The 144,179-nt window shown below is 39.6% G+C and overlaps 1 protein-coding gene and 2 long non-coding RNA genes across 3 annotated transcripts; 2 read left to right on the forward strand and 1 right to left on the reverse strand.

The window, feature by feature from the left end:
- Nucleotides 1-12,177: 12,177 nt before the first annotated feature.
- On the reverse strand, nucleotides 12,178-76,949 carry TAPT1 (transmembrane anterior posterior transformation 1). Its single transcript, NM_001266589.1, is given in 14 exon segments — nucleotides 12,178-13,475; nucleotides 16,227-16,387; nucleotides 20,238-20,314; nucleotides 23,672-23,740; nucleotides 24,136-24,195; nucleotides 25,582-25,691; nucleotides 29,004-29,084; nucleotides 36,388-36,457; nucleotides 36,631-36,728; nucleotides 38,081-38,216; nucleotides 41,858-42,020; nucleotides 52,936-53,054; nucleotides 64,142-64,272; nucleotides 76,683-76,949. Coding segments are annotated over 14 exon segments (1,704 nt in total). The 5' UTR covers nucleotides 76,882-76,949; the 3' UTR covers nucleotides 12,178-13,245.
- Nucleotides 76,950-85,698: 8,749 nt separating this feature from the next.
- On the forward strand, nucleotides 85,699-88,996 carry LOC144341128 (uncharacterized). Its single transcript, XR_013417781.1, has 2 exons — nucleotides 85,699-85,825; nucleotides 88,256-88,996. It is a non-coding gene; the product is annotated as an uncharacterized LOC144341128 (long non-coding RNA).
- Nucleotides 88,997-89,062: 66 nt separating this feature from the next.
- Nucleotides 89,063-112,237, forward strand: LOC114678255 (uncharacterized). The gene is made up of 4 exons (XR_003729567.2): nucleotides 89,063-89,199; nucleotides 89,309-89,405; nucleotides 110,683-110,782; nucleotides 112,108-112,237. It is a non-coding gene; the product is annotated as an uncharacterized LOC114678255 (long non-coding RNA).
- Nucleotides 112,238-144,179: the final 31,942 nt, after the last annotated feature.

Below are 144,179 nucleotides of genomic sequence, written 5' to 3' on the forward strand. Positions count from 1 at the left end.
TTAGGCGGTTCACTTGGCCTGCCTAGATCTCAGGCTCCTCAGCTATAGGCCTGAGATGTTACCCTCCTTGCTGTGAAGATTCAGACAGGATGTGGCAAGCACCCACCCTTCTTTTCTGTGTACCCTTTGGTCCCTGTGTGGAATTAGCTGATGTGCACGTCATTTGGAGGGGCCCATAGAAGAGGACAGTTCTAGGACCCTTCGCTGCTCTGCTGGTCTTGCCCCTTCTATGGCCTGGACCTAGTCCAGCTGTCAAACACAGCCCTCAGCACCGCAGAAAGGCTGCAGAGGGAGCGGACCAGACAATGGTTCAAGCAGGGTTTGAAGCCAGCCTGCTTGGATTTAAATTCTGCCTCTGCCACTTACCGTATTACTTTGAACTTGCAGCTTCTCTCTAAATCGCAGAGTTGATGAGTTGTAAATGGCTATTTAAACATAAAAGCTTGTTGTCATTTGATCATAACAGTAGCGCGGGAAAACGAACCGCTCTAGGACGAAACCCAGGGGTGAGGAGGCTGCCTTTGTGTTTGTAGACAGAGTTCATGGGCACATAGAAGACTCTAATTCCCAGTTAGGATGCTGCTTCTGCAATGAGATAAGACCTCAGCTTTTCAAATGGGGTCAGCAGGTTGCTAGGGGGATTATCTTGTGGCCTAATTAAATAGTGGGAAGCAAAAGGACTTTTGCAAGTGAAGGAAAAGACTACATTGATATCAGTGATCTACGTTAAAATAACAGAGCTAATTACTGCCATTTTAATTAGGAAATCATAGGAATGCAATTTACCGTGGCAGTAGGGTGCTCTCCTCAGGCAGTGGGGTGGGACAAACCCACAGCTGTGGGTCAGAGACTTGCATTTGGGGGGTCTTGACTTCAGAGCTAGTGTGTGATCTGTGACCTAGGCCAGGCTGTCTAGCCTCTGCAGGCCTTTCCTGCTCTGAAAAAATGAAGATAATTAAACCAATTTCATCTAGTAGAGAAGACAGTTGATGAGAACACAGTTCAGGGCTCTACAAAATGCAAAAATTTATTAACATTACATCTTGATAATTTCTCTCATCTCTCAGAGCAGGGGAGCCCTACCTTATTGGAAAATGGAGATTTTGTTTCCTTCCTCATTAGTTATTTGTCCACGGCCTTTACCCACAAAAACTCAAGGCAACATATAGAAGTATATGTATCTATGTTTAAAATTACACATAAGAAACAGCCATCTGAAACTCTCTGTGGTATTTGTGGCAATCAGTATTTTAATAAATACGATAAGGAGTTTCAGATGGCTATTTCTTTTTTTCTTTTTTTTTGGAGACAGAGTCTTGCTCTGTCACCAGGTTGGAGTGCCAAGGCGCGATCTTGGCTTACTGCAACCTCCACCTCCCAGGTTCAAGCGATTCTTGTGCCTCAGCCTCCAGAGTAGCTGGGATTACAGGAGTGCGCCACCATGCCCGGCTAATTTTTTTGTATTTTTAGTAGAGACGGGGTTTCGCCATGTTGCCCAGGCTGGTCTTGAACTCCTCAGCTGAGGGAATCTGCCTGCCTCAGCCTCCCAAAGTGCTAGGATTACAGGCGTGACCCATAGTGTCCAACCTACTATGTCCATTTCTTATACGGAATGCAGAGCAGTAAAAGTGATCCTCTGAGACTCTTCTTGCCACTTAGTTCGTTGATTGAATGAATGAGTAAATGGAAGATGATGAGTTAAGGTTCCTTTTAAATAAGATCCCTCTTCATTCCCTGAAGACTACTTTATACTTTTGCAGTACCCATGATAAGCTGTTAGACATTCCCTCCCTTGCAAGCATAATCCAGTCATAAAGGCATCGTGGGCACAGGACCTCTTCCCTATCCACCACCCTCTGACCATCACCCACTGTCACCTTTATGACAAAGGATGCTGATGCTGCAAATGGTCAGGAGCCAGTGCCAGGGCTTTCACTAAAGTATCAGGATGTGACACATGAAAGGTTTGGTGGCACACTCATCCAAAGGAATGGAAAAGAACCACTAGTAAAGACAAAATGCTTTTTTTTTCTGAACACAAAGGAGACTGAGCAAAGCCCTCTTTTGTGGGAGAAAAGGGGTCATTTCACACCCAGTTGCTGTGTCCTCAGCCTATGGGGCAACAATGGTGGAGAGAAACAAGAGGATGCAGAGTGCTGAGTCCCACAGATTGGGTTCAATCCATCAGATACCCTATGCACCCTGGCCCCAATGATGTGAGCCCCATTGAAAAATGACTCATATTCTGCATGACAAGTTGTCCAAAGTCATTTGGGGAAATATCCAGATGGTGAGTTTAAACAGAACCTTAGGAAGCATTTGTGACAACTGTGTGCTTAAAAAGACATGGGGACAGTTTATCTCACATGAGAAAAAGAATGCCGAGAAATAGCTGTAAGTGGAGCACACCTGGAGAATATCCCCGGGGTGGGGTAGCCTGTGTTAGAGAAGTGAACCCTGGGAAGACAGGCACTGAGGAGCTGAGAACCCTGCCCAGGGCTAACTCTTCCAGGAGGGCTCATCTGCAGCCTGGCAGCCGAGGTCTTCTGTGGCAGGCAGAGCTCAAACAACTCTTCCAGCCATACCTCTTCCCACACATCCCAGAGCTCAGCTGACCTGGTGCTCTTAAAGCTGCTGGAGTTGGGTTTACTGTTACCTGCAGTTGAGTCTTGCCCAACAGAAATCCAGTTCAAATGCCTTCTTTCCCACAGAGCTTAGCATAGCCTCCCCTCCCTCTGGCCCACCCTGACAATGATCTCCATATGCCTATGGTTCTTACTGCATCTGTTCTGCAGTTCAGTGATGGTGACATGTTTGATTCACCGTGGGTTTAGCCATGAGTACCTAGCTTTGAATACTATGTACCATGTTTTGAATACTGCAGGTAAACGTTTGTTGGATGAATTGGACAAAATGGTCAAAATGTGAAACCATTCACCTCTTAGATTAGAAAGCGAGGGAGAAAGGAAGCATGACTTGCTGAGATACTTACATACATTATATCACTGAAACATGCAGCCATCCTGGGAGGTTTGTATTATTATTTCTATTTTACCCAGAGGGGAGAGACTCTGAGAGGTAAGATTGTTTCACCAAAGTTACTTGTTAAGATAGAGGCAATGCCTTGATTCAGACTCAGGTCTTTCTGATTCCAAAGCAGAAAGCTTTTTCTACTTTTCCCAGCAGTCTTCCAGAAAAAGAGGCTGTTTTTGTGAAAAAGAGACTGAGTTTCCCAATGTCTGGGTTGCTCCTTAGCAAATCGCTTTAAAGATTTCTGAAATTTCCCAATAGAATGTGGGCTAGAGGACAACTCCCTCAGGCCCACACACTCAGCAACCCCCAGGAAAGGGGACTAGACTATGGTTTACAGAGAACTAGGGATGAGAAGGCGTCCAAGAGTCACCTAAATCTTCTGTCCAAGGAGGGTATGATTCAGTTCCTTCGGTTTGTGCCATCTTTCCACCTTATTCCATCTTCTCTAAAACATCTACCCATGGAAAGTCTTGGTCCTTTGAGCTCACTGGAGTGACTCCTAAAAACAGAGAAGTCTCCAGTAGCTATCTGAAGTCCGAAGTCCAGCACTGGCTCAACTGACCAGAAAGGTTATCAAATGGAAGAGAGAGAAAAAGCGAACAAAATGTACATGACCATAGAATGACAGGATGGAAAATCTTTCAGTAAATTCATTGGTGAGTGCATCCAAACATCAATTCTCACTTTACAAGCAGACAAAACGAAGGCCTGAAATAGTTAGGGATCCTTCCAATACTTCATAGTGGAGCTTCACTGGAATCCATTTTTTCTGAGTCTTAATCCAGTGACTTTGAATATACGTTATTTTTCTATCTATGGCACGTTTTTTTTTTTTTTTTTGAGATAGAGTTTCGCTTTTGTTGCCCAGGCTGGAGTGTAGTGGTGCAATCTCAGCTCACTGCAACCTCCACCTCCCGGGTTCAAGCAATTCTCCTGCCTCAGCCTTGGGAATAGCTGGGATTACAGGCACCTGCCACCACACCCCGCTATTTTTTTTTTTTGTACTTTTAGTAGAGATGGGGTTTTACCATGTTGGCCAGACTGGTCTTGAACTTCTGACCTCAGGTGATCCACCCGCCTCAGCCTCCCAAAGCACTGGTATTACAGGCATGAGCCACGGTGCGTGGCCCCATGGCAGTTTTTTCTTATAGACACATCATATGAGATGCTTCATGCATCCCCCTTTTGGCTTCTTACCAAAGGCCTTGTAAGCATTAAGATATTAACGTGTCCTTTCTTTCTTCTTTATTTGTAGGTGGCATATTTCAAGAGTAAGAATTGATTTCCAAGTCTCACTGAGGACCTGGCCTAATCCCTTGGGTGGGGCAAGGAATTTCCACCTTTTAATGGATGCATTTGGATCCCCTAAAAAAGTGAATGACCTTTAATTCATTAACTTATTTAAATCATTAAGAAAAACATTGACATCAAAAAGAAAAAGATACAAACATGTCACTAAAAATGCACTGAAAATATCTAACAAATATGTTTAAATATTTAATTACATTCTTAAAACTGGGTACCTTTTTTAAAACATCGGTAAGCTTGGCAAGACCTAGGAGGCCACTCATTCAACCCAGGGCTGGTGAAAGTGTGGAGACTTCAGGCATGCTTCTACACTCGGTGCCTCTGGAAAGCAATTTGGCAACAGACATCAAGACTTTGTCCAACTAATTCCACTCTCAGAATGTATCCTAAAGAAACAATCAGAGAATTGTCCAGCACAGAGGAAGGGATTAAACAAATGAGGATATGGCCATACATGGGAATTCTACATAGCCAAATTGAAAACATTTTAAATTACTGACAAGGGGAAAATGCCCACTACACGTAAAGCGAATGAAGCATGTTACAAGCCAACATGTATGGTAGAGTCTCACTGAGGTCTATTTACATGTGGAAACCTATATCGATTATATATTATCAGAAAGAGTTGAAGAAATATGCACCAAATTAGATGGTGAAATTATAGGTATTCTGGGGGTACATGTGCGGGTTTGTTATACAGGTAAACTCGTGTCATGGGGTTTCTTTGTACAGATTATTTCATTACCCAGGTATTAAGCCTAGTGCCCAGTAGTTATTTGTTCTGCTCCTCTCCCTCCTCCCACCCTCCACTCTTAAGTAGGCCTCAGTGTCTGTTGTTCCCCTCTTTGTGTTCGTGAGTTCTCATCATTTAGCTCCCATTTAGAAGTGAGAACATGGGGTATTTGGTTTTTCGTTCCTGCATTAGTTTGCTAAGGATAGTGGCCACTTATTATTTACGGAATGAAACACTGAAAGCTCTAAAAATGTGTGATAATTGCCACTGCTTGAGCCAGGAAGCGGGCTACTCTCCCCAGTGTCCCCTCCTCAGCGCTGAACAGCAGTGCTGGAAGCCCTATGCTGGCCTACGGTGGGAAGTCCCATTTCCCAGCCCAGGCACTGCATCTGGACTCTCGGAAAACCAGGGCCTTGGTTTCCTGGTTGGCACAAGGATACCCCCATTCATACTGCGCCCACCTTGCAGGGTGGAATCAGAAGTCAAGGACAGAAAAGAATTATCTGTACGTGGTGGCACATGCCTGTAGTCCCTGATACTTGGGAGGCTGAGGTGGGAGGATCCTTTGAGACCAGGAGTTCAAGGCTGCAGTGGAGCTATGGTTGAGCCACTGCACTCCAGCCTGGGTGACAGTGAGACCACATCTGAAAAAAAAAAAAAAGAAAGAAAAAGTGCCAGGCATCACATAAATACACCTCACACTGTCATGATTCCTTAGTGAGAAAAAAGATGATTCAACAATATAAAATATAAACAGGATAACCAGAACAATCTATTCATAATCCAAATGCTAAAAATAACACTCAGCAAAGCCAATCTATGGAGAATTAGAATCACATGAGAGTATGGAAAATGTGAACTGAAAGGAGGGCAGAAGGAATGGAAATTCTGTTAAGTATGCATGCTTTTGTTAGAAAATGATTTAAGAAAAAGTATTTTGTAAGAGCTCTTGTGGAAGGCTGTCCTGAGGCCTACAGGCTGCATGTTGGTTACGAGCCAGCACTCTGGGATCAGAAGGAGCAGGGTTGAAATCCTGGCCCTGTTACTCCCTAGCTGGGTGACTTTGTTGAGAAAAGAGCCTCTCGAGCCTCAGTTTCCACATGTGTAAAATGAGGACTTTTTGGGGACATTGTGCAAATTAAATAAGGTAATGAATTAAAAGGGCCTTATATGATGATTTGTAGTAGATGTTTAATAAGTATTGGTTTTAGGCTGGGCACAGTGGCTTATGCCTGTAATCCCAGCACTTTGGCTGAGGCAGGTGGATCACTTGAGGTCAGGTGTTCGAGACCAGCCTGGCCAACCCGGTGAAACCCTGTCTCTACTAAAAATACAAAAATTAGCCAGGCGTGGTGACACGTGCCTGTAGTCCCAGCTACTTGATAGGCTGAGAAAGAAGAATTGCTTGAACCCAGGAAGCGGAGGTGGCAGCAAGCCGAGATTGCGCCACGGTGCTCCAGGTGACAGACAGACTTCTTCTCAAGAAAAAAAAAAGTATTGGTTTTAAAATTATTATTAATACTATAGCACTTATTTCAAGACAAAATTATTTGATAACTTCTTGGGAGTACAGGACAACAGAAGCCCCGGAACAGGGTTCAGATGCTTTGTTAGAGCTGCTTTAATGCTGAGAGATCCCATCATCCTAGGACCTAAGTCATTTTTGAACTAATCTTTGAAAGAGAAATGAACAGTGCATTTATATCCACAATAATTGCAAGGGAAAGTCATCTTATTTTCTACTGTGTTTTCAAGTAAAGATGGATAGAATCTGAACTTCAAAAAAATGTCATCTTGTCAACTGGAAACAATGTTTCCAGTTCTTAGTGCAGCCCCCTCACTGGGATAGTGGAACAGTTTCCTGCCGCTTGACAGGGGCTCACAGATGCTTCCACCTGTTTCCCCCGGGCATCATTTCAGAGAGTAGCAGAACTGGAGGCCATTCATCACCATGATCATCCAATGAGAGACACAATTAGATAAAAGTTGACTTTGCCTACTAGGTGGTGTCAGCATTGAAGAAACAAATGGGTAAAGCTAGGTTCAGAATCCCCTGTCCTGTGTCTGTGTCGCCAAAGGAGGTGTTAAGGTTCCTCCAAGACGCTGCTGCTGCTTCGCCCTTCTGAGGTGGAGAAGAGCCAGACCAGGCTGGGGGCTCCTGGCCCTGCCCTGGCATGACCCCAGGCCTGCCTGAGCCTGGTTTATATCACAGAAACAGCCCTTTGCTAGCCTCTGATTTTATGCTAGTTGCCCTGCAACCCATTCTTCAGACAGCAGAAGACAGTAATATCCTAACTCCTTACCTCATCCTTGGACCAGTAGTATCCTAACTCCTCCAGTCCTGGGGCTTGGATGACCTGGACTTCCACTCCCAATCTGTTTTGTTTGTTTGTTTGTTTAGACAGAGCCTTTGTTTTCTGAGACAGAGTCTCGCTCTTGTCACCCACGCTAGAGTGCAGTGGCATGATCCAAGCTCACTGCAACCTCCGCCTCCCGGGTTCAAGCAATTTTCCTGCCTCAGCCTCCCGAGTAGCTGGGGTTACAGGTGTGCACCACCACACTGGGCTAATTTTCGTATTTTTAGTAGAGACGGGGTTTCACCATGTTAGCCCGGCTGGTCTTGAACTCCTGATCTCAAGTGATCCACCCACCTCGGCCTCTCAAAATGGTGGGCTTACAAGTGTGAGCCACGGCACCCAGCCAGGACAATCTGTTTCAACAGGCCCCAGGGCAAGTCTCCCCACTACAGTGTGAGAACCCTGGAAAGTCATCATCCTCTGGATTTCAGGGTGATGGGTCCAAAAACTCACCTCTACTTTTTCCAAAGATTGGAGAGACTAAAACAGGATCTGGGGGCCAGAAGTTCTCTAGCATATGACCATATTCTGTTTAAAATCCACGATTGCTGTCACTCACTCAAGGCCAGGCAGCTAGACAGAGGCAGAGCAGGCTAAGACCAGGGGCTTCTAGATCTTCCTGAAACCCCCGCAGCTCCTTCTACTGCACCTTCAGGGCTCCACCCCATCCCCTGGCAATAGTACCTTTCAGACGAGTCCTGCAGAGTTGGGGGAGGGAGAAAGGATATACAATCCACTAAGTGGTGTGATTCAGCACCAAAGCACTTTGCAGGGGTTTCAGTCTGTTTTCACTGAGCATCTCCGCTGATCTAGGAGTTGCTGGTGCAGCCAGCAAGGCAGGCACGGCCCTTCTCTTTAGAAGCTTATATTCCGGTAGAGAAAACAGATCATACAAATGTGAACAGGGCATTTCAGAAGGTGACCGGTGCTGTAGAGGTAACAAAGTAAGGTGATAGGGACATGATGCTTTCTTGAAACCACGTGGTCAGGGAAAGCCTCTAAAGGTGATATGCAAGCGGAGACCTGAACTAAGGGAAGGAACGTCATGTGGCAGAGGCCCTCGAGTTCAAAGCTACTGAAGTGAGAGGGAACAGAGTATCCTAGGAGCACAAAGAAGTTCATCAGGGTTGGGGGAATGAGGACATGGGGACTGCAATTAATATCTGTGAAATAAGTCTAACAAGCTTTTTATGCCTTTTCCTTGTTATACATTTCACTTATCTGGTTAAACCTGACATTATGGCAATTTCTAACCTTCCCAGTATTTACATTCTTATGTTGACATATTAAAAATGGAATGAGAACGGGCTTATTGAAAATAATTGCAGTTTCAAAATAAACCATCCACTTCGAAGGTTATTCACGCTGCAAGAGCTTATTCATTCTGTAGTTCCTGAGCTAATACCTTTAAAAAAGAGGCCAAATGGGCCCTCAAGACCTCCTTTGGTTTCCTTATAAGCCAAAAACAAGAAACAAACAAAAAACAAGACACATAAAAGCAAAATATATTGTACTGATACCTACACCTTGTCATTAAATATCAAAAAAACCTCAAATACAACTTTACTACACTATGTATAACTGTGCCTTTTGCCAACTTGCTGATACATTTACTCTCTTTTCTTAATAAAATTTAGAACAGCAATGCCTTGTTTGCTCAGCACTGCTAAGCATTAGTTCTTCCCTATAAGCAAACTTTTCAGATAACTCAAGCTCCCTGAGAATGCCATTTTTTTCTGAACAACTTCCCCTCTCAATTGTACACACCTTAATTTGTATCAAACAAACACAATCCTTAATTGTATGTAATGAACACAATCTAAATCAGCCTAGATCTCAGGCTCTTACTGCACACCACACATCACACTGACCTGTAACACAGTTTATCAGCAATCACAGGCATGGCATAATTGACCTCAGGTATATTTTTACTGCTCTCTTAACTCCTTTTGCTTCTACTTCTCCTTGCTGTTAAGCTGTACTTACAATTTACTCTTTTACTATACACACTTTCCTGAGATAAAGGGCAAGAAATGTCTATTTGATAGAGTATATGGACAAACAGAACTTTGCCATTTATGAGCAAGTTTAATGTTTAGTTCAAGCAGCCAAGGGTGCTGGGAGTCTGACCTCTGAAAAAGTGGGGTGGAGTAATCTTTATCTTTTTCCATATAAATAATAAATAATGGGTATCCAGAGAGAGAATTTTCAGAAGAATGTGTTTTAGCAAGATAGGTCTAACTCCTTCCTCCTTTTATGTAAAGATCTCTAAACAGTCCCTCTCAGATTTCCTAATGTACTAACGTGGGGCTAAACTTCATGAACAGAACCTCCAGGTTCAGTGGCTTAGAAACAATGGCATCTCAAAAGTTTCTCTCTTATGTATAGTCAAGCGGAATTTTCCAAGCTGACCAGCAACTCTGCTCCACAGCGGCATTCAGGGATCCAGGTTCCTTCTCTCTCAAGGCTCTGCCATGATGGGCACCTACTGGGACAAGGTCACTACCTTCTCTGGGTTCCACCTGTGGGAAGGGGACAGAGGAGGTGAGGGGGACTCACCCACGGTCTTAAGGGTCCTGGCCCAATAACGGCATACACCCTTCAATTTACATCCCCTGGGGAGAATGAGTCAGCTGGCCAACAGGTAAGGGCAAGAGGGGCTGAAAAATGCAGTCCCCAGCAAGTAGCATGTGCCCAGCTACAACTCTACATAATGGAACAGGAGAGCGGATTTTGCTGGGTAACTAGCAGTCTTCAGGAGGAAAGTATTTTCTTATTTCTATTTTATAGAAGCACTGTAAAATTGCTTATACAATTATCTTATTTCAAGTCAATCCAATAAGAAAAAAATCAGACTTACATAAACATTTTAAAGAACTATATTTTAGAGCTGAAAAAAGCCTAAGAAATCATTTGGTCAGTGAACACCCTGTGACCAGCAGACATTATTTCATTGACTTGTTCCTATCAGTCTTCCACAGAAGAACAGGGACTTACCTTGTTCATTGCTGATCCCACCACTTAGAACAGTTTCCGACACATAGGAAGTGATTAACAAATCTTTGTTGATAAAAAATAGTTGAAATGAGAATATATAACAATGTAGAGATATTATTTTGTAAATTTATCTCCTCCTCTGCTGAGTTACCAGGAGTGGCAGGATATATTTTGATGGCCCAAAATTATAGCAAGTTTCTTTCACTTTATTTAAAATGAATATAAAGTCTAAATACAGGCCAAAGTCCACAAGAAAATCTGGACAAGTGTATCAATGACACTTGGTCTTTACACTTATTCTAAAGGAAAACCTAGTAAGGGTCTGGCCTAGGCTGTGCCTTCATTAGATTTTTTTAAAACCAAAGTACTGTCTTGAACTTGACTCCCAGATGTGAAAAATATTTTGTGTGACATTCAAACCACTTGTAAAATGTAAATACCTTCATTTGCTGAGAAATATTAAACGGTCTATAATCAAGGCCCAGCCTATTTTTTCCAAAGACAAAATTAAACATTTTGCCACCATTAAGACCAAAACAATAATTCAAATTAAGATAGCTCTACCACTTGTGAATTACAAATAAATTCTTATTATACAGTGGGAAATTCACTCTTCCAAATATAATAGTAAATATTAAAAGAAATTCAGTGACCTTTTTAAAAAAGATTACAAAATTGAATTTATTGAGTTTCACACAAGATGCACTTATAAAATTAGTATTGAATGCCATTATGACAGAAGAAATGAACATAATCCCGAACTCCCAACAGCATCTGCAAAGGAATGGAAATCTTCTGAAAATGACAGCACAGTAACAGAAAAATTCAAGCGGAACTGAAGATCTATCTAAACCATGTTCCTGCTCTGAAATCAGGGTTGTGTTTGGCAAAGCTTTCCCCAAACTATTCCATTCACCATGGCATTGTTCCTTTTGTTGGTAAAGGGAGATGGAAAAAAAAAATAATTCTAAAATGGGGCTCCACTAAAACACACACAAAGCAATTAAAAGCTTTTTCATTTTTAACTTAAATACTTCCTGGTTTCACAAAGGCATGTCCATACACTTTCCTCAACATTAATCTTCAGATTTCTTTAGTTAATACAAAACATTAAAATTCACTTACTTTTTTTGTATTTCAAATGAACAGGTCGGAATATTAAAGCTTGCTTTATATTTCATCCAAGAAATGGAAAAATCACCTAAAAATTGCCTTCTGCATATATACATGCCTGAAACATTTGCATGAGAGCTAAACTTCAAAATCAAAACATCAAAGGAAATAACAGTTAACAGGACCACCTTCTGGACAGTTCTGAAACCAGAAGTTGTAGAAGTTTTACAGAAATGCAAACGGGTTTATCAAGATAAAATGGGGTGGGAAATAACTTGACCTATGATGTAGGCCACAAACTAGTAATTAAGTGGAAACAGAATCTTATCTCAAACAAAACCAAAAGCACTTTTTGGATGCTGTTCCCAACAGCCATACACAGATGCCTCCCCACACTGACAGCCACCCATACGCCTCAAACACCCATTTACTTTCACACAAAATCCTCTCCAGACCGGGGCCTGCCCCACCCCTAGCACAGGCCCACCCTGACAGTCACATCCCCACAGACACACACCCACAGAACACACACCCTGCCCCAGCACAGGCCCACCCTGACCGTCACATCCCCACAGACACACACCCACAGAACACACACCCTGCCCCAGCACAGGCCCACCCTGACCGTCACATCCCCACAGACACACACCCACAGAACACACACCCTGCCCCAGCACAGGCACACCCGCTGTCCACCTAAACAGAAGGACTGATGCATTTGATAAGCCCAAGCAAGATGCTGCTGCCTAACACACTTGGAGCATTTACTTACAGTTAAAATTGACAGTTTTGAATTTTGTACACTGACAATTTTTCAGCCTGTTCAACACCAAATCCTTTTAGCTGTAATAATTTATGAAGCAATTAGTTTTAAAGCAAAACCAGTGAAGTATACCTTAAAGTTAACACTGCTCTGCTTCCTTGGTGTAAAAAGTGCCCTTTTGTAAGGGCATTTATATTTTATCCACCACAATTAAATGACATACAGCTCACATTTTGCTTTAAAGAGTAAACTGAAAAATTATGAAGGGTTTTTCCCAGTAATGCATAACCTTCATTAATTTTTAAAATAAATAAACTGGTTTAGCGTTTTTTGTTTTTGTTTTTGTTTACCCTACAAAATGCTACTATTCATTATGTCTTATTTAAGGTAGCCTTTTATTCTGATTAATCAAGATACATCTTTAAGGGTTATTCTGGTGGTAAGAACATTTATGTTGACTTATGTTTAATTTTTTTTAATGCTTTGGCAGATGTAGTAACATTTGAAAACTGTTTGTGAAAATAGTATGAGACTGGTAAGGTAATGTCATGGTAAAAGCTTCACAGTTTTCCAGGTATTTCCTTACACTGAAGAGGCCTTGAGGCAAATTCAACATTCTGGAAGCCCAGATTGACAAAGCAAAACAGATTTTGATGTTGCCTTGGTTGGGTCCTGGAAGTGACGCTGCTGCTTGGCCAGGCAGGAGGAAGTTTTATAATCCATCAAGCTTCCCAGAGAGTCAAGGCCGAGGTCGCTCCTGTCTTGTGATCTGACCCTCAGCCAGGCCACATTACTGGAAGAAAGATACTAAGATCTGCTTGCCAATAATAATTTAAGTTTTTAAATAAATATTTAAGTGCCATGTTTAGCATCTGTCTGTCCTGGCAACACAGCATTTGCTGCCCCAGGACCCAGCTTCGTCAGCACATGGAGCCACAGATTCAGTCAATTCGGTTTCCGCAAATTGTGAACCTGTCTATCTCTAACAAATCTTTCTTTGAGGATCTGTGTTTTAATTCAGAATTGTCCTGCGTTATGTCCTTCTCGTCACCATCTGGAGTTGTCAAAAACTGATCGGAGTTGCTTGTCACAAGTAATGGTATGATATTTTCCTTTTGATGAACAGGCTGATTGGTGACAGAGGCAGACAGGTTTTCTTCTGTGGAAAGGCCTGTGATAAAATAGGTCCGTTAAATTAGAGAAAGATTTTCCCCAATGTGCAATAAATAAAAACTTACCAATATAGTGGTGCTGAAAAAAGCGCCCATCATCCATGCTTTTAGATAAAGCAAATGATAACCAAATAGCATGTTGTATAAGCAGCCATCATTATAATAAAACTTAGAGGCCAATCATCTGTTTGTTCAATTTTATGGAAGGGTATATTACATTGCTCGTATCACACAAACAATGCCATCACCCAACTGTAGAAAGATCACAACTCCTACAATACGGCTCCTCTCTATATAATCAAGACCTAACATGACTGTTGCCAGTCCTGAAAAATTAACATTTGCTCCAATACGGAACATCAGGGAGTGGGCCAAGAAGACTTTACTACATTCTACCTGTCATCTGCAGTCACTTCAGCTACAGTTGGTTTAGCATCATCATCTCTGGGAAGTACAAACCAGAGGTAAAAACAAACAAACAAACAAAACCCCCAGTGTTTATTTTAGGCCACAGAGATTTTGAAGCCTGGCTTTGGGGACAGCTGGGCTGGAGCCCGGAGCGACTCATCTGAATCATACATTCAATCCACGTAAGAACAGCTTCTTTGAGGCAAAAAAGACATACCATCAGCTGTACACATTTAAAATGTATAATCTGATGAGTTCTGACATGTGCATACACCTGGTCACACCACTGCCATGATGGAGGTAATGACACATCCAGCTCTCTTGCACTAATTTCCTCTCTCCTGCCCTCACCCCCAGGACTGCTGTCTTTTGTCTCCTTACAACGTGATGAATCTGATGCAGCCTCGAGAGACGGCCCCCTCCCGCTCTTCAGCTTGACTTCAACACCCTCCTGAATGGTCTCTAGTCTGTGTTCTCCTGACCTCCAAGACATTCTGTGCAAACACTCAGACCCTCGTCCTGAATGTACTTCTCATAACATGACCCCTGAGTCAATGGCCCTGCCCTGTAGTACATGCTTAAAGCTTTTATCCCCATTAGACTGGATCTTCCTTGAAAGCAAGACTGATGCTTACTAACTTCTTTTTATATTTTTTGTGGAGATGTGACTCACTAGGTTGCCCAGGCTGGTCTCGAACTCCTGGGCTCAAGGGCTACTTCTGCCTTAGCTTCCCAAAGTGCTGGGATTATTAAAGGCGTGTGCCACCATGCCTGGCCTAACTTCTTAACTAATATGCATAACAAGAGAACACATACAGGCCTCACTATGAATTACCTAGTTGGCTGAAAAAAATACAATCCTTATTACTAACAGTGTTCTTATAATGAAAACAATTATTTCTCAGTGATTATACACATTGTTATTTTACTTTATTTTTGCTTCCTGTTAAGTACACACGATGAGCACAGCCCCACTTTCAGGTAGGACTCCAGTCCAGCCCAAATCTCCTCTCCTCCCTCTTTCTGAAGCACACTCCACACTTGCCATATTGAGCTGCTAGTTCTCCAGATGCTTTTCCAGGCCTCCATGATCTAACTCATGCTGGCCCTTCTGGAATGCCCTTTCCACCAGCCTGCCCTAGGCCAGTTTCATCCTTCAAGCTTTTAGTTTAGAAGAACCCTCTCCTGTCCCTCCAAACCCTCTGCTCACCTATTTGGACCCCTGTAATTACATGAGGTCTTGAAGGACATCCTTTATTTATTTTTCTATCTTCAGCATCTCCTCTGATACCTGGCACACAATTGTTCCACACATTTAAAAATACATCATTTAAACTAAAAGTCATATGAACAAACACCTTTGTGAACAGGGAACTGCCACCTAACAACAAAAATTAAGTCAGTGTCCCAGTTCTTCCTCCAAATCTTCCAGCCCAGAAACCTTGGAATCATCCTGAACTCTCTTATTCTTCTCACACTGCGTAACTTCCTCATCAGCAAATACTTCACACAAACCTCCCAGGTCTATCCGGAACCTGGCCAGGTCTCCCTGCTCACACTGCCTACCCGGCTCCTGGCCAGGTAGCTGCCTCTCTGGTCCCACCCCTCTGGAGTTTATTTTCCACAAAGCTTGAGAATGATCCTTTTAAAATGTCAGCTGCTCCATGCCACTGCTCCGCTCAAAGCCCCACAACAGCCCCCTTCCACCTGGAGTCAAAGCCAAGGTCCTTGTAACAGCCTGCAGCCCTCCATGGCCCCCAAAACCCCCTCTCCAGTCCTTTTCCCTGGGAATGGGCCACTGCAGCCACCTTGCTTTTAATGTCCTTTGATGCACCAAGCCTCTTCCTGCTGGGCCTCTGACTGGGAGCTGCTCCTGGAAGGCTGGATGTGCCGTCCTCAGGCTCCAGGACTCTGTGCAGTGCCATCTCCTCACACTTGGGGGAGCATCCAACTCCCTGTTGTACTTCCCTTTCCCCGTCCTGCTTTGTTTTCTCCGCAGTTCCCCGTCACTTGACATAGTGCATATTTATTTCTCTCTACCCCTCTTCCCGACAATCTAGAACAAGCTCCACAGGAGCAGAGAATTGCCTTTCCACCCCACTGCTGTATCCACTGGAGCTGACGTGTCACAGGTGCTCAATACTGAACAGCGAATGAGTAAATGGAAAACTCAGAACACTGGGCCAGGTATATATGCGATGGGATCTAAAACACAACCATTAAAAGACCAAAAAACCTAGGCAAAGTGAAACCAATCTTTAAAGCGTTGCTTAACATTGATCGAACTGTGATTTAACTATTTGAAAATGATCCAGGGAAGTGAAGAAAGGGACCAAACCTACCTTGAGAGGGTTTACATTTGTTCTGTGATTTACTGGACGGCTTGCCTGGAGTGCAGGCTGGGGGAGGATTCGACAGCTTCTCTTCCATTTTGGCTTCTTTCACATACTGGCACGATTTCCCCAACAGCACAATGCTATTAAGTACTTTCAGGGATATCAACCTAAAAACAGAAACAAAACAAACCATATCCGTTGGAATTCATCTAAATCCCTGTGAATGCTCATGGCTAAGGAGAAGGCAGGGGGCATGGGATGGGGACAGGTCAGGGATTTCGAGGAATTTACACAAATCTTGAGTTTTCTGAGGCTTCTTTGCCACAAAGAAAAGCTTCGGAATTCCTTAGTGTTCTTCTTTTTTTTTTTTTTGAGACAAGAGTCTCACTCTGTCACCCAGGCTGGAGTGCAGTGGCGCAATCTCGGCTCACTGCAACCTCCGCCTCCCGGGTTCAAGCAATTCTTGGCCTCACCCTCCTGAGTAGCTGGGATTACAGGCATCCACCACCACACCCGGCTATTTTTGTATTTTTAGTAGAGACGGGGGTTTCACCATGTTGGCCAGGGTGGTCTCGAACTCCTGACCTTGTGATCCACCTGCCTCAGCCTCCCAAAGTGCTGGGATTACAGATGTGAGCACCACGCCTGGCCTCCTTAGTTCTCTTATAAGAAATTATACGACTTAGAAATTTTTCCTGGTATTAAACATTTTAACATTTATTCTTTTATTATACAACAAATACATTTAGCACATGCAGATGAACAAAAAAAAATAATAAAATTACACGATTCCACACCCTTATGATAATCACTGTGACATTTAGTATGTTATCTTTCAGTTGCTTTCTCTGAGTACGCCTCCATTTGTACTTTCTTGCTGTATAGAAACAGGGTCTATTTTACAAGGCAGTAGGCGAGGGGAGTCAGGAGACAGAGCATGGACTCTGGGGTGAAGTGTGTTGGTGTGGAGTCCTGAGTCCACTGCTTAGAACCTGTGTGCACCTGGGCAAGCTACTCAAGCAGCTAATCTGGAAAGGAGAGCACTCAGGTAAGGTGCTCAGAGCAGTGCCTGGCACACAGAAATGGCAAGCAATTTTGTTACTCTTGTTGTTATTTATATAACAATGTATCATGAATATTTTTCCATATCAGTTAATGTTCCTCAGTGACATTATTTTAAATGGCCTTATAACATCACTGTATGGGTTATCAAATAACCAAGCCCCAAACAACTCTTATTTCTGGATATTTAGATTATTTTCAATATTTTGCTTCTACTAAAAAGTTTCTGATTAAGAAAACATGTTAAATCTGTATTTCCTTAGGATACCTAGATACTTATGACTACAGAAATAAAATTTCTGGGTCAAAGAATATGAATATTTTAAGGCATTCAATATAAATCTGGAAAAAATTATGGGAAGAAAAAAGTCTCGCATTAACTTCAATGCCAGTTTTACAGCCAGTGAAGAAGCTGGTTTTCTTTTTTTTTTCAAGAGACAGTCTTGCATTGTCACCCAGGCTGTGGTGCAGTGGCATGATCATGGCTCACTGCAGCCTTGAACTCCTGGGCTTAAGCAATCTCCCACCTCAGCCTCCTGTACAGCTGGGACCACAGGCATATGCCACCACGCCCAGCTAATTTTCTTTTTTGTAGATCTGGGGTCTTGCTATGTTGCCCAGGTTGGTCTCAAACTCTTGGGCTCAAGCAATCCTCCCACCCCAGCCTCCCAAAGTGCTGGGGCTACAGGCATGAGCCACCATGCCATTTTCTGCTCAGCTCCTTTTGTGGTCTCCCCTTCCCGGGCCCTCTGCCCCCATGACTGCCCATGGACCACTGTAGCTGCCTGGCGCCTGCTGTTCCTCCACCAGGCCTGTGTCCCTGTGCCCTTCTGCTAAGCCTATGCTTTTCCCAGGTGGCTGCACAGCTCCCTTCCTTACTGAAACACCAGCTGACCAGAGAGGCCTGCCCTGGCCACCCTCTCTAGGCAGGCTGCGTCTGCCTCTCCCATTCATCTCCTCATACTATTGTGCTTTTCTTCCTAACGATTCCTACCAACTGTCAATAGAGTGACTTGCTTTTCTAGTTGTTGTCTATTTGTTGTCTGGAATTTCTGTGACACCAAGGCAGGGCACTTGTCTGGCTTCTTTTTGGCCAAGCCCTAGACCAGCCCAGGCCCAGGCCCTGCTGCTGAGCAGCTGCTCCCTGAGGAGCGCTGAGCAGAGCAGTAATGGCGGAGGCTGGCAAGTCCTCCCACTTTAGCTGGCAAGAGTGAGTCTGGAGGGAAAGACGATAAACTGGGTGTAGTGGGGAAAAACCTCAGCATTTTATGTCAGGAGGCCCAACTGAATTCTGATTTTATTTTTTTAACTGAAGACAGATTCTTGGGTTTGGTGCAGTTAATTGATAAAGAAGGCATGGACAAGGTAGTTTTGAGAAAGTTTCTGAAGGAGAAGAGGATAATTTAGGAATTATCCTGAGATGAGGATTAGAGTAGATGAATAAAGTAGAAAAGTGAGCAGATCTGTCTGGCTGTGCTATCCAGGTGCAGAAGTGAAGCAACATGGGGAGGGAGGTGACACTGGAGGCTGGGGGCACCGGTACCCTGAATTCTAAGTAACTCAAGATTAAAGTACATCCCCCTTGGTGAACTATGCACAGGCAACTGTAACTAAACAAAGGTTTTCAGATGTAGCATATACATGCTTCATTTCGTGATTATTATGTAAAAAATACTAGAATATTAGATTGTCAAACAATTATTCCCACTGAGATTACAGCAATACCACTTGGTAAGCACAGCACAATGTTAAAAACGTTGAGGTGCGGTGTGCGACTCTACATTAGAAAAGGAAGGTCTTAATGTTATTTAATGTCAAAAAACGAAAAGAGTTACCTTAATATAGTAAACTATTCATATACTCATTCAAACAAAAAATAGGCAATGCTGTACAGTGTGATCAGAACCTCCCCTCATGTGTGAAACACTGAAATGACCTACATGCAGCTCTGCAGGACACCGGCCTGAGCCAGGCACCGCAGGAGCTGGGAAGCAGGCCCATGACTCAGGATACTTGGTGGAGAGGTGGAAAGTGCAGACAGTAAGTGACTATTCCTATGCTACTTCAACAGAAGCTTCCTGAGCACGTGCCAGGTAGTGTGCTAAGCCCTGGGCAGGAAACAATGTGAAAAACACACTAAAAAAACCATGAAACTGGAACACTAAGCAAATCCACTGCTCAAACTGTGACTGCTATGCTTACCCTCCAACCTTTCTCCTCTGGAGGGTTAAAGTTCGACCTCTCTCAGACCACCCACCCCTCCGAGTGAAGCTCCTGACACACACCACCTAAGTGAGGGTGGAACAGGTTTCCCATTTCATTTTTCAGTAAGTTAACTGAATGCCAGGTCTGGTTACTTTATCATTGTTCACTTCTTGAGAAAAGTAACAATGGCAAAATCATCATTTTATATTGTTATTTTCTTCATACCATTTATTTCTATCTTAGTTAGTTGTTAATTTACTGTATGTCTCCCCCAACTAAAATGTAAGATCATGAGACCAACAAACCTGCAAGATGGATTCCACTGGTCACAGAAAACCTACGCTTGTGTATTACATTTGGTTTTATGTGATGCCCGCCTACAGTGTGCTGAACAATTCAATGTGGCAAACATACTGGAGGGTCAAAGATGTTTTTAAATATGAAAACATGTCTCAATGGCAGGCTTTTATTCATCAAAAAAATGCGAGTGAAACCTAAATCTTAAGCAAAAAGCGCTTTAAGATTTTGCTAAAAATTAAAATAAAATCTAAAGTACTATTAATACTACTACCAAATAGCAGTGTAGTTAATCTAACCAAGTTACAAATAAATACACTGGGAGGTATAGCTATTGAAAGGAAACCCCCAGCATAGATTGGGAGTAGTATGATTGAGATGCTATTAACTTCCATTACATCTTGCATTTATGCTTTACTATATAGCCAAAAACATATTCAAGAATAATCTTACCCAAAATAGAAGAGTATGACACAGGCATAAGACAGGATTCCTTGCACTTTAATTGAGCTTGTTACAACTCTGATGAGCTAGCCAGAAACAAACCAACAAAAACACACAAACAGAACACACAACCACAGAATTATTAGTTAATACTTAAAAAGATTTCACCATGCTGACTTTAACATTTTAGGCATAAATCTATGGCCTTTGTCTAAAAATCCAAGAAGGCAAATTTGTCGATTTGTATCAAAATCTGCCTGCTTGTGAAACCCGTGGTACATTTGGATTGGTTCAAGCAAATCTGGGATGTCTGTGGCTCGTGCAACAGTTTCACTCTTGTGGACTCTCTGAGGTCTGCCCTATACCTAGGTCATGAATGACACATGTACTTATACCTCATAGAGACGCAAAGCAGCTGATTTTTATAAAATATTATTCTGCAAAGTACAAATGATTTCATCTTGCTACATGTGTCCACACCAGAACTAGAATCATTGGGCGGGCGTTTCCTTATTCCTGTTCCCCCCCACCCCGGCCACGCCCCATCCTTTCTTCTTTGACTCTTTTAAGAACCACCAGTAACTCACAGGGAACACAGGAAAAATGGAACCTTAAAAGTTTTGTATTTAGAAAAACTAAACACTATTAAAAAATTAATTAAACATTGAAACATTTCTCTCTTTTGGATAGTTATAGTTAAATACCCATTTTCTTACTTCTTTCACAGAAATAAAGGAATAACAGCGTTATCCTTGGAAGTCTGCTGAATAAATCTGGTGAAATCAGTTAAAGGAAAATGTCCACACATTATAAGTGCAGCTGTGCCCACATGTTAAAAGAGAAAGAGAGACTTAGGGAGAAGTGGTCTTATCTAGTAATGTCAAGTTATCAAATGTCTATTAGAGTATCTTAAATAAACATCACAGTACACATTTAAAAAGACATTTACAAATGCTTTTAATAAAAGAACAATTGGGAAGAGGTGTGGCAATGGATTGTCATATGTTCAATAAACTCTAACTATGAGAAAAGTGACAATGGAAGCCCTCAACTGTGTCACTGTCTCTAACAGGGTAATGTCTACTGTATAGGCATTTGTGACTGAAGTTAACACAACTCTAGGATTTTATTCATTAATATGAAAGGCAAACCAATGATCACATTTAAGGCTTAAATACACCCTTATCTAGCATATTATCAGTTAACTTTTACTCAGTCTAATTTCCATGAGACTTTAATACACAATTTTTCTTTTTTCAGATATAAAATCATTTTAGGACCTAACGTAACGCTTAGAAGAAAAAATTGCCATCCTTGTACCTTAATTAAAGAATTAACTTGTCACAGAGGCCTTGGTATATTTCTCAAGGCTCCTGGATGCTTGCCAAAGCTGTGGCACACAACGAAGCTCTGTGAGCAAAGTGCTGTGGAAGGAAGCCCACTAGATCTCTGCCTAACTATACAACCCCCTTTCAGCACACTGGAGGTGTTCCAAAAGTGTTTTGTCAATTATTAATTATTCATAAATATTTTGCTATAACAGCCATAAACACTCATTTAAAGAATAAAACAAAGACTGAAGAAAAATTTTTAAATACTGAATCAAAAAAGTTCATACTAATTATGAATTTTCTGACAAGTAAGTTACTAGACAAATAAGTCAATTATTAGTTGGCAAAGCAGGATCATATTTAAATCCAATCATTTGACCAATCCTTACCAAAAAAAAAAAAATCAGGCCATGTAGGTTTATCCCTATACTTGTACGTTTCATATTTCTAGTTGTAGTAAACAAATGCAGAAATATTTAATATTCTATTTTATCAATCTCTTAAGCCCTTAACAAACAATTTTATTATTTGGAAGCCTCCATTTTTCTGAAATTCTAGTTCCTTTTCCCAAGCAAAAGAAAGCTATATTATTATGTAATAAGCAAGCTATTAATATAATTAAAAATGTTTTAAAAATTAAACATTTTTAATTATATTAAAAATTAATGTGGTTATCTGTAAAATCACACTGAAATTTAAATAGCATTAAGCCTATTAATCATCTGTCATCTAAAAAAAGTCAAGGAAGCTGGTCTAAAATATAGCTGGTATGATCTTCCCTTTCTTTACACACTTCTTAGTTGATCTGCATGAGACTGCAGCTATAGAAATCTAGATATCCTCTGGCAAAAAAGACAGTTGCGTTTTTTTTGTTTTTTTTGAGACAGAGTGTTGCTCTTGTCGCCTGGGCTGGAGAGCAGTGATGCGATCTTGGCTTACTGCAACCTTCCCTCCCAGGTTCAAGTGATTCTCCTGCCTCAGCCTCCGAAGTAGCTGAGATTACAGGCGCCCACTACAGGCACCCACCACCACGCCCAGTTAATTTTTGTATTTTTAGCAGAGATAGGGTTTCACCAAGTTAGCCAGGCTGGTCTCAAACTCCTGACCTCAGGTGATCTCCCCGCCTCACCTTCCCAAAGTGCTGGGATTACAGGCATGAGCCACTGTGCCTGGCTGGTTGCATCTGTTTTGATGTTAGAATAGATAGTCAAGAAAGAACATAATCAAATACAAGTGCAGCCAGCAAATATTTTTCTTTTTTTCTTTTTTTTTGCCTCAGCCTCCTGAGTAGCTAGCACTACAAGTGCACGCCACTAAGCCAGGCTAAACAAATCCTCTTAATTAACATTATTATAGCCTAATGTTGCTAGAAACTATTTGCAAGCCTGTTCTGGGCAATTCATTAAAATATTCCAAGTTGATGACTTGTTGAGGGTTGATTTAGTAAGTTTCAGTAGTATTTTTGAAAAAAATACTATTTCTTGAGTATAAGAGCAGGAATTTTCATTGCAAAAAGTCTGGACAATTTTTTAAAAGTATTAATTACCACTGATAGAGAATATGTCTTCATTTGGGCACACCATAATTTATTTAACCTATTTTGCTTGCTTCTAAAGTTTATTACAAATGTCATTGAAATGCAAAGCTGTGCCCACAAATCACTGTGTGTCTTTTATAACTATTTCCTTAGGATAATTTCTAGAAATGAAATAACTGAATTAAAGCATGATACTGTCACATTGCCTTGTAGAAAAATACTGGATTAATTTATACTCCCACCAACACGTGTTACAGTGGCCACGTTAATGCCCATGCTCAGGTATTTCCATTAAAAAATATTTTTACTAAATGAATAAGCAAAACAGAGTGTTCTCATTGTTAGGAAAGCCATTTACATAAAACAGCTTAGCGTCACTTATCTATTGGATGGCTCAACCAATAGATACTTGGATATATAAGCTATTGCTATAATTTAAAACAAAATTTTCTTCCAAGTTATTTACCCTTAATTTTTATTTCAAGTCCTTTTGAAACAATCATATTAATAATCCATTTATTAATATTCTATAATGATGGCTTTGTTACAAAAAACATTAAAAAGTATGCACTTACTAAAACAGCTAGTGGGAGAGGAATAAAGCCCATCCTCCGTGCTACAGAGTCGCTGTAATCAGTGTATGCCTGAACAGAGAGGAGCAAAAGATTCAGATTTATGGGATTTAAACAGCATTTTAAAAGTACTATTCACTTATTAGCAGCAAATGTTCTAACCAGGTGAGGCTATGGAGCAAGAACAGAATGTGGCACTTATAAAATGACGTGCAAATCCAAATGTTCACAAGTCTTAAATACAAAGCTGAATAACTTAAAATGCTGCAAAGAGCATACACTACTTAATGTTAAATATTACTATTATTCTTAATCTGTAAATGTTTATTTAGTGTTGAGAACAGAGATAAGTAGGCAGTTTATGTAGCTTTCCTTTAGTTAATATTTCATGCTAAATTAAGCATTATTCAGTTAATTTCAGACTATGCCTTTGTTAATTTTGGATTATGCCCTTGATAAATGCTCACATTTTTCTGTCGGCTGCTAACAAGGTCAAAAGCAAGACTGGCTCTATATTCACTGTAGACCTAAAGACAAATAAGAATGAAATATTAAGTAATATAGTAAAAATATATCATGCAGAAAGACTTAGATTTTATTAATGAAAACGTTTAATAATTAACCAGGAACAAGTGCTAATAACCAAGCAGACATCTGGGCATAATTTCCCTATTTGTTTTCCTACAGTAAAGGTAAAAAGTAACCTTAATTCCCGTGAACTCTTAACATTCATAGATCTTTTAAAAGTTTTTCTTTAAAGGGGAATAAATATCCAATGACTATGATCCTAAGAGTTTGGAATTTGGGGAAGAGTGACTATTTTAAGTAGTGTAATGTATATAAAATAATTTTGAAATTTTAAATTAAATGAATAGTTTTAAAAAATTACTGTTTATCTAACCATAATAATGCCTTCTGAGAAAAATGAATGCTGAAAAAGACATAAAACTAAGTTAGGGAACACAGTAAATATGAAGGCACTTGTGAATGACTATTTCCACTAAAAATTGCACAAGTGTCTCAATCAAGCCTATTAATTTTGACTTCAGATGTTAAATAAATGATCCTATGAAAAGGGAATCATTCTGCATTGAGAAAGTTGAGAAAGTAAATGGTGAAATTACTTTATCAGTGCTTTACAAAAAAGTACAAAACTATTTACTTTAAGTATATTAAAACATTCAGAAACTCATAATCAAATCACAGCTGTTGCAACTGCATTTTATTTTAAATAACTGCCTTTTGAAATAAAACAAATATTACTGTGAGACTGTTATTAAAAGTACCACCCAGTAAAATCTAGAAAACTGTGGAGCTATTATTTATTTTGGGACTGAGGCAGGAATGAGAAATACATTAGGAAACCTTCTTATGTTTTATGTGCAATAAATCTATAGCCACATATCTATTTCTAGAAATTATCCAGAACATCTGATTAAAACATAAAACAAATTTCCCAAAGTTTAACTACTTTCACCAGAAAAACGTAAGGCTCTCGTCTTCTAAAACTTACCAAGAACCTATTCATAATTGTGGAAAAAAATCAATTTTTAAATACAAAATATTTTAAAAACCTAGCCAGAGAGAAAAGTTTTGATGGTCTAAGTTTTAAAATAGAAACAATGTGATTTTAAAGTCTTTAAACAGATTATGACAGTGTTAACTGATCAGAATGATTTTGAGTTAGTGACACTGTCTTCGACTACAGGCTGGTCTATACTTCTACCCCAAGATATGGAATTAGCATTGCCTAATATTAAAACAGAATACTTTTGATAGTGTAATAATTTTTAGAAATTTAAAATTACAATTCTGACTTTAAAGTATTAATAAACTCCTATTATTCTACAACTTTTAAAAATTAAGCAACAGAAGTAAACTTTAAATATTAAAGTGTATGTCAAAATACATACATCTGCAGTAATGTCATTGAATTTGGTGATAAAGGCATGTTTTACAATATCCACGGCAATTTCTGATGCAATTACCATACAGACATCTGGAAACAACACCCAGAGATGATCTATAAATAGAAAAGAGAAAAACAATGAAATATCTTAATATGAACAGAATCCATATCACAGGCTACCAGAGAAATATGAAATATCTAGAACAAAACTGTATTTTCAGTAAATGATGAACTAGTATTCAATTATAACCTTTACCAAAAGAGCTATACTGTATCAAGTTAAAGGATACTTCATTCAACAAATATTTGTTCAGGCCTGGCACAGTGGCTCACACCTGTAATCCCAGCATGTTGGATCACCTGAGGTCAGGAGTTTGAGACCAGCCTGGCCAAAATGGCAAAACCCCGTCTCTACTAAAAATACAAAAATTAGCCAGGAGTAGTGGCGTGCACCTGTAGTCCTGCCTACTTGGGAGGCTGAGGTAGGAGAATTGCTTGGAACCGGGAGGTGGAGGTTGCAGAGAGCTGAGGTGGCGCTACTGCGCTCCAGCCTGGGCGACAGAGCAAGAACAACAAAAACCCAAATATTTGTTCATTACTTTCTAAGTGCCAAGAAGTGCTTTACATGCAGGCTCCGGGGGTTTAGCAGAGAGCCTCTGCCTTTACGAAGCCTACGTGCTGACATGCTGATGGGATGACTAGATTAAGCAGGTTCCTTAGAAAATCCTTTAATTCCAGAGCTGCCTCAACGTGACAGTAAATAGCTAGAAGAGATGTGCTATAGTCTTTGCAGATGAGCAATCTTCTCCTTCTTTGATCACTACAACTTAAAGATATTGATCAATCCTTTGTTTCACTGTCATGCAGATGTTAACCTGATAAATTTGCTCACCATTATCACATTTAAATGTCTATTCAAGTAAGACCTAGTGTTAGATAGATAAATAGGGTAACTGTAGTTTGCAATAACCTACTGTGCATTTCAAAATAGGTAGAAGAAAAGGATTTCACCAGTTCTAACAAAAAGACAAATATTTAAGATAATGGATATCCCAAGTACACTGATTTGATCTTCACAAAGTATACGAATACATTAAATTATCACTTGCACACCCAAACTATGAAAATTATGCATCAATTAAAAAATTTTTAATGCCAATTCAGTATCAGGTACCTGATAAAACACACCCACAGACAACCTGCTAAGAACTTGGAAAAGAATGTAAGAGTGGGATACAGCAAGAAAAAGATAGGGAGAAACACTGACAAGGACCCATAGCAACTCAAGACCCAGGTAGCCGGAGGATGGGATGGAGACCACACAGCTGGGCTATCCTGGCTGACAGTGTAGGCAGCTTCTGTGAGTCTGGTATTACGTCAAGTTTTGGAAATCAAGGGACCTCTTTCTCTGATAAGCTCTGCTACTAACTGCTATATGACCTTGGGCAAGTTTTTTTTTGAATCAACATCACTGGCAAAGGGCAAGTTTCTTAATTAGCTAAATTCCAGCTTCCTCAACCACAAGGTAAGGATAGTAAGTGTCTACACTTAATTATTATGAGAACTAAACGAGATAATGGTGCACAGCAATATTCCTAGCATACAAAATGGCTAGTGCTGTTTTTATATTCCTCATGACCCTGAGAACTTAGAGCAACGTTCCATAAATGGCACTTCGTTGGTTTTTTTTTTTTTAAAAGAAATTTTAATAAACCTAAAAAAAAGAGTGAAAATGGTGAATTCATCAATAAAAGCAAGTGTTCCTTTTATCGTATTATCTGCCATAGCAGTAATAAAGGAGGCAAGATAATTTATTAAAAGTCACAGTATAAATGAGAATGACTTCAAATATCCAGCTGTCTAGGAGGCATAAAGACTGTTTGTCTTTTGTTTTAACCACTCAGCTTTGGGAATTGCTGATCCTACATGTACTCTACTGGAACCAGTGACACATACCCACTCTGCCCTTCATGGACACCCTGTTAGGTGACTTAGTTATAAAGAAATATACCACCATTCACTGAAAAAAATCTGGGTACTCAATGAATCTAGCTGTGTGTGTGGAGGAAGAGGCTTTTCTACCACAAGCCAGGTAGCCTACCTACTCCAGCTGCTGTCAGATATCATTTAATCTTATGGTTTCTCTACGAAAAAAACTTCTGAAAATGTATCTCCAAGAGCATATCTCTCATTTTATATGTTTTTGATTTTTCAGTTACTTGAAAATTACCAATGAATTAAAATAAATTAGTAAGTTAATAAATGCCTATAACATATATAATATTGGGAGTAATAAATGAAATCTAAAACATGGTCTCATCCTTTAAGAATGAGATTCCAACAAAAACATCAGATATTCAAACAAAAACTCTTAAATTACTTGAGATACCTGAGAAATTGATCATTTCCCACTTAGCTCACTTCAGCATTATAATTACCCATTTCCCCTTAATTAGCCTGTAAGTCCTACAAATGTCTTAGTATTTTCTACATTTGCCACAGTGCCTGCCCTTGTGCCTAGAAACTAGCATATGCTCAGTGAATGTCTGCTAACTGAATGGATAATGAAAATTCATGGAATGTTGACAATTTCCTGTCAGCCTGAATTTAGAGATGCACCTAAGTTGCAAAACTTCCACCTTACTTTATATTTAATTTATCCCTACTTAAAATGCTAATCAATGGGTAAAAGATAAATGTTAGGGAAGACCAAAGGTTCTTCTGGTCAACCCCTAAGATGAAAATGATCTTTCTGGATTTAGGTAACTAAAGCACACTACAGTTAAAAATAGAGAGGCTCAGAACTGCCGGGTATAACAGGGTGCACTCACCTACTGAGTATACAGCTCCAGAGACACGGAGGGGTTTATAGAAAATGACAGCATCCCACCACACCACAGAAAACATACCCAATCCATTCTACTGAAACAGGTACTGTCATGTGTCGCTCAGCAACAGGGACGCATTCTAAGAAATGTGTTTTTAGTCAATTTTGTCATTGTGTGAACATCATAGAGGGTACTTACACAAACTTAGATGGTATAATCACACACCCAGACTATATGGTATAACCTACTGCTCCTAGGCTACAAACCTGTACAGCACATTATCATTCTGAATATTGCAGGCAACCGTGACACAATGGTAAGTGTATCCAAACATGTCTAAACACAGAAAAGCACACTAGGAGACTAGGTGACAGGAATTTTTCACGTCCATTAGAAACTATGGGATCACCATTGTATATGTGGTCTATTGTTGACTGAAATGTCATTATGTGACAGATGATTGTTTCTCCAACACCTAAACAGTAAAACAGCCAAAGTCTTTTGAAGCTTTCTGCAATATTCATTTTATTCCGTGTAAAAGAATGATTTTGGCTTAGAAGGAAAATTATAAGACATTGTTTTGTTAAGAGTGAGTTACCTGGATTCCAAGAAAACTGTTCCATGTTTCTTAGACACACTATTAGTAAAAGCACATAATTTGTGAATCGTTCCTTAATATCTAAAAGAAAAAAAAATCAACATATAAGTACTGTAGTGTATATAAACAACACAATAAAGTACATATAGGAAACAATTCTTTTAGCCAGAACATGATGAAATTATTAGACAATGTATAAATGTCCATAAATATACAACTTTATATATATATGTGTGTATATATATGTGTGCATATATATATAGGTTGGTGTTATCTTGGTAAGTCACTGACTTCTTTTGCCAACATAATTCTAGTATGGAGATTCCAGTTTTCTATAAACTTCAAGAAGTATTCAAACCATCAAACTGCTCAGACTGGGTCATTAGATTCCTCCAATGATCTTTGGGGACATATGACAACTGTTTCCATTTTACAGAAGAAAAAATAGAAGCAAAGAGTAAAATGAAAGACTTTGGGTAATAAAATTCCTGTATAAAATCCCAGACTACTTCCAATCTGGTAACTAGTACACAATTACTGAACTTATGAGTCCTTTAGCTGAGAGAATCCTGCTATTACAATAGCATTTCTTGGGGTGTAGGTAAAACTTGAGGGAAAATAACCCCAAATTGGGCTTCATAATATTTACTATAAACTAATAACTATGTGCTGAGATTAGGTGGAATGAATTTAATAAAATCAAATCACTGAATTATTGCTAAAGGCCAGTGTACACATTTCACTTTTTAAGCTGTTAACTTTCTCATAGTCTAAGATACTATGTAATCAAGAAATGGGATGAAATAAATTTGTCTGCAGTTAAGAGTGGCACACCCATGTATGTGTGTCTGTGTAACAGTGGGGGCTGTGACTAGAAACAATCACTCATATAACAACCCAACTCAAAAGTTTTTTTACAGTCTGTTGTCATTTCCCTACTTTCCCAATGCCTCAGTAATCGCAAGCCTCACCCATATCATTCAGCCATGGCACGCCTCCTATAAGTGCTCTGAATTTCAATTTCATCCTGATGTAATTCACGGGACTGTCTTTGCTTCTCTTTTTTTACTTCCACCTTTCCTCACTATTCTCTAGCAATGTGATTAAAAACGTTTATTCCACAGCAAAACCTCCTTCTCTATAAGCGAGTTGGCCTTTACTCTCTGTACCTTCCCTACATCCTTAAGCTCTTCCAGTCAGTTGCTGGTACCTTCTTTTTCAGGGTAGCTCAGCTCCTTATTAGTGATGGGTCTGAGCTGTGCCTTCGCTCCCTCAAAGCCCAGTGGGCACTACTTGCTTCCTACTTCCAAAGCTGAAGCACCATTCATTATGCAGTACCGCATTTTGGAGTGTGAGCTCAGGGCACAGTAAGTCTCAAGGTACCAAGCACTGAGATGCCTCCTTAGGAGGCAGGGCACCTCCGGAGCAAGTCCACGCGGAGTTTTCAGGCACACCTGTTTTGATTCGTTCTAGATCACATGTTTAATTTATTCTGTGACGTCAAAAGAGGATACAGGTTAAAGGAAACTAAGAAAAGTCTGCCCTAGAATAAGTTCCATCAAAGTCTGACACAAAATATATTCTTTGTTACTATAGCTAACTGTGGATCTTAATTCGTGGGGTTAAATTTGCCAATGTATCTTTAATTGGAATTCTGTAGAATTATTCACCAAGCTGTACCTATATGTGTGCTAAGTCCTTTCTAATTTCCATAAATGAATTTAACAATGAAACGTATTTATTTTTGATACTTCCCAAACATGAATATGTAATATAGACTTGTTTCATTACAGAATTATATGAAAATAAATGACCTTGAGAAATTTAAAACACTATTTGAAATGAGCCAAAGTAACTTTTCTAAACTCTAATACAACAAAGCGAAACTACCGTAGAATTAATCTAGCTGTATTTGATTTTTGGGCACATGGCAGCTGCAAGTATAGAGAAAATCTGCAATAATTTCATTTCTAAGGATACTGATGAAAGGGGAAAAACCTATCTCATTAAACGTATATTTAAGGCAAAACAGATTTTATTTTTTCTTTTTTATGATTTCTTATTTTTTTGAGACAAGAGTCTTGCTGTGTCTCCCAGGCTGGAGTGCAGTGGCATGATCTCGGCTCACTGCAGCCTCTACCTCCCGGGTTCAAGCGATTCTTCTACCTCAGCCTCCGGAGTAGCTGGGATTACAGGCATGCGCCACCATGCCTGGCTAATTTTTGTATTTTTAGTAGACAGGGTTCCACCGTGTTGGCCAGGCTGGTCTCCAGTTCCTGATCTCAGGTGATCCGCCCGCCTTGGCCTCCCAAAGTACTGGGATTACAGGTGTGAGCCACTGTGCCCAGCCCAAAACAAATTTTAGAAAAGCAGACTATTCCAAAAAAAAAGCAGACTATTCCAAAAAAAGAGATTAATAAAAATGGATAAATTTGGTAAATAAATGCAATTTTATAAGATGAAGTATGTGAAGGATGGCAAGCTTAAATATTAAAAAGTGACACCATAAAAATTAACTGTATCTTTATTTGATAAGATAAAGATATAAAACTATATCTAACTATAAAGATGAGGCTGTTATGTGAAGATTTTTTTGAAAGTTTTATTCTTACACTTTCACAACTTTTACATTTAAATGTTTTACATAGACATTATAAAATCAAGATTTGACTTTTAAAATTTGAGTTAAAAAATACCCAAATTTTAAGTGTCTCCAAAGAAGATATAAAAAATAAAATTTCTATGAGAATAACAGTCTGATACTGATAATCTAACATATATTAGATAAATAATGCAATCAGCAACATATTTATACCATATCTCACCTTCAGAATAGTCAGGGTTCGGATTAGAACTGAACTCTTACATTGATTAAAAATTAAAATTTCTAAGAATGTTTTCTCCTAACCTTTATCAAGAAGCTTAAAAACACTGGTATTAATGCTTTTAAATATGTCTGATATTCAGATTTTTCCTTGCTATATTACCACTAACAGGGATATACTTTAACATATTTGCAGTCACATTTTAAATATAAAATGAGTGACTATTTCCAATAAACATCCATATTTACTGCAGCTTTGCAGGCTTCTAAGAGTGTTAAGTGAGCTATAAGCTTACTCCAGACAACCTAACTTCTGAAGGACCTTTCCAAATGCACAGTTCACATTACCAATGGGTAAAAATCTACCTAAAATTCTTCATCTCAAGAATGCAAACCAGAAAGACTGGGGTTCCACATTCAGCTGATGCTTATGATAAAATGAAGTGAAGAAAAGGAGAAGTTGTTAAAAACCTGGTTTTATTAACTAAACTACTTTTCACATGTCCTCAGGCAATTCCTCCAAAGAAAATATACGGTGAGCTACCACTGAAAGGGGTAAAGTTACTCTCAGATTTCTCCATGAAGTCTTCTCTATTAAACCAGCATGAAGGACTAAAACTTACACTATGTATCTGGCAAGTCAACTTCAGATGGAGAAAAAATTCATAGGAAAATTCATAAGAAAAAAAGAGTCAACATGAGTATCCCTGCTGACTGGCTCTCATTAAGTAACTACTACTGAAGCATATGAAAGAGGCAACATATTCATATCAAGAGCAAAAAGCACCTCTTGGTGACTCCTGATCTTTCCATTTTAATAGCTGAATGTTACATGTAATGTTAGCAAGATTGCCTAGAATTTTTTTTTCTTAAGTTCTTTTTTTTTTTTTTTTGAGACGGAGTCTCGCTCTGTCACCCAGGTTGGAGTGCATTGGCGCAATCTCGGCTTACTGCAAGCTCTGCCTCCTGGGTTCAGGCCATTCTCCTGCCTTAGCCTCCCGAGCAGCTGGGACTACAGCACCCGCCACCACGCCCAGCTAATTTTTTTTTTGGTATTTTTAGTAGAGATGGGATTTCACCGTTAGGCAGATGGTCTCGATCTCCTGATCTCATGATCTGCCTGCCTTGGCCTTCCAAAGTGCTGGGATTACAGGTGTGAGCCACTGTGCCCCGCCCAGGTAAAGTTAATTTCTTACAAAACTCTTAAAGGGTACAATGCAGACCACCTTGCATTGTAACACGAGCTACTTTGCTTACAGCAAAAGGTAATTTTTTTTGGTGCTAAGTAGTAATCATTTTAAGCCAAAATAAAGTCCAAATTTCTTGTAAACTGATATGCATACCTGATCATTATATCATTTTTTTCCAGCGTTTTCTTAAAACTCAAATATTGAATCCCTAATCTTTCTAATAAGCTAAGAGGTTGGAATTCTGGGGAACCCATTTATAAAAATGAAAAGGGGTATTAATTACATCAACACGCTGGCCATAAGGTTAAAAACATTTCACAATTTCCTCCTCATAATTTTGAGGCTTTTATACATAAGGATTGAAAACCCTTAAAACTTAAGATTTGCGTGTCTAGTTTAAGTCTCTATAAAGAGTGCTTACCCAAAGGAGGTTACTAATATGACTTAATTTTAAAAAACCATGGTTTCTACAACAAATGAAATGCTTACAGCTGAATCAATTTACTCATGGTTAACTACTGAAGCAAAGTATTCTATAATTTAGTACCTTCCCTCCTTCCTCTTTCATTTCTAATTCACGACGCTTGGCAGTCTGCACTTGAGAGGTGAGGAACATTAATAAGAAGTAAGAACACGAACTGCCCCTCAGAGCTTTGAGAGTCAGGTCCAGCATGGCCTCATAGAATCATCTAGGCTTTATGTTCGAGTTTTCCATTTGTTCTTTTCATTCCTTGCTTAGTTTTCAAATCTCCTGTAACTTGTTTAACATATTCATATGCCATTATTTTCCTTGTCTAATATACAGGTAAAATTTACATACAGTGAAATGCACAGATCTTAAGTATATATATATAAGTATATATAATATATATAATGTGATGAGTTCTGATCAATGCATGACTTGTGACACCAAGCCCTTAATATAGAAAGAAGTTCCATCATCCAGAAAGCTCCTTTGAGTCCCCTTAGTCAATCCAAATGCCCAATAAGCAACCTCTCTTATTCCTATCATCATAAATGAATTATTTCTGATCATAAACTTCATATAAACGAAATACATTATGTACACTTTTGTGTCTGGCTTTTCTGCTCAACATAATGCTTCTGAGACATACATAGTTGACACTATTAGGAGTTCACTCTTTTATCTTTAATTGCTGAGTAGTATTCTATGGTACGGATATACAATGTGTTTATTTTCCTATTGATAGGTATTTGGCTTGTTTCCAGTTTTTGGCTAGCATGAACAAAGCTGCCATAATAATTCTTGCAACAAGTCCTATTAAGAAAATATATTTTCGGCACTGAATTACAGGGCAAGTGAACATTTAACTGTGTAAGAAATGGCCAAAAACAGCAGTTGTAATACTTTACACTCACGCCATCGATGCATGAGTGCCAGTTAATCCATATCCTCACTAACTTGTGGTACTGTCAGGCTACAAGAGCAGCCACTCTGGAGGGTGTGCAGTGCTATCTCATTATGGCTTTACTTTGCCTTTCTCCAATGACATTTTCCCTAATAATGCTGAGAGCTTTTCATGACCTTATTGGACATTTATAGATTTTCTTTTGTGAAATGTCTGTTCAAGCATTTTCCCCATTTCAAAACTGGATTGTCCTTTCATTATTGATTGGTAGTTTGTTACATATTCAGAAAACAAAAAAAAAAATCTATCGTCAGATAAATGCATCTCAAAATCTTTTCTCTTAGTACTGTGGGTGGTCTTTTCACTTTTTAAATTTTATGATCCTACATTTTAATTTTGAAGAAGTCCAGTTTCTCTCTTTTGTTTTATAGTTAGTACTTTTTGTGTGGTTTTTAAAAATGTTTGCCTAGACCAAGGTTGTGAATGTATTCTCCTATATTTTGTTCTAAAAGTTTTATAATTTTAGCATTTATGTTTAGGGTTATGAACCACAATGAATTAATTTTCTTGGGCAGGGGAGGGGCCAAAGTTCTTTTTTTTAACCTTTATCCAACTATTCCAGCATTACTTGTTGAGAAACTCTTCTCACTAAATTTTAATTTGTTTTAGAAAATATCTCTTTTATTGAAATGTTATTTTTGTAAGCATGTAATATTTTTATTAAAACTTCCCAGTTTTAATTTCAAATACGGTAAATAGCGAGAGACATAATCCATATAAATAAAAGTCCTTTGGGATCATCATACTTTTTTTTTTTGAGATGGAGTTTCGCTCTAGTCACCTAGGCTGGAGTGCTCTGGTGCGATCTCGGCTCACTGCAACCTCTGCCTCCCAGGTTCAAGCAGTTCTCCTGCCTCAGTCTCCCCTCTGTAGCTAGATTACAGCTACAGAGTAGAGTCCGTAGCTAGGATTACAGCTACAGAGTGACAGGCACCTGCCACCATGCCCAGCTAATTCTGGTATTTTTAGTAGAGACGGGGTTTTACCATGTTGGCCAGGCTGGTCTTGAACTCCTGACCTCAGGTGATCCGCCAGCCTCAGTCTCCCAACGTGCTGGGATTACAGGCGTGAGCCACTGCGCCCAGCTGTTCATCATAGTTTTTGAAGCATGTAAAAGGGTCCCAGAAGCAAAAACTCTGACAAGCACTGCTTTGGATGAGCCATGTGTGCTCTTATCTACAACCAGCCCACGCGCCTCCCCCGTGACACGCCTCACCTTCCTCAAGGACATCAAGCCAGGTTCCTTTAGGGATCCTCTCTATTGTACATCTGTCTGGATTCATGCTAAAACACCACCATTTTTTCATGACTTGTGCAAATGTCACCATGGCAGAAGAGATGAATAATGTCTTCATATTCTTGTGAAAACACTTTTGACTCAGAGCACACTCCCTGGTAGAGCCCCTGGGACTGTTCTTGAGGGCTCCATGATCCACTACACTGTTCTGCTCTGGCTTTCAAAAACTATGTAAGACACCGACTCCAGGCAAAAAATTTTGTCCCTTCACACTTTTTAGGATTAGAATGAAGGCAGTAAATAATAACTAAAAAAGCTAAGGACTTAGAGACATTCTGAGATTCACAGTCATAATTCTCCTAGAAGCTATGTGACTGTGGAGAAGTCAAATTATTTTCTCTGTGTTTCAGTTTTCACATCTATAAAATGGAATAATACCACCCACTTCAGAGAAATTTCTAGATTATTAAGAAGCTTCTCAAAGTATCATATGGTGCTACACAAATGTTTCTAATTTTTTATCTCAAACATCTTGTGATTACAGTAACCAAAGATAAGAAAACCTAGTAAAGATGTTGATAGCATAAGAGAAGGTACAGTTTAAGTTGAAGAAACAGTGGCCCAGAGAAAATGTGCCATTAGGATTTCAGAATGAACTGCAAAATACCGCACAGAACTTCAAGTAGAATCTAATCGTACATACCACTATTTGACATTTGAAAGAGGTTGTTCTTTTCAAACTTCTTGAAAACACTTCCTTTAATTTCAACAAACTGAAACAGTAAACAGAAATATCTTTATGATTATAACAGTTTAAAAACTGGACTTGCTTCCTATAAAACTTCTGGGAGAACAACATATAGAACAAAGAATTTTATCCCACCCACAGTATTGCAGCTGAAATGTCCGTATAACTTCAAAAATGTAAGATAAATCTCATACTTACATTATTAGACATCATGATAGTAAGCAAAGACTTGTTGTGTGAGTTAAAAGCTACATTGAGAGTTGTTGCTTGAACCATTATAAGAATTGCATGCAAAACTAATAGAAGGTCAAGGAAAAAACTTAAATTTGCTTTCATATTGTTACTGATAATACTACAAAATTTTGAAAGTGAATAATAAAGAAAGAAGATGACTTTCTTTTCTAAATCGTCTACGTAAGTATTGTATTATCTTCATAATTTCCCTATTAGCTATAGTTGATAAAAATTTGACAGGATATCCACATGAAATGAACAAAAGTGGAAATGTACCTCTACATATTCATTTATTTAGACCATGAATCCTTTGGAACAGGGTTGTTTTGTTCTTTCCGTATCTCTGGCACTTGGCACAGTGCTCAGGAAATAGGCCCTCAGAAAAGTTTGTTAAGTAAATGGATTAAATTATGGTAAATACTGAAAGAAGAGACTAAGAAATACACATTCTGAATTAAGATAATTTGCAATGTAAAAAAGAAAGCACAAACTATAAGTCTGGAAGTGATTTTCTTCCCTGATTCTTCAGGAAATGTGGAATGTAAGGTAGTAAGAAATATCTGATAATTAAGATTCTTCTTCATATGTCATTTTGAATATATCCATAAACTGCAGAATTACATTTGTATTACATACAGAATAGTTAATTTATATCTAAGAGTGGTAACTGCTTTACTCCATTAAAACTGGAACAAGCTTTACCCTCACAGGTATCTTCCCACTTGGTTCTTTAACTTTCCAAGTATTAACCCAATTTCTTTCAAGTGTCACTCTTACAGAGATAGGAAAAAAAAAAAGTGACACATTCTTGTGAATGAGTCCTGACTTCACATGGAACTTAAAAGCAGGAACGTGTGTTATAAATATGTAGGGGTACACACAAACACGTACACTGCTTATATAATAAAGCATTTACTCTCCAATAGAAAAGCTTTAAGCCAGGGATGAATACACAAACACACAAAACCACCAAAACTCCTCCCAACCAATTTCACATTTTACTTTTAGATAAATTCTATGCATTTTAAGCCCAAGGTTATAAAAAATAATTCCTGGATTTAAAGATAACTTCAAGAAAAATTCTAATATAAGTATGAAAAATTATAGATCTATGTAAATAATGTATGTATAAAAATACGCTGCCTTTTTATTATAAAATTCTTCCTTATAATCAGTTACACTGCAAATAGAACTGTTTTCCAGCAGCTCAAAGAATAATGCATACATGAGGCTCCTTAAATTAATTACAATTATTATGACAATCAATTTCTCAACAGAACACAGATATTTCACATTAATCTTCAGGATACATACATTATCTATATGTCTTTAAATCTATGAAATGGCTAACCAAATAAAATAAGGTAGACTATGCATTAACTGTTGGAAATTTCCAGTAAGTCTATAAGGATACAGACATAGAGAACAGCCATGAAAAAGTGAGGAATCACCCCAATGTGGGCTCTTTTTCTTTCTTTAGGTTCTGTTGCTGTCCAATAGAGAGCATCTAATATATCTTGTCCAAAAGATGAAAACAGACGATCAGCTACCTAAAAAGGAAAAATGACTTGTAAGATGTTTCTTAATATTCCACTTAAATATGTCATTAAAATTGAGATATAGCTCAAATCCTGGAGATCTACTAGGATTTAAAATCCTAGTAGAAGGCAAGCTAAAGAAGAGTGAAGATGTTTGTTTACTTATTCACTCACATTTCTTTATTCTTTAACAAATAGTAAGTGCTAAAATATGTATAGAATTTCAATCAGACTGTCTAATTAGCTATGTTTGTAACAAAGAAAGTCTTAAACAGTGGCAAAAATAAAAGGGGTGGGCACATCTGGCCAGGCATGGTAGCTCACGCCTGTAATCCCAGCACTTTGGGAGGCCGAGGCGGGTGGATCATGAGGTCAGGAGATTGAGACCACCCTGGCTAACACAGTGAAAAGCTGTCTCTACTAAAAATACAAAAAATTAGGCGGGCTTGGTGGCAGGCGCCTGTAGTCCCAGCTACTCAGGAGGCTGAGGCAGGAGAATGGCCTGAACCCGACAGGCGGAGCTTGCAGTGAGCCAAGATTGCGCCACTCCACTCCAGCCTGGGCGACAAAGTGAGCCTCCGTCTCAACAACAACAACAACAACAACAAATTTAAAAAAAAAAGGGTGGGGGTGGGCACATCAAAAACATGGTTCTTCTGGTTTTAGCACTTTAAATTCAAACTCAGGATTCAAATTTAGGACAAATATATCATTTGACCTACTCATATCTAATATTTGCAAACAATGGTAACTGTATTTTTTTGAGGTTTATTATATGGAATAAAATATGCAGATTTACTTCCTCAACATATTTTCCGGTATCAATCTCCTTGAATACAGTATAACAAGTAAAAAGTGACACATAAGGCTGGGCGCGGTGGCTCAAGCCTGTAATCCCAGCACTTTGGGAGGCCGAGACAGGCGGATCACAAGGTCAGGAGATCGAGACCAGCCTGGCTAATACGGTGAAACCCCGTCTCTACTAAAAAATACAAAAAAAAACTAGCCGGGTGAGGTGGCGGGCGCCTGTAGTCCCAGCTACTCGGGAGGCTGACGCAGGAGAATGGCGTAGACCCGGGAGGCGGAGCTTGCAGTGAGCTGAGATGCGGCCACTGCACTCCAGCCTGGGCGACAGAGCGAGACTCCGTCTCAAAAAAAAAAAAAAAAAAAAAAAAAAAAAGTGACACATAAAACGGAGAAAAGGAGGGCATGATATTCAGGATTCAGTTTGAATGCCACATCCTAACAGAGGCCTTTTCCAGACCATCCAATCTCTTGTGGCTCCTATGGTCTCTACTGCGTTAGTCTGTTCTTTTTCATCATACAATATATCATTTCCTAATATCTCCTTGTTTATTGTCTATCTCTCACCTGTAGAATATAAGCTCCATGAGAATACGCTGGTTCACCTGTGAGTATTCAGGATCTAAGATGCTTGGCATGCAGCAAGTGCCAACTAAAGATCTGCTGAATGAATAACAGCTACCATTTAGGGAGCTCCTACCATGGGCCTGATATTGTGCTAAACCGCTTCTATGTGGGGTCTATTTAATCCTCATAATCTCCCTAGTGTCTCCACTTTACAGATGAGAAACTGAGGATTAGAGATATTCAGCAACAGTAACTATGTCCAGGATAACCAGGTAATAAAGGAAGGACTAGGATTTGGTCAAAGGTGGTTTGCCTCTAGACCAGAGCATGGACTCTCATCCACTGTGTTTAAGCCACCTCATCAATTATGGTCTACAATGCGAATACATATATAAATCATTTTAATCAGCAATTCATGGATCCTTTTTCTTGGCCTATTTTCTAGTAACAATACTACTACTACCTTGAGAGGGCTTTGTAAGTCAGGGGACAGGGAGAAACCCTTGCACTTTCCAATCTCCTAAGATGGAAAGCCTACGAAGGAGAGACTAGAAGGGCAGCGGTGACAAGAGCAAGGCAGAGCTCAAGCCTGTAATCCCAGCACTTTGGGAGGCTGAGACGGGCGGATCATGAGGTCAGGAGATCGAGACCATCCTGGCTAACCCGGTGAAACTCCGTCTCTACTAAAAAATACAAAAAACTAGCCGGGCGAGGTGGCGGGCGCCTGTAGTCCCAGCTACTCGGGGGGCTGAGGCAGGAGAATGGCGTGAACCCTGGAGGCGGAGCTTGCAGTGAGCTGAGATCCGGCCACTGCACTCCAGCCTGGGCGACAGAGCGAGACTCCGTCTCAAAAAAAAAAAAGAGCAAGGCAGAGAGCAGAGGGGAATAGCGAATGAGGTCTAGGCTCTTTCTATGAGAAGGAAGGGAGAACAAGATGAGCTATTCTGTTTCAGGAACTTTGTCCCCATCCACCCCGAGGCAACCTACTTGGTGGGGCAAAGTGTACATGCAGCAAGCCTAGAATCAGGAAGCTGGGGTATGGTTTTAAAACATCTTGGTCTTGAATTTAGGAGGTACCAGAAGGCTAGAGCTCCAAGGCTTCTTTGAAGAGATGGAGAGTCCTTATCTACCACAGCAATGCAGCTTCAGAGCAAAAAGGCCAGCAGCCCCCACCCCACCCGTCCTCTCACTAGGAAAAATCTCTTCATGGCTAATTAAAAAGATAAATAGACCTTATTTGTATCCCCCCAAAAATAAAATATAAAAATGCAATCCCGAGATGGAGTCTCGCTCTGTTACCCAGACTGGGGTGCAGTGGGATGACTTCAGCTCACTACACAACCTCCACCTCCAGGGTTCATGTGACCCTCCTGCCTCAGCCTCCTGAGTAGCTGGGATTACAGGCACGCGCCACCAGGCATGGCTAATTTTTGTATTTTTAGAGACGGGGTTTCACCATGTTGGTCAGTCTGGTCTTGGACTCCTAACCTCAGGTGATCTGCCCGCCTCAGCCTCCCCAAGCGCTGGGATTACAGGTGTGAGCCACTGTGCCAGCTTGCAATTTGAATTTCAAAGTTTATTATATAACTTAGGTAGCTTACTATTTTAAAAACTTATGAATATTTGGCTTATAAAGCAAAGCAGTTTTTTGCAAAGTGAATATATGTCAGCTCAACTTACTTTTTACATAAATGCAGATTTTCATATGCTGAATGCTTTTAAGTGAGACGTATTGTACTAAAAACATTAAGTACTTACAAAAATAGGGAACTTATATTTATTTGCCCTATGTAAAGATTTGAATTTAAATGTGCAATTTAAAATGTGTATTTCTTATAGCAAACATACACATAATCATAACATTTAACTCATAATTTAAAGTTCTAGCATGGGTTTCTAACGAAGTTGTGAAACTAATTTTCCTAGCACTTGACAATTTGGATACTCAAGGGGGTACTGGTTCTAAAATGTCTGGGCAGCAAGACTCTTCCCAGCCTACGTGAGGACACACCATGCCTGCGGGCTTGCCACCAGAGGTGTGCCCCAGACCAGCAGCATGAGCCCCACCGCCTGAGAAATGCAGATTCTCCAGACCCAGCCCAGATCTCCTAAATAAGAATCCATGTTTAACAAGAGCCCCCAAGTGATGATAGCACAGTAAAGTCCAGAAGCACCACAACTAGAGTCGGTAGAGCATTCTTGACTCTCAGGTACCTTCAGAATTGGAAGACTTGAAGCTCAGTGCCCTGGCCAGGCCTGTGCAGGGTAAGCGAGGTCCTTACCTCCAGCATGTTGTATATGATGTAGAGCTTGATGACGGACTGCCCCCTTATCAGGTGGTACATCATGGAGTAGTCAACATAGTGCATCATAAAATAGCAGATGACCAAAATGACACCCTTCAAAATGTCACACACCTGGGCAGGCTGAAGCAAACGTCTGTCCCTGAAACATACAAGAAGTAATAAAAATATAAGTTTTACTCTGTATGTTCTCAAAAACCAATAATCTTTACTTGATATACACTGGCATACAAAGGTAAAAATAAGAATTATGTTGATCTTTTAAAAACTTCAAACAAGGGAAGTTAAACTACATGACTACTCGACAGTGTAAAATCTTCTGTCCAAGTATAGAATATAAAGATTTTAAGTGAGAATTACTATTAGATGTTGGCAATCTTAACAAATGAACACAGAGGGCAGGTATCTACTGATAGGGTGCTTTCGAGCAACAGATTTCCACCATTATGGCATATGGCATAAACCTTTAACTAATCATGAATCTCTGCATGTAGCCTGCTGGATCAGCCCTTTTCACACAATGCTACATTCTATGCATACTGCTCTGCATCTTGTACTTAATGGCATAATATTCCATAGAAGTTCATCAGGACTTCATATTTTTATGGCAGCATAGTGTTCCACTATGTGGATGAACTATAACTTATTTAACGTACTACTGACAGATTTGTAGTCTTTTGCAATTATAAGCCATGATGCAATGTACATGCCATGTCTCATATATGAAAGTGTATCTGTAGGATAAATTCCTGAAATTGGAATTCCAAGGTTATATTCACTTGAAATTTTGACAGAAACAGCTGAACTGCCCGCTGTACAGGGTACAGTTTATACCTTAACTAGCAATGTCATGAGAAAGCCTGTAGCCCAGGGCACTGATACAGTGTTCGACTAACTTTTGGATCTTTGCCAGTCTCATTGCTGGAAAATTGTACACAGTGTAGTTTTAACGTTAATTTCTATCATTAGGAAACTAAACATCTTTCCACATATTTAACAGTTATTTATATTTCATGTGAACACTCCCTATCTTTTTTGTACTGGTTTATAGGACAGCTTTTGTATTACAGATGTTAGTCCTATGGGACTTCAGTCGAAATTTTTTTTCATAATTAATATGAGCAGAATAATCACTCCTTACTTCTGAGGTTAGAGTATAAGGAGCTAAACCTAAATTGTGAAAGGAACCATCTTAATAAGACAGAGCAAAAAATACATTAGAAAAGAAGAAATTAAGATTTCTTCCACTGGATTTAAAATTCTTGTGACAAGAATGGGAAAGATACGTTCTCTTTGCCTGTCGTAGGCTGACTCCTCAGGACGGAAAATGCTGCCTCTTGCTTTGGCAGTTTTTATGCATAGTGCAATCAATAAAACAGCCCGAGTATATTTTTTTAGGAGCTGCAGAATCTCTTCATTTCCACCAATTGTGACGATGTTCTAAGCAACAATACAGGGGTGGGCTCATTTTCTAACTGGCCATTGGCCGTCTAAGTCACCAATGTATTTGATATTCCTTGGCTACATATTCTCCAGAGCTCTTTCCTAATGCTTTTCCTTCAAAGATCTTTGTGGAGTTTAACAAGGAATTTGTAAATCTTCCAAACTGTTACTTGAAACATTGCTTTATAAAGTCACAATGATGCTCTACCAATCCTGTGAGCAGTTGTTACAGAAACTCATTCTTGCTTTCTACAATGTGCACTGTATGATGTTTTCAGTTAGATATGAATTTGGCTGATCTATTTACAGACAGAATGTAAGATACTGCAGAAGTTCTGAAAGCAGGCAAATTCTGTGAAGACTGTTCACCAAGGGCTAAAGGTGGCTGGACATACACTGGGCTGGACCAATGAGCCTAAACGAGAGAGAGGTCAGAATTTGTCTAAGTCAGATCACACGACTTAAGATGGGTATGGAAAGCCAAGTAAAATTATTCTTAGCAGTTGAAGTTAAGGCTTTGGGAAAAATTGCATCAAGGACAAAGTTGATCAATCTCTATCATTATTTCTCTTTCACCATGACTTTCTTTTATCCAATGCTGTTCCTCTTTCTCCCACAGAGAAAGAGAGAGACCTTTTTCTCCTCAGGGAACAAAGAATGCCCTTCATCTCCTAACTCCCAGCCAACCAGCCCAGAGCACAGATCTCTGCCAAGGACTCTCTGAATATCAAGGTAATTTCCTGCCTCCATCCCTACAAGACTGAAAATGGAAGACCTATTATACCTGCCAAGAATTGGATCTTGATCCCTTAAACATATTTCTCATCCAAACACTGAGAAGAGGAGACATTTTGAACACTTGTGAGCTCCTGGCCTTGGTATGACTGTCTCCACTTGGGCTGCAGGGAACAAATGGTGAGCCACCAGCCCCCACTCAGAAGTGTGGCACAGCTCAGCATATATTGAAAGTCACACATCACCAACAGTCATGGGCTTTTGTGTTCAAAGACTGTAAATCATGTTTATAAATTAAAGAAAATGATACGAACTAAAAGTAGGGTAGTATTAACTTGTATTAATTACAAAAATAATTTTGATAACTAATTTAAGTAGAAAACTATACTTAGAGCTTTTGGTATTAGATGGCATCTACTTAGTTGAGTGATCTCAGTCAGAGCAATTTTATTTAAGAGACAAAGGGTTTTTAAGCATATATCCAATTGTGTTTCTTTATATACATATTTGGAATCAAAGAACAATGTGTTAGTGTATCAATGAAGGAACAGTATATTTAATACAAGCCATAGTTAGAAATTAGATCTACCAAACATTGGAAATACATATCCCAAAATGATATAATACCACACTTTTTGAACCAAGCTGACAAATTAACAAAGAAAAGTTGTAGAAACACCTAATGCTACAATTCAGTTACTATGTGGCAGGCACTATTCTAGATAATCCACATATATTCCTTTTAGTGTTCACAATAATCCTATTTATTTAATCATCTCAGTTTTACAAATGAGCCAAGGGACAGTCAAGAACATGCCTGTGGTTGCACAGTGACTAAGTTCCCACATGGTGCAGCAGGGATGGACACTTGGCAATCTGGCTCCAGAAGGCACGCTCTTCAGAACCATCTGCATTCTGGACTTTTTAAAACAGAACTTCTAAACTTGCAGGAATCAACAACTCAGAACTTATTATCTTTCTGTAAAATTTAACACTGCATACTTTATCACTGTATTGCAATCTCATCTGAATAAATTGCTGTACAAAAAAACAAACCTATCTATCACTTGGTCTTTATTTCTAAAAATGAATGCAAAAAAACCTGGACTATATGATATGTATATGATATACACATATTGAATTCACTGCTTTCTGTGCACCCCCTGCTCTGGTGAAAGTGTTCCATCCATTGCTAACATCATAATTGGTTGCTGCAGGGATGACTGTGATTTTCAGAACTAAGGAATACTATTCAAATAAAGAATACAAGAAGCAGAACCTTTAAAAACAAGGGTCTTGTTTTCTTTCTTTCTTTTTTTTTTTCTGTATTTTTAGTAGAGATGGGGTTTCACCATGTTGGCCAGGCTGGTCTTGAACTCCTGACTCAGGTGATCCACCCGTCTCAGCCTCCCAAAATGCTGGGATTACAGGCTTGAGCCACCGCACCTGGAAAGAGTCTTGTTTTCATATAAATGTCCTTGTTAACAAAAAAGAAAGGCTGCCAAAATAAAAAATCATTTCTAAGGTGGCATCTTAAAAGACAGCTGTATGTACCACAGCCTCTTTCTAAGAAAAGACCTAACCTCACAAATAAGTTTACCTGGTTAAAACAACTTGAACCAATCAGCTTATTTGTTCCTTCTCTGCCAGGATATTTTTAGATGACTATCTGATAAGCACTTCAAACTCCCTAAGAAGCTTATCCAAGGCCCTGTTATTCAACCCTGAATTGGCTTTTGAAAAATACTTTCATGCTAAAGTTCTTATAAATGGCTAAGTGGTGGTTACTGGCAATTCACCTTGCAAATGATGAAAATCCCATACGAAAGCATAAACGAGTGAAATATACTGTTGGGCAAAGTAAAAAACCCGCTAATCTAATTTGCAGCTTTGGGTGTATGTCATCACACAAGTAGTATTACATCAGATATTTAATAGAACTTAAACATTTTTCAAAACAAGACATTTAAACAGAATTCTTTTAAAAATTTCTAGTAAAACCAACCTTAGAGAAACCAAATTCGCTACATTCCTAAATTTTATTTTTTATCCTTACAAACATTTCCATTTCCATTGTGTTTTTAGCAACTGTACACTTTTACATTATACAATTTACCAATTAGAGCATCTCCAGTTGTTTCGAAGGCTCATAGATTTAGAGAAACCGAATTATAGAGTAGAGAAAGACGATCAAGGGTAAGCTTTCTCCTTCTCCTCTTTAGTGGAAGATAATACGCTAACTGTGATTAAAGTAAAATCTGGTAGTGGACAGAAAGATCAAGAAGGAAGACATGGCACCAAAAATGAGCGAGAAAAATGGGAGAATCCCAGCATAGTTATTGCAAATCAGTGTTGAAACATGCCAGAATATTAGCATGATTTATTTCATTACAAAATACATAGACTAGATCTCTCGCTCTCTCTATTTTCAGCCATTTGTGGTATAATTGAAAGAGTGAAGAAACACAAGCACTACTGAAATAAAAATGCAAAATACTTAATATGGTTTTATTTTTGAAAGTGAAGTCCTTTTATAATTTTAAAGTAAACTGGAATAAAGTAGTGAAATCAAGATGTTTTACTCAATTAGAAAATTAAGTATCTTAAATCTTAAGTTTGACTGACATGTAACAGAAAAATAAATACTTAACATAAATGGAATGATTCAAACCATTTCTTAAACTTTAGTTTCAAACTATACTAGAAAAAAAAAACCTGTTTTTATAAAGCTATGTTCACAATTTTAGTAATGCAAAATAAAAACTGCTTATATGGAAGGAATTAAGCTCAGCCAATTTCTGTGGCTTTGGGGATGAGGTATTTGCTAAGTCTAAGCTAATATGTATAAAGATCACTTCTGAGTGGATTTTCATGTTAGGTGAAATCACAGTCAAATCCTTCACAAAGAAATGTGGACAAAGCTTTAAGACCAAGTAAAGATGCTACTTTGAAAAGGACAGGGATCCACATTTTCTTAGCTAATGGCTATGTCTGCCTATCCTGTTTACTTTTGCGTTTAATGAATGTCAATTTGGCCAAGAGTATAGAAGGAAAAATCAGGGTTTACTCACCACAAGGAGTCCCTGTGCCACCACATTCCATTCTATAAAGGAAGTGAAAGTGCTCCTCCCTTCGGTCTGATTTACGAGAGAGAAAGAAAGAGAGAAGGTTGTAATGTTGCTACGCTACTTAGAGCTCCATAGTGAGGAAACGGGACAATAAAACCTGGCGTTACGAAGACTTTTTAATAACAACAAATATATTGCTCTCAACAAATAAGCCACATAGATCAGCCCTGGTAAAAAGAAGTAAAAGGCATATTTGTTTCCCTAGAGAAAGTTACCAAGAGCTCTCCCTACTTGTGCTACAGTGGTGGCATCAATCCCTTAGGCCAAAATCAAGGCTTAATTTTGTCTAATAAGAGAAAAATCTATTATAACATACAGGTGAAGTTAATCTTGGGTAGAACTATTTCTAAAGAGGTAAGGCATAAGAAGGAAACTCAAAAGGTTAGGAAACTCTCAAGCAATTGAAATTTGTAATTCTGGGAGACAAGAGCTCTCCCATGGGATAAATTCTCAAAAGAAAATGATACCATTGCCTCTTCAACCAAGAAAAATAAAAGCCTGTGAAGCCTCATGTGAGAGTTACGCCTAAAGCCGGGCCAGGGGTAAGAACATTTGCTCACACATATTTTAGTTGCTCTAATGGTAAAAAAACAAAATCCAAAAAGCACTCCGGCATTTATTACTTAAGCCTGTTCAACTCAAGTTATCACTTTCTAAAATGTTTCAGTAAAGTTTTTTCAACAATAACTCAGTTCTTGGTACCAGGCTATATCATTTTTCTCTATAATCTTCTTTAACTTTTAACTCATGTGACCAAGAATTCTAAAGCACAAAACGAAGTCACCAATTTTAGGAGAATAGAGGGCTGACAAAAATGCCAGGTAAATCAAAGGTACATAATTAGCTATTTTTCATTTAATTCTACAAGTAAATTTGGAAAAAGGATGTTTGGTACCTCTAACATAATATAAAGCAGTCTGCTTTTCTGGAAAACAAAAATTGTATTATTCTTTCAAAGAACAGATACTTCATAGAATAAATCAAAACTTTGTTCTGTTTTATATGCCAGGAATCATTAAAAAGATTATCCTAGTTCAAGAAGTTTCTCAAATGATTTCTAAAATGACAACTACTCTTATCTGGGAAAGAGGGAAGATATACATAAGTGAATCTGCTTTTAAATAATTTAGATGCATTTTCTAATTTTTTTTAAGTCTACAACAAAACATTTGGGGGCAAAGATTTTTCAAGGTTGTTAATTCATCAGAAACAATTTCAATGAAGTATTCTTCAGATCACCGAGGACAGACATAAACTTTTAGGGAGGGAGTGCATCCTTGGCAAACACCACATATAAATACGACTCCAGATAATTACCCTGCCAACATCTCATAATGAACAGTGCTTTAATAACAGGGTCAAAGCCAGCAAAACACCCTGCTGGATGAGCCATCATGATGAAGGCTGGGTTTACTTAAGGACTGTAGAACCACCCTTGTCCTCCACCTTAGTGAAGGGACAGGGTCTTTATTTTACTTAAGTCAAAAACCATGACAAGTTTGCAGAAGATCTAGAAATAGGTTCAAATATTAAGTTATGAAGCAGAGAACACGGGGGTATATGTGCTTTAAAAAGCTTCTCACAAATGCTGTACAAGATGTAAATCTGCAAACAGATGAGGTGAGAACACTAATCTTCAATATAAAAAGAAGGCAATAATGTACATTACTGAAATGATACTGAACCAAACAGTTCTAGAGACTGCAAAGAGTTAACTGTTTCCATGTCAGCATCATGATTAATTTGACAAATGGACTGTTTCCTCCCTTTTGTGAAAACAATTTCAAAGAACAAAGAGACTAGGAAGACAGTAAGTTTTTATGGAAAGAAGACTGAAATACAGGAGAGTGAAAAAAGAAACCATTACTTAAAAAACTGCAATCAACTTCTTTGCTGGTCTATTTCACTTCTTCTTATTTCTTTGAAACAAAGTCAGACTGAAGGAAAGAGCACTTTTTGCTTGCTGAAAAGGATGGAACATGACATCACTATAGGCAAGACAAATCGAATAATCTTTAATCAAAGTAGAAAACCCTGGAATAAAAGCTATCAGAAGGCAAAATCTGGCTATTTCTAAATAATCATTTGGTAAACCTAAAAAGTATTTTTATATTCCTAAAATATTTGAAAGGTCTTAGACTTAACATTAACAATAGCTTTGTTTAATGTAACCTTCACCTTATCAAATATTTCAAGTTTTGTGACTTTAAAAATAATGCTCAAAGAGATATTTTCTAAATTGCTCAAAGAAACAAAAACTGCAAACTATATTACTGTAAGCACAAATTACTCAATTTTAACAAACCATACTTAAGGCACTAAGACATTAGGCAGGATTTTCCTATTCTGTGTAACTTGGCTATCCTCAAGGCATTTAAAATTGCCTGAACTCCATTTCATTTAAAATTTAAATGAAAATGTAAGTTTCATTTAAACTCCTATCATTTAAAACTGCTGAAACTGTTATATAATTTTAACTGCATTTCATGTTTTTTATGCATGTAAGTATTTATTAGTGATAGCATGAAATTAATTTTTCAGTTACTCCAAAGCAGAAATAGCAAGAAGTGTTTGCAGGGGAAATCTTCAATGGAGTCTTAAATGTAGTGTGTAACAGGCTGCCCTCTAGTGTCATTTTAGCTTAACTTTGAAAGTAGAAAACACCTTATTTTCAAATGCTACTCAAACAAATTTAGATTCAAAGTATTTCAAACTAATGTAAGAAAGCAATTACCTTATGTGCTACGAAAAAAAAAAATCTTAAAATATCTAAAACAGGTTAGAGGTAGGGATCATTAACCACTAGTAAAGTCAATACTGGAAGAGATAAGATTTCCCAGTTCCCTGCAACACCTTTTAATTTTCAGAACCAACACTTTAAGACCTTTTTTTTTTTTAAGAGACAGAATCTTGCTGTGTCACCCAGGATGGAATGCAGTGGTGCAATCACAGCTTACTGCAGCCTCGAATTCCTGGGCTTGAGGAATCCTCCCGCCTCAGCCTCCCAAGTAGCTGGGACTACACGTGTGTGCCATCACATCTGGCTAATTTTTTATTTTTTTGTAGACACAGGGTCTTGTTATGTTGCCCAGGCTAGTCTTAACTCCCAGCCTCAAGCTACCCTCCCACCTCGGCCTCCCAAAGTTCTGGGACGACAGGTGTGCACCACCGTGCTGGTCTAGAAAAGACTCAGAATTCTAACACTATTTTACATGCCCTGTTCTTCCATGTAACAGGGGCTATGCAGAAATGAACCTGAGTGCAGCACAGTTTTAGACACCTGTACAATATAACAAGGTGGAACTTCAAACAACTGTCCCCAAAGAGAGACCCTTGGGATCATTGGCAAATCACCACTCTTACTTAGTAGACCTCATATGTGTGCTAACCAATGCCCAAGGAAGGGAACGCTCCAGAAGGAATATAGTCATTAGCTTATCTATCATTTTAATGTTTTATCACATTGTGCCAACAGCCACTGAGCACATGACATGTCTTTAAAAGCCATCCACATAAAGATGGCTAGAACATGAACTTGTTGCACATTGTTGATCAAAGAATAACTAAAAAGTAATGTAGCTCATAATGTAGATGTGAAAAGTCCTACATAGTATTAGTTTATTTTCTTTCTTTACTTGAGACAGGGTCTCACTCCATCACCCAGGCTGGAGTGCAGTGGCATAATCATGGCTCACTGCAGCCTTGACTTCTCAGGGTCAAGTGATTCTCCAACCTCTCAGCCTCTGGGGCAGGTAGGACCACAGACATGTGCCACCATGTCTGGCTAATTTCTTAATTTTTTTGTAGAGACAAGGTCTTACTATGTTGCCCAGGCTGGTCTTGAACTCCTGGCCTCTAGCGATCCCCCTACTTTGGCCTCCCAAAGTGCTGAGATTACAGGCATGAGCCACCACATCCAGCAGTATTAGTAATTTTCTATCATGTGTTTCACCTGACTTTATCTAAATTTCCACGTGTCTATTCGCTTTATGCAGTTCCAAATAAAGATGTATATTTAGTAATGTTTTATTAGATTGTATTTTGGTCTTCTGAAAATGAACTAAAATGCCATGATGTTATGAAGCTCCCAATAGTGACAAAAGAAAATAGTTTATTGTGGTTAGGTTTTGTTAGTATTAATGTACTATGCTACAAATGCCTTTTAAAAAGTTTGTTAATAATAAGGCCTTCTTAAAATTTCTCCTAAAAGAAAAAAGGATGTACTAGAAATAACTTAAATGACTAAATTTCTAAAACTACCTTCCCATTTGATTAACTTGTGACTAATAAAATATGTCACACTAATTCACTGTTATCCTGGAAGGCAAGTAAGTTACAGAATATAGCATGTAACAATGACAGGAGCTGAAGTTTTATAATTGTTTTACTCCATGTAATCTTGAAAAACAAGAATTTTTAATCCTTTTATAATGTGATCATCATCATAATTATTCCAATTTATAATGTGAGGAATTTCTATCAAAACTGACTAAGTCTTATTTTTAAAAAGACCATATGTGTTACCAAATATCAAGTATACGCTCATTTACTACTTTAAAAAAGAATCTTTCATGGTTTTAGTCTTTTTAAAAAAACCATATAATTGTGTATATCAACCACTAATTTTTAACTCAATTGCTATGGTTAAAATATTTTATTAATTATATATTTTATACACCATGGAACAGTCACCATAGTTCAATGAAGCCTCACAAATTATTGTTCATTTTAGCATTTTAGAATTTTCACAGAATGAAATGTATTCAGAAAACTGATGCATGTCAGAAACGTAACTTTGACATTTATGATAAGAACTAAATGAAAACGCTGTAAAGAGGGACCATACACAGAATGGAGACACACTGGTATAACTATACAAAGAAAGAAAACCGTAAAAGCCAAACTTGCTTTTAACCTCAAGACCAATAAAGCATTAAGCTTCATGTAAGCTTAACACCTTCACCTTACTATTCTTAGTTTTGGTAGAGAAGAAAAAGAAGAAAATTGATTATCTGTTCTGGTCTACTGTGATCCAGGTACTATGCTGGGTATTTTTTTTACATCTTCCAATCTTTGTGGTAAAAGATGCTGAGCTCTCAATAGCTCCTTTTTGCTGATGGGGAAGCACACTTAGAGGAGTCAGGCAGTTGTGCACAGCTCACAAAACAGTCAATGTCGGGTCAGGCTATCTGATCCTCCCCATGGGACAGTGGCCTTCCAGAGTTCTTCTACTCTCACAAATCAGTCTCATCTATAACCAGTAACTAAGGCTCCACAGACCATTACAACAATGATTCTCAAATGAAATGGAGGAACCCTTGTAGTAAGAGCTCCTGAGGAGATTCCTTTCCCACTCCAGCCTAGAACCCTGTCCTTTCTACACATGATGCCTACGAGGCCCAAGGACTTCGGGGAAATAAAGGCCCTGGTGACTTAGGAACGTGGTAAGTAGGTCTTTGACTTTCATTCCCAGGTCCTTTCTACACTGCTACAAAGCCTCCAGCATTAACATTATTTTACTGGCTAAAGCAAAGTTTCGGTTCAAAACAATTCTGGAAAAAAATAAGTATATAAAAAGTATAATATTATATAAACATATTATATAATATCCATTAAAAAGGTAAACAGTGTACACAAGAAGGGCCAAAGTGTGGATGAAACTGTATGAATTATTCTTACTTTGCAACTACTACAAGTATTAAAAATAAAGAAATACTATACATTTACAATAGTTAATGATCTTAAACTTACCTTAAGCCATAGCAAGGCAAAGTGAGGAGCCTGAATAGTGCCAGGAAAACTCTTAAAGGAAGCAGGGTGAACACATACAAAAACGCATCCAGGCACAGAAAGATTCCAAAAACCATCAGCTGAATTTTAAGGAGAGAAGAAAAAAAAGTATTTTAAAAATACTTGTAAATGAAAATTTCAAACAATCAGAATTTCTAAACATTGTAAAAAATTAATTTCTTAAAACTTAGCCCTGGGAATAACAAATTAATAGTTCTACTCTTCAAAGAATGAGTCTGTGCTTCCTGCAGAGCCTTTGGTTTACGACTCACAGAAGAAATTACTCAAAAACAAGTTTTCCTTGACCATAGTTAATGGCACATAATCTGATGTGTCTTTCTGAGTACTTCCTCAAGCTCTAAAGATATTATGGAAAATCTTTATTCCTCATAATTTTGCTATTCCTATTTATTAAGGTGCTTTGTTGATGGGAAAGACTGGAATATATATTGAGTTACAACATTGTTTATGTTAAAAACATGCAAACTGATCACTAAGTTTAACACAATTTCAAGTGCACTGAAACTTGCTGCACTCAGAAGGCCTTATTCTTAATTCCAGGACCAGCCTTTTAGCGTTTATATTTCTCCTTCTTTCTTGAGTACTTGTCATACCCTTTCTTTTTGTGGTAACATTAGACACTCTTACTTGTTAAGTTTAGGACTATACTACACAGAAAGAGGGTGAAGTCTTTTGAGGACTTGGCCAAGTAGCCACCCCTAGTGGTGACTTTCTGTATGTCGCAATTATGGTATGATACACATGCCCGAGCCACAGCACTCCATGTATCTTTAGTCAATAAATTGCTCTACCTCCACAGATTGAAATTCACAGTTACAGACTGAACTGTGTCCCCTATCAAGTTCCTAAGTTGGTACCTCAGAATGTAACCGTGCTTGGACATGGGGTCTTTAAAGAGGTAATTTAAGTTTAGGTCTTTAGGGTGGACCCTAATCCAATATGACTGGAGTCCTTATAAAAGAGGAAATTTGGACACAGGCACAGAGGAGAGATATGAAGACCGAGGGGGAAGGCAGCCATCTGCAAGTCAAGAAGAGGCCTCAGAAGAAACTACCCCACTGACACTTGATCGCAGACTTCCAGCTTCCAGAACTGCAAGATAATAAATGTCTGTTGTTTAAACCACCTAGTATATGGTACTGTGTTATGGCAGCCCTAGCAAACGAATTCACATGTCTTTAAATCGAAGAGTACATTTTATTAATTTTGGATAAAAATGTCTCAAAAATATGCTACACATATTTTTGCCAGATTTCTTAATCTGAATATATAGGCCCTTTTTTTGTTTTCCACAATTTAGACTCATTATGAACAGCAATGAAAATATGATGCTAAACCCCTAAATCACGTGCTGGTAGATTAACATAAGAGTCCCAGTGTTGCATGTTTTCTTGTCTTACACACAAAGCAGTGCAGTAGGAGGTTGAGCAAGGTCCATGTAGATAGAGTTTGTGGTCTTTTTCTATTACTCTCCTGTCACTGAGAAGCCTTTCCCTCCTTGTGAGTGGACTGCTGGTTCAGTACTGAGGGCAGAAGCTGCCAGAAACCCGATGTCCCCAGAAGGAGAGTTTGTGATCCACTAAAAAGTTGCAACTCAGTCTGAAAATCAGGTCCCAGATAGGCAGCCAGGTTGAAATTTAGTTCCCTCCTAGGCAGCTTCCAAGGCACTGAAGACAGTTCAGCTCAAACTGACTACAGAAAGCTTTGCAGAAGAGTATACGAGTGGGAACACACTGGAAAGTTCTTTGTGCAAAACTGAATTAAAAGTACTGAGTTACAAACTGCAGGCATACAATTTTAAAATATTTTCTAAAATTCATTCTCAGCAGTGATTTATCAAAATGTACATGTTTCAAAATAATCTCATGCTTAATAATCTTCAGGTACCTCTTTAAATAAAAAGAGTTATAAGTGAAAACAATCAAAGGACAGAAACGTTCACCAGGCTCTCTGTCTCTGAGAGATCTTGTCTGGAAGGACTTTAGAAGCCTTCTACAGGTTCTGGGCAATGCAACCGGGCACTGGCCAGGTGCTGGCTCCGCCTGTGCATGGCCGCAGTCCAGTACCACCCACACTCTGCAGTGAGACAAGGAGTTGGCACAGGTTCTTGAGTGGTGGAGGCAGAGCCAGAACTTCACTCAGTCTGCAGAAAACTGAAGCACTATTTCCACTAATGACACTTTCATTCATCCTTCTGGCCTCACTCACCACTGGATTTACCATTATACATATTTCAAAATAAAGTTTAGCCTAAGTTTTTAACATCTGAACTTTAATGCTAAGGAAATTACAAAATGAAAATTATCCTATGACATTGTAAGTGAACAAAATATTCACTTGTGAAAACTTCTGCCACCTGCTCTTATCATATTTATTTTGAACCTAATAGAACTGCAACTTAGCATCTGAAAAATACCTGCCTCAAGAGAAATAAATCAATAAAAACGCCAGCCTCTTTCTGTGGGGAATGAAGCAGGGTTTCTTTACCTTTTAAAAAATCTATGCTTCCCTTTATGACAAAAATCTCCTGCTCTTCTTTTAGTACCATTTGAAATTTCAAAATAAATAATATGTTATGGCTAAAATGAAAGCAGCATAATGATTTTGCAATATGCCTCCTTGAATTACACTAACCATCTTCTGGAAATTCTGAATACTATCTCCTCCACCACAACCACCAAATACCACCTGCTAGTCAAGGATCGCTGGTCTAGAGTGTTACAAAGTAGGAGTAAAGAGGCTTAGTCTCACTTTTATAAAGCTCGTGCTAAAGCTCTGGGTCTACTTCTGTAAAAGCAGAGACCATATCTTGCTTAATACTGCACTGGGAGGAAAGACATCTTCTCCAGGGAATTCACGACCCAGTGAGCTTGACACAAACCACACAGTAAGTGCTAGATGAACGATGTGCTCTGGAAACACAGGTGAAGAGCTTAGGTCTGTAAAGTGTGTGTATTTGGGGGTAGGGGAGAGTGGCATGAACACCACAGGGAAGGAGGTGCAAGAGATAGCAGAGATGTCCCACAGAGGAGAGAAGATGGGCACTAGATTTTGCCAGGAAGTAAAGAGGGCAGAATTCCAAACCCAGGGAAGAGCATGCACAGGTACAATGTGAGTAGCCACCTAGCAGTGAGGTTAGGCTATAATCATTATGCAAGAGGCATGAAAATCACGTTTAGCTCATTGTTAAGGAGCTCAAATTTTTATTCTTAGGTTCCAAGGCATCCTTGCCTTTTGATTGTTTTCACTTATAGCTCTTTTATTTTAAAGAGGTACCTGAAGGTAATTAGATTATTTTGAAACATGTACATTTGGATAAATCTCTGCTGAGAATGAATACATTCTCAATAAACCCACATGTAGGGATCAATTATCACCAGAATGTCAAGGGGAACAGGGTATCAATAAGAAAACTATAAATGACTGACTTTGAAAGCAATTACTGCAGATTCAAGGTTATCCCTACAATAAAATCATTTTAATCATCTGAATTAAAAAATTCATGCCCCAGAAAGTCTATACTCTAGGAGATGGCCAAAAAAGGGATTATCATGAGCCAGGTTCTCTTATGATAGGCAAGCTATGTAAGCATATGTAGCCATGGAAAACAAATCAATTGAAGATTTTAATTTGTAGGACTATGCACATAGAATGATCCTGAGACTTTCTTGTTTCTCTTATTTCCAATCCATGTTGAATAGTGTTATATTTTAAGCATGTGACCCACATTAACTTAATCCTCACAACAACCCACCAGGCAGGAACTATTACTTGGTATTTTGCTTGCTACAGACAGGGCTTAGCCAGGGCTGTGGTGCTCCTGCTGAGAGGCTGGAATGATGCAGCAAGGCAGGAGTGCCCTCAGGGTTCAAGGCAAGACTGAGTGTCACCTAAGGAACAGAGGTCTTAGCTGCTGCTCTAGGCTCTGATCCTATACCTTCTATCTAGGATCAGATCGAGGGAGCGGTCAGCATGCAGCACCACAGCAGGCTGCAGCGAGCAGAGAGGACAGTACGGAAGGAGAAGAGCCATCAGTGTGAATGACCACAGCAGCCTGATACAGGACAATGAAAGACAGAGAAGAGAAATTTAAGACTGTTTCCAAAGCTGAAATGAGAGAAATAAGTGACTGATTCACAAAGATAAACATGGCCCCATGGTGCCAAGTTCAAAAATTATCTTTTAAATACATCAATAAATGCGGTAGAAGCCTAAAGGCTTTGCTGGCTTGTCTTAGAACTATCTGACGGGTCTCACATGCCGAACCTCCCCTGAAAAAATTAAGAATGGTAGGACAGTTGCAGAAAGAACGTGGAAGCTATGGTCACCACCACCACAAGCAGGGTGTGACAAGCCTCAGAGAGAAGGGGAGAAGCACCAGCCAAGGCTGCTGAGATTTGAGACATGTGGATCCCTACTGGCTTTCCTGCTTCTCAGCAGCCACACGGGGGGTACATCTGCGCAAGGGTGTGTCACCAGCAAGAGCTGCATCATGAGAAGAATTTAGAGGGATGATTCTCTAAACATGTTTTCATGAAATTAGAAACTGACTAGGATGCCCAAGAAAACACTGCCACAAATATGGGTCTGAGTAAGTACTCTCTATTAGTTTTACAGTGAAATCCCAGGACTGTTTTACTGAAATAAAGGGGAAACAATAGTCATTATTAATGTTTTCTTAACATATACCTCACACTGACATAAAACAAAAAGGCTTTATATGACATTTTAAGTCCATTCATTTGAAATGAACTTTTGGATTATTTTTTTCCTAAATGCTAACCCCGCCACGACCTTCAAAAAGGCAAAACTAAGTTATTCAACTAGACATTTAAATCTTTCCATCTGCCCTCACCATTCCTCATAGGCAAACTCATTCAATGAATCATGCACTATCAGACCTCTTGACATGACCTAAGTCCAACCTTCTAATCATAGAAGAAAGTAAAACCTAAGAGAGATTTGATGCCTTGATCAGGCCTCAGCTATTACAAACACACTCAAGAAGCTAAGGTTGTTGATGCTTGATTACAAATAATTCCCCTGTATGTCAGTAACCCTTCTCCCTTTCAACAATAATAGTTTATGCCTAGTAATAACAATATATCAATACTTACACCTTCAATCTGACAAATTTAAAGCTTATAAAAATTTGCCACATTGGTAAGAAAACTAAGGGGTTCTATTTAAGTCTAAGCAGTTGAATTTAATTTTTAGAAAAATGTGTTAAATAGCTATAATGTACAAGGCATGGTAACAATGAAATAATGAATGGCCAAAAGCACAGAATTACAAGGTAAAGAAAAGTCAACAGAATATTTTCATTTTAGTTTAACCAGATATGCAAACTTACATGAACACATATAAACACGAAAAAGAATATTGCTGAAAGGTTTCATGATAATCCACAACATACATCTGACATATTTAACACAAGAAATAAATACCATGAGAGGGGAATAAATAAATCAAATGAAGATTTTAATCTGTATAATTAAATTATGTAATTGTAGAATTAAATTAGAATTTTAATTGTAGAATTATATTATATATTAACTATATTCATGGAAGGATCTTGAGCTCTCCCTGCTTGTCTCACTTCCAGTCCATGTTGAATATGACTATACTAATTTTCCAGAAAGAAAGCTCTGAGGGACGGCTAACCCAATAACCATTGTCAGTTCTTTTCCGTTTGTTGGAAAAGCATAATAATCACTGTCCTAGCCTCCTCTGCAGCTGGGGATGGCTATGTAGCTCAGTTTGCACAATAAGACAGAAGTGGAAGTATTCCAGGCCACGTCTGGGAAATCTTTCAATTCTTTATAAAAGGCATAGTCAAAAAGGTGGCAATGCCCACCCCATTTCTTTCTGTTTATAATGCAGATGTAATGCTGAGGTTGCAGCTGTCATCCTTCTACTAGAAGACAACAAGCAAGAAGACCCAAAGCCAATTTGCCAAGGATGGCAAAGTAGAAAGATGAAAAGGACTTGGGTCCATGACAGCGTCATTAATCTCCTGCAACAACTGAGACCTCTTTTTTTCTAGACTTGTTGAAAAAAATAGTTTCCTACTTGTTTAAATCACTGTTAACCACCTTTTCTGTTCTATACAGCTAAAAGCATTGCTAAGAAACACATATTTAACAGTCTCCTTCCACAGACTCGACTCTCCAGCCTGACCATTCAACATAACTGGATCTAGTCTATCTCTTTTTTCGAGACAGGGTCTCGCTCTGTTGCCCAGGCTGGAGTACAGTTGCATGATCTTAGCTCAGAGCAACCTCTGCCTCTGGGGCTCAAGCGATCCTTCTGCCTCAGTCTCTCAAGTAGCTAGGACTACAGGTGCATGCTACCACTCCTGGCTATTTTTTGTAGAGACAGCGTTTTGCCACATTGCCTAGGTTGGCCAGTCTATCTTTCTTTCCAGCATGTGTCAGTGGTTTCCTGTCCACACCTAACAATTTTCCACCTCTGGATCTTCCTAGCATACCCATCCCATCCTACAAAGCCTATACAACAAAATCTCCCTCTTTTTCCTTCCTAGATCCTCGTCCCAGGCCTGTTGTTTAAGCACACTTACCCTTCTCTAAATTCTTCACATTTTATTTATACTATTTAAAAGCACTTGTCACTTTGTATCCTGTATTATAATAACTTATGGATCTGATATCTCCTAAGCTAGGTGTGAGTCTTGTTTATCTCTGTATTCTGTATCACAAGAGTGCCTTCTTGGAACATAGGAAGTACTCAAAACATAGATGCAGTAAATTAATAATTAAGTGTGTAAGTCATCTTTACCTTTCTAAATTAGAATTTAAACATATCTGGGAATTTTAGAAGATCCTATAATGGGTATTTCTTTACTATTTACTGTAGCTTTAGATTCACAAAGATGACAAAATTAGTCCTTAGACAAGAGACAATTTTGACCTGACACTTGGGAAACTGTTCCCAGGGGACTAGGGGACCTAAATGGAGAGCATATGCTATTAGCACATACCTCCACCAAACAATGGTGGAAGGAGAGATCTGTCTGGAAGTCAATGTAGAACTGCCACAGTGGGGTGGGCAAAGGAATTGGAGCTTTAATAGTATATATGCATCTTGTAAGGCTGTTGAAGGGACTGAACACAAACACATGTAAAGTGCCTAGGACAGTACCTAGCACCTAATTCTTACATAACAAACATTATTTATTATTCATACAGAAACAGATACAAGTGGTGGGATGTAAGTGTCTAAGTCAAGGTGGGGTGTGGGACAGTGAGAAATCACTCACCATGAATTTCCTCTTTAGGAAACTGATGCTCCCTGCCCCCGATTTCACCAAGCCTCTGGTTAAAGCACCCTGTTTCTGTTATAATTGTAGGTTTCATGCATGTGCCCACCGAGGCCAGACTCTACAGGGCTTGGAAGAAAATGGTAGTGTGTTATCATCTCTCATGGCCATTGGTTATGTCCTTCATGAAAGAGATCAGCTTTACTCCCAGACAGCCTGGGTAAAAGGAAAGAGGAAAGAAGACAGCTTTCCCTAGATATTTTTTCTGCCTATGGTCAGCAACACAAGAGGGCCAAGAGTCAGAAAATCACGCCCCTTGCAGGGTTAGTAAAGTCAAGTTTAGTGGCAAGCAAAGCAGGGAGATTAAAAGTATAATGTGAGATAAAACTGGGACCCAGGGAAATCCTAAAAACCACACCTCTCCCAATCACCTCCTGCTGAGCACATCCCAAAGATGAAAGCTATCCCTACTGCAAAGAAAAATATTACATCCACCAGAATGTAATCGGGAACAAGAAACCTTTAAATTCCTCTCACTCTAGCAGAGTAGTGCATTCCCCCTGAATGGCTGATGTGAAGGTTGTGAAAAATTTTACATGCTTACCATATAATTAATATATAGATGAGGCAACTTAGGCACAGAATGATTAAGTGAATTGCTCAAGGACTCACAGCTAATCAATTGTGAAGCCAAGATTCAGAGTTAGGCAGTCCAGCTTTAGAGATGATCCCCTTAAACACTTTGCTATCTTGCCTCTCAATTTAGAATGCACAGAAAGTATAGTTTAATCTGCTTGGTTGTATAAAAAAGAATAATAAAGTTCCCAAAGTAGACTACATAAATAGCAGAAGATCTGGTATATAGAACCCAAGGGGTTGTGGGGTCAGGGGAGGGCATTTATGGTGGAAGAGAAGAAATGTCTCCCAAAGCCAATAAAACACTCCAAAATTATGTACTCCTACATTAAAATAAGAAGTTTAAGAGTGAAAATCATGTGCTAACAATTGGAGATACTATTTAAAATATATAAGCAATTCATTTTTACTAAATGTCAAGTATAAAGTATTTATCCAATGACAATGTAATACAAAAATTGGAGGATTTTTTTTTCACATTAGTAAACAGGTTTGATAAGAGATATTAAGTTGACTTTTCTCTTTATCTTAAAATATAAAAATTAATTACATGTTTTATGGTGTTTACAACCTTTGTAGAAGCAAAGTGCTCTTTAATTTTCAAGTTTCTCTTCCTGAAAAGGTTAGGTGAAAATATCATAGCATTTATCGAAAACAAGAAAAAATATGAGTAAGGTATTATATATTAGAATAGACAATGTAAACAAAAACAGCCAATAAAAAATAATTTAGGTTATCTTGCATATCTAGATAGGCTCTCAACTCATACTAAAAACTTTACGTGAAATCCTATTTATAAAAAATAAAGGCCTTAAAGATATCAGAGTGACTTCATGTGGTTATGAGAGATATTTAAGCCTGGAATTAAACTGAAACCTAAATTTGCTTTCCTTTACATCCCGCTTGGTTTTAGAAGTTAAGAAAAAATGCTCCAAACAGAAAACCATGACTTTTTTTGTACATTTAGGCTACAAAGCTTCTTAAGTATTGTTCTAAGAGACTACATCAAATTTTCCCAAACAGGCCTAAAGCCTCTTTCAGGGAAAACAAAAATCATTAGAAAATTAGCGAGACTCCGTCTCAAAAAAAAAAAAAAAAGAAAATTATTACAATTGTGTATTAGCAGTGTTAATGCAACTTTTCTGACATTATACATTTACATTCATACAAATGGAACCAAAGTTTCATGAAACAATACTCTTAGCATAGGTAATGTTCTCTGATAATTCTTCTATTCTCTTAAAAAAAAAAAATTCTGATGGCAACTTATACTGATTACTTGATTCATTAGTAGTTCTACAGTGGACCACAATTTAAAATCACTGGTTTATACTTTAGTCTCATCAAGACATAAGTATAAGGCTATTTTCTCCAGAAGACAATTTATATTCCTAATTACAAACATGAAATGCTTATAAGTTTCTGTGAGAAATCTACCCCAAAACATTGCTTGTTATTTGAGTTGCCTTAAGAGAAAGAAAGAAGGAAGCGTGAAACAAGCCTGTCTCTGCTGAGGTAACAGAATCAGGAGTGGATGCTGCCACTGTTCATTAGTTTTGCCACAAGAGGGGTAATAAAAGGGGTCAGACAGACACCAACCCACTTTGAAGCAGTCCCCTGGTTGTGTTCATCAAGTTTGGTGGGAGTTGCAGATTTAAATCCCTCTGTGTCCTCCCCAGAGAAAAATGGGAGTTCATAATTACTCAGACAGACAGGAAACAAATTCCCCCGTAGAGGGCTGAGGCCAGGTGGGCAAAAGCTGACAGTGGCTGGCACCGTCCTGTTCAAATACAGGCCTTGGCAGGTTGTCCCTCCCACTTCCCCTGCACTGTGTCCTCACACTTCCATCTCATGGCTTATTGCTGGAAAAAATCCGAAAAGCAAGCTAACGGTCTTTTAAGACACAAGAACTGGTTTAATCTTGTATTTTTTTCCAAGTAAAAGAAACATACGCCTACCCCACTCCTTTCTCCAAACAAAATCTTCGTTAAATCCCAATATATAAGACAGAGCTGTTGCTGCACTGGAGAGGAGTACTGCAGACAGCCCTGCCCACTCCTCCTCCCTCCTTATCTGTCAGTCCCTCAGGCTCCTCCACGGAACCCTAGTCCTCTAGATATGTAGGAATACAGTAATAGTTAAGCATATTTAATGATCCTCGCTAAAGGCAATCAAACCATTGCCATATTTGTTCTCTAATCTTTGCTTGCTCACCAGCTCTCTAAATCCCACCCTAATACAGAACTCCCTAAAACTTCAGCAAGTGATGCTTCACCAAGAACCTACATAAAGCAACATTTCTGAAACTGTCACTCTACATTTGGCTCTTTTTCTTCTATTAAACTGATAGACTGTCAGAAAGAGAACATCAGCCAAACCAGCTGGGTCCTTACTCCTCATTTGCCTGTAGTACCTCTTGTTATTACAGTGTACCAATAAATCCAGCCAACCAAACTCTTCTGATAGCCACTCCAACAGAAAGTATGATTCCAAAAAGATGACTGGACTATTACAAGATTTATGTTACCATAGAAGTATGACAACATGTTTCAATATAGCTGAAGCTTAATTATTTCTTCTTTTCTTTTAGCAAGCAATTTTGGAATTGCTTAGACTCACCAACTCTAGCATCACCTAGGGGAGAAGGGGCTGCTTTCCCATCCTATTTTACTGGTCTTGATAGGATAAGGCACAGACAAGGAATAAGACACATGAAGATGTAGTGCTGCTGTTACTACACTCACCCTGTAATGTGATGCTTCCTGTGACAAAGATAAAACAAACCATCTTTTTCTTTGAAGAGACTGTCCTGTATGTTTACAAACATGTGGGCTTTCTGAGAAACTGAAACCTTTAAAAAGGCTGAAATTAAATAATTTATTAAGCTGAATGGGGGAAAAAAAAACCTGTTTCTAGTAAAACAGAACTGAAGGGAACTAAAAGGGTACAGAAGTAGAGATTAATTCCTTACAAAAGTTATTTTGATGTAGCACACAATGATAATGATAGGCAGAAAAGTTCAGATTTTGATAGATCTATTAATATCATTGGGTCTTACACTGAAAAATGTAACTTTAAAGCTTCTTCCTATAAGGAAATTTCTACTCCCCCAATAACATTATTTCAATTATTTAAAAAACCCAACTCTAGCTGTTCACCATTTTTTTTTTCATAATTAATACTTTGACATAACTTTCAACATGATGTCTGGTAATGAAGAAAAAATAGTACCTTTTCCAATTCTCTTGGTATTCGCAAACAAGTGTATACTCTTTCTCTTCTTTCTGTATACTTGGCCTCATTATGTTCAAGGAAGTACCCTCTTGTTAGTTCAGCACTGAGGAACCTCAACAATGAAAGCTCTACAGAAAAGAAAATGACAGAAAACAAAAAGAACAGTATTTATCAAGGAACTTCCAAGCTAGCTGGGGCCATAGGTAATACACATATAAAACAAAGAGACCAAAATAAATGTTATCTATAATTCTATGTCTAGAACTGAACAACTACACACAACGATCAGCAAGTATTTTCGAGAAAAGTATTCTTCTGTGTGGTATAAACCGACAATGCCACAGGAATATCTAAGGGAATAATTACTAAGGGCTAGAATAGTCAAGAAAGTATTTTTCAAGAGCTCAGTCTTGGTTCTTACAGGTGATACAGCACCTGGACTGACAGAGATGGAGGGAAAATCAGTAGCTGTCAAGAATATATAAAACAGAGCAATATATTGAGTTGAAAGGGAGCCAAGTCACACAACAGGCACCACTTTAGTCCAAGAACCACCCTGGGTGAACTACATGGATACCAGTGCCCCAGCTCCTTTCTTAGTTCAGCCTCAGAAATCCTGCACAAATGTCTAAATAATGCCATTTTCCTACATGAACTTACCAACATGACACTCACAATAGTTACGCAAAGTGCAACCTCAACTAGATCAGAAAAACTTCCCCTTCCTTGGATCTTTCCATTCACCCATGTTTTTCCTCTGTTCCTCTAAAGCAAACTACTCCATAGTCATCTCATCTCAGATGAGGAAAACAAGGTCAAAGGAAATTATTTATATACTTTCCACTCACTGCAATTGGAAGCTTGAGGTGAGAAGTGAAGGCTCTGGATACTCGACCCCACCTCTTCTCAGTGCATTACACTTCCCTGACAGCCCATCCCCTCAATGACCCTCAGCACCCCTTACTTCATCTACACCTTCCTACGTTTACTCTGCAGGAGGTAAACTCTCTTCCAGAACGCAGGTTACCAAAAGGTTTCCAACTGTCCACTGTTCTCTTCGCTCTGAGCTGGCCTTGTCCTTTTTACCAAATGTGGTCTTAATGTTACCTCCAAAAAATGACAAGGGAGGAAGGTTGATTTCATTTATGCAGATCTACTTAAGGAGTTGCACCTTCTAGGAGTACTATGATCTAAAGCCTACCTGTGAGGCGGAAAGAGTTTATATTAAAAAAAATCCTTGGCTGGGCGTGGTGGCTCATGCTTGTAATCCCAACACTTTGGGAGGCCGAGGCGGGAGGATCACAAGGTCAGGAGTTCAAGACCAGCCCGGCCAACACAGTGAAACCTGTCTCTAACCAGCCAACCCTGCAGCTTCCCCGTCCCTCCGTGCCACCTAAATCTGATTCATTGGTGCTCTTCTCTCTTGAATGGCTAAAAGTACAAAAAAAATTAGCTGGATGTGCTGGCGGGGCGCCTGTAGTCCCAGCTACTTGGGAGGCTGAGGCAGGAGAATTGCTTGAACCCAGGAGGCGAAGGTTGCAGTAAGCTGAGATCACACCACTGTACTCCAGCCTAGGTGACACAGCGGGACTGTGTCTCAAAAAAAAAAAAAAAAATATATATATATATATATATATCTCCATCCTTAAAAGCCCTTGGAAAGACTTAGAAGCCAACTTGACCATGGTTCTAAACAACAGGTCTACAACAGCTTACCTCATCCAGCATTAAAACAGATCACTAGTTCTTTGAGTATTATGTCAAGTGGCTTGCTTATGTTAGGGTTTATTCCATATATATGTGTACGTACACACATACACACACTTCTTTAAATACCAGATTCATAATCTTTTTGGGGAGTCTGTGTTACCATGAAGAGTACATTTACAGTTGAAGTCATGTGGGTTAAGTGTACGCAATATGTGAACTGTATATATTAACGGATGTTTGGATTTAAAGGACTTAGTCTAACCAAATCCACGTAGAGTAGAACTTCTGGTTAGGAACTTTCTAATATGTTCTACGCTGGCTAGAACCAGAACAAGATCTGCTCTTTCAAGGTGAGAAAAAGAAAGCCTTTTGAGTTGCAAACAAAAACAGCCAAGACTAATGAAAGATAAATCATACTCAGTTCAGTTTTCCAATCAGGAAAAAGAGTATGTTTTGATTAGTATCTACAAATACCAGTTCTTTCATGTAAAAATCGAGAAGCAACAGGACTTTCAGAAAGCAGAGGAGATTGCACATACATAATTTTTCACTGAACTTAGTGAACTCTGAACTTTGAACTCCAGAGGCCACTTCACCACACTCTACGGACAGCAGCCAACCCTGCAGCTTCCCCGTCCCTCCGTGCCACCTAAATCTGATTCATTGGTGCTCTTCTCTCTTGAATGGCTAATTTTTTTCATCTAAGTCTCTTTGGTAGCCCTTCTTCCTCTACCTGATCCTTAAGTGTCTGCTGGTTCAGTGCTCTATTCACTGCAGTAAAATGTCAGCCATCCTTTAAGGCTAGCATTCTCCAATATGTCCTCATCATTCTTTCTGGTATTTATTCCCTATACCTACTTTGTTTCCTATACATGTTTTGTTTCCTATAGATTTCGAACTAGAATTAAAACCATCATCAAAATTCTAAAGTCATCACATCTACAGCTCTTATCATATTTCCAACAGCCTCCTCTACCTGGATATCCCATAGATACCGAAATCACCTGCAAAACGAAACCAGTATCTTGCCCACTGACTCTGCACCTTTCCTGGAGTCCTGACTTTAGTTCCTGGCTTTACCTGTGACATAGTTGCTGCACTAGAAGCCCAGGGCCAATCTTGACAATCCCCTCTCTCTTCTTACCAAGGCCTACCAATTCTTCCTTTAAAACATTAACTTTTTCCCCTTTTTCCTATACTCCACCCTAGTTTAGTCCTCCCCATCTCTCTCCAGGTTATTGCAAAAGCTTCTTGATTGAGTACCATTCTTCCCATCTTTCCTCCCTTCAATGCTAACTCCACCTGGCAGCCAGACAGCAGCTCACACAGATCAGATATCGTTCTACTGAAACCCTTCAGTGATTCTTCATTACCTCCAGAATAAAGTCCTACCTCCTCAGTGTGGGCCATCGCAGATCCTCTATCACTGGCCACAGGCCATCTCTTCAGTCATGCTTCATACCTGCCTCCCCTGAATTTCTAGGTCACAATTTTCTTTTTATACCACTTTTCATTTCTCCCAAACATGTCAATGGGTTCACACTGCTCGTTGGTCTGAGAATTCCCTACCAATTTTCCAGGAGTGAACATGCCCAGACGGTACCTCCTCTGTGAAGACTTCCCTAAGTTTCTCAGGCAGAGTCTGTCCTTTCCCCCACTTGGCTTCCACAGTACCTGCGCCTGCCTATGATCTTCTGCAGCATACTACATTCATTTTCTTATCTGGTTTTCTCATTCACCTTTGCATCACTGGGACCCAGCACATAACAGGTACGCAACAAATGTTTGCTAAAACAATATATGGGTCAGAGGAGAAGAAGAGAAATCACAGAGAACAAAAACAGAATCAGACAGTGAAAAGCTAAAAACGAAATGGAAAGGGAAGTGACTAAGAAAAGAAAGAATTACAGACATAAAATGGAGTGGCCAAATTAGTCTCTTTAGGAGGCAGGCAGCAAAGAACAGAATTGACACAGAATTGAGGGAGTAATGTGAATGGCAAACTGGGCTAAACTTTCATGTGGGTGATCTGTCCCTTCTGATATGATAATTTCTGGCATTTTTCCATTTTTCTTTACTGCTGAATTGCTCTATTGAAAGATGATCTATATGAATACAAAAGTGGAATTCATCAAAATGTTCAATAGTAATGGAATTGCTTAATAAATAACAATGTACCAATATAAAACAAAAATCAGAAGTGGCAAAAGAAAAGCACACCAGATACTTGAGAAAAGAACTTGTGATTGTGACAGAATTGTTCAGAGACGCGGGGAGTCAGCAGGGAAGGAGTGAAAAGCTTCACTCAACGTAGCAGCTGCTGAGGACACAGGAGCCTCTACTCTGTCTGTGTAGCTAACAGACTGTAAAGGTAACCCAACGGGTACCTGAACCTCAATCCCCCTGAGGGAAGAGGGTGCCATGATGCAGTCACAGTCAGTGAGTGCCCTGGGTTTGGGAATGACGAGATCCTCACTGTCCACAGTAAGTGCAAGGAAAGAAATTAGGCAGCCCACAAGAATGCCATCTGCGTTAAAGAGATACAGAAACACATTACTGCACAATGATTTACAATTTTAAAAAGCAAATTAAATAAAAAGGTTTATTTGGGGCCGGGTGCAGTGGCTCACGCCTGTAATCCCAGCACTCTGGGAGGCTGAGGTGGGAGGATCACCTGAGGTCAGGAATTTAGGACTAGCTTGTCCAAAATGGTGAAACCCCGTCTCTACTAAAAATACTAAAAATTAGCCAAGCGTGGTGGCAGGCGCCTGTAATCCCAGCTACTTGGGAGGCTGAGGCAGGAGAATCGCTTGAACCCCAGAGGCGGAGGTTGAAGTGAGCCAAGATCATGCCACCGTACTCCAGCCTGGATGACAAGAGTGAAACTCCATCTCAAAAAAAAAAAAAAAAAGGTTTATTTGGAAAATTATTCTCCACAATGGTGTTTTCTCTGGTGACTGGGGATGACAGCTTTGACCATAAGAAGAGTTGGGTTATGATCTACAGAAGAGCATAGGATTAGCAATCACAGAAAGGGAGTACAGCTGTCTTAAACATTAGTCCTGTGACCCTACTCCAGTGACAGATGTCAATTTCACCGAAGAGAAAATGGAAGCTTAGAGGAGTTTTTTTTTACCTGTCAACTGTTTGCCTTATCCACAGAATCATCAAAGGACTAAGAGAGTACTTGTATGAAAGTATATAAAAACTGCAAAGCATGATGCACTGTCTTCAACTACTTCCTATTAACTTCACAAGTACTGTAGTATTAATCAATTCTGGTTTGGTGGTTATCTAATGTTTATTTCTGCAATCCTAGCTCTATCGCTAAAAGGTAAAATGACAAATAAGTATATTTAACAACGTATATAACCTAAGTAATTTTCTGTAAACAGGTTATCATACAACATAAATACCGAGTGTTTTAATTACAAGTACAAAACAATGCTGTGTCCGGATTCTACCTCTAGATATCCAAGAATTTGAATTACAAACACTAGTTTAGATTCTACAATGGAGAATATAAAAAGTCAAATAAAAACATAACCTATTTTGAGTGTACAGCTCTCACAACTATGAAACAGGTTCTACTGTTATGCTCATTTTGCAGATGAAGAAACCAAGGCCCAGAGAGGCTAAGGAGATTTCCAAGGTCACACAGGAAGCAAACAGAAAAGCCAGAACTCAAAGTCAAGAAGTCTATGGCTAGAGTGCGTGTTTTTCACCATTAGACAGCTTTTCCTATTATTGCCTCAAGTGCTTTTGTAAACAGGCCACTGCATTACTTCTGGAAAATCAGGAGCCCTCTGTCCCTCCTCTTTATCTGTGCTCCCACTGCACCTTGGGCTGACTTCTGTGAAGCTACACTCTTTAATAGTTGCTCCCTTACAAGATCATAAAGTTTCTGACAGCAGGCCCCATGTATCCCTATATTCTCGAAGTCCAGCCCTGCTGGTGAGTTCTGAATGTAGGGGTAATCTTTGTGTATAATTAGCGCGATGCTAATGGGCTGGGGAATGGTTTTAAATGATACATTAAAGAAATACTAACCACCACAACAAAGTTTCATAAGGTTAAATATCTTGAAAGCTTTGTCTTACCTCCTTCTCATCTACTCCTGAGTAAGTGGCTATATTTTAGGGATCAGAATCCTTCTATTTTACAGTATGAGGCAGTTTACAAAGGTCTTACATACATTACTTCATACAATTCTTGCAACAATCATGAGAGCTAAAGAGAGCAATTAATGCCGTCCATATTTTGTCCATTTTCACATTATGAAAAAACTGAGGTTCACAGAAGTTGAGTACAAAGTCATTGAAAAGTTAAGTGACAAACTGGGAATAGCACCTAGTCCAGTGTACTCTCTCGCCTATATCAAAATGATCAACCATCTCTCTGACAATTATAATTTGGCTGTGATTCATGGTGAAGGAGGTAGGAGGGTGCACTGCCTCATTGCCGGACCCCTGGAGTTAGCCTCGCTGGTTCTGCTCCGCCAGGACCACTCCCACCTTTCCCTGGAGAAGGCTGCATTTCCCAGCGCGCCACTCAATCCCCAGTGCCGAGTTACACCTGTGTTTCAGTGTTTTGCTTGTTTTTATTTTGCTAAACATTGCTCTCTAGAATTCTACAGACCCATCTGAACTTACCTATCCTATAATTTTGGCTACAGTTGCCTGGTTAATAATTTAGCAAAGCCACTGTTCTTTACCTATGGGTATCACCAAGAACTCTGATAGCTAAGTACATCTTAACTTCTGTCAGACTTTCGTGGTATTTCATTCCTTCTAAGCAAAACAGTCACTCTCATTTGTTATGCTAAACATCTACCTTTATGTTTTAAGAGTATTTTTCCAATAATCCAAATATTTACTTCCTGAACACTGATTTCAGTTTTTAAGATGTCAATTAATTTTAGTTCATTTATCCCAATCTTACCAGGAAGAAATATCATTCAGTAAAAGTCTTTTAAAAATAGATACTTTTGGGAAGCCGAGGCTGGTGGATCCTGATACCAAGAGATGGAGACCATCCTGGCCAACATGATGAAACCTCGTCTCTACTAAAAATACCAAAATTAGCTGGGCATGGTGGTGTGTGCCTGCAGTCCCAGCTATTAGGAAGGCTGAGGTAGGAAAATTGCTTGAACCTAGGAGGTGGAGGGTGCAACAAGGCACCAAGGTACTCCAGTCTGGCGACAGAATGAGACTCTGTCTCAAAACAAACAAACAAACAAACAAAATTTTACTATTTAATTATAACATAAACAAGTGCTTCAACATTAGAAGAACTATGTTTTGTCAACGTGAATTTTCCTTTTTTTTTTGAGACAGGGTCTCACTCTGTTGCCCAGGCTGCAGCACAGTGGCACAATCTTGGCTCACTGCAACCTCTACCTCCATGGCTGAAGCAATCCTCCCACCTCAGCCTCTCTAGCAGCTGGGACTACAGGCACATGCTACCATGTCCACCTAACTTCTGTATTTTTTATAGGTATGGGGTTTTACTATGTTGCCTAGGCTGGTCTTGAACTCCTAGGCTCAAGCAATCCACCCGCCTTGGCCTCCCCAAGTGCTAGGATTATAGGTGTGAGCCACCGCGCCCAGCCGTCAACTGTGAATATGTAATATGAGGAAAATAATACCAATCATAAATCCAAATCAGTTCCTCCAGTGCATATATATACACATACATATACATATATATATATTATATATATATATTTTTTTGGAGACAGAGTCTCGCTCTGACCTGTCACCCAGGCTGGAGTGCAGTGGTGTGATCTTGTCTCACTGCAACCTCCAACTCCGCCTCCTGGGTTCCAGCAATTCTCCTGGCTCAGCCTTCCAAGTAGCTGGGATTACAGGCACATACCTCCATGCCCGGCTAATTTTTTGTATTTTAGTAGAGACAGGGTTTCACCGCGTTGCCCAGACTGGTCTCGAACTACTGAGCTCAGGCAATCCACCCGCCTCAGCCTCCCAGAGTGCTGGGATTACGGGCGTGAGCCACTGCACCCAGCCCCTCCAGCATATTTTTACACTATATCGTCTCCTACCACAGAATTAATCTGTGATCCGGAACTTAAATTCAGAAAAAGCATAGTATAAATTGCCTTTTCCTCACCCCTAAAATAAAAAACACATTGTTTAATTATCTTCTAAGAAAGCTTATTTTAGAAATAAGAACCTAAGATTAAAAAGTATTAATTAAAAGTAATGAGTAATCATAAATATATTTATATGTTCAGTAATATGTCTAAATATATCTTTCTTAAAATAGCATTGAGCATTTAAAAAGTTGGAAAGTAATACTGGTTATAACTGTTAGGAAAATATGAAATATGCATACCTCCATAGTCTTAAATAACATAAAACTTTAGTAAACTTTATTAAGGTTACACTAAAATATTAGATAAGCTTATTAAACAGAGACACACTCTTGTACAAGGCCAATTAGTAATCAGCTTTTCTGGGAATCAATAATACAACAGCAATTCTGCCTTCCTAAGTCAAACATTAAGTAAAAGAACCATTTCACACAATATATTCAAGTTTTTAAGATGTTTAAAAAAATGTTTATAGTTTCATTTAGAGGAGTAAAGAGTAGAATATTTATAAATGTATAGATGGAAAACAGGTATAAACAAAGGAGTGACTTTTTCCAAGGTCATAAGGTTATAAAGCAAAGGATTACAAATGAGAATAGAATATCATTAATTTGACAGTCAATGCTATATATGCTTTCTAGAGACTTCTTTTATGCAAGTAGTCCCCAAATTGGAGGACAAATGAGCTGCTAGGATTGAATTTCAGAGAGTAAACTAGGTTAAAGTTAAAAACTGTAAAAAGCCAAGGCACTGAACTGATCAAAAACCAAAATAAGTAACTTTTCATTGTTCATTTGGTCTATATATACTAATTAAGTAAAGCAAGTGAGAATTTTAAAAGCAAAGCAATAGTTTGTCAGAAGAAGCTAATGTTACTTTGTATCTGGTTTGTGGTGACTCCAAGTAATTTCCCGGTTTTATAATTATTTTTCTTTTTCTTTGTAAACAAATTAATTGGCTCTAGATCATAATTAAAGGCAGTCACCCTTTAATCATCCATTAGGTTAAGTTTGGGGCCACTGGGATAACTATGTGATATAGGTGAAGACTGGTTAAATGAAAATATATTTTAATAAAAATGTATTTATAAGAAGAAACTGACAAATTTTCAATTACACAAAGAATAGGACATAGGTAACATGAATAGTTAAAACCTTCATCCCACTCAAAATCTTTTGAGGGTATTGCTAAAAATTCAGCTGACTTTTCTGAGTTTTCAGTCTTTCTTCCTGCCTCTGCTCAATCTCTAACAGATGTGAAGCAAGAAGAGGTCTAACCATGGTTAAAGAGAGAGGAGAGAGGCAAAAGAGATGGATAATAAGTTGAAGTTTTAGAAGTCCGGAGTCACTACTAAAGGAGAAAAGAAATGGGTCCACGGCACTGTTACCAGTAGAAACAATATGTTCACCTATACCTGACTTCAGGCTTTCTTGTTTTACAAGCAATACCTATCCCCATGCATCTCCAACACCTGCATTACACAGGTACTGTTTCATCCTCACAGGTGCTACCTACCCTTATTTACACCAAGCCTTCTGTTAAGTCTCCACGGTGACTAGAACCAACCTAGATGCTTCAGATACTGAACTATCTAGTAGTGGCATTATGAAACAGAACCAAATGGATTAGGCAAGCAGTCTAAGCAAGCACAGAGTTTACAAAGCAGTTCAACAACCCAACCAAGCCAAAAACACAGATTTCCTAATGTTTAGTCCAAAGTTGATTTGCTGGACTTAGATTCCTAAATAAAAATATGGCTATACAGAAATTCTCCTACCTAGGACTTCTGCAGATGAATCGAGTGGGGAACAAGCACAAAAACCTAATATTGATTATTTGGTTTTATGTCAAAAGGAACAACAGAAGTTGGTAGTATTTTTAAGGACAGGAAGAAAATACATACGAGATCAATCTGCAGTTCTTGATAACCACCATATCCAGAGTTTAAGGCCAGTAACCACATATGCAACAAGGGAATACACAATGACCATTCTGAGAGAGCAAATAAAAATAGGAATGATGAGTGGGATTCCCAATTCTAACTATGTTAAAAGGTGTAAGTACTCACATCTGAGACATGCTTCAGCCTATTGCCAGGCTAAATATAAGTCAGAACGGGAGTTCTGAGAACGAAGTGATGAGGAAAAGAAAGCTTAGACTTAATGGAGACACATGTATAATACAATATATAGCACATATAGCTGTTCATACAAACAAATATACATATCTAGTTTCTAAACATATAAATCAACAAGGAGAGATATAAAACAAAAACTGAACCTCAGACACCACATTTTGATTTATTTTATTCAGATGGAAGTTTGGATAAGTACCTAATATGTACATTCATTCAGGGAATTCCAGGCTGTTGGGACTGATCAACAAATGTCTTATCTGTAGGAGCCCTAAATTCCTTGTGAGAAATGATAAGGGGGACTTTGGAACTGACGGTTCAGCCACCAAGACACTAAAATTATGACTTTCAAAAAGAAAAGCCAAAGGCTGCCTTAACTTGCAGGGGGATCTAGAGCTCAAGAGCAGGTGTGCTAGACTCTCAGAGGCACACAAGACAATAAAAAATCGACAATACCTTAAGTCCGAGCATCTAGCCTTGAAGGACTAGTTTGATTCAGGGAGAAATGCTATCCAAATGACTCTAGGTGCTGCCACTCAAAGGCCCTCTGACCCAGGCCAGCTCCTACAGAATCATTTTTTAAAATTCTTAAAAGGAGGGGAAGGAGGATTACAGAGGAGGGGAAGAGGGCAGCACTAGACTTAGCAGCCTGGGCACTGAAGAAGGACTAAAATAATTCAGTCTCTAGTGGAGAAACTTCTAACAAATGTGGTTATCAGAGCTACAGGCTGGGTGCTAGCAGTGGCAGGAGCTATGTGACTTAGCAGAGCAGGGACACCAGGGGAAAAGAAGGCAGGGCTCATGTGGAGGCTCAGAGAGAACACTGGCCAGTGGCTCCAGCTGAAACACTCCTGGAATTTGGAATTCTTACCTAAATCCTGATCGCCAAGGCTAGTGTGACTTGGTAAAGCAGGAGTGGCCACTGACATCTCCTCACACAAAATCAATGGACCTGGGGAAAGAACAAGGACTACCCCAACAGCTAAACCTGGAGGCATCTCCCTGATAATGACTTCCTGCGACTATGGGTTTAAAAAAATCCAGCCTTAAACATGGTGAAGCATGTTGATGAAGAATGGATACATGGTATAATGAAGTCCATGGAAGTCCAGGTATCCAGTCCCAGAAAAAGCCAGGGAAGAAGTGTGAAGTGATACTGCAAGCTCAAGATCTGTGCTCATCAATAGGCTTCAAACAACTTCATTTCCTCTCCATGTAAACAAGAAAAAAGGGCTTTAAAATGGTGGCTTTCCTGCAACTGAGAAATATTTTAAAGAAAGTATAGTGAAGCCTGGCAACATCTATTTCTATTTACAAGAGTGCTTTTAATATTCAAGTCTAAGTAAGTAAACAGACAGTTGAGAGATTTGATATTTTGACTTACTTAGATCCTGCCAATTCAGAAAGTAAATACTTTTGAAAGCAAATGTTTAACTGAGAACTAAAGCAAATAAAGTACCGTTGAGAATTTTTAAGTGGTTAATTGAAAAAGACCAAACAAGACAGTCTGTAATTTTCATATAGACTGCTTCAAAATCGAATCTACGTCCAGTTCTGGGAATCAGCAAATCAATTAGAATCTCATCTGATCAACTTTATGCCCCTTAAGTACTCTTAAAATTTCCATACTCAAGTACAGTCAATGATGTAATCAGCCTCACAACTTAAAGTTATTTGCATGAACTGCAGGAAATAACGGCTAACACAGTCCCTTTTGGACAACAGAAATAATTTTTTAGTTGGAAGAAGTTTAATGGAGTTATGGTTCAGCTGCTGTTTAAAGCTTGAGGAATTAAAAGGTTGGGTTCACTCTATATTCAAGAAGACATCCATCTCAAAATCTTTTTTCATTTAAAACTAATTTGCAACTGCAATATGAATACTAATGCAAGTTTTAAAAATTTTTTAAATGAGAATAAAAACCTAGATCTTATATGAACTGTAACACTGTAACAATACGTTTAAAACTGGTCACTGAATGTAGCATTCATACGTACACATTTTCTCATCTAGCAATTTTTTTGGCTTAAGTTTCAGTTTAGGAAAAGTTCGGATGCAACATTTCATGGAGTGTTAAACATTTCTGTACTGGGCAAAACTACTGAACTTCATGGTCACTACCACACCGTCAACTGTCTGTGAAAAATCTATTTGGAGAGCAAGTTAACAGGTCTCTATGGCTCAAGTTCACTTAAAATACAGAACAAAAAAAGTCACCTTGACATGAATATAATTAAGAAATCAGCCGTGTGCTTCTCACGTTTTGGCTCCGAGACGTGGAGATGCCCGCTAACCTAAGACCTTCCCAGAGCGGTGCAGGGACCCGGACAGAACTTTCCCGGCCGCAGACCCCTTCTAGCGCACACCTGGCCTGGCGCTGCCGCGGGAGCCTCGGCGGTGCGCGCGGAACCCGCCCGAGGAGCTGTCAACGGCCGCGGAGCATCGGCAGCGCGCGCGCCCACAGCCCGGGCGATCCCGGGAGGCAGCGCCGGCCGCGGGGCTCGGGGGCCGAGGTCCCAAGGCGCCCTCGGTGCCCAGTCCGCCCCTTGGTGCCCGCCGCGGCCTAGCGCCGCCCGCCTCACCTGTGCGGCCCCGGCGCCTCTCCCGCCGCCGGTCGCTCTCGTAGAAGCCCAGCGTCTCAGTGAGCTGAGGCGCCGGCGGGGGCCCCTGTCCGCCGCTGCTGCCCGGCTGCTCCGCCTCGCCGCGGCCGTCCCGCTGCGGGCCGTCCACGCCGCCACCGCTGCCTTCTCCCGGGGCGGCCGCGTCGCCAACGCCCGCCATGTTCCGAGCACAACAAACTGTCCCCGCCGCCTCCCTCCAGCCTCTGGCCCGGCCTCCGCCTCCGGCCGGCCCCCTCCCCGCCTCGCCCCGCCCCTCGCCGGAGCCCGGGCCGCCGCTGCCGCCGCCGCCGCCGCCGCCGCCATCCGCGGCCCGCCGACTGGCGCGCACCATTGGCGTCAGCGACGCGTGTGAGGCAGCCGCCGCTGCTGCCGCCGCCGCCACAGCCGCCGCCATCTTCTTTTTGCCCTCGCCGTGGCGGGCGGCTGTTTCCCGCGCCGTGGCTGGCTCCGCCGGCCGGGGCACCGCGCCGGGCTCCATGCAGCCGGGCTGCGCGGTCGCGCAGAGCGGGCGCCTTCGGGGCTTGGGTCTGGGACCCGGCAGGAGCGGGCCGGGGATGGCAGCGGCGGGCGGCGGGTCGGCCGTGGAGCCCCGGGGAGGCTGCCGCCCCGGCCGCTGTCCGCAGTCTGCGAGGTGTCCGGCCGCACGCTCAGGGCCCCTTTTGCAGACTGGGTGCCCGGAGTGCGCCGGCGCCGCCCGCCAGGTCTTGGCACCGCTGGCGCGGGCGCGGGCGCGGCCGCGGCGGCGAGGGCCCGGCTCCAGATCCCCGACCCCCGTGAGCTCCGGCCCTGCGTGCCCGCTATTTTGGTTCCATCTCTTCTGCATATTTATGCTTGCCTGTCACATTCCCTGGCCTCTGAGTGTCCTTTGGCAGTTTCCAAAGCACTTGGGCTAGAAGGAGCTTGGGGAGCTTCACAACAGGTGGGGGCGCGCAGGGGAGGGGCCGCGGCCGGACCAGCAGAGCGCTTCAAGGGCTGGCGCTGGGACGGACTTTCCACACTGTCTTTAGGGACTGGGGTTAGCAGACAGCCCTTGGCCACCACTGTGTCCTTACTCTGTCGCTTTACTTGGGGTTGGACCTCCCCTTTCCAGCTCTGGCGTGTGACCCCGCACCGAGCGTGGTGTCAAGACCACCACCAGCTGGGGCCGTGGGAGCGAAGGTGCCCCAGGCTCGGGGAAGATGCGGACCTTTTACCCTCTCGGCAAGTGATTGTTGCGCGCTCTGGTGAGGGGACAGTGGTACCGCGATTTCCCATGTGCCAGCTTCGGGACTCAGATGTGCTTTTGTGTCTCTTTGATTAGCAAAAGCAAAAAGAATTCCTCCCCGAACACTAAGCTTCCTGGAAACTTCCCTAGACCTAAACTTGAGAACCGCATATAAACGAACCTTGAGGGTTCTGTTGTCGGTAGCGGGTTACCTGATTGCAAACTGAGCAAGTTTAAAACGGAGTGGGCTGCTTTGAGCTGCACAGCCGCCTGGCATTGTGACAGCTGAGCAGGAGGCAGAGGTGAGAGCCCAAGATGGACTAAAAATGCCCCAGCAGCTAGGAGCCCAGCCTCGTTGAAAGGAGGAACATTCGGTGCAGGCGTCGGAACCTTATCCTTTATGAAACGGGACAGCTCACAGGATTACATTTCTAAGCCAATCCTGTGATGATCCTCCATGAAATTCTCTATTTTCGTTGCATGTGGTCAAAACTGAGCCTCACTGAAACAATTGAAAACAAGTATTCTCGACAAATCTTAAGAATCGTTTTGAAAATCAAAAGGTATGGAAAGTGTTGTGACTTCTTTCTAAGCTTTATTCAGCCCAAATTCTATTATTCTCTGATCTTTTATGGTGTAAAATCATACCCATTCCATTATGTATTGATTGCAAAGAGGGAAGTAGGCTTTTATTGCTATGTTTATGTCAGTTTCCATTTACTGTCTCACCACATTTATTGGGTTATTGCCTTTGCCTTTGACTCGACAGGAGCTGGAAGGGTAAGAATCCCAAATTCTGTTTCCTAAGGCAGCCAGTTGTCAGAATGAACTTTCTTCATTTTCTATTATGAGGCCTGAGGAAAGACATTCGGTTCCAAAGGCTGTGCCTATCCTTTTAAATAGAAGAGAGAAGGCCTGGCACGGTGGCTCACGCGTGTAATCCCAACACTTTGGGAGGCCGAAGCGGGCGAATCACGAGGTCAGGAGATCGAGACCAGCCTGGCCAACATAGTGAAACCCCGTCTCTACTAAAATTACAAATAATTAGCCGGGCATATGGCGGGCGCCTGCTTGCCTGTATTCCCAGCTACTGGAAGGCTGAGGCAGGAGAATCGCTTGAATCCGGGAGGCGGAGGTTGCAGTGAACCGCACCGAGATCGCGTCACTGGACTTCAGCCCGGGCGGCAGAGTGAGACTCCGTCTCAAAAAAAGAAAAAAAAAAAAGACAGAAGAGGAGGAAGCAGCCGTGCCAAAAAAAAAAAAAAAAGGAAGCAGCCATGCCAAGGCTAGGTACTGACTGAAGCAGGAGGAACAAATTGGAAATGTGGGAATGCAGATGTGGGCAAGTTGAGGGTCTTGTAGCTTCTCTTCGGTTGATCTTTTCACTGAAGCTGCTTTGTTATATCTGACATGTGAAACTGCACAATTTCAAACCTATATTGAAGTCAACATACAAAAAAGCATTTTAGAAACAACCATTAGTAAAAATACTTTTTTCAGCTATTCTTCCCTTGTATGGGTGTTGATAATCAGATAATCAAATAGCTTATTGCATATAGAAAATTGTTTTCTTTGAGTTAATTCAACGTGTTGCAACTTAGTTAGAATCCAGGAAAATAGTATTTTCCAATATGTATTTGGAATCTTCAAAGTATTAGGTTACAAATTACCTTAAAATAAGAAATATTTATGCAGCATAGAAGAACCAGCAGTTCTCCGAGGAGGATAAATAGCAGTCAAAATATTATAATGCACTTTATATCAGTTGTAAAAAGAAAAATACAGGCTTGGATTTATGGTATTACCATTAGAAAAACAATGAGTATTTAAGAAACATAGCAACCTTAGCCATTAAATAGGCATCAAATAACATTCTGAATTAAGTTATAAGATTAAATGAAGATTTGGATGACAATGACAATATTGTCCATCATTGTCATCCAAATCCTGGTTTTATCTTATAACTGTTTTTAGGGGTAATTCTAGTGAATTGTCGCTATAAGATGTTTGAAATTAGTTCCATACACTTTTCCTGAATCAATTTAAATATTGTTTTCACAAACAATAAGATGGTATACTGTAGCATGTCTGCACTAAAAAGAAAAAAAATACTGCACAGGTGGGGAGTAATTTCAGTAGAGGAAAGTGATGAATATTGGATGTGAGTTCAGAAACCAGAGGTTGATAAAGTCTTGTGATTGCTATATGCATTATGAAGCTACTGTGTTTTGAAAATTGCAAAACAGTCATTTTTAAAGAACAAAAATTTGGTGAGTAGCATACGCAGATTTCAAACATAAATTGCATAACTTCATATTTCAGTAATTAAAGATTTAACAATTGGGATTTTGTGACTAAACAAAATATACTGAACCCATTACGTATAAGCCATGGATTCAAAGCTCCAGAAAGTTATCTTAATGAGGCATGTAAACTCTTTTTGTTTAATGTCCACACCAGATCATTATGGTCTGCCATTTCATGAAATAGCAAGACTTTTAAAATAAGTGATGTTTTTTAGTTTGTATTTCTATATTCTTTCCTACCAGGTATAGCACAGTGTAGTACAAGGGCCTACAGTTATAAGCCTCGGGAAAGATGCTGTTTTGGCCACATATTTCATCTGTGTGACCCTGGAAAGAGGGTCTCAGAGGGTCACTGTGGCCCTCAGTGTCTTTTCATTGGTAAGTGGGTCATCATCTCTTGTATAATGAGAGCTGAAAAAAGTACCATTTTCCTTTTATTCTCCCTTCCTTTCATTTAGGCTGTAGTTTTCACTTTTTAACTACAAAGCAGTTTATCTCTTGATAACACTTCTAGTGTATTGTCCCTAAAATATTTTTGAAAGTAGTTCTATACACTTTTCCTGAGTAATAAAAACATGACATATTTGCTAACTTGAAAGAATCCCGAGTCAGGAAATGGCCTGGATTCTCTCTGACCTTCAACTAAAGTCTTTGACCAAAGGAGCACAGGTGACCCCTCTCTGCTTCATTTTCTGACTTATAGAGTATTGGACTCAATGACCGATCCTCCTCCCTTCTAGCTCCAAAATACTGGGCTAAACTCCATGCAACTCCCTTCTGAATAAAAATAGTAGACAGGCATGCACTATCAACATTTGTAGAAAAATATGAAATGCTTACAGTCACTTTGTAATTGACTCTAAGGTTTGAATGCATAGAGTTTAAATGCAATAATTGTGTTGATAACAACAAAGACATGTAAGTTTTTATGTACCTTTATGTTCTGTGCATTAGTCCTTCATTTCTGGGCATGAGGAGAAGTGATGGTTTCTCAGTGACTTTCCAGAACTCTAAGGCTGTGTTTCTCACACCAGGCCTCAGGGTTTCTACATTTTGAACAAATTTCCAATATTGTACCCGTGCACACCTAAGTCTAAGAACTCTGCTGTAAGGTGACATTAAACAACACCTGAAGTTATATTTGAGATGATTACTAAGTAATCATTGTACGGTTGATTTTCATAATATGGATTCAAACACTGAATAGAGCACAGTTTTAATTAAATCTGTATTTCTCAGTTGAAACTTTATTTTAGCATTACATGACTTCTATTTCATGAATCATAAATGTCATGTGTCTTCACAAACTGTAGTTCTGAATTTAATTCATTCACCATTTTGTCGTCAGAAAGAAGAGTTGATGTTTTTGAAAGATCTAAACAGCTTTGCAGCTGATGTTCTAAAGAAATAAAATATACTGCTGAACGCAGAACAAGCCTTTGCACTAAATTAATGTGAGTTTGAATTTCTGAGTTTCAGTAATAATAATTTCTGTCTTTGGCAATCATTTTTGGACTGATGCGCCTTATGTTTTATTCTTTTTGGACTTTATTCCATGGATTTCCAAAGGACATCAATTCGCTTTATTTCTGGAAGATGTAACACAAATTAAGTAATGTGCCTTTGATTCTAATGTACCTGTTACACCTTAACTAAAGCATGAGCAACATCATTTTTAAAAGCATTTCTTTGACATGAGAATATATGACAGAAACCATCGTAAATAGGACTTTTTGAAAACTACTTTGCTGAAAGGGGTGTTTTGTAAAGGATATTATGTTCTGAAGACCTAAAGGTGGGTTCTGTTTATGTAATAAAAGTGTATGAACCTATATAATTTCATGGCTTATTGGCTTATAGGGCCTTTTATTCATGATCAGTTATAAAATGTATTTTGTGCTGGATTTTAAATTTCTGGAAAATTTCAAAATACTGATGAAAGGGCCCCTGGTAATGACTCAGCAGGCTTTCCATTCCAGATTTATCTCTTTGAGAAAAAAGAACAGTGTTTCTCATTATCACCATGAAAATAAATAGACGCTGTTTCAAACCGTGTTAATCATTTAGTTGGTTAATTAGCAATAATCATTTTGCAGAATAAATTCAGACCTTCCAGTAATGTGTTGATAACTGTCAAAAATCCTTTTTTCTAAATCTAGCTGGCAAAGGCTTTCATTTTGGAATTCAGGAAGCAGGGGAGATTTTATTTACCACCCAGTTCCTGTTGCTAGTCCTTTTGAATTTTGCCTTTCAGAGTTGTTTTTTGTTTGTTTGTTTGTTTGTTTTTATTCTTTTTGTTATTCCCCAGTGGCAAGTTATTTATTGCTTCTTTTGGCCACTTATCAAATAGCAGTTGGTAATCGGGAGATTTTACGTGGTATTTAGGATAGTTTTTTGCTTTTTTTCTAGTGTTTCTAGTTGAACTATGATGGATTAAGGGTAACTGGGTAATTTTTCTCTTGACATCGATGCCCTTTAAGCTCTTTTGGGCTGTGATCCTGCTCTTGTTATTAGCTTTCATTCTGTTCATTAATCAGTGTTTTCATTCTGGCAGTTTTTCCTTTTCTTTCTCCTTCTTGTTTCTGAGATTAAAAAGTGAAAGCAGTCTTTTACAAGGATCTATTGTTTGTTATCTTTTAGGCAAACCCAAATATTTATTTCTCTCTTTTGCCTTCATACCCAAATTTATTGCAAATGCATGATAAACTTTCGGATTCTCAAAAATCTTCTCAGGGTTTCTGCTTTCCAGGTTTTAGAAATTAGATTATCTGATTTCAAGGCCTTAGATTTTCAAATTGCCCTTTTGTATGCATCTATTCTATTCGCTTTTCTTTTCAGTTCTAAGTCTATGTTTATGTGTAAAATGCTTCTCTTGTTTCTGACATTTTCCAATTTAGTATCAATTTCTAATAATGAACCACTTTTACCTGCTTGTCTTCCATGTGGATGCTTAATAAATACTATAACTTAGGTATACAGTTTCATGGAGGAGAAAAGAATGTGGTTAATTTTTTGAAATAGCAATAAGAAGAAAACATATTGTAGCTTTAGCAAGCATTATTTTCTTGTGACAGTTTTATCCTCCTAATTATACTTTGCCTAAGCTGGTACTAACGTTAATTCACGTTCTCCTAAGCATATGCCCACTCTTGACAGATATACACTGGGGTTGCAAATTTGGCATGTATAATTTACACATAAATATTCGATTGCTAAGAAAACTGAGACTAAATCAGATGCTGGTCATTGTCATCTTTTAAATTACACTCTGACCTTTCATCAGTCTACTTAGCGGTGTAATAACACAATTGTCTTAATATAAATAATTCATTTCTAGTGCTGCAACCCATTTTTAAATATTCAATTTTAATATTTATTATAGTTCTGATATTTATTATCTGAAATGTTTGGTTAGATATTCTTTTTCTGAATAGTACTTAGTTTCATGTAATTTGATTTTATTTTTACTAGCTGGATAAACACACAGTTTCTACTTTATCTTAATGCATCCAACAAAATCAGTCTTGTATTAAGTAATTAAGGTCCAAAAATCAGTTGGTTCCACTGACTTTGGGCAATGCAATGTCCACTCCAAATCTGTAATTTGTTTCCCTCTGATATTTTGATAGTGTTCCACAGAGGATGCCTAATTGGTGTGATTAGCCTTCTTCACTGGTGTTTTATGGACAGTATAACTGGCTTCTCCCTTGAAAGCAAATAGTTTTCTTTATGTTGGGAGTATTTTTTAAAAATAGCTTATCAGCAAAGGTTTTTCTTCTGAGTGTGTTTTTTTAAGCTAAATCTTTTAGAAAGGCAGCAACCGTTAATCCTTCAGGGACATATATAAACACACAGGTGGATTTGCCCATGCGAGTATTTGTTTTTAGCTAATGGATAGTTTTCTCAAAACAATCTGTTCTTTTGCCTGTGTGCACCAAAGTGGGTGAAATATTTGGGACTACACCATAAAAAGTAATCTTGAATGATGGCAGTAGGCTATAAAAGTTCATCATGCAGAGAGTAGCAGAATATAATGGAGAAAGCTATAAACTTAGAATCAGGAGGCCTGCCACTTATTAGTTGTGGAACGTGGATGTGCTCTGGGCCATTATTACCTAATTTATGTAGCAGAAGGTGGGCTAGATTGTCTCAAAGTCTCCTTTCAGCTCTAGAGTCACGTGATTTTTTAGGTGCCTCTTTGGTTATTTGAGGCTAGCATTAAATGCTGACATTCATTTGTAATATTATCCTTCTGGTGAGCTCAGGTACCCTGCTGTAAATGATAATGTTTATCTGAAATTGCTTACCTTCAAACAGCAGTCTTTAGTATTTCTTATTCAGCATACATTTGTTGACCAGATTTTATGTGCCCAGTACTGGTAAAAAGCCTTAGAGTAACAAAGGTAAATAAGATGAATTTCCCACCCACGAGTAATTACATTGCTATACAGTAAGTACCACAATGGAAGACCATATGAAGTACCATGGTAGTTCAGAGGAGAGATTAATTAATTTGGCTTTGGGATGACCAGGTCAGCTTAGAAGGAAATGGCATTTAGATGGATCTGGAAAGATTTGTTTGCCAGATGGAAAACAGGGCTGAGGATGGCAACTGAAGGGCCTGACAGGTGGGCGCTAGAGCACGGGCAGAATGAGATTTCCAAGGCTAAATAGTAGACCATGAATGGGGCTGGGATAGAGCATTTTGACTTAAGGAGAGTGGGGAAGAATGGCCTGGAAGTGAAATGAGGAATTAGGGCATTTGTAGGTTGCCAACACTTCCTCTTGGCCATCTCCACATGTTGAAGAGTAATTCTGGTTTTTTGTTTGTTTGTTTGTTTTTAATCTGGTGTATATTGGGATATGCTTGCATTTCTACAAAATTTTCACAAGAATAATTGGAACAATAATCTGTTTATTGAACATTTACTATGCATTAAGTCTTACTCTCAATGTCCAAGTCCAGGATCTAGTTAAGACATTTTACCATCTTTTTTTTTTCCTGAAAAGTTGTTTCAGCACAACATTCATAGAACAAACTTAAAAAAAATTTTTTTTGTTTTGTTTGGCTATAAGACAATAAATCATTCATTAAGGATTAACATTTTTTGACAGCAACTCACAGATACATTTTAATGATAGGCAATGTATTCACATATAAAATAATCATATTTAGCCTCAGAACCTCAAATCAAATCATTTCAGTCTATTGAAAGGATGAAATGGGATGTCGATGGCTTGGAAGCAGTCTTTTGTAAACTTTAAAGTTCTAGATTATTGTCAGTAAGTATAAATATCAGGAAGAAGACATTATGTATTCAATTTTGTGTCTGAGTCTCAGCCTAATCCCCCAATGGTTATGGAGTAGGGTAAGAACTGTATGTCAATTTGGAATCAGACTCTCTGTTTTGAGCCATTTAATTTAGACACATTATTTTAATGTAAGCGCTTTTGCTTTTTCTTTGGCAGTCAGTGTGCAATTTTAATTAGCACTTGGAACCCGGAAGAATACAATGATGAGCACAAGGCATGAAGAAATACGTTCATAATGGCCTGCCTGAGGTCTCTGGCAGCACCCAAGAAAGACGCTTTCGGTATAATGCTCAATGCTTCTGAGAAATCTTCCTTGCTGATGATTTATACTCTTGTACATTTAATTATTTTAGAGTTTCAAAATATTGGCATTAGCAGCTTTGTCATCTATACTACACTCAAGGAATATTAATTTCCTAAACTTATTCTGATGTAGTAACTGAGGTGTAAGAAAACAACTTATTTTCTACATCTGCCTAGGACTCTCTTCCCAACTTTGCCAGTCAAGCTCTTCCACATCCTTTAAGCCCCAGCTCTAATATTCTCCCTCACAGTCTTTTTAACTTCCCTTGGTCATTCTTTTCAATATACACCCATGGTTCATGCATCTTAGCGTCTTAGTGTGCATGCCACACTGCGTTGTAATATTTTTTAATGCATTACTCCCCCTGTCAGCTCTCGATCCCATATTTGTAGGAACTGTGTCCGTATGTGTATTTTGGTTGCATCTAGTTGAAAGACAGAGCATGGTGGAATAGAAATAACATGCACCTTATAAACTGATATAGGTTGAATCCAAACTGCTCCTTACTTGCTGTGGGGACTGGGGCAAGTTACTTCTTTGAGCTTTTTTAAAACAACAATAGTAATACCTGCTATGCAGGATTGTTGTGAAGATTAAAGAAGCTCCATTCATTGGTTCAACAAATATATGGAGAAGTCCTATTACATGTCAGTAATTACAAGTGTAACTGTACTTGGTGTTAAGAATATAAAGGTAAGTCATGACTTTGTCCTAAGAACTTTACAATGTGGTAGTAGAGAAAGACTAGGAGATAGTTGCAACATAATTCTCAAAGGATGAGTAAGAATTCACTAGCATGGGAGTTATAGGGTTTAGGTTGAAAGCAGCAGGATTTGAAGTAGAAGCAGAACTGTGTGCAATGCCTTTAAACCAGGGAGGGGATGGAAAGTCTAGGGCACAGAGGGAGGTGTAATGTAGCTGTGATGGTGGGGTTAGGCTGCAGATATAAATATTACAAAGGGCCTTGCAAGCTAGGCACAGGGCAGAGGGAACCTGTGAAGAGTAGATGATTAGATTTGCATTTTAGGAAGATCTCTTTCCTTGCTGACATGTGTAATGGTTTGAGGGAGTCAAGAGAATCAGTATGACCAGTGAAGAGGCTGTAGCACAAAAGTGTTAATGGCCTCAACAGCAGCAGTTACAGTGGAAATGGGGTGGAGAGAATATGTTGAGAGATAATTAGGAGCCAGAAAAGGCAGGATGTGATACTGTGTACAGGTTGGGGAAAAGTGCGTAAGGAAGACAGAGGAAATTTCAGGGGAAATGTACAGAACTTTGACTTGGGGATGATGGTGCTATTCTCAGAGATAGGAAATGCAAGAGAAGCAGTTTAGGGTATAGGTAGGGAATGGAAAGTGACTCCAGTGTGGAAATTGTGGAATTTGAAGTGCCTATAGGGAGTGCAGGACATTTTGACATCATCATTTTGAGCTCTTGTATGTTTTGACCCTGCTGTTTTTTTTTTTTTGTTCTTGAATATAAACGTTGCCATCAAGATGATATCAACACTGATGAATTTTGTGGTAAAGATTTATTCCAGGGTTAACTTCATTAAGCTAGTTTAATTTCTTGACCTATTTCCTATATGGCAAATTTAATCTTTTCCCATTTGTTCCCTCCTGTATTTTTATTTTACTAGCACTGTTTCCATCAGGGCAAAATCTTTCTTGTGTACATTTTACAATGAATACTTGATTTATCAACTTCTTTATCATCATCTTTGTCAAATTTTTACAGATATAACTTTTTCATGGTAAATGTCATTTTAGCTCTACTATTTTTACCATGTCAAATTTTGTACATCCACTTTTTTTGATTTTTCATTAATTTGTGAGCAATAATAATTCTTTACCATTTTCTGTTTTTGATATTTTCAGTTGTATTTTACCTTTTTTTGTAACCAGCAAGTTTCATGAGACAATTTTTTCAACTGTAAAAATTACTGATGATCTGTGATTCTCAAGTCAGCTTTTCATCTATAGCAAATTTTGCTGTGTATCATTTTGGCCCTTGTCTGTTTCATTTTGGTTCTTAAAACCAAAACTGCCTCAGAATCTAAATGACATTCTTCTGCCTATGGAAGAGCCAAGGAGAAAAGTCCAGAACATAGGTACATGTATATAGGTATGGTGATTTGGAGAGAAGTCTAGGATGAAACGTAATTTGTAAGCATTTGCATCTGGGTATGAGGGCAAGAGAGTGGATGACATCTTACCAAAGAGTATGTAGCATAAGAGAAGGGCACCCAAGAACACTAGGAGAAGGAATCCAGGAAGGAGTGGTAGAAGGTAGGGAGAAACCCACAAGATGGGGTTCTTGTGGAAGACAAGTCAAGAAAGAGGAAGTGGTCAACAATGTTGGATGCTGCCAAGAGGATGCATACTGAAATGTGTGGATTTTGCAACAGTAACATCACCCTGTCATCGCTGAAGGCAGCCTCATGAATGGAGAAAGATCTGCAGCTGGGTATACAGAAGAGGAGCAAGAAGGAAGCGAAGATGTGGAGACAATTACAAGGACAACACTGGGCTGCAAGAAGAAAAATTTGCTTATTGATTCACTGGTTTGTTTCCTTTTAATATGAGAGAGACTTAAGCATGGTTAGGTGCTGATGGGTTGGAGAGGAGAGGATGAATGTACAGGAGAGTTGGAACTGGATCCCCAAGAAGAGCATTAAGATCCCAGTCCTTTCCTAGGGTAGAATTTAGCATTGCTGCCTAAATCTTCATATCCTCTGCAGCCGCGTGCCCAAGACAGAACCATCCTCAATCTGGCCCATCCATTTGGGCTTTTACTTTGGGTTCCCAATTAAACCCCTAATTCCTTCCTGGGCCCAGAACTTTCTCCAGAGCTGCTATCACTTGCTTATCACCTCTCAGTCAAGGGGATCTTACTGCCCTTAACCCCACAATACTATCGCTTGCCGTGACCCTTGAATATTACTGCTTTTGAGAAAGTCTTGCTACCACGTGTTGGCCACAACATCAGATAAGCTTTGATACTCTTGCTCTCCAGCTGTGAGCTGGGTCTTACCCCATCTACTAGATCCACCACTCACAGATTAGATGAAATAGAACACTCTGTCGTGACCTTGACCATTCCCTGTTCTTCCCATTTGTCCGGAGACTGAATAAATTATGGCAAAACTTTTGTTGCCTTATGAATAATAGAGCGGCAGCCAATGCACACATCCTTCTTCTCTCCATCCACGGAGGGCTCATCTAACCATCCCCTGGTGTCTTCACTGCATGTTTGTTGGGGACTTCCTAGCACCAGGCACTGTGATAAGAAATGGAGGTTAAGCTATGAAGAAACATGGCTCCAGCCCTTAGGGAGCTCCCGGTCCTTCAGGTAAGTTAATCCTTGTTGTGATACTGTGTACTAGATGAGCAAAGTGAAGAACCAGTTAGCCTAGGTAAGCAGAAACTGGTAGATTACCCTATTTTTTTTTTTTTTGTAGAATCTAAACAATCTCATGAGTTCAGTTGAACATATGAAATACACTCTTCTTATCCTCATGTAATCATTTCCCCTGCCAGTCTACACAGCTCGCAAGGGTAAGTCTGTTTTATGAGTTGGATAGGTTCCAGGACTGTGATTTATCTTAAAGAAAACCCATCTGCTTATGTAGCAGCCAAAATCAGTTACTAAATCTCCAAGACATTGAAAAAAATGGCATTCTCTTCAAATCCCTTTATATTTTTAGCTAGCATCCCCTTGCACCCTGACCCTGTTCTGACCTTTTTGTTAGTTGGTTGGTTGGTTGCTTTTGCCTTCAGGACAAAGTGCAGGACAGTTTTGTGTCTGTTCTTGAATCAAGTGTATTTGTTTGTTCTCTGTGGAATTTAGTTCTGAGCGTATGAATGAAATAAAGGTAAACTGAGAGGTCATAATCTGTATCTTTCTCTGAGAAGTTCTCCAAGGCTCTACCTTTGCTTGCTTTGCTGTTTCTTGATTCCTTGGTTGTGCTGCTGTCTGTGGGTTCCAGCACTGACACCCCATGTGGGTAGGGTACTGTGAGGGACAGCACAGGTCTGAGAGAGAGAGCCTGGGGAAAGCTGGAGATGCCCTGTTGTTGTTTTCCTGCACCGGGCCTCTATACCCCTTGAGGTCAAAGCATGTCCCATTAGGTTGAGAATAAGAGATATTGGACATAAGTGTCTTCCTAAAAGTTAAAATGTGCAGTAAACACTACATTAAAATTATCTGTTAACCACTTTAATATTAACTTTGAACTCTACATTATGGCAGGCTGTTCGGAAAATTAAAGGTTTCCCAGCACTCTCTTTCTCTCTCTGACATTGAGTCCACCAGTTCCTGTTCTTGTCCCTTGCAAGGAATGGGTGGGACTCCACAGGTCCCTGACTGCATAGTTTTTTCAAATCCAGTGGGTCTTTCTCTGTTTCCCTTCAGGCTCCCTTGCTTGGATCACAGATGTGTGGAAGGCTGCCTATGATGCCCTCTGCATAGAGTGTTGCAGCCACTTGCCCATTCCTGGCACAAGTCTTCCCCTCCCTGCAGGAATGGTGCTCAGGACTCCAGTGGCTGCTTTCTTCCTCTTTCTCCCCCACTTCCCTAGGGCGGGAGGTGAGAGGAGTGGTGAATGTTAGACAGATGGGCTTTCATTTTGTATCCTCCACATCTGCTCCCTGAGGCAGTGAACACAGGTGCCTACCTGCTTAGATAGGGGACAGAGGAGCAGGGAGCGAAAGGATGAACTCTTGTGGAATCAAAATTGCACAGCTTTGTATCTTAAAATAGTGCCCTGACACACAAACAAAAGCTCTCCTAAATTACTAGGACTGTTAAAAAAAAAAAAAAAGTCTAACTTATTTAAAAAGCCAATATTAGCTAATGACAAAGATCTCTGGCAAGATTGAGAGAGAAGGCTTTTCAGACAGAGGCAGTGGTCTGGAGAAGCAGTGTCTTGTCTGTGCTGCTTCTTACTTTGTGTTCTCTTGTCACTTTCTCTAGGCCACACTCTTCTTGACATTGTCTCCCCTTCTCTATCCAGTCCTTGTCCTTTCCCTGCTACTGTTCTGCACTCCCATTTTACACTCATCTTTGGCAGGCCATCTAGAGGATTGAGTGGGCACGAAGGTCCATAAACCATGGTTAGACCTTGGTTTGACTTCTGTCTGCAGATTTGCTTTTGTAAAATATATCCTCTCAATGTCTACTTGAGATGGGCTTATTCCTTTTTAAAATTTCATATTTTGAATATATATAACACATAATTCCAAAGTCAACATTATATAGTTATAGGCAACATAATATAGTTATACTCAGGTGATATGGTTTGGCTGCATGTCCCCACCCAAATGTCATCTTGTCACTCCCATAATTCCCACGTGTTGTGGAAGGGACCCAGTGGGAGATAACTGAATCGTGGGTATGGATCTTTCCTATGCTGTTCTCATGATGGTGAGTGGATCTCACAAGATCTGATGGTTTTATAAAACGGGAGTTTCTCTGCACAAACTCCTTTTTTTTTTTGCCTGCCACCATCCACGTAAGATGTGACTTGCTCCTCCTTGCCTTCTGCCATGATTGTGAGGCCTCCCTAGCCATGTGGAACTGTAAGTCCAATTAAATCTTTTTCTTTTATAAATTGCCCAGTCTTGGGTATGTCTTTATCAGCAGCATGAAAATGGACGAATACACCAGGATACTCTTACTTCAAGCCTTGAGTCCTGTACCCTGTTTGCCTCAGTTGGCTGCAAATTTTTGTTTCTAGTTTATTCTTCCAGTATTTCTTTTTGCAAATATAAGCATCTATATATGTCTTGATTATATTATATTATATTATATTATATTATATATATGCTTTGATATATTGACTTTGATTAATATTAAATATAAGCATACATATGCTTATATTAACATATATTAACTTGGATTTATATATATGCTTATTTTGCAAAAACATGTATGTTTTTATTTGAAAAATATGTATGCTTATATTTACAAAAAGAAATACTGGAAGAATTGCATATGCATATATATAAAAGTGGTATACTACTTACCTTGATTTGCACCTTGATTTTTGTACCTTACAATTTCTCTTGGAGATCACTCCATATTAGTACATGAGGCTTTTTCTTATTTTTCTTCTTCAAAGCTGAATGTACAGCATTTTGGGGACATATCATAGTTTATAGATCCCCATCAGTAGATATTTGGATTGTTTTCAATCTTCTGCTATTATAAATAATGACACAATGAATAGTCTTTTGCATCTATCAATGATACGAGTTTACTGGCACTATGATTAAAATGCCTTTGTTATCAGTAACTTTATTAGGCTTTTTAAAAATTTAACATTGATTGCAAACACTCCTTGGCGGATATTGTATAAAAAATAGCATCTATAAATAATCAGTCAGAATGCTGGATTTGTGCCCTTACAATATATGAAGAACCTGATATATTTTCACAGTTGCATCCAGCCAATAAAACAGCCTGGTACCAACCTACTGGGATGTGGACACATCTCCAAAGCCTAACTAGTCTTACCCAGCTATATTCCCTATCTATCCTCAAGTGAATGAAAATTCCCTGTCTGTATTCTTTAGTAATCAGACTTATTCCTCTCTACAATTTATTACTCCTCAATTATGTGTTGAAACTGTTCGGATTAGCCTTTCCCAATGTAACCACACAAAAGCCTACTCTGCCTATACCCATTCTTAATTCTATAATCCAAATAGATTTTCCTGAACTAGCTCTTTTGCAATCCTATATCCAACAGCAAACTCTTCTTTTTATCTAAATTCGAGAATTGGAAGTCTGCTTACCCCCTTCTTCTTAAGGAAACTGAGGGGAATAGAACTGAGAGCCTCAAATTTTAGCATTACCCATAAAAGAAATGGGACTCTATTTCCAATGTACCACAATTTTGTGCAAGTATTGCCCCCAAATTGAATGACCATTTTGGAATAAAGTGACTCCGAATGTTCAGAGACAACCCTCTCTGCAATGAAACCATTAATCTTGGCTCATTGTCCATAAAATATCTTCTTGTAAGAGAAATTCATGCAGTGCTAAGCTTCTCAGTACATGCAGTTTTGGGTTTCACTTATTTGTCAGAGCATTGATTCCTTCCATTGATACTTCTGAATTAGAAAAGTCTATTATAAATGTTCCCAGGACTTTAGAAAAAGCTTTAATGACATTGCCACTTTTGTCTTGGCTTTACAAATGAATTCTCTCCAGCCTTGCTTCATTAGTTTTGCAAAATACAGTTCTGTATACTCTAACCACTCACTAGGGTGGTGCATGTGCTGTTAGTGTTGAAAAATGTAGCTTCTATGTTAATAAATCAGAAATTGTTGCCCCAAATCTAAAAGATCTTAAAAGAAGAGACACAGGTTTTTCATCGCATAGGTGATGCTACACCTACTGATTTGTTTAGTTGATTACATCGTGGCTCCTGGGAATCTGCTCTGGGAGATTTTTCAGTCCTTGGCGATTATTCTCTTTAGAGTCATTGTATTTACCTTCCTAGTGCATGGTGTCCTATTAGGGGTTTTAAATGCTGTCCAGCAGCTACTCACATATCAAGTGATTGCCGTCAGGATCAGACAACTTAAGGAGCTCAACCACCTGACCAGTGATGGCTACACAGGTGCTGATAACAGTGACACTACCACCCTTCCTTCCAGTGCAACTATGGACGATGATAATGTCTCTGTGACTCTGTCCCAGTGACTACGTCAACTCCCTCAATGGTGATAACCAAGACGAATGCTATACCGTTTAATCACAGTCTCAGCTTGCTGAGAGGATAAAGAGGATAACCAAAAAGGGGGCAGTTATTAAAACAAATTAAAATGGAGACTAGACCTGAAAATCCCTCAGCAGACAAGTGAGTTAGGCCTTGAAAATAACCTTAACCTTTTTAAAATTGCAAACGTAAGCAAAACTTAACTTGGGCCATTACATATAAATGCTTATATCAGAGGAAAACAAAACTTAAGCTCAATCAATCAGAAGCAGCCAACTAACTTATATAACTAGAGACTTTTTTTTTTTTTTTTTTTTTGAGACGGAGTCTCGCTTTGTGGTCCAGGCTGGAGTGCAGTGGCCGGATCTCAGCTCACTGCAAGCTCCGCCTCCCGGGTTTACGCCATTCTCCTGCCTCAGCCTCCCGAGTAGCTGGGACTACAGGCACCCGCCACCTCGCCCGGCTAGTTTTTTTTTTTTTTTAGTAGAGACGGGGTTTCACTGTGTTAGCCAGGATGGTCTCGATCTCCTGACCTCGTGATCCGCCCGTCTCGGCCTCCCAAAGTGCTGGGATTACAGGCTTGAGCCACCGCGCCCGGCCATAACTAGAGACTTTCTAGTGGGACAAACCAAATAAGGAAATTAAATATTCACAATCAATCAAATATTTTATTTTTAATTTTAAGAGACAAGGTCTCACTCTGTTGCTCAGGATGGAATGCAGTGGCATGAGCATAGCTCAATGCAACCTCAACCTCCTGGGCTCAGGTGATCCTCCAGCCTCAGCTCCTAAGTAGCTAGGATTAAAGTTGTATGTCACCATACCTGGCTAATTTTCCTTTTTTTTTTTTTTTTTGTAGAAAAGGGAGCTGAAAGGGGGACAAAATAGGGAGTCTCACTATGTTGTGCAGGCTAGTCTCAAACTTTTGGCCTTAAGTGTTCCTCTTGTCTCGACATCTTCAGGTGCTTATTTCTGCATTCACTCTATAAAAGCCAGTTCCTTGTGACTCTTTATGGAGCTCCAAACCTCTTTTGGTTTGGTGCTTCCCAACTCTTGAATTGTTGTTTGCTCAGACAAACTCTTTAAGATTTGTGTTGTGCCTCAGTTTTCCTTTTAACACTTTCTTTTAACAAAAAAAAGTAGGGGTGAGGGCAGAAGGACAGAAGAGAGAGTCAGCGAGAGAGGTGGGGGTGGTGGGGGGAGAAGGAAGATGCCTGATTTTTAAAAAGATAATCTTTTGAACACGAACTTTCCTTTTGTTTTTTGAGACAGGGTCTCACTCTGTCACCAAAGCTGGAGTGCAGTGGCATGATCATGGCTGACTGCAGCCTTGATCTCCCATGCTCAAGTGATCCTCCCACCTCAGCCACCTGAGTAGCTGGGAACACGGACACACATTATCATGTCAGGCTAATTTTTTATGTTTTGTAGAGATGGATCTCCCTACATTGCCCAGACTGGCCTTAAACTCCTGTGTTCAAGTGATCCTCCTGCCTTGGCCTCCCAAATGAGATTACAGGTGTGAGCCACTGCACCCTGCCCAAGAACATTTTTGAAAGAAGACCTGGATACTTTAGGGAATTAGCTGACATTCTAAAGTGTTCTCTATTCCCTGTGGCTTTTGTGCCTTGTGAGAGGACTCTGAGAACTCCCAAATCCATTCCACAGCTTTTGAATTAATGGGAGAACCTGATCAGTTTGAATGTCTGGTTTTGTCTTGGGAGGTGGGGCTGAGTGTCTTACACTTAGGCAGGATAGATTCTCCAGACACGCCTCTCCATCATAGTCTATTAATTTTTACTGATTTCTTTAACAAAAGGTAAAGCTCTCATTTAATATCAGGCCTACTGGGAAGAGAGAATTTGCTGACATTAATGTGTGAATGGCATCTGTACTGGACACTGTCTTAAGAACAGACCCTGATTGAGCAAAGGAGAGAGAGCATATGTGATGATACCAAGTTATGGAAGATGGGCATATCAGTCAGGATTCTTTAGAGGGACAGAACTAATAGGAGATATATATAGGAGCTTGTGAAATATTAACTAACACAATCACAAATGTCCCACAATAGGCCGTCTGCAAGCTGAGGAGCAAAGAGAGCCAGTCTGAGTCCCAACACTGAAGAACTTGGAGTTTGATGTTCAAGGGCAGGATGCATCCAAGAGAAGAAAGATGTAGGCTGTGGGGTTAAGCCAGTCTAGACTTTTCACATTTTTTCTTCCTGCTTTATATTCTAGCCATGCTGGCAGCTGATTAGATGGAGCCCACCTAGGTTAAGGGTGGGTCTGCCTTCCCCAGTCCATTGACTCAAATGTTAATCTCCTTTGGCAACACCCTCACAGACACACCCAGGATCAATAATTTGCATCCTTCAATCCAATCAAGGTAACAATCAGGATTAACCATCACAGTGGGAGAGGATATCTTAAGATAAGGCTGGGAGTAAGACAAACATTTCAGACACTTACCAAATGTCTCCCAATCTCTGCTAACTTAGCATGCCTCAAACGTTGGTATTCTTTTCACCCCTGAAGCTGCTGTTCCATCTCTTCTTAATTCTAATTCCCTTCTCCTGGGTCACTGAAACTGGAAACCTCAGTTCTTTTTATTTATCTCTTTGCCTCACCTATATTCACCCTCAAAATGTCATTTATCTTGTCCCCTGTTTTCTATTTTAGTCATTACTGCCCTAGAATAGTCCCTCATCATTAGGGGGACAGAAAAGTATGCAGACTCAGGAGCCAGACCCCCCTTGGTTTAATTAATTGCCCTGTACTTACTAGCTTTGACTGTCTGGGCAACTTACTTAACCTTCTGTGCCTCAGTTTCCTCATGTCATTTGAGATGCCAAAGAGTATTTGTCACATGCAGTCAGAGTGAGGATAAAATGCTAGGAATAGTGCCTGGCCACGTAATAAATATATAATGAGCACTAGGTATCATTTCAAAAGACTACTAACTGGTTTTGCTGCCTTCTCGTCTCACTAATCTATTCCCCAGAGAGTGGGCAGATTGGTTTTAACAATGCACATGAACAAAGCACTTCCTGCTGGAAAAATTTCCATGATCCTCTGGACCTTCTCAAGTGGGTTTCATGCTGTCTTTCCAGCCTCATCTACTGCCACACCCTGGCAGGTCGTCTGTGCTCGCCTGGTCCTGGCACTGCCATCTGCATCCACATCTCTGTGCTGTCCATTCTCTTTGCCTGGGACTTTTTTCTTCTCCTTTGCTGCATGGACATCTACTTATCCTCTCAGGCACAGATCAGACGTTCTACACTCAGTGGAAACTCTGCTGACCTTACCTGCCTTAGCACCAAGTGGTGTTGGTGTGTTTCTTTTTATGTATTCCTGTGGCAATTTATATATCCCTCAAATTTAGCCCACCCACCAGAATGAACCATGTAGCAGCCCGAATGGACATTAACCCTATGGCACCCACACCTTGTAGGTGGGGAAGCTATGCCCTTCCTGCCCATCTCAGGTCGCACGGAATTCCTTGTGATCACATTGCCTATACCCTCCCTCATGGCATCACAGTATCCTCCCGGCAGCTCTTAGCACAATCTCTAAAGGAATTGAGGGAAGCATTCTTCAGTTTGTAGATAAGGGTAGGTGAGACAGAAAGTGAGAGGAATGAGTTTGGGAAGGATGCATCTATAAGAGTTGAATTATCTGGTTTCTATGCCATGTATCTCTTCCGACAGCTTTCAGAAACCAATTTTTTGTTTGCTGGTTTGTTTGTTTGAGATGGTGTCTCACTCTGTCACCCAGGCAGGAATGCAGTGGCTCACTGCAACTTCCACTTCCTGGGTTCAAGTGATTCTCCTACCTGAGTCTCTTGAATAGCTGGGACTACAGGCACGTGCCATCACACCCAGCTAATTTTTGTATTTGTGGTAGAGACTGGGTTTCACCATATTGGCCAGGCTGGTCTTGAACTCCTGAACTTAGGTGATCCATCCACCTCAGCCTCCCAAAGAGCTGGGATTACAGGTGTGAGCCACTGCACCAGGCCAGCTTTCAGAAACTTTTAAATATGACTGTCAAACTCTAGAAGATTCCTACACCAAGGATTTGCTTTCTTATTTTTGTGCTCACTTCCCTCCCTGGGAGGCAGTCAAGAGAGAGGACAGAATAAAAGCCTCTGATACATGAAAATAGAGATGATGTTCTCCACTTGGATTACAATACCCTGTATAGAGGAGAGAGCTGTGGACTCTGCAGTTGTTCACTCTGATGCTCCTTCTTTTAGCAATGTAGCATGGATACTCACATCTAAATTGTTACTGTTCTATGTTGAGTTATTATTGTCGTTCAGGAAAAAGCTACTGAATCCAACTGTGTCAGGAAGCATTCCCAGGAAGCAGAGCCTGATGCAGGGGTTGTTGTGAAAGTGACTTATTGAGGGAGTGCTCTCAGGACAAGGGGAGTGAGAGAAGAATAGGGTGGGAAAGAAGCCCAAATGTGGATGTTGTTTTGACTGGGGATCAAATTAGTCTAGATCCCACGGAGAGCTCTCTGGAGCATGAATTGCACGACAGAGTTGGACTCCTCGTAGGGTAAGGAGTATGGTCTTTAAACCATTATGTCGGTCAGTCATTGGCCACAGTCTTCTCTGAAGGGGTTGAGGTGGAAGTATGATCTGGACGAGGCAGCTCTTTTTTGGTTGAAACAAATCTCTGATGAAGGGAGCACCAGTGGTATCCACTGTACCAGCCGTCTTGGAGCAAAGAAGTGGGGGAAGAAGACAGAGTGGAGGATGTGCCCACTGCTCAAAACACAATCTTACTGGGGTACCTTCAAGATGCTGACATGGGAATAGGACAAGTGTGTGTGCATGTGGTATCTGGATGTGGGAGTCTGTGATGGGAGAAGGTAGCCACAGAATTTTCCAAGATATATGGTATGGGACCCAGACCTTCTTGGTAGAATGTTTAAGGGATGATGGCTTCAGAAAACATGAGGGCCTGACAAAAGTAAGCCTTGGACATTTGATTTTTGATAATCTAGAGTCTACTTCATAAGCCATAGCCATACTATGTCTGTACCTTGGTCTAGCAATAATTGACTGTGATGATATTATGCTTTCTACTTAATTTAATTTAATTTATTTATTTGGAATTTGTATTTTGGCTTTTAAAAGTGTAACCCATCTAAACAAGGTGATTCCAAAAAGGAAATGGATGTGTCCAGCCCTTTAATTGGGGAGCTACTGCCAGGAGTTCTAAATTGAGCTCTGTGTTCCCTGAGAGTAAAAGCAAAAAGGGGCTAAGCATTAGGTTATAAGGTTCTTCTTCTTACTATTCTTTTTTTAAAGGTGCTGTAATGTGAAGAAGACCCAAAGCCTTCTTAATCTCTCCCAATAATCTCAAACCAAATAGGTGGAACTCCTCGCATAAGTTGATTTACAAGTGCCTCTCTTGATGGCTTTCAACAGTGATTCTTGGGCCCTTCCAGAGGTTCTAGAGCTGCTAATGTCTTTAAGTTAGTTTCTTGTCTGCTTCAACTTGGACTTTTAAGAATGGATGACCTCAGAAATCTGAAGGAGTTGAAAACATACGTGGGACCGACTTTTATATTTTTACATATTTAAAGATCTTTAAAAAGACTGTAGCTTGCTAGTTGATTATATGACTGTGGGGCCTGTAGATATTTTTATTGCTGTTAGTCGGTCCAGCATTTTGCTCTTAAAAGTTTTGTTCCATCTGTTCTTCAATGGAAATTCCCATCTCTGCGGTCACTTTCTACATGCCTGCGTTAAGACCTTCCAGAGATGGGGTTACACATGGTAAAAGGGCTTGAATGGGCCAAGTTTGAAGACTTTGTCCTCCAAAATGTCAATAGATCCTAAGAACTGTAGGTATTTGTGTGTGTGTATTTATGAATGAAGTCTATAGATGAAGGCATTATTTCAACAGCCTGAAAATGGTCTCTGACACATCGGTATTTATTAGCCTCTTTCTTTCTTTTTTTTAGAAGTCTGGTGTAGAAGAAATAATAATCAGTTAATTGAGAGGGTTCATTCATTTGAGTCCTGGTTAAAGTCACAGAAGGCTCTGATCTTAATCCTATTGACCTCTGTAAAACAGCAATAATATTATTAAAGGATGTTGTCAGAAAAGTAATTTTCTAAGTTGAGATATAAAGCTTTAAGATATATGTATGTATTTATGGAGAGTTGAATTTTATACACATCTAATTATATGTGTGTAATAGTGTACTTGGTGACGTGGAATTTTTTATTTAGAGGTGAACACAGAAAGTCATGTTGGAACAGCATCCTTTATGTAAAGAATTGAGGCATGTTTTAACTTTGGAAAATGGTATACAATTAACTTTAAAAAAAAGTCCTGTGTCTTAGCAAAGGCTTTTCCTCAGTTTGCAGAGGTTGGGCGAGGGAGTGGACATATTTGAATAAGGATCCTAAAAGCCTTCTGAAAGAGAGGAAGGGAGACACCAATTCCTATTACCAAATGTGAAAATTAGGAAACCCTGCCACAGTGAATTGTGATGGTCTTGACCAACGTGCAATGAGAGGACAGTAAGGTCCCAAAGGCCAACTCGCCACAAGGGGAAGTAGACTCTGGCAGTGATCTGAACTCCACACAAGAGCACTAACTCCAGGTTAAAGAGCTAAGTCTGGGGCATTATGAGTCTGAGTACAGAAGATTTATAGATAGGAGTCAGGAAACCATCAAGTTTGCATGTTGCGATAAGGAGGTTAGACATTCCATGATGCTTTCAGAGCCATTGATGGGTTTTAAGCAAGGTAATGGCTTGGTTTTTATATGAGAGAGCTCATTTTAGTGACCAATATGGAGGATATTTTTAAGAGAAACAAGAATAGAGGATGGAAAACTATTGTCATGATCCATGAGAGAGGAAAAGACAGTCTGAATAAGTCAGTAGAGAAGGAAAAGATTCAAGAAGTAGGAGGTAAAGTGATCATAGCTTGGTAATTGATTGGCTCAGGGGGAGCAGTCATTAATTTGTTTGCTATTTGTGCTACTTATCATTATTATAAATGGCAGGGATTAGAATAAGTGGCCAATTATTCTCTTCCTGTCTACTTGTTTTTAGTTGTTGGTCTCTAAAAAGAAAATTATGAAGATGGGGCTTTGATTAGCTTCTCTTACTTTCATAATGACTGTGGCTATCATTCCCAGTTTACTGAGTGAAGTCATTGTTTTAATTTGCATAAGTGGCTTTTGGATATGCAAAGATCCAATTACATTAAAAGCTAGGTATCAGTTGATATAGAAGAACAATTATCTAGATATGTCCATGACATTATAAAGAACAAAGACTGACTGGAGAATTTGCCAGTATTTTCATTGAGTTAATTCTGGCTGCCAAAGAACTATGGGAGGAGAATTTGAAGAAAATAAGAAGAAATATAGACAGTCATAGCCAAATGGTACCTCTGCAGATTAGAAGAATGGAGGGCATGCAAAAAATTTTTTTAATCTGAAAACCAATAAATTTTTTGTTGTAAAACAATAATCACAACAACCTAAAACAATAAAGTGATTTATATGGTAAAAATAAAAAGGCATCCCCCACCACAACCTCCTACTGTCTAAAACCTTGGGGGTAACTTCTGTTAACAGACAGGTGGGGATTCTTCCAGTCAAAAATGTCCTTAAAGAGATTCCATTCATTATACAGAATCTATGACGGCACACGTTTCACCAAGGTAACCTTTGATCTGTTTTCTTATCTGTTAAAGTCTACTTGATGATTCAGTTCATAGCTTGCTAGTTGGCTGAATGCTAGAATTGCTGCTGGCAAGAGATGCCGTTACAGGGTCCAGTAGACAGTGGAAGTAAGAGAGACAGGACAAAATGCCAGGAGAAAAAGGTCAAGTCAAAGTGGAGTACAGATGGCAGATGCCAGGCAGGAAAATGGGACGGGCTTGGAAAAGAAGACTTAGTCCACCTTCCTTGTTTTCACCTTCTGTAACCTAATTACTCCAACATCTTTGCTACTGACTTTTACCCCCTGCTTTCTCCTAAATTAGTCTCTCAAATGTCACCAAAGGACCATGTGGTCATCACATTTGATGACCTTCTCTCCATTTTTACCCTCCTTAACCTCTCTGTGTCTGAAATTATCAACCACTGTCCCTTTCATGAGTCCCTGTTTCCATGGCGATGGCTCTTAAGTGCTCCTGACCTTTCCCTGAGCTCCATAATGACTCCCCTTCCTCTTGTCTGGTCTTCTAATTGTGGGGTCAGCCTACAGAACTGTTCTTTTCTTGCTTGTCTTTTTTCTACATTTTCTGTTTCTTGGATATTTAATTCACTCCTATGGCTTCAACGATGATTTCTATGACAGAGGTTTTGAAATATTACAGATACATACATAAGTAGAAATATAAATCTGACCCTGACCTTCCCTGGAATTCTGATCTCCCATTTTCTGTTACCTGCTAGACAAGTCTCATTTGTATTTTATTTTATTTTTGTAGAAAGAAATGGGATAATCATATGTATTATAAAAATATGAATCCATACACATGTGTACTGTATATATATATAATAATTACATATACACATGTATTACATATATATGAATACATGTACATGTATATTGTGTATATACACACAAACACATCTTAATGAGACCAGTGTCAGGTTTCTACCCCCAAACAATTATGTTGGAATATGTAGGATGGGGCTGCAGCACTTATGCCTATTAAAAGCTCCCAGAGTGATTTAAAAAAAAATTATTTCCATAGGTTTTGGGGAACAGGTGGTATTTGGTTACAGGAGTAATATCTTTAGTTGTGATTTGTAAGATTTTGGTGCACCTATCACCTAAGCAGCATACATTTGTATTTTAAACTTAGCATTTCTAAAACGAAACTTGTCTTCTTCACCTTCAAACTCCTCAGTATGGACTAAAGAGATCTTTCTGGTCTATCCCTTGCTCACCTTTCCAGTTTCATCTCTTACCATTCTTCTACAAGCACCGTCTTTTCCAGTCATATCAAATAACTGCAGTTGCTTGAACATGTCATGTTTCACATGCCTGTATGCTATTGAAAACTACGTTCTGTCCCCTTGACCCATTCTTATCCTCAGGCCTGAATTTTTTATCCCAAAACAATCCTTCCTCAACCCTCCAAATTTTTGTTGTGTATCATTTTCCTTAGGAAGGCTTCCTGCATCTGATGCCCTTCTGCTGTCTCTTATAGAACCCCTTGGAAACTTCTGTTATAGATCACATCACACTGAAGTATAGCTGGTTGCTTACTTGTTTGTATTCCCAGGTGAACTGTGAGCTCTTGGAAGCAAAGAAGTATGTCTTTGATGTCTGTACACCCAGGGCCTAAAAAAGTGCTTAACACATAGTAAGTGGATTTACACACTTATTCAGTACTTAATACATACTGAATAAGTATGTGAATCCTCTTCTCTCTCCTGGCTTCTCTATTTTTGATGGTGGTGAAGCCATCTCAAATTTATATCTCTAGCCCTGACATTCCTCCTAACTCCATGATCACATCCTTCCTTCAAAACATCTCCACTTCAATGTCCAAGAGGTTTATTAAATCTCACAGGGGTTAAACAAAGCCCTGCTGTCTTTGCCCACCATACCCCATCTCAGTAAGGGCACCACCATTTACCCAGCTGCTCTGAGTACAAACCCTGGAATCATTCTTTTTCTTCTACTCTACATGAAATCCAATAAAAACAACCCTACAAGTGTTGCTTTATCATAGATCTGGAATCTGGCCATTTTTCATCTCCTCCAGCAGTGCTACATCAGTTCAAGCCACCATTGTCTCTTCCCTGGGCTCCCATGGTGCCTTCTTACTGGTATCTGTTTATTCTTGCTCTCTATAAATGATTCCTCCATACAATGGCCAGAGATACTTACCTTGGCTTACAAGACCATTCAGAATTAGGCCTTTGCCTGTCTTTCTGGGCTCATGACCTATTACTTCCTCCTTGTTGACTCTGCTGCCTACACAGGCACCCTTGTTAGTTTCTGAACGCACCAGATGGACACCCATTTCAGGGCTTTTTTCATGCTACTCCCTCTGCCCCAGATACTTCTCTCCTAGAACTTCGCATGGCTCACTGCCTCACTTCCTTCTGGTCTCTGCCCAGTAGTCACTTCTGGAAAGAAGCCTTCTCTGACCATAATATCTAAAAAAGCACCCCCACAGACTCTATCCTCTTACCCTGATTTGTTTTTTCCTTTGCCATATGATATTTTATATTTCTTTATATATCTATTGATTCTCTCTTTCATTAGTACATTAGCTCCCTGAGAATAGGGTTTTTGTCTACCATGTTCTTTGCTGCAATCCTAGCATCTGGAACTTTTCCTGGCATATAGCAAAAACTCAACAAATACTTGATAAATGAATGATTCCAGTTATTCAAGGCTGTGAGTCATATTTGACTCCTCACTTGCATTCCCTCCTGTGTGTAGTCACCCAGCCCTTTAGAGTCTTATGTTTACTCATTTTACATTTATTGACTGTAAACTGTCTTATGGTGTGTTTATCTTTGAGCTAACGTACTTCCCACAAGTGCCATATCAAATGAAGTAATTAATGCAACAAGAACTTTGTAAACTCTAAAGCACTATACAAATGTCATTTGCCTTCCAGTCCCACTGCTATGACATGAATTAATGTTATTTCCTCTTCCAAACAGGAGCCTCTAACTGATCTTTCTGTTTCTCAAATTCTCCTTAGATAATATATTTTGCACCCTGCTGCCCACTTAGTCTTCTTAAAGCCTTGCTATAATTATGTTCCTCTCCTACTCAAAAACTTTGACTGCCTTCCAATTCTAGACAAAATAGTATACAAAGTCCTTGACTTGTAACCAAGACCTTCCCTGATATGGCTTCAGATTACCTTTTCACTGTCTCCTGCTCTTCTCCCACCCAAACCCTGGATTTTCAAGTAAGTTTAGCCCACTAACCTTTCCCTAAGCCCAACTGACTTCCCCCACCTGTCTTTCACTCATGCTTCCCCTCTGAATGGAAAGCTTCCTACATACCTTCTCCTTAAAAAAAAAAAAAAAAAAAAAAAAAAAAAAAAAAAATCACACCTTGCAGGCGCAGAACAAGTGAGCATCCATGGATTCTGCCCTTCCTGGGTTCTTCTACTTCAAGGTGATCTTTCTCTACTCTCTATTCTTATAGCATGTCATTCTTCCTGTTGAGGGGTATCCTTATCCTCCATTCTTCCTTTCTCTGGAACAGAAAGGGAAGAAATAGATGCAAGGATTACTTTTAGCATCTGCCTCCATTTTCATTATTCTGATTTGGAAGGCAAGGGAAGTCTTATCTGTTCTTGTCCAAGCTTCTCAGATTGTTTGTCCCTCCTTTCAGTCTCTGAGATCTGCCTGCCACAGTAAGCATGCTTTCATGACTCCCACCTCCATGTGGGAGCGTTTCAAGGACAGGCTTTCATCTTGACAAATATGGCTGCCTGCCTTTCTGAGCTAGTAGTGGAGGGAAGTAGTGGGAAGCCTATGTGTTTTTTTGTTTTGTTTTGTTTTGTTTTGTTTTTTGAGATGGAGTTTCACTCTTGTTGCTCAGGCTGGAATGCAGTGGCACAATCTTGCTCACTGCAACCACTGCCTCCTAGGTTCAAGCAATTCTCCTGTCTCAGCCTCCCGAGTAGCTGGGATTACAGGTGTACGCCACCATACCCAGCTAATTTTTTTTTTTTTTTTTAGAGACAGGGTTTTACCATGTTGGCCAGGCTGGTCTTGAACTTCTGACCTCAAGTGATCCATTCACCTAGGCCTCCCAAAGTGCTGAGATTATGGGCATGAGCCACTGCACCTGGCCAAGCCTACGTTTTACTACAGGATAAGCTACCTTCTCCATTCTGGCCATTCTATATTATACGGCCAATGATTTGGCTTTCCTGAATCTAACTCCATTTCTTAATTAGTTTTGAACTCTGGAGAAAAGGATCGGTTAATTATCACCTTCCCTTAAACTCAAACATCACCCAGATGACTTTTTTGGCAAACTTCTCTGTAATACAGATTTTTATAAGGCCTTATTCATATTTGTAACCTAATACTGAGAATGTAGAAAGGAGAGGCAATATTATATACCATCATTTGTCTTAAATCTCTTTCGACTTCAGATTTATGGGACAGTGTTTATTTGCATGGAGGCTATGTAGGCTAATACATTTGATACTGAGAAAAAAATTAAAAATAAAATATATATGGTGGGAAACAGGATGTGTATTAGTCGATTCTCACAGTGCTACAAAGAACGACCTGAGACTGGCTAATTTATGAAGAAAAGAGGTTTAATTGACTCCCAGGTCCACAGGCTATAGAGGAGGCATGACTGGGAGACCTTAGGAAACTTAAAATCATGGCAGAAGGTGAAGGGGAAGCAAGCATTTCTTACCATGGTGGAACAGGAGAGAGGGAGAGCAAAGGAGAAAGTGCTACACACTTTCAAACAACCAGATCTCATGAGAGCTCTATTACGAGAACAGCAAGAGGGAAGTCTGTCCCATGACTCAATCACCTCCTACCAGGCCTCTACTGCAACACTGGGAATTACAATTTAACATGAGATTTGGGTGGGGACACAGAGCCAAACCATATCAAGATGATTCTTGGAATTGTAGCTGAAGCTCAAAGCTGATTATAATGTACAAGTTCTCTCCATTATAAATAGTGACACTAGACACATTTTTAGGACGAGAAATGGCAAAACAGAACCTGACTGTCAACTGCATCAACCCGCTTCAAATATGTAAGAGAGGGTTTGAGAAGGTGCCTTAAAGGGGATTTATAGGTGTACGAGCATTTTGACATTTCTAGACTCCTCACTCCGTGGGATGAAAAGAGGGATTGTCCTCTTATGCCAAGTTAGGGCAGCCCTCAAAGCAAACCTCGAGGGGAAGACGTCTACCAAGAGCGGATTTTGATGTATCATTCCATGAGACTGGTGCCTTCCTCTAGCCTGGAGAATTCCAAGGGTGCAAAGATGGCTGAAGCTATTTGAGATGGCTGGTGAGGATTTGGGCCAGCAAAGGGATAAGGCTCCAGGACTTTTAGAGTTTGAATGAGCAAGCATGTCTGAGTGGACCCCATGGAAAGCATTCAGGCTTTAGTTGTCTTAAAACGGCCATACCCAGAGCGAGTGTAAAGGCAGTTGTGGAAAATAATATAAACCAGTTACAATAGCATTCTTGGAGTGTTTGCCCAGGTACTAGGGATTATTTTATTAATTCTCACAACCACCCTGAAAAGCATTACTTTTATTCCCAGTTTTCAGACAAGAAAATGGAGGAGTGAGGTCGTTATTTTCTCAAGATCATGGAATTAGCATGGTTCATAACTGGTGTTTAAATAGCAGATCCTTGTATTAGCTTGGTGTTGATCTCATCTATCTGTGGTTGATACCCAGATTTACTACTTCCAGCTTTGATTTCATTCCCTCCTGAACTCAAGACTTGTATATCCAACTGCTTACTTGATATTTCCATTTGGGTATGTAATAGCCAGTGGAAAACACTGGGTAATTTATGAGGATAAGAGGTTTAGTTGACTCGCAGGTCCACAGGCTGTACAGGAAGCATGGCTGGGAGGCCTCAGGAAACTTACAGTCATGGCAGAAGGTGAAGGGGTAGCGCTTGCTCTCCTCTTTGCCTAGAGGGCTAGAGGAAAGTTCTTGATTGCAACTTACCCCTACCTTGCTCTTCCCTATCTTGGTTGCTTAAGTCACATCCTTTTCCTTACGTTCTCCCTTTATCTGACATACACAGTTGCTGTAGAACTTGAATCCATTGACTTCTCTCCATTACCACTGTCATCTTGTGAGTCCAACCCACATCACCCCACTGCTTTTATTCTTCCCTCTCAGCCCACTCTCCACAGTAGAGAGACAATTATTTTCATCTCCCTTTACTGGCTTGTCATTTTTCTGAGAATAAAATCCAAACTGCACCACGGAGCCTTGCAAGGCCTGGCTGCTCCTCCCCTCGCTGTTCTCCATGGCTCACTGGAGTTTAGCAGCTCTGGCCTCCCTTCTGTTCCCCAGGAACCTCAGCCTTTGCACTTGCTCTCCTCTCTGCCTAGAGGGCTTTTTCTCATCTCTTTGCATGGCTGGGTCATCCTCATCCTTTAAGTCTCAACTGAAAGGTCACCTTCTCACTGCTACTCCAAGATACTCCATCTCTTTCCCGTGTTTATCTTTGTCATAGTCCTTCAAACAATTTGTAATTAATTTGCTTATTTAAAAAAATTGTTTGTTAGATATATTTATCCTGTTTCCTCCTCCCAACTATTATCTAAGCTCTCTGAGAAGGGGCCTGACTTACCTCCATGTTCATCACTGTAGTCCCACAATCTAGCAAATTGCCTGGCATATAGAGGTGCTCAGCAAATATCTGTTAAATAAATGAATGAATTTTTTCATAATTGTTTGTTGTATAAAAGAACGAAGAGATGAACCAAGTGCCAGATGTCATACACTACCTATAGTGGATTTTTAACCTGGTTGGAGTGGGCAGAATGTTGTGGGAGCTAAAACATACAGTTGTCATACTTAATGACAATTGTATCTCTTACAGACATTTAAAAAGCACCACTCATACTTATTCCAGCATTCAAAAAATATTTATTATTCTCTTATGTTCTAGGTTCATGGCTGGAGATGCGATTAAATAGACATAGTCCCTCTCCTCAAAGCTTATGGTCTAGCATTCCTTCCTGGACAAGAGTAGGGAAAAGTGGGAAGAGGAGACAGAATCAGGTCAAGCCTTCCCTTCTTCTTTATAATATCCCTAGCAAGATATTTCAATTTAGAAATCTTAAATAAAATTTATAAGAAAAATACAGAAAGAGTCCACAAAGGCTAGCAAAATGCCCATCCTTTAAACAGAAAAATTAGCAAAGAGAAATTGGAGCAGAGCTTCGTTTAGAAAACAGTTGGTTTTTGGTGTGAATTTGTCACTTTTCTAATGTGAAAAATACAATCCCAACGCCAAAACTAAAGTCAGAACTCAAGATACTTGTATCCATTTAGAAATTACTATAGCCCTGTTATTCAGTACTTCTGCCAATATCAACTTCTAATGCAAGGGAACTTGGAACAATGGAGAAAACAGTGGAAAAGTTGGAACTGGATAACCTGGATCAGAGTCCTTGCCCTGTTCCTACAGCTCTTTAGCCTTAAGGATGTATCCTAATCTTTTCCAGTCCCAGCTGACTCGTCCATCTAATGGGGATGAAAAAAGAATATATCTCAAGACATTTCTGTAGATCAAATTGGCAAATCCGTGTTATGTGTTCAGCATAGTGCCTGTCATCTAGCATACAGAATAATACATAATAATAATATAATTATTTTAATATAATTATTATATTACTGATTATAATTATTATAATTAATATCACAATAATATACTAATATAATATAATATGATTAACATTATAATTTTTCATAAAATTTATTATAGTACCACCCAAGTTAGGGGACCATCATGAGGAGTAAATGATGTGTGCATATACATGTGCGTGTATATACCTATCACAGTGATTGGAACATGGCAGGGCTAAATGAATAGTTGTTGAATAAGCTAATGTATTGGGAAAGCTACAAAGGATAGATTGTTATACAAATGCTTGTACTTCTTATTTTTAACACAAATAGATTAAGCAATCAAAATCTCTCTATGAGCAAACAAAGGAGGTCAAAAGAGGCTCAAAAATGTCCCTACCAATCAAGTATGTTATTAGAATATTTAGCAATCAATAGGGCATGGATGCTGCCCGACTGGAATAAATGCTGGCAGTAGCTCCAGATGAGGGTCCTAAGGGTCCCACCTCTGCCATGCATTACCCCTTAAGTTAGAAATTGTGGAAAGGTCTTGGAGGGGTCCTAAGAATGTACCAGAGAAGAGGTACTGATAGTACGGGGTGAAGGTGTTTGCATAGGATAGCAGCCATGTGGCAATAAGTACAAAGCAATTTCACTATCTTAATATCTGGTTTAGCTGTGCTGGTGGTTCTGATCTAAAGTAGCTCTGCCCTGCAAACAAAATCCTACATAACTAGAGTTCAAAAGAGAGACAATATGTCCTGTGTATACTATGTTCCCCAATTCACTTCCCATCCTAAACACAGGGATAAGGGTTTATTTGCTTGAAAGTAATGATCTGTCAACAAACTAGGTCAAAGAAAAGACCCTGGCAGCTTAGCATGAGGAGAAGGGTGCTAGTATCATATCACGCATCTATAAAAGGTGGGCCACTTTTGGAAATATGTGGGTGAGTTGCCAATTGCATCAGCCTAGCTCTTGCTGTTCTTGATAATAATTATTAGTCATCTTTGTTCCAGCAAAATCCTCATCATTCTCAATAGATTCAAGACTAAATTTCAAATCCACTTTAGTAAAAATATTTACGATTGGAGTGTTAGAAACCCTGCATTATTTGAACAAAAGCAATGTATTTGAAGATCAGTGGGAAAGTCAGAAAATAAACTAATTGCTGCTCACTAATTATTTTTTTAAATGACATGAATGGAGGCTTGGTTTCATTCAATATGCCTTTTAAGATTTTTAAATGTTTTATATCCAGTCAAGTTGAGATTTTTAAGAACATTTTTAATTTGTAATAAAAGTTTATAACTTGACTTTTTTTTCCAAAAAAAGTTAACAAACTGCAAGCACTTGTTAATAAGGGTCTTAAATAGTTTAAAAAATGAACATACCACTGTGTAACTAACTCTTTTATGATCTCTATTGATATTCTAAATATCACACAAAATTTGGTGGTCTCTATGGGGTTTGGTATTTGGAAATTACTGTTAGAAGAAACGGAGGAGGGATCTTATATGTTATGTCTCTTTCTGAGTGAATGACATCTGTATGAGCTGATTAGCAAAATGGCTTCCATGATCCACCTACTGGATAGCTTATGTGAAGGCATTTTAAAAAATAAAGTATATTAGCAAGGGTTCTTCAGAGAAATAGAAGCAACAGAATTATATATCGCTATCTTTATATGTCTATATCTGTGTCTGTGTCTATGTTTATATCTATCTTTGTTACTATATCTCCATCTATTTATCTATCTGGGTTTATTTTAAGGAATTGGCTCATGTGGTTGTGGAGGGTTAGTGAGTCCAAAACCTGTTCGTGCAGGCCAGCAGACTGGAGACCCACAGGAGAGTTGCCCTTCAAGTCCAAGGTCAGTCCACCTGCAGAATTCTTTTTTGCTCAGGGGGAAGGTCAGTTTTTGTTCTAATAAAGCCTTCAGTTGATTGAATGGGGCCCACCCACATTATGGAGGGCAGTCTGCTTTGCCCAAAATCAGCCAATTTAAATACAAATCTCATTCAAAAACCATATTCACAGAAACATCTAGAATAAAGTTTGATGAAATATCTGGGCATTGTGGCCCAGCCAAGTTGACACAGAAAGTTAACCACATAAAGTAATGTGAAGAATTATTAACTTTTTGTTGTTTTTTATCTTTTTCCAAGAGAAAACTGCCAAGATGGCAAAATGATTGCTTTTTGAGGAATGATTGAAGGTTGAGATGTTTAACTGGAAAGGAGAGAACTTACGGACATTTATATTAGGTTGGTGCAAAAATAATTGCGGTTGTCGTCATTGAAAGTAACGGCAAAAACCACAATTACTTTTGACCAACCTAATAGTAACAAAAGTATCACCTCCATAGTCTCACTACCCAGAAATGTGTAGTGAGATATATATATATATATATACACTTTTGTATTTTCAAAATGCTCAAATGCCTGCTTGTGAAAAAAAAAAAGAACAGACCCAAGACTCTCAGAAGAGACAGTTTTGCCTGGTGACTGACCAGTGCCATCAGAAACTGAGGACTTCTGATCACACCTGGCACTGGGCAGTGTCAGTACCGCTCTTCCGTGGTGAACTTGTTTCCAGTTCCTCACAGTGGCTGTTGCAAACTTTTCTCATTTCCCTCAAGCCCCAACCCCACCCTATCCACTTTTTCTTCTACAATGCAGAGACAAAAGGCTGCCAATTCTGCAGCATCCCCCTCACAACACCTCTATTTTCAGCCCTTCTTCTTTCCTGTCTCAATGACAGGGATCCTGGATTTTCCTAAGGCCAGTTCCCCTGCTTGTCTCTTTGCCCTGTCCTTTCCACCTCCTCTGGAGCCTTATTCATTCGGTGAAGTGTGACTCCTTAGAAATAAATACATCATGGTCTCTGCACTTACTATTTTATGGCAGGTAGTCTTTATATTCCCAATGTCTGCTATGCTGGGCTTATGACCGATGGGATTTTATGTAAAGCAGATTTTATATATATATGTGTGTGTATATATGTGTGTGTATATATATATATACACACACACACACACAATACTCTTCATTGCTATGTTTGGACTTGTGCAGCAGTCAGTATGACAGAAAGAAAAGCAGATGTACAAAAATGCAGAAAAAATAAAGTGTGAAGTGTTTGTAGGTGGAGAGACTGAGAATTCTTTGCTATTTGTATTGAATCCTTAATCTATTCTAGTGCAGAAAGCATGAAGCATGGCTACCGGAAGCACACATGTGTCGCGCATCAAAGGGAAGCTGCAGAAAACAGACGTTGGTGCAATTACTCTTTCTTATATTTCCCCTCCCCACACTGCTGGGCCCACTAATTTGGTTATCTTTATTGTGGGGTAATTTGTATACTTCCCCCCTTCTTTTAAATGCACTGTTCGATGAGTTTCAAAAATATATATATACACACACATATATATATATTCACGTATGTAATTGCCAGCCCAATCACGACATAATTTTGATTCCATCACCCTAAAAAGTTACCTCATGCCCCTTTGTAAAGTCCCCCATCTCCAATCTCAAGAAACCGTAGATCTGCTTGCTCTTAGTATAGAGTAGTTGTGTTTGTTCGAATGCAGAAAGCCACGTTAGAGTTTTTTGTTTGTTTGTTTGTTTTTGAGACACAGTCTCTCTCTGTCATCCAGGCTGGATGGAGTGCAATGGTGCGATCTCGGCTCACTGCAACCTCTGCCTCCCGAGTTTAAGTGATTCCCCTGCCTCAGCCTCCTGAGTAGTTGGGATTATGGGTGCCCGCCACCATGCCATGTTAATTTTTGTATTTTCAGTAGAGATGGGTTTTCACTATGTTGGCCAGAATAGTCTCTAACTCCTGACCTCAAGTGATCCACCTGCCTCAGCCTCCCAGAGTGCTGGGATTACAGGTGTGAGCTACTGCGCCCAAGTGCCACATTAGTTTTAACTGTTTATATGAATAGTATCAGATAGTATACACTCTTTTGTGTCCAGACTCTTCAACAAAGCATTTTTGAGATTCATTCATGTTGTTATCAGTAATTTGTTCGTTTTTATTTCCGAGTGGTAGTCTATTTATAAGTATACCACAATCTGTTTATCCAATCACACCACACATTTGGGTTGTTTCCAATGGTTGGCTATTATGAACAAAGCTGCTATGGAGATTTGTGTGCGTATGCATACACTTTGATTTCTTCTGGGTATATACTGAATAGTGGCATGGTAAATACACATTTATAAGAAATTGTCAGATGGTTTTTCACCAGCAATGTTGCTTCTTACCTTCATTAATACTTGATATTGCCAGTCTATTAAATTTTATCCATTCTAATAGGTGTGCAGTTATATTTTATTTTGGTTTAAATTTGCATTGGTCTAAAGACTAATGATGTTGACTATCTTTTCACGAGTTTATTGGCTACTCATATATCTTCTTTTGTGAAGCGTCCAAATCTTTTGTCCATTTTTTACTGGTGTTTGTTTGTCTTGTTATTGAGTTGGAAGAATTCTTTATGGATTCTGAATACAACTGTTTTCTCATATATATGGATTGTGGACATTTTCTACCAATCTGTGGCTTGTCTTTGCATTTTCTTAATACTGTCTTTTAAAAAGGACAAGTTTTGATAAAGTCAAATCTATCAAGTTTTCTTTTATGGTGTGTCCTTTCTATCTAAGAAATCTTTGCCTGTCCCCAAGGTTATGAGGATTTTCTGTTATGCTTTTTAATGTAAATTGTTTTTCACTGTATAGAAGTTTTGTAGCTACGGCTTTTTCACTTAGGTCTTATCCATTTTAAATGAATTTTAATGTGTGGTGTGAATTAAAAATTGAGCTTTTTTGCATATGGATAGTTAGTTTTTGCATATGGATAGTTAGTTTTTCAACACCATTTACTAAAAAGACGACTGTATTTCCATTTATTTATTTTGGCATTTTCAGCAGAAATTAATGGGCCATATGTGTTTGCATGTTTCTAAACTCTTCATTGTCTTGTCTTCCATTGATGTGTATGTCTGTCTTTGTATCTCTATCATGCTGTCTTGGTTACTGCAGCTTTCGAATAAGTTTTGAAATTAGGTAGTTTAAGTTTTTAAACTTTGTTCTTTTTTTTCAGAATAGTTTTGGCAATTCTGTGTCATTTGGATTTGCAAATTATTGAATTAACATGTCAATCTTTACCAAAAATGCTTGCTGGAAATTTGATTGGGTAGAATTGACTTCTTAATAATATTGAAATGTGACTCTGTGTAAATGTGACTGTCTATGAATGTGACTCTGTGTGAATGTGACTCTGTCAACTTAGCTCTTCCTTAATTTCTCTCAGTTTTCTATGAAAAAAGTTCAAATTTGAATATGGACAATTCACACACACACACACACACACACACACACACACACAGAGTTCAGGTCAGGCAAAATGTGTTCATGCCCTGAATTTGTAGAATGCTACCTATGGCCTTAAATATTTCAGTTGCATTGGTATGTTTTTTTCTAGATCAAAAATTTTGGTATTCTTTTCTAGATCACTAATTGCCAAATAAAATCCTGACCTTGGGAAAGACTTAAATGTAACTGATTGTTGGTATCTTTTAAAACTTATTTGGGCTTAGAGGTGAGTTTTCATTTCCTTTATCTAAATATTAATGAAGAAAAGATGTCAAAGTGAATCCTAACCCGTCTAGCCATTAGTCTTTAGTCCCAAGAATATTTACTTAAAATAGAATGTGTGAATGTGTGGAGAAAAAAAGTCCTCTAAAGGACTTTAGAGTTATGCTGAAAAAGGACTAGAACTCTTTCTATTATTTTAGAATCTTTGTGAGGCTGACATTTGCTATTAAAGTAGCTTGTTACAGTTTTATTATTTATAACCTTGTAATGTCATTATTTGTTATTACATGCTGCCACCTAGTGAAATTCATAGGCTTGACGATAAGGAAGCAGGAAAGCTGTGCTTTGGGGTTTCAGATTTGTGCTTTTTGTGTCTGAATTTTGATACGTATTGCGATTTTCCCAAATTATGTAGCACTTTAGGGTGAAAACACTGGTATAGGTAAGATTTCCTAGGAAAAGCTCTCAAAAATATGTATGTGTTTAGTCTTTTTTCCTTAGGAGAAAGTTACTTTGTTAGATTTTTGGAGGAACAAGATAAAATTCAAAGGGATATTATGTATTAAACATGTTTTAGCCTTACTTACACCTGCTTTATTTTGAAAATTGTCGTTTTCCCCAGATACGTGAAAGTTTAGGAAAAAGGGGAATTTTCTGGGGAAAAAAAGTCATCATTAGTTTGAGTTTTTTAAAGAAAGTTGCTCCTGCTTTACCAGGCTGCAATCTAATAAATATTTCCTATTATCCATGGCTTTTCCTGCCATTTCCAATCACCAAGCCCTCTTTTGCCTAATTCCGAGGATTTGTCTAATTTCTCAGCGAAGCACTTAGGATTTGAAATTCATAATATGTTAAAAACCGGATCACTTACTACAATTAGGTAGATTCATAACATTTCCCTCAGCTAGCAATGACTTGAAACATTAAAAAAAAAAAAAAAAAAAAAAAGCACCTCCCTTACTTTATAGAGGAAAGATACACCCAGACGGGCCAAGTGGATTTTCCCAGTCTCTGAGCTTCTTCATGGCAGAGCTGAACTTAGACTGAAGTGTCTTGATAGCCATCAGATGTCCTAGACACTGGGCTGTGCTCTTTGTCCTGCGTGAGAGAGCTGGATAAGACTTACCCGGGGTGGAGAGGAGCTGCAGTACGGTAGGAGGAGCGGGATGAGCTGCTCGGAACAGGGCACTTCTGCTTAGCAGCATCTGCAGATGTCAGCAGCCCATGAAGAAGGGCTCATCAACAAAGTCTTGGCTCTCCTGTCCCTGGAAATATTAACAGGAAATATTTATTAGATTGCAGCCTGGTAGAGCAGGAGCAACTTTCTTTCAAAAACTCAAACTAATGATGACTTTTTTTTCCAGAAAATTCCCCTTTTTCCTAAATTTTCACATATCTGGGGAAAACGATAGCATATGCAGGGCAAGGAGAGACAAGACAGAGCTTACAGGACATGCTTCTGCTTTCTGTCACCGAGGGCTGGCCTAAGCAAAGGGGCCCTGAGCTTGCAGGCTGGCAGTCCAAGCCATGCTCACTGCCTCCAGGAAACAAGGAGTTTTCTATTTAAGCCCTCCTCCCCAAAAAGTTGTGATAGCAATATTAAAAGTAGCATTATTATTGGCTTGGCATGGTGGCTTACGCCTGTAATCCCAGTACTTTGGGAGGCCGAGGTGGGCAGATCACATGAGGTCAGGAGTTCGAGACAAGCCTGGCCAACATGGTCAAACCCCATTTCTACTAAAAATAAATAAATAAATAAATTAGCTGGGCATGGTGGTGCACACCTGTAATCCCAGTTACTCCAGAGGCTGAGGCAGAAGAATTGCTTGAACTAGGGAGGCAAGCATTGCAGTGAGTGGAGATTGCACCACTGCACTCCAGCTTGGGTGACAAAGCCAGACTCCGTGTCAAAAAACAAAAGAGTAGCATTATTATTAACATTAATGATCAATATTAGCTTGATACTACCTTTTTCATGCAGTAAAAGCAATGTTAGGGATAAGAGAGTGACTATATAACAATAAAATAAAAACAGGAAACGAAAATAGTCTGACCCCATCTGCACCTAATAAATCGTCTTTCAAAAAACTGAAGTAAACACCTAAAGAATTTCAAGGGTATATTCTTACTAAATATGGGAGAATTTATCATATGTTCTCAAAATTTGATAAAACAGTTTTTTAAGGATTTAGAAAATTTGAGCAATACAATAAAATGAACATAATAGAGCCCTGATCCCATTAGTTAGAGAATTACACATATTACTGAATGACACACAAAAAAATTTGAGCCACAAAAAAGTTATATTGCCTAAAAATTAATATACTGTAGACCCCGTTGTTTGACTGAAATGCAATTTAAACTAGCAATTGATACTAAAAACACTCCCCATAGTTTTGGAAATTAAAAAATTCATAGTTATCAATTAATAATGTATACCTTAAGAAGAAATTAGAGTAAAAATTACAAAATATTAAGAAGAGAATAACAACAAAACTACATATAAAAGATAATGGGATTTAGCTGTTGCAATACTTTAGATTTATGGCTTTAATACATTTATTAGACAAAAGAGATATAAAATTACAAAAGAAGCTATTTAGTCTGAGAAGTTAGAAAAAGAATGGCAGAGTAACCTTAAAGCAAGAGAAAAAGGGAATAATGAAGATAAAAGCAGAAATTAATTAAATGGGAGGCAAAAAAATAGACCATCAGTGAACATTAAAACTAGTTCTTTGAAAAGGCTAACAAAACAGACAAACTTACAGCATAGATAATTGATATTAAGCATTTATCACTGGTAAATGATGATTAACATTAGGAATGAAAAAGGAATCACAACCAGATACAGAAGATATTACAGATATTTCCAACTTTATGCCAAAAAGTTTACAAAGAGTTCATTAAGCTTGTAGAAAAATGTAGAGAACCAAAAATGATTTAAGAAGCTATGGAAAATCTGAAAAGTCCTGTTAACACTAGAGAAATTGAATTAGTCTTCAAAAACAGACACACACACACACACAGACATATGCTGTCACTCACCTGGATCAGACAATTTTCAAGACTAAACCCAACAAATTGTGAAGAAAGATTCTTCACTAGCTTATGCAGACTGTTCCAGTGACTAGAGAAAGACAAAGTTCTTAAGCTCATTTTATAAGGCTGATCTCCCCTTGAAAACAAAACAAAGACAATATGAGAAATGAAAACAGATGAATCTTCCTTAAGAATATTTGTTTATAAAATTCAAAATAAAGCATTAGTATATACAGTCAGCAATTGATATATATGAACAAGATTTAGTAGTTGAGAAAGGAGAAATTATAAAAAATTGGGTGTTAATTTGTACTAGCTTAAATTTAGCAACATTGCTGAAGAAATGGTCACTGAGACTGCCAAGATGGTGTTAGGAGCTCGGTGTCAAAATTGTGGCAGGAGACCTATACCAGCCTGTTGTCACTGAAACCCACTAGGCTCTGCCTTGTAAGTGCTGCAGGTGTCTCCATGGAGCCTCATGCTGTGGGTCACTAATCCAGAAGGGCCTTGAGAATGGGCCTCCTCTACTGTTTTCCACCCTCATTTCAGGGACTGTTTCCCCTGCACAGGCAGAGAATGACCTCCCTGGAGCCTGTGTCTTCGCAGTAGAGTCCCACCTGTAGCCCTGTTTCTGAACAGCCCTGGCTTTTATTGTACCAGGGAAACAGCAAATGAACTAATATAACTAACCCCGTTTTTGTGTAAGGAGCATTTACCCATTCCTCCACCTAGGCTAGGATAATTTTAGAGCACTGAGATAATATGCAAAAACAGCACTCATGGAGTTTTTATAACTAACTGTGGACTTAGAGGGAAAGTAGGTAAACAATTAACTGTGCTTTGTTAAAGATATACAGGTGCACAAGTTCCCAATCTCCTCGAACCCTCACCAGCACTCAGATGTCTGCAGTCACTGGTCACCTCTTGATCACAACTCCCTCTTCTTCCCCCTGCCCTTTACATAAAAAGAGCCTGAAATTCGTACCAACTTAAGATGATACTTTAGGATGCTAGTCCACCATCTTCTTGGTTTGCTGGCTCTTCAAATAGACCTGTTTTTCCTCCCACCAACCTTTGTCTCTGCAGTTTAGGCTTCCCAGGGGTGAGCAGCAGAACCACTCATCTATTCCCAAGCCTCTTCTCACTCATTGAGCTGCACTTTATGTCTATACTGGCTTCAGACACGATCATCTGTCTCTGTCTCTGAGGCTGTAGGAACTGAAGCAGCTTTCATCGAAGAGCCTGACTGGTTGGGCTCAGAGGCCTCCTAGGCAGCATCACTGGTAAGCCAGTATCCCTAAAAAGTAGTTACTATTGGAGGACTGTGCCACCACTTGTGTTCACCATAGGACTTGGTCACCTGGACCATCTTTTGGGATCATAACGGGATCAGCAAGTCCCACTTCTACTCAAACACTGTTTCTTTGATTCACACATACATTGAAATACAACTGTGCCTTGATGATATCTACCACCACTACCCCTCAACCAAGACGTCTGTAGGCACTGGGGAGTCCTGAATAAAAAGCACAGCATCAGTTGGCACTGGGATGGGAGCCCATGGGCTTTTTAATTTCCTGCTCTTATTGGCAGTTGGGAGCTAAATTTTCTCACTCTCAACTGTCTTCGAATCCTGAGCCGTGCAGAGGGTTAAACTTTAATAAGGCATTGATTGGACCTTCAGATACCCCATAGATTTAGTTTGCTGGGAACTGATTCAGGTTAACATGCGTCAGGGGCTATGATGAATGGACTGACTCTGGATACCTTTGGAGAGCTTAAGAAAGCACTACAGACAGGACTGGGGAGCAACCCACCCAAGCCTTGGCAAAGGACAAAGAGGCGGTGGCGGTAGCAGCAGCACTTACTGATCAAGACCTTTAGGAGAAGTGAGATGGGACACAGGGCCAGGAAAATTTTCTGGGACTGAGATTTCCTTGGAAGTCATCTGGTATCTTGTCAACGCCGCTGAGGAGACTTAGAGTCTTTCCAGGCAAGCACTTGGAGTTGTTCCACAGGACTTGGTTTCCCCAAGCCAGTGAGGCTCACAGGGGCAAAGATTCACAGTTCCTCACCTCTCTGGTTACCTGCAGCACAAGGCTTGGGTGACCAGAAGGAGGAATGGTCACACATTTAGCCTGCGTATTCTAATCATTATTTTTGTTGGAATTTTGTAACTAAATCCATTTTTTGCTGGAATGAGGGCAATCAAACCTATGTATGGCAGGTTCTAAATAAAATTCTAAAGGAGAAATTCTGAAAAAAACAAAAAAACAAACCTTGAATAATGGCAACATCATGAGACTATTTGTAGCCCCAGGGTGACTACTTTGGATGCTATACAATTACTTGTATATGGATGTCAGGTCAGTTTATTGAATCATTATTTTTAAAATCTTATTTGCTTATTCACAGAGCCTATTTTTCAGAAGTCTTAATAATCACATTTTGCATGCTTACAAATGCTTCCTGGTGTCAGGGTCTGCTCTATGAATTCCACAGGTACAGCTCATTCATTCTTGTAGTAGTCCCAGGAGGAATGGCTTCTTGCTTTCTCCATTTCACTATTAAGCAACTTGCCCAAGGTCATAGAACTATTCAGTGGAGGAAGTGAGGTTTAAACCCACATGGCCTGGCTCTGGAGCTTGGTTCTTAACCACTACCTCCACTGGATCTGATTATGTCATCTACTCACAGGATATTTTCCAATTTAAAATGACTGCAAGCAATCCTTAGACACAGTCCCAATTTGCCAGATAATCACGACTGTCTTCCCTCCTATTCCTCAGGGGAAGCCATATGGATCTGGCTTAAATTTCTTAGGAGAGGTGTATCAGTTAGGGTTCCTCTTTGGAAAGCCACAAAAATGAACTCTGGCCAAGATCTTATAAAAGGGGAATTTGTTAGAGGTCTGTGTGGATCAGTTAATAGGAGGGAAACTGGAGAATCAAGCTTAAAAATAGGATGGGAGGAGCCACAAACAGAAACTATGTCTACTGTGGAAGTATAAGTAGAGGAATTTCACAAAATTGAGGGCACTGCTGCTGGAGCAAAACAAACAAACAAACAAAAAAACCCAATTCATCTGAGTCTTCAGAGCCTTGGAAGAAAGAATATAAATGGCCAAGTTGGGCATGCGCTTCCTAGGGACTGTACAGAATGGTGAGAGGAAGGTTCTGGGGAAAGGAGCCTCTGGGTACTTCAGAATGGAAGTAGAAAGTATTAGGACTTTGGTAGTGTTTAGCTGTGTTTTACTACTGATATTGCACAGAATGGGGAAGAGGTAAGTATGAATGGGGAAGAGGTAAGTATGAATGGGGAAGAGGAGGGAGTGAGCAGGAAGCTGACTTGAAAACTGTTATAAGAGACCAAGTAGGTGGTCATGTAAGATTAAAACTTGGGGTAATAGAAGAAAGAATGAGAGGAAAAATAGGATTTAAGAGGGTGACTTAACAGCAGTTTTCTTTCTCTTTGTCCTCCCCTAGTTTTGGAGTTCTCAACCATCATCTCCTGCCCCCAGTACATTTGGGCAACTCTGGGAATTAGAGGTTGTCTATTTCCATGTCTGAATTCTTGCCTAAAGGCCTTCAGTTGCTGACCTCTCTTCTCAAATTTTCAATCTCGATATCATTTTGCTTCCTAGTATTTTCGATCCAAATCATTTTACTTATGATAGAAACTGAAGCAAGTATGGGTTGTCTTTGTAATGTAAACGTAATTTCGGAAGTAGACCATTCCCCTTGATTATAAGCAAAGTCAAACCTAATATTAGTTTGGATTTATATTACTGTTAATATTATTTACTCTCTGAAAACAGACTAACCCCAATTAACATTGTGAATTGTCTGCCCTGTAATGACCAGATATTCCATTCTATTACATTATTGAAATCATTTGCATGGTAATTATGGTTTAGCCCTATCAGTAATTGGAATTGTTTGCCTTCTGGTAATGTTGTACAATGGTGGCTCATTAATCACATAGAAAACCTTGCCACGTGGCAGGATTAAGAAAGTATAATAATACGCTCCCACTAAACTCGTGGTTCTAAACCAGCATTTCAGTTTGTTCCATTACCTTTCCTCTGATGTAGGTTTTTGTTTGTTTAGTTTCTAAACCACTCATGACAGAAAAATAATATAAATTGCAAATGTGAAAATGTGATTGTTCTAGGAAAATTTTATTTAAAAATTCCACAGCACAAATTACCCATCTCATCTTCCTTGTCTCTTCAATATTTCTCCTTCTTCCAATCTGATAAATGAAGCAAATATCATAGGCTGCCAAGGGAATTGAGATATTTTTGTGTGTGAGTGTGTGTGTGTGTATAATTTAAGTAAACCAAATGTATAGGAAGAATCTGAGCTTGCATTAGAAACAAAACAAAACAAACAACTGGGGACTTAACCTTTACTTTACAAAAGGATTCTTTTAAGAACTGTCTTTAAATCCCAAAGTGCTCCTGGTGCAGTGAAAATACTATTTCCTCTCTAAAATTTATATTTTTTTCAGGAAGTTTAATAGAATAAAATGATCCAAAAATTCATGTACACACACATGTGCATGCAATTAAAATATGGTCATCTCCTTGTGTGATGTGCAGGATCAGTGTCTGACGTGGCAAAGGCGCTTAGATATGATTTCTTCAATGGTGGTGGCGGGGCATTCTGGCAGGAGGTCACCCCTCAGAGCCACATGTGTGAGTGAGGCAAGTGCCCTCTTTCCTTGACATCCTATACCTTCTTGGATGCACCCTCCCCTTTCCCATTTTTAGGAATTTTTAGGGATGGACCCTTCCCTATTTCCCAACCAGAGCCCAGAGAGAGGAAACAAGGACAGACCGTCTCTTTGGCTGCTAGTCTACTGGCACTTCCACTATATCCCCTTGGGACCAGACGTGGGGAGGGGTTTCTCATTCTTGTCTTTTCCTCTCTCCCAGGACTCCTTCTGGTATCCGCAGTCTAGAGGAGGCAGGGACTGGGCATCTGACACCCCTACATCACATTCTCTTTTTTCTTAATTCAGCTCCATCGTTAAGTCTTAATAATAGAAAGAGTGGATTACATGTGTTTCGGTTTTTTGATATATGAAATTTGGGCTGACAAGTACTTAATCTGAAATGGCATTGTTTTAAACTGGAAGAGAGTTAGCAAATTTAGATTTTTTTCTACTATCTATTGGGTGTAGACAGGAATTAGGTATAATATTATTTTTTTTCTGCACATCGGAATCCACAGAACAAATTTGCATCTGTCACTACACAGGTCTAAGGGTTCATCTTGGGCATCTGCAGAAACACTGGGTGAGTGTTTGAATGTGGGATCAGAGATGACTGTGAACTTGGGGCCCCTTCAATGAGCCCAGCCTTTGGAGGTACACTTTTGGGCCATACTATAGCCTAGTTACTCAAACTAGGGATGCATAATGGAGAGAGAAACCTTTTGGAGTCAAATACCTTCAGTTTTTTTCTTGTCAGATAGGGACAATTATTCCTATCATAATAATTAAATGATATAATATATGTAAGGCACACGGTATGGTACCTGGGATATGGTAAGTTCTCAATACGCATCAGCTGCTATCTTTCATGTTATTAATGGGCCTCAGGGATTTTGCAACATTGTCCACATCAGAGCCATAGTCATGTCATCCTTGAGTAACCCAATTTTTACAGGAAGCCAACAGAAGGCTTTAGAGAGCTGCCAATTTTGGAAAGATGTTTTAGTCAACTAGCGCTGCCATGACAATATACCCCAGACTGGGTGACTTAGACAATAGAAGTTTACTTTCTCATCGTTCTGGAGGCTGGAAGTGCAAGATTAAGGTACCAGAAGGGTTGGTTTCTGGTGAGGCCTCTCTTCCTGGCTTGCCGTCTTCTCACTGTGTCCTCGCATGGTCTTTCTTCTGTGTGTGCTCATGGAGAGAGAGAGAGCTCTGGTGTTTCTTCCTCTTTTTAAGAGGACACTGGCCCTATCAGGTTAGGGCAACATCCTTATGACCTCATTTAACTTTAATTACCCTATCTCGAAATACAGTCACATTGGAGAATGGGACTTCAACATATAAATTTTGGGCAAGGGGAACACAATTCAGTCTGGAACATAAGGCCTAATCGGACTTCCAGGTATATTTCCTTCTTGTTCAAAGCAGTGTGAGCTTGGATTTACAGTTAATTGCAGCTTAAATCCTTCTAAGTGATACAACTATCACATCAAAGAGCTTTCACCTGAGGATTCATGGAACTCCCTAAAATTGTATGCAAATTTTTGTATTCATGCCCATTTTCAGAGCTACCAGCAGATTATAAAGTGCACCCCAAAAGAGTAAAAGTCCAATTATTTGAAAGCACTATTTGGGCAAACAAAATGGTCACAGTGGTTAAATTTAACCTTTTGGGCATCCAAATTTTAACCAATGATGTTAACAATTTTTAGAAGTACTTTGAAACCAGGTAAAAATTCCTTAAATAAAAATCACAGAAAGCCTTATTAGTGAACCATTATAGAGTTTCTTTGTCTTAATCTTCTTATATCTTAATCTTGTATCCCACCATCTATCACAGTGTTTGACATATACTCTAGTATATGATCAAAAGTATTTTCTTAATGAATAAATGAATGAAAGAGTAAATATATCAAGTAACTTCATTTATTCCCTATCCCCAATGCTGGGTTTTTTTTTTGTTGCTTGTTTGTTTGTTTTTTAAGAATCTCACTCTGTTGCCCAGGCTGGAGTACAGTGGCGCGATCTTGGCTCACTGCAATCTCCGCCTCCCAGGCTCAAGTGATTCTCATGCCTCAGCTTCCTGAGTAGTGGAACTATAAGCGTGTGCTACCACACCCAGCTAATTTTTGTATTTTTAGTAGAGACAGGGTTTTGCCATATTTCCCAGGCTAGTCTTGAACTCCTGGCCTCAAGTGATCCACCTGCCGTAGCCTCCCAAAGTGCTGGGATTACAGGCATAAGCCACCATGGCCGGCCAGAATAAAGACTTTAAATCAACAACCCACTGCTGTTTTTTGTTTGTTTGTTAGGGATTTCACAAAATAACAGCATAACAATGACAATATAACTCCTTATACTTACCTGGTACTTTACAGTTAACAAAGCACTTCTGGATAAAGTGTTTCTGTCAGGAGAGGTGGTTCCTGCAAGAAAAATTGGCAACGTGATACCAGAAGAAATGGAATAAACCATTAAGACTAAGATGTCACTGTAACCTGCAAAGTAGAGAGGTGGCAAGATTCCTGGTCTTTAATGACATCCCTGAGCCATCGAACTTTGCCTGCCCATGGGCTTCTATGATTATTCTCTTCTTATTTAAAGCATTTTGAAGCTGGGTCCTCAGTTTGGAGCTGTCCCTAAAGTCACCCTAAGTGATGCAACTGTGTCATAACAGAGACTTTACCTGGGGGGAACTTTTACCTGGGGTGAGTTACTAGAATAAGCAGGGAATGGATAATGCGCAGGTGGAAAGCTAGACTATCTTCAGGACATAGTTGAGAAAGAAGTAGAAATGACGTTAAAATTAATATCTTCTGACTCCAACCTGGAGTTCTTTCCACTATCACAGGAGTGGACAAATTTTTACATGAAGTTTAAGACAGTAAATATTTTTGGTTTTGTAGGTCATGGCCTTCTGTCATGACTATTCAATGCTGCTGTTTAGTGGAAGCACCCATGATGGTATGCCAATGAATGGTGTGCTCTAATCCCCACTTAATGGTACTGGTGAGAGACATGGTACTGGTGAGGGACAATGGTGGTACTGGTGAGGGACAACGACCTCAAAACAAAATCAATCTCAGTCCAAATCTGACCCACATAGGGGCACCTCTCCACCACCAATATGTCACAGAATGTTGGTAGTTACATAAAAAGACATCCTCCACCACCTTCTCCAACGAGTCTCTCTCCTCTCCACTTTCCACCAACCTTAGGAGAGCTAGACTCAAAAGAAGAAAGGGATGGAGGTTCATGTGTCAGGAATTACACACCTCTCCTTCTCCTTTAAGGGGTCTGAGACTGATTAGGAAAGAGTAGCTCAGGTCCCCAACTTCTATCCTAATTCTTTATGGCACCCAAACAACCTGAGGTGGGCAGTGTTGAGGAGGGATCAGAGAGAAGATGAGATTTAAATCATGTTTAAGTCTCAAGTTTTAAACTGGTGTGGACTTTTAATAGCAGGATATGTCTGGAAAGTTATAGCATTTGCCAAAGATGTCCCTCAAAGATGTTGATATGATTTGGCTCTGTGTCCACACCCAAATCTCATGTCAAATTGTAATTCCTAATGTTGAGGGAGGGACCTGATGGAAAATGATTGGATCATAGGGGCAAATTTCCCCCATGCTGTACTCATGATAGTAAGTTCTCATGAAATCTGATTGTTTGAAAATGTGTGGCATTTCTCCCCCACCTTCTGCCACCATGTGAAGAAGGTGCTTACTTCTCCTTCACCTTCTGCCATGATTGTAAGTTTCCCAAGGCCTATTAGTCATGCTTCCTGTTAAGCCTGCAGAACTGTGAGCCAATTAAACCTCTTTTCTTCATAAATTACCCAGTCTCAGGTAGTATCTTTATGGCAGTATGAAGACAAATTAATACAGAAAATTGGTACTGGGAGTGGAGGCACTGCCATAAAGATACCTGAAAAAGTGGAAGTGACTTTGGAACTGGGTAATGGGCAGAGGTTGTAACAGTTTGGAGAGCTCAAAAGAAGACAGGAATATGTGGGAAAGTTTGGAACTTCCTAGAGACTTGTGAAATGGTTTTGACCAAAATGCTGATAATGATATGGATAGTGAAGTCCAGGGTGAGGTGGCCTCAGATGAATATGAGGAACCTATTAGGAACTGGAGTAAAAGTCACTCTTGTTATGTTTTAGCAAAGAGACTGGCAGCATTTTGCCTCTGCCCTAGAAATCTGTGGAAATTTGAACTTGAGAGAGATGATTTAGGGTATTTGGTGGATGAAATTTCTAAGGAGCAAAACATTCAGGAGTTGACTGGGTTTTCTGAACATGTATGCTCATATGCATGAACAGAGAGATTATCTGAACTGTGACTTGTATTTAAAAGGGGAGCAGAGCATAAAAGTTTGGAAAATTTGCAGCCCAGCCATGTGGTATAAAAGAAAAACTCATTTTCTGGGGAGAAATTCAAGCCTGCTGCATACATTTGCATAAGTAAAGAGATGCCAAATGTTAATAACCAAGACAATGGGAAAAATGTCTTCAGGGTATTTCAGGGACTTTTATGGCAGCCCCTGCCATCACAGGCCTGGAGACCTAGGAGAAAAAAAAATAGTTTCATGGGCCAAGCCCAGGGACCTACTGCTCTGTGGAGCCTCTGGATATGGCATCCTGTGTCCCAGCCACTCCAGCCCCAGCCATGGCTAAAAGGGGCCAAGTTACAGGTCAGGCCATTGGTTCAGACGGTGCAAGCCCCAAACCTTGGTGACTTCCACATGCTGTGGGGCCTTTAGGTCCCCAAAAAGCAAGAGGTGAAGCTTGGAAACCTCCACCTAGATTTCAGAGGATGCGTGGAAAAGCCTGGATGTCCAGGCAGAAGTCTGCTGCAGGGGCAGAGCCCTCATGGAGAACCTCTACTAGGCCAGTGCAGAGGGGAAATGTGGGGTTGGAGCTCCCACGTAGAGTCCCCACTGGGGTATTGCCTAGTGGAGCTGTGAGAGGAGGGTCACCATCCTTCAGACCCCGGAATGGTAGATCCACTGAAAGCTTGCAGCATGCACTTGGAAATGCCTCAGACACTCAATGCCAGTCCATGAAAGCAGCCACAGAGGCTGTACTCTGCGGAACAACAGGGATGGAGCTGCTTAAGACCTTGGGAGTCCATTCTTTGTGTCAGTGGGGCTTGGATGTGAGACATACAGTCAAAGGAGATTATTTTGGAGCTTTAAGGTTTAATGACTGCCCTGCTGGATTTCAGACCTGCATAGGGCTTGTAGCACCTTTGTTTTGGCCAATTTCTCCCTTTTGGAATGGGAGCATTTACCCAATGCCTGTACTCCTATTGTACTTTGGAAGTAACTAACTTGGTTTTGATTTTACAGGCTTATAGGCAGCAGGGACTTAGTTTGTCTCGATAAGACTTTGGCCTTGGATTTTTGAGTTAATGCTGGAATGAGTTAAGACTTTGGGGGACTGTTGGGAAGGCATGATTGGTTTTGAAATGTGAGGACATGCAGTTTGGGAGGGTCCAGGGGAGGAATGATATGATTTGGCTCTGTGTCCCCACCCAAATCTCATGTTGAATTGTAATTCCCAATGCTGGGGGGAGGTGATTGGATCATGGGGGCGAATTTCCCCCATGCTCTTCTCATGATATTGAGTGAGTTTTCATGAGATCTGATGGTTTAAAAGTGTATGGCACTTCCCTACAGGAGCCATCATGTAAAGAAGGTGCCTGCTTCCCCTTCACCTTCTGCCATGATTGTAAGTTTCTTGAGGCTCCCCAGTGGTGCTTCCCATTAAGCCTGTGCATCCGTGAGTCAATTAAACCTCTTGCTTCACAAATTATCCACTCTCAGGTAGTTCTTTATAGCAGTGTGAAAACAGAATAATAAAGATATCAAAGGAAATTTTAAAGAGTCTATATGAAAGCAATAATTGTAGAAAAGTTAATGTTTCGGGTTTTCATGTTTACATCCCACTGAAACTATATTCCAGGTGTATATTGAGTTGCTGCAAAACCAACTATCATCTGTAGGTGGAGCTGTAACCTTTTTCAGAACCATAACATTTTGAATTGGGAGGAACCTTGGAGAAGCTAAGGGTAAATTGGGATGCCCTTTGAGTGACCTGAAGAGACTTAAAAATTTGGATTCCTGGAGACCAGAATCTTGGAGATTCCAATTCAGGAGGCCTGCAATGAGTCCAAGTGATAGGGATGATGGGGGATGCAATCCTTCCAGCTCACCTTGGGGCCACTCTGCACAATGTTGACACCAACTCTGCCTGATGAATTTGCAGAGGAGCATTTATCATTTTACTGGAGAAACAGCACTTGCTACTTGTTTCTTCTCATGGGACCAACGATCATTCTAAAAAATTTTGTTTGCCCAATTTTAGGATCCTATAAGTGGGAGTTACCTCATCTCTTTTGATAAAAACCACAATATTGGTGTTATGGGTTATAACAAAAGACCCCAGAGACTAGAGACTGCTTAGGAGTTTTCTTCTCCATTTAGCTCTTTTTAAATAAAACTTCAAATTGTTGATCTACATGGTCTCTGCCTTCTACTAGGAGATGGTGTGGGAAAGTAGAGAAAATATTTTTATATCTGTATGTTTAAGGCTTTCTGAGTGAAGAAATCTGGGGCTTGGGATAAAGAACAAGACTGAAAGTAAGATGGTGATTTAAATCCAGGAGACCTTAACAAGGATTTGAAGAGTTATCTACGTATTTACATTTCGAAGAGGGGAATAAGGCCCTTGGTTGTAAACTCCAGTTTGTCTTACTTACCCTTGGGGATGAGACATTTATTTACCTTCAGAAGGGAAAGAAACCAGGAAACTTCCTCTTCCCTTTCCAAAGGGCCTACATATACAATAAGACCAGATTTCCCTCCCTCTCTCTGAAGTGGAGAGGGCAACTTGTACATAGGCTTGCAGATTCATGTTTCTGGGGTTCCTCTCCTGTGATACAAGAAACTCCTTTGTGTAGTCATGTATGGCTCTCATTGTGCCAATCCTGAAGGGGAAAGAATTGAGGCATGAGGAATGGATGCAGTTATTGCTATAAATAAGTAGTAATTACTGATTTGATCCAGAAACCTCACGTTTGCATTCAGGGTAATACAAAGCAATATAGATACTAAAAGCTTATCAGCTGGGAGTCTGAAGAATGTTATGGCTCCAGAGATGGTGTAGATGGTATAGCTCCATTGATGGGGTCAAACAGCTGAGAGCTTGTCTAGACTTGTGGCTGAGCCTCTTCATTGTCAATGGCGTAGTGTCTGATGTAGAAGTGAGGTGGCAGGGCATGGACATCTTCTGATTTCTTTTTCTGTTTCAATCAGGAAAGAAATAAAGGGCCCATGGTGATATCTATTTACTATCTTCCTTTGCTTTTTTGGTATTTAATATTTTGGTGTGTTTATTTGGCCTATGTGCAATACAGGGGTATGCTGATAACTTTTACAGCCAGCTCTCTAGGAAAAAAAGTCTGAATTTGTAGTGTTTGCCAATATCTATGGTATAAACACTCCCACCATAGTTGATTTTAGGCTACCAACATGATGTCAACCAGTATGCAAAGTTTCTGAAAATTTAACAGTAGGCTCTTTCAAGCTATGAGCCAACTGTACCGCACCATTGATATATGGCTAAAACAAAGCAAAATAGAACATATGTATCAAAAAGTCAAGCAATATAGGAGAATTTCAAATGACATATGTAGTGGTCTCCCACTCCATTCAGAGTTGGAGTTTAATTCCCCCACTTCTTGTCACTGAAAGTGGACTATATTTAATGACTCCTTCCAAAGAATAACACAGGGACAAGGAAAAACAGTACCTTTGCAGTGGAGAAACCTGGAAAACACTGTTTTAGTCAGGTAATCAAAGTTAATATAGTATAGTGGTATCATGCAAATATCATGTATCACCTAATCTGATGTGATGCAATTCACATCGGTAAGGTTTTTGCAAAAAGCCAATAATCCCAGGATAATTGCAAGAAAAACGTCAGACAAACTCAAATTACAGGACATTCTACAGGATTCTGGCCAGTACTCCTCAAGACTCCCAAGGTCATGACCATCAAGGATAGACTTGAGAAGTAAATTCATTTTTTGAAGTACATTCTTTAAATCAAAGGAACGTTTGTCTACTTTTGCATATTATATGGCTTTGTTTTGGGTGTTTTTAGAATGTGTTCATTTTCTATCCATTTAGAAATGTAGACATTAGGGTCAAATTGTATATTTATAAATCTCATTTTACCATCAGATTTATAAAATTAACTTCAGAATTACTGCAAATAAGTTATATCATCCATCTGTGAGATAAATCAATACAAAATAAAATATGTACAAAATTTCTTGGAGGTTTAGCCCCTTCAAGTTCTGAAACTAACAAAAGTACAATGCACACTGATCTTCACTCCGTGACAAGCAAATGCTATTTCATGGAATGTTAATTGTGGTAAGAATGTGGACAGAATGTGGGCTCTAGCCCCTTATTTGACAGAAGAAAACTGAAGCTCAGTGGACCTGCTCAGTGTCAAGTCAAGCCCCTGGGCATTTCGACTCTCATCCCATGGTTTCTTCCAACACATTCAGCTAGTAAAAGTGCATTACAGCATGAGAAATGTGAACTAAAAGAAAATCCTAACTCCCCTCAACTGACTGCATACAGCCCCCCCCTTGGCCAAGGGTACCCCAGAGAAACTGTAAAAACTGAGTTCCTGGCCATGATGGGACAGGAAATCATATACACCTCATTATACCCTCTTCCTTTTGGGTTTAGACACAACTGATCAGCATTGATGTTAAAATAGAGATCATAAGACTGACAGAATGGACTCTGTGGCAATATGATCCCAAACTGTAAACCTAAGACCATGCCATGCAAGACCTAGGCCCCTACACTTAAGAGACTAAACTATGTTCTTTTTTAAAAAAATGCTTAACATTTTTTTATTTTTTTATTTTAAATTTTATCTATTTATGTATTTTTATTTTTAGTAGAGATGGGGTTTTGCCATGTTGTCCAGGCTGATCTCGAGCTCCTGGGCTCAAGCAATCCCCCCGCCTCGGCCTCCGAAAGTGCTGGGACTACAGGCACGAGCCATCACAGCTGGCCACGAATAAACTATGTTCTAACTGCCTCAGGTTTTTATTTTTCTGTAGAAGTGAAGCAAGCACTGACTTCAAGATAAGCAATATTAAGATTTGCAGCTCAACTACCACAAGATACTGACTGGTTCTCCTGTTCCACAAGCCACAACTATAGCTTTGATTGGACAAGAGACTGATTTCAATCACTTTCTCCTGGTAAGAGTCTACTGATCATGAACCGGTTCTGACCAGTTTACAGGGGCTGCACACTCAAATGCTTTTGTGTCCTGTAAAGACCTGCATAATACACATAAAGTTAAGTCTCCATCCCATAGCGAACATAGATTGTACATTTTATTCAGTACACATGAGTTAGGACCACCTTCATGAATATTCATAGCTCCTCCTGTAATCTGTTGAATACGCATACTTGACCAACTTGTTCAGCTTAAATTCCTGTCTCACTCTTCCCTCTCTCCAAGTGCCTGATTCTAGGCTTGGACTGGGGGCTACACTCTCAGTCTGTCAGAATGGTCACCTTAGAGGCTGTAATCCTCCATAAGAAATAAAGTGTCCTTTCCAAACTTACAGATCTCATTATTCTTAAGTTGACAGGAAGAACCATAGCAAAGTATTAAGCAAACAATGCTGAAAAGAAAAATGAATATATCTATGGCACTTTAACAAGCATCCTCTTGTTTTCAACAATAATCCATGTCTGGAAAAGAATCATTTATCAATGTCCTAACTTTTATACAGTTGCTTACTGTTTCTTGAGCAAAAATCTTTAACTTTAAAATATATTTTAAAACTTCACTTTTGGCTTTAATTACCTACCCATTTGCCTCCATTGTAGGAATTATAAAAACACATAGTTTTTTCTTCCCTAAATCAGAAATAGCTGATAAACTAAGGGTTTTCCTGCATATTGGTATCTAGAAAACAACTTCAGGCAAAGGTTGTTTCCAACTAGATATCAAATTCACATGGACTAAGTCTCCTGCCTGTGAAAGAATTTTTTGAAATGCCACAGAAGCAAGAGAGAAGGTGGTGGAGCTGGATTGTGAATAAAAACTGTGAAAAACTCCCAGAGATAAAACAACGGTTGGGTCACAATATAGAGGAAAAATGGCAGCTCAGAATGGAAGAAGGCAGGAACTGCACACAGAGGAAGCTCTTTTGTTGTGTTTGTTTCTCTCTCTCATGTTTTCTGCCAACATAAATCAGAAAAACAGTATCATAAGCTTAGCCCTTGCTGTAGACCACAGAGAAATGATACATGCAACTGGGGTGGGAAGAAAATAAAAGCTGGGGACAAACCTCTCCATTCTTCCCTACAGAACAAGGATTAGACAATTAGATTATAAAATTGCAGCACCCAGGGCAGAGGTCCAGGGAGGTACTTAGAAGGCTCTTATGGATTGAATTGTGTCTTTCAAACTATATATTTTTCATAAAGGCATCAACGTTTATATGTTGAAGTCTTAAGCCCCAGTACCTAAGAATGTGACCTTATTTGGAAATAGGGTCACTGTAGATGTAATTAGTTAAGATGAAATGATACTGGAATAGGGTGGGCCTTTAATCCCATATGCTGTTGTCTTTATAAGAAGAGGAAATCTGGACACAGACATACACACAGGGAGAATGCCATGTAAATATGAAGGCAGAGACTGGGGTGATACTGCTAGAAGTCTAGAAATGTCAAAGATTGCCAGCTGATATGGTTTGGCTGTGTCCCCACCCAAATCTCATCTTAAATTCCCATGTGTTATGGGAGGGAGTTGTGGGAGGTAATTGAATCATGGGGGCAGGTCTTTCCTGTGCTGTTCTCATGATAGTGAATAAGTCTCAAGAGATCTGATAATTTTTGAAAAGCGGAGTTTCCTTACACAAGCTCTCTTCTCTTATCTGCCACCATGTGAGACATGCCTTTCACCTTCCACCATGATTGTGAGGCCTGCACAGCCATGTGGAACTGTAAGTCAAATAAACCTCTTTCTTTTGTAAATTGCCCAGTCTCAGGTATGTCTTTATCTGCAGCATGAAAACGGACTAATACAGTAAAATGGTATGAGTGGAGTGGGGTGCTGCTGAAAAGATCCCTGAAAATGTGGAAGTGACTTTGGAACTGGGTAACAGGCAGAAGTTGGAACAGTTTGGAGGGCTCAGAAGAAGACAGGAAAACGTGGGAAAGTTTGGAACTTCCTAAAGACTTGTTGAATGGCATTGATCAAAATGCTGATAGTGATATGAACTATGAAGATCAAGCTGAGGTGATCTCAGATGGAGATGATTGATATGAACTATAAGGTCCAAGCTGAGGTGATCTCAGATGGAGATCTTGTTGGAAACTGGAGCAAAGGTGACTCTTGTCATGTTTTAGCAAAGAAACTAGTGGTGTTTTGCCCCTGCCCTAGATATTTGTGGAACTTTAGAGAGAGATGATTTAGGGTATCTGGCAGAAGAAATTTCTAAGTGGCAAAGCATTCAAAAGGAGTCTTGGGTGCTGTTAAAGGTATTCAGTATTATAAAGGAAGCAGAGCATAAAAGTTTGGCAAATTTGCATCCTGACAATGTGATAGAGAAGAAAATCCCATTTCCTCAGGAGAAATTCAAGTGAAGCCTGCTACAGAAATTTGCATAAGTAACAAGAAGCCAGATATTAATCCTCAAGACATTAGGGAAAATGTCTCCAGGACATGTCAGAGGTCTTCATGGCAGCCCCTCCCATCACTGGTCTGGAGGCCTAGGAGGAAAAAATGATTTTGTGGGCTAGGCCCAGGGTCTTCATGCTGTGTGCAGCCTAGGAACTTGGTGCCTTGCATCCCAGCTGCTCCAGCCATGACTAAAAGGGGCCAAGGTACAGCTCGGGCCGTGGCTTCAGAGGGTGCAAGCCCCAAGACTTGTCAGTTTCCATGTGGTGTAGATGCACAGAAGCTGAGAATTGAGGTTTGAGAACCTCTGCCTAGTTTTCAGAGGATGGATGAAAACACCTGGATGTCCAGGCAGAGGTTTGCTGCAGAGGGTGGGGCTCTCATGGAGGACCTCTGCTAGTGCAATGTGGAAGGGAAATGTTGGGTCAGAGCCCCCACATAAATTCCTGGTGTGGGGAATTTGGCACTACCTGGTGGAGTTGTGAGAAGAGGGTGACCATCCTCCAGATCCCAGAATGGTAGATACAACGACAGCTTGCACTGTGCACCTGGAAAAGCCACAGACACTCAACGCCAGTCCATGAAAGCAGTGAAGAGGGAGGCCTTACCCTGCAAAGCCACAGGGGTGGAGCTGCCTAAGACCATGGGAACCCACCTCTTACATCAGCATGACCTAGATGTGAGACATGGAGTCAAAGGAGATCATGTGGAGCTTTAAGATTTGACTGCTCTGCTGAATTTTGGACTTGCATGGGGCCTGTAGCCCCTTTGTTTTGGCCAATTTCTCCCATTTGGAACAGCTGTATTTACTGAATGCCTGTACCCCCATTGTATCTAGGAAGTAACTAACTTGATTTTGATTTTACAGGCTCATAGGAGGAAGGGACTTGCCTTGTCTTGGATGAAATTTTGGACTGTGGACTTTTGAGTTAATGCTGAAATGAGCCAACATTTTGGGGGACTGTTGGGGAGGCATGATTGGTTTTGAAATGTGAGGATATGAGAGGGCCAGGGGCAGAATGATATGGTTTGGCTCTGTGTCCCCACACAAATCTCATCTTAAATTCCCATGTGTTATGGAAGGGACCCTGTGGGAGATAATTTAATCATGGGAGCAGATCTTTCCTATGCTGTCTTGTAATAGTGAATAAGTCTCATGAGATTTGATGGTTTTAAAAAGGGGAATTTCCCTGCACAAGCTCTTTTTCTCTTATCTGCTGCCATGTAAGACATGCTTTTCACCTTCCACCATGATTGTGAGGCCTCCCCAGTCAGTGTAAGTTCAATAAACCTCTTTCTTATGTAAATTGCTCAGTCTTGGGTATGTCTTTATCAGCAGCATGGAAATGAACTAATACACCAGCAAACCCCCAGAAGCTAGGGGAGAACTGGAAGCAGTTCTTCGTCACATCCCTCAGAAGGAAACAACTCTTCTGACACCTTGGTCTTGGACTTCTAGCCTCCAGAACTATGGGACAATATACTGTTTAAACCGTTCTGTTGGTGGTACCTTGTTAAAGCAGTGCTAGCAAAGGTCAGTGTTGCTGGTAAAAGTGGCAAGTGGACAATACTGAGAGAAATAAGTAATCCCAGAGGCCCAATGTCCTGAGGCAGGGTCCTTTCTCCTCAGACTTATGGGAGGGAAACCAGGGACTGAACTTTTGCCTCTCCTGGTAGAGATGATATGGTGAAGCAATTCATATTCCCAGGGGAATATGAGCTCCCGGGGAGAATCATGAGATACTGGCCAACTGAATCAATGTTAAACAAACAACAACAAAAACAAATAGAAATAACCTATACCAGATGCAGTAGAATGAATGGAGCATATTTTTTAAAAATCTAAATAGATATGATAAATATCTCAAAGGAGTAGTCAAGAAAATTTGTAATAAAGGCCATAACAAGCACTTGCAAAGAATAACCAACTTGAAAATTAGGATGTGAGAAGTCTATAATGCAAACAGTAGAATCTATCAAACCAAAAAAAAAAAAAGAAAAAGGAGAAGGAATGAAGATAATTAGGGTCTTTGTACTATTTAGAGAAACATAGAGTTAATGCTAAGTTTAAGAGACCCATATAGAAAAATAAACACAAGTATAGGTCTTAGTAATTGAGGGTAAACACTTTAAAAGTAGAATGAATGACTTTCATGCAGAAGACAATTTGATAACAGATATATAAGCAAAAAAAAATCCTAATTGAATGACATTTTCTGTTAGCACACGAGAAATATTAATGAAAATTAATTAGGTGTTATCCAAATAAATGGTCTAAAGAAGATAATTGTATGATTAGTAAATTAAAATATCTAATAAAATTCAACATATATTTATGTTAAAACCTCTTAGCAAATTCAGACTAGCAGGGAATTTCTTAAACTTGATAAAATATCCACACCTAAACCTTAAAGATGATCTTTAATGGTAATATCTTTGATCATTCTCATTAAGATTAGGAAAATAGAATGTGACTCTTTATTACTGCTACTGTGAACGTGGTTTTGGCTTTGGAGGTCTTGGGCGCTACTATCAGCCAAGAAAAATAAAATTTAAAGACTGGAAGAGATGAGAAGAGTTACATAATTGAAAATGATGTGATAATCTACACAAAACTCAAACCATCATGAACTAGAATAAGACATATCAGTAATATTTGCAGAGACTGTATCAAGTGATAATAGTGTTTCTCTATACCAGCAATGTCAAACTAGAACATATAATGGAAAATAACATAACATTTACAACAGCAATAAATCTCTAGCATATTTAAGAATTTACTTAACAAGAAAATATAAGAGCTTTACAAATCATAATTTAAAGCTTTATTAAAGGAAATAGACAAAGACTTGAATACATGAAAATGCCATTAGGTTCATGGGTGGAATGACCTAAAATTGTAATAGAGTCAATTCTTTACAAATTAATTTGGCCTAGCACGGTGGCTCATGCCTGTAGTCCCAGCACTTTGGGAGTCCGAGGTGGGTGGATCATGAGGTCAGGAATTCGAGACCAGCCTGGCCAACATAGTGAAACCCTGTCTCTACCAAAAATACAAAAAAAAAAAAAAAGCCAGATGTTGTGGCGGGCGCCTGTAATCTCAGCTACTCAGGAGGCTGAGGCAGGGTAATCACTTGAACCCAGGAGGTGGAGGTTGCAGTGAGCTGAGATCGCACTAGTGCACTCCAGCCTGGGAGACAGTGCGAGACTCCATCTCAAAAAAAAAAAAAAAGAAAAAAATATAGTAATTTAGAAATTAATTCAGTTTATAAACTGGCATTATTTTTTAATGAACTTAAGACTTATCTCAAATTTGTGGTTAATACTAAAAGTCCATGACTAGCTAAGTTAATTTTTAAAAAGAAGAGAAAATGAAAGGGAATTTCTTAGCAGATGTGAAGATATAGTACAAAACCATGGAAACAAAAACAGTACTATTACAGGAACATTCAACTATCACAATGAAATGGAAAAGGAAATTCAGAAGCAGATCCATATATATCTAGGAATTGATATATGATAGAGGTGGCAAGAAAAGTCAGTGGCTCAAGGACAGATTGTTAAGAAGTTGATATTGGGAAATAGACTCGTATTAAGGAGAAAAATAAAGTGAGACCTTCTTCTCATTCCATAAATAAGGAGAGGAACTTTCTTTTATTTCTTTTATTTTTCAGACAGGGTTTCACTGTCACCCAGACTGGAGTGCAGTGGCACGATCACGGCTCAATGTAGTCTCCACCTTCAGGTTCAAGCGACCCTCTCACCTCAGCTTCCTGAGTGTCTGGGACCAAGGCATGTGCCACCACGTCTGGCTAATTTTTCTACTTTTTAGTAGAGATGATGTCTCACTCTTTTGCCCAGGCTGGTCAAGGGAGGAACTTTTAGATAATTAGAGACTTCAATGTGAAACATACAGCTACAAGCTGATGAAAAAAATAGGAGAATTTTTTAAATGGGATTAATACCTAGCATATACAAAGTACTCCTGCAAACCAACAAGAAAAATATAAGAAAGCCAACTCTATCGTCAAAGGGCATGAGTAGGGAAGTCATAGAATGAGAAATTTAAATAGCTTAGGAAACAAGTTCAGCATCTCTCATAACCATAGAAATGCCCAACTTAAATGGCAACATGACCCCATAGTACATCTATCAGATTAATGAAAATCATATTTTTGGAGGATACTTAGTTCAACAAGGATGGCAGGGATGGGGAGGGAGAAACAGTAAGCTCACATCTCAGCTGGTGGGAGGTGAGGGAAATGCGATCTAGCGTGTTGTTAGCTGGATCAACACTCTGGGGAAGGGGCTGGCAAGCAATATGGCAGAAACCGGGAAGATAATATTTTTTAAGTTGTAAAATAAACAGATTTTTATTAAAAATATAAACTTATAAAAATAGTTTTTTTGCACAAAATATCATGCTGAAGGACATAAAATAATTTATATCAATAGACATGAGCACCTCCATGAGCAGCAGAAGTCCATATTTATTCTCTGGGCTATGTGGTTTGGAGAAACGAGGGTATCCTTTGGGTCAGACCCTCTGCCTCCAACTTCAGTGCTCTTTCTACTGCACCACAGACAACTTGCTTTTGCTGTGAAAACCACTGGTGCCAGGAGACCGAAACCAGCTACAGATTACTCTTGCTAATGATCAGCCCAGACTGAAAAGCCAGCCACATGGGCGTAAATAAAATAATACTTAAAAAAATTACTTGGGTTGCCATCCCAATGTTGATTGAAAGGTTTCAAAGATTGGATCTATTAGAGCAAACTGCTGATTCATCTTTGTTTCTCTACTGTTAACTGAGTTTCTAACATTCAGGGACATCCTAATCACTCTCACAGAAAGAAAAGACAAACTCCTTGATTTCAAAATCATGGGAATACATTTTTTGGAGAGAGTGACCTCAACTTCTTTTCCTTTTCTGAGGGTCCTATTATTCAAGAAACATATTTTGACCCCAGTTGTGTGCTAGGAAATGTGCAAAGTGCATTACATACCTTGACTTACTGAATCTTCCCACAGACCCCACATATAGGAGCCATCGGATCCCTGTGTACAGATGAAGAACCGGGTCTTGGAAAGCTTAACTACCTTGCTCATAGTCGCACATTAAGGTCTAAAGTGAGAAATTAAACCAAGTCTTCCAACCTCAAAGACTTTAAAGGAAAAGCTACAAGTTATAAGGTAAGCCCCTCTCTTGTTATGATAGAAGCTGCAAAATGAAACCAGACATGTTTTCTTTCCTTAAGAACCTATCTACTCAGGCAGTTATAAACAGTAGAAAGTCTGAAATATTTAATGTGAAAACTTAAAAAATAGTCTAAGAGATCACTAAGGGAAAGTTTAATTCTCTCTGATTAGGGATTGGCTTCCCAGAGATGGTAGCATATGAGCTGGGGCTTGGAGAGTGAACAGAGTTTGAACGTGGCCAGAGGCGTTCTTTGAGAGACAGCAACATGGCTACAGGGTTCGCCGTAGGGAAGGGCAGGATGTTTACATCAGAAATAGTGGGGGCGGATGGAAACAAAGGACTGAATATAGAAAAGAACCTGGGCATCTGAGACACCTCTTCATAGGTGTGATAGTTACAAGTCTAGGATTCCATAACATCACTGAAGGAAATACTGTCAAGCAAAAGTTCTAAACATGGAACCAGGAGCTTTGTGAACCCCTGAAATTGTTGGCCGAAATGTGTGAGCATGTATGTGAGTGCAGGTGTGTGTGAGTGTGTAAGAGTGTGTGTTCTGTGTGTGTCAGAGTGTGTGTGCCAGGAGGGGCACAGTCATCTGAGTGTCTTTTTCTGGAAAGAATGTCCATGGACCATGGGTAACCATTGGTTCTCTACGAGTTACAAAATCTATGAAAAGGAGCATAACAACTACATCTAGAAAGAGAAGGCAAAGAACATACCTTAGGAGTTACATAGATAAAGTAGATTTGGTGAAGGCTAGAAGAAAACGACCAGAGAGAACCATGAACATCTATTATTACAGAGGGCAAAAAGAGAAGCTATTTAAAGCATGGAATGACTGGCCAACTATGCCTAAGTAGGATAAGATATCAATAAACATATGAGTTCTACCAGGTGTGATCATCTATGCTCTCTTGGGTTGCCTGGAAATCATTTGCAGACTTTAGTGGATGCTTTACATGATTAGGAGCAAACAAATGCAATCACAACTGAAAACGAAGCCCTGTTTAAAAATGATCCACAAGATGGCACTGTGGGCCAATGAGAATATTCATCTGGTTTTCAAAGTGAAATATGTGTATCTTTCATTCGTTTTTCTTTATCTTTTGCTAATATACTGCAGCCTGATCCCATACATTATTTGTCTATTAAAAACCCTGGCATTTGAAAAGAATATTCCAAATTTTAATGATTCCTGCTTACTCTTTATATAATCCTCAGTAGACTTTGGAAAACCTTCATTTAAATTCTGTTTTTAATACAGGAAGTTGGATCTTATTTCTAATATACTGAAAACCCTTAGAAGGGCTGTGTGTAGTCATTGCTGGAATTTATTGGTCCTTGGGGAGCTTTGAGATTGGGAAAGACAGGAGGGAAATAAAGGGACAAGAGAGAGAAGTGCTCTATGTTTGATCAGAAAAGCAAAGAACATAAGCTTCAGCCGTGATTAGCCTGGCAAGAAAATAAAGCAGCCAGGAAATCCACATAGGTGTAATGTTGCTTCCAAGAAAAAGAATCTCAGTCTGGGGTGTGTGTGAGCTAGGGCTTTCACTTTGAAACATGCATTATTTATTTGTTATTATTATTATGCAGAAGGAACAACAAATGACTTAAATTAGGCACCAAGACACAGGAGTTAAAATGTGTCCTTTCGTCAAAGAAAATCATAATGCAATCTTACTCGTATATGGCATGTAACTATATATATATTACAAAGAGCTTTTATACTTTCATCATCTTGCTTGATTCTCAAAACCACCCTGTGGGTGGGAAATGTCACCAACCCCACTTCACATATCAGGACACTGAGACCTTGGAGATGTTCAGAGACTTGCTCAAGGACACACAAGCAGAAAAAGCTGGCAGGGAATCTAAATCTTCAATTTTCTTCTCTGCAAAATGGGGTTAATGATGCCTACTGTCGCAGAAGTGTGTTAAACATAACCACATAGTAAAAGTCTAGACAGAGAATCAGTAAATGTTAGCTAGTTTCATTATTCATAAAAAGAACATTACAATGTCTATTTCCAATGATATATATTTTAAAGATCTTTATTTGCAACAATAGAAACCACTTATCTTGCTAACTTAACTTGCTAACAATCTGCTAAATTACCTTCCATATTTCCTCCACGTGCCCATTGTTCATGGGCAATAAAAAAGGAATTTACTGGAAGGACACAGAAGACCTTCAGAATCACAAGAAAAGCAGAATAATGTGGCTCTGGAAAATACAGGACACAGGAGAGAGGCTGGCTAACCCAGCTCCGAGCACATGTATACGCCATAGCAAGGGGAGGCAAGGATCCTTAGCTGATAGTCAGCTGAGGGCACGAGTTCCCTCAAAGGGAAATTGGGATGCTATTTTAGAAGAAGAAATAAGTGCATGGCAGGAAAAAAACATGAAATGCTACTGCACAAAGTATTTCTAGAATGAAGGAGACCTTAACATCACTTTACGTAAAGCTGATGACAATGACCGATATTTATTTAGTACTTATGTGTCAGGCACTGTTACATTTATTCACTCATTTGGTCCTTGTGATAAACCTATGAAACAAGCAGTATTATTAGTCTCATTTTACACGGGAGAAAGCAAAGGCACATTTGACCAGAGTAGCACAGCTGAGTTAAAAACTCATCTAGAGCTCATAACAAAAGACAACAACAGTATTTAGATTGCTGTTAAAACCAAAAGAGTTAATCTTAGATGGAAATATAAAATTGCTGGTGTTTATGCATTTTTGGCCCAGAAAAACAGCAGCTGTATATGACTCTACCTAATACCTTTACAGTAATCAGAACAGTGCCTAGAACTTAGTGCCTGATGATGTTTCTCACTGTTACTAGATTATCCTGCCTGTCTTTGGGAAATGGGCTTTAAAAACTATTAAAGTGTGCAGGTCCATTGTCATTTAAACTGGCCTTTGTTGGGGTAAAGCCCAGGAAGGTGTCTTTTGTCTACTGCCACATGGCAGTTTTCTAAGGAGCAAGTTAGGCATTGTATTAGGTTTTATTATTATTGTTATTATTATTTATGATTTCTATGTGTCTGTGCCTCTCCTTTGGATCTCTCTTCTCAGACATGAGCTTACAGCCCATTCTATGGGGCTGGGAGCACAGCGGGAGGTCTTTGTTTCATGGCAATGCAACAAAAAGTGGAGAAGCCCTGACTTACCATTGGAAGCTGGATCCCCTCTCCCTCTTCCTTTCATCCCATGCCCCGTGCTTCTTGCCCTGATAGCTGTGTCTCTGAAAGCACCCTGAAGAAATCAACTGCATGACCAGAGCTGGAAGTGTCTCTGGGAGCTGTTTAGTTCAACCTGTTTATCAAAGCTGTTTATCAGCTTTGGAATGGGCTCAGCTAGTCAAACCGCTGCAGAAAAGGTCAGGGGCTGGTTTACATCTAGGAGGAATTGTGGAGAACCAGTACCAGCCCGGAGTCCTCTGAGCCCCAGATTAGGTGGAACAATCAGCGACTACAACATTCACTGCAGATCCAAGCACACAGCTCCACACACCACCCCTGAAGGATCAAAATAAGTGGTGAAGGCACATTTCCATTCTTTTCTTTCAAACCCAATCCTCTCTCCAATCTGCTTGAAGAAGAAAGGCCATGCACGAGCCACAGGTTACTTATTTTCTGGAAGGATAAATGTGGGCCTGTTTCCAGTGAAAGTGACTTCCAAGAAGCATGAGCCTTCCTGACTACTGACCCACTTCCGGATGTGATCCTGGCTGCGGCAGTTTCCAGAATATCATCAGGGTAACTTTCCCGCTGTGCAGTCTATGTTGGAACTTACGTCGTCTTTAAAAGGCACAAATAGCTGAATAGCATAATGTAACCTGATGTTCTGACAACCCCACTTATACTCAGGCTGAATTTAAAGGTCACCATTGCAGGGAAATAGTGGCATGAGAATAAAAGTGCCTTAAACATGGATTTCACTGAAGTTTCCTCGTTTCAAAATCCTTACGCTGTAAAATAGAGGCAAAATTGCCTGTGAGCTTGAAAATATGTATAAGTGAAGAATCCATTTCTTGGGAACAAGGTGGTTTTAGGAAAAATTGTAAAATAGGTAGACACAAGTGTACAGTAGCCGAAGTTTGTCTTAGGTGTTCTCTGTAAAATTGTACTTATTCATTCTTTTCCCTTGTATTTACCAAACACCTACTACATGTCAGGAATTGTGCTAAGCCCTGTGATCAAATGGCACGGGAGACAAACAATCCCCGCTTTCACAGAGCTCACAGTTTAGCAGGGAAGAAAGACATGGAAATAAATAATTATAACAAAGTGAGATGAAGGTGGCGAAAGAGGAAATGCATTTGGGAGCACACAGCGGGGGGGCCTGTAATAGTCTAAAGGTGTGGACAGCACTTTCTCCCGATGAGGTGATGCTTTACTGAAAGCTAACAGTTCAGTAGAAGAAAAGCATTTTAGGAGAGGGGAAAGTGTAATACAGATCAAAGGGACAGCAGAGCTAGAAGCTAGGAGAGGCAGAAGAGCAGGCCACAGCTGGTACTAAAGATAACCTGGAGCAGAGCTGGCAGACTACTGCTCACTGGCCACATCCTGCCTGCTGCCTATTTTTGTAAATAAAGTTTTATTGGAGTACAGCCACATACATTTGTGTACTTATGGTTTATGGTAACTGCTGCCATACAATGGTTGAGTTGATTAGCGTGTGGCAAGTATCATAGTAGGCCCTTAATAAACAGTTGTTGTCACAATATCTGTATTCTCCCCATTTTACAGATAAGAACGTTGAAGGGAAATGGCTTAAGGAAGAACAGAAAGTTCCTGTCTTCTTAGGAAAGGGCTCATTGTTCTTTGGCCTTGCAACAATTGCCGGACATGGTTTTAAACTTATCCTAATTGGTCATTAGCTATTTTGCATCAGCACAATCACTGCTGAAAGTCATCCAATCAGCAAGACTGTCACGCAGGCGTACAGCTAAATATTATCC

This window comes from Macaca mulatta, chromosome 5 (genome assembly GCF_049350105.2).
Source record: "Macaca mulatta isolate MMU2019108-1 chromosome 5, T2T-MMU8v2.0, whole genome shotgun sequence".
Lineage (NCBI taxonomy): Eukaryota > Metazoa > Chordata > Mammalia > Primates > Cercopithecidae > Macaca > Macaca mulatta.